Genomic DNA, 116,343 nt, shown 5'->3' on the forward strand with positions numbered 1-116,343 from the left:
ATTATGAAACCTTATTAGAAAATATTTGATTATGTTAATTTACCCATAGCTTTGTATGGAAGTGAGGTCTGGGGCCTGCTCAGTGGATTGGAGCATGGCTCATGGGACAAACATCCAATAGAGGCCCTCCACACTGAATTCTGCAGGAAATTTTTAAATGTTCAGAGGAAGACACCAAATAACACCTGCCGAGCAGAACTGGGGCATTTCCCACTACTATCAAACATCCAAAAACGGGCCATAACATTTTGGACGCATCTAAATTCAAGCCCAAAAGACACCCTTCCATTCAAGGCATTAAAAACCCAAGAGCTGAACCCTGAAAACAGTCCCCTCAGTCAGCTGATGGTGAAGCTAACCGACCAGGCTCCCATCAGCACTGCCTCAAAACACAGCAGAATAAAACAAATTATTAATTAGTCAAAAGATCTATATTTGGAACATTGGAGAAATTGTTGAGAAAACTAAGACCCAAAGTAGACTGAACTGTTTTGTTTTTTTATTATTTTTATTGTGTGGCCAACAGGTGGCGCCTGTTCCTTCTGTAATGTTCACCTTGAGCTGTCTCCACTATGTAGGATCTGGGAGTGGAGCTCTGACTGTGAACAACTGCTGGCATTGTCCATGTTTTCTGTCCATCAAGTCTGGTGAGTACTGCGTCACCCGAGTTCAGCGGGCGCAGTGTCCGCACGCCGTTCCTGCGGTTGTAGTAGAAAGCCTGCCTCGATCTGGCTGCGGCGTCAGCGGTTTGATCAGTTCCTCTTTAGGCCAGGCCGGTTTCAGGTTATGCTGCAATGTGGGTAAGGTGGTTCTGACTCTCCTACCCATGAGCAATTCCACTGGACTGGCTCCAGTGGAAGAAGAGGGTGTAGCTCTGTATGTCAACAGGGCGAGGAGAGGGTCTTCCTGTCTTAATATGCTTTTGGCTATCTGAACAGCCCTCTCTGCCTGTCCATTACTCTGGGGGTAGTGTGGGCTTGAAGTCACATGGATGAAATCATAATCCTCACTGAACCTCCTCATCTCTTCTGAAACTAGCTGTGGCCCATTATCGCTAACTACAATTTCAGGGATACCAAAACGTGCAAATGTAGCCTTCAGCCTAGCTACAACCTGACTGCTAGTAGTTGTCGGTAGATTTAGGATCTCCAAAAACCTGGAATAATAGTCAGACACTATCAAGTAGTTTTGCTTTTTGTACTCACACAGGTTTATGCCAACTTTCTGCCATGGTCTGGATGGGAGCTCACTTGACATTAAAGGCTCTTTTCTCTGTGTGTTCTTGTGTTCTCTGCAGAATTGACATTGCTGTATCTTTGTTGTAATGTGCTCCGTCATTTTGGGCCTCCACACTGACTGGCTAGCTCTCTCTCTGCACTTAACTATCCCCTGGTGCCCGTCGTGTATTCTCTCTAAGATCACCTCCCTCATCTCTGTGGGACCGCTACCCGGTCCCTCACATCCAAGATTCCTCCGCCCACCTGGCTGGGTAAGTGATTTTTCCAAGGTGGACCTCATCCGTGGATACCACCAGGTGCCCGTCCATCCCGCTGATGTCCCCAAAACGGCTGTGACAACTCCATTCGGACTGTTCGAGTCCTGTGCATGCCGTTTGGGCTCAATAATGCCGCGCAGTCCTTCCAACGCATCATGGACTCAGTGTTGCGGGACCTGCCTTTCCTCTTTTTGTACCTGGACGACATCCTGGTCGCTAGCGCCTGTGTCCGAGCACTTGTCCACCTCAGAGCCCTTTTCGAGAGGCTCGGCCTGCACGGGTTGATAGTTAACCCGGCCAAATGCCAGTTTGGTCTGAGCACCATCGACTTCCTGGGCCACCGGGTCACCAAGGACGGGGCGGCCCCCCTTCCATCTAAGGTGGAGGCCGTCGCAGACTTTCCACACCCACACACGGCCCAGTCCCTCCAGGAGTTCATTGGCATGGTGTCCTTCTACCACCGGTTCCTCCCGGGCTGCCGATCTCCTCCGCCCCCTATATGAGGCTCTGAGGGCACAGCCCCCAAACACGCCGTGGACTGGTCTGCAGAGAGGGACAAGGCTTTTAAGGATGTGAAGGCCGCCCTGGCTGACGCGGCGATGCTGGCACACCCTGTGTCTGGAGCGCCCATCGCCATCACGATGGATGCTTCGGACGACGCTGTCGGGGCGGTTTATGAGCAGTGGTTGAGCGGTGCGTGGCAGCCGCTTGCCTTCTTCAGCCGGCAGTTGAACCTGAGAGAGCGCAAATACAGCACCTTTGATCGTGAGCTGCTTGGCCTTCTCCTCGCTGTTAGGCACTTTCGTTTCCTACTGGAGGGCCGTCAGTTCACGGCTTTCGTCGATCACAAACCACTGGTGTTCACGATGGCCAAGGTGGCAGAGCCGTGTCAGCCCGCCAGCAGCGACAGTTGGCCTACATCTCAGAGTTTACCACCAACGTGAGGCATGTCGCTGGGAAGTCCAACCCGGTCGCCGACTGTCTCTCCCGGGCCATCGCATGGGGCCGCCCATTTGGGACTCGACTACAGCCAGATGGCGGCTGACCAGGCCGCCGACCCAGGAGTGCAGGCATGCAGGACCGCCGTCACAGGGCTGCAGTTGGAGGATGTGGCTTTCGACGACGCCGGCACCACGCTCCTGTGCGGCGTCTCTACGGGTCAGCCCCGCCCCGTCGTTCCGACTGCTTGGAGGCGGCGGGTCTTCGACGCAGTCCATGGGCTGTCTCACCCTGGCAGAAAGCCTTCACAGAGGTTGGTGGTGGCAAAGTTTGTCTGGCATGGACTCAAAAAGGATGTGAGGGACTGGGCTGACACCTGTGTTGAGTGCCAACGCTCCAAAGTGCTCCGGCACGTCAAAGCGCCCCTGATACCTTTCACGGTACCTGAGAGGAGGTTCGACCACGTGAATGTGGACCTGGTAGGCCCCCTACCCCCCTCCCGTGGTTTCACATATCTGCTCACCATGGTCGACAGGACCACGCGATGGCCAGAGGCCGTCCCGCTTTCGTCCACGACAGCGCCTGAGGTTGCCCGAGCGTTCATCGGAACCTGGGTCGCCCGCTTTAGCACCCCATCTGACCTCTCCTCGGACAGAGGGCCGCAATTCACGTCAGCGCTCTGGGAGGAGATCGCCACGGGTTTAGGGGTGAGGCTCCATCACACCACAGCGTATCACCCTCAAGCTAATGGATTGGTCGAGAGGTTCCATCGCTCGAGGAAGGCCGCATTGCAGGCTACCCTCAAGGACGACTGCTGGGTCGACAAACTGCCTTGGGTCATGCTTGGCTCAGGACGGCCCCCAAGGAGGACCTCTAGTCCTCATCCGCCGAACTGGTCTACGGACAGATTTCCTTCCCACCGCCACAGCTCCCTGGTCCGCCAGCTGCCAACGGACTGCGCTGCAGGAGGAAGCCAGGGCTTCTGTACCGGTCCCCACTTCTCAGCATGGCGGCTCTCAGTCCTATGTCCCCACGGAGCTGCGGTCGGAGGAGTATGTTTTCATCCGTCACGACGCGCACCGCGGTCCCCTGCAGCCACCCTACGACGACCCATTTCGGGTATGGGACACTGGAGATAAGCACTTTGTGGTGGAGGTTGGCAGCAGGCTGGAGCGGGTTTCTGTGGACCGCCTCAAGCCTGCTCACCTGGACTTAGACCACCCTGTTGGTCTTGCCCTGCCCCCACGGCGGGGGCGCCCCCGGCCCTGCCCCCCTCCCCCGGCCCTGCCCCCCTCCCCCGGTGAGCCGCCCCCTGCTTCCCCAGCCCCTCCCTTTCCCCGGTCCAGCTGTGAGGACTCTGCTGGTTTGCCTGCGGTTAACCAGCCCCCAGCTCCTGTTCAGCGGAGCCGTTGGGGCAGAGAGATCCGCCCCCCTCGCCACACGGACTTTTCCTATTAAGGCGAATTCTGGGGGGACGTGTGTAGTGGTTATGGGGGTACGTCATTCCCCTTATTGAGCTGGTAGGAACGTTGGTTTACAGCTGCTGTTTCCTCGGTTCGGGTTTACAGTGGCGCACTTCCGCTGCGCGGGTTTTTGTGTTGTTGTTGTAATGGTGAAGGAATAAAGGGTGCACGTTGTGTAGCCGAAAGAGAAAGTTGTCACGACTCCTGCTTGAGCTCCTCTGCAGTACATTTATTGCACTGTACTGTATGGCAACAAAAAAACTGACTGCTTCAGTAGGCAGAAATATGGAACCTGCTTATGTGATGACACCTATGTATTAATATGTGATGTAATGTGAATTTAATGAGTATTAATATGTGTTGTAATGTGAATTTAATGTGTATTTAATATGTGATGTAATGTGAATTTAATGTGTATTTAATATGTGATGTAATGTTTGAATCTTCTGCAAACTGCTTTAGCAACAACATAATTTTTGTTCGTGCCAATAAAGCTATTTGAATTTGACAGAGACAGAGAGAGACAGAAAGAGAGACAGAGAGACAGAGACAGAGACAGGGAGAGAGACAGAGGAAGAGAAAGAGAGAGACAGAGAGTGAGAGAGAGAGCAACAAAACAGAGTGAAATTAGAGTGTGAGGGAGGGAGAGATGGACTGAAAGGAGGAGAGAGAGAGAGAGAGAGAGAGAGAGAGAGAGAGAGAGAGAGAGAGAGAGAGAGAGAGAGAGAGAGAGAGAGAGGAGAGAGAGAGAGAGAGAGAGAGAGAGAGAGAGAGAGAGAGAGAGAGAGAGAGAGAGAGAGAGTAAAGATAGATCCACCACAGCAGTTTTGCTTGTTACACAGACACTTGGTTGTGAGTGTTCCACTTACAGATTAGCCTATTATCTTAAAACACACAGAACAACTTATCAGCTGGCGCAAAGAGCCTTGTTGAAAATACTGAGCCATAAAAAGACACATCAAAAGCCACAGTGGGCTACTTGTTATTTCTAACAAATGTTGATGAGACAACCTGCATCATATGATGAGACAACCTGCATCATATGATGATACAACCTGCATCATATGATGAGACAACCTTGATCATATGATGATTCAACCTGCATCATATGATGATACAACCTGGATCATATGATGATACAACCTGGATCATATGATGAAACAACCTGCATCATATGATGAAACAACCTGGATCATATGATGAGACAACCTGGATCATATGATGAGACAACCTGGATCATATGATGAGACAACCTGCATCATATGATGATTCAACCTGCATCATATGATGATACAACCTGGATCATATGATGATACAACCTGGACCATATGATTCAACCTGCATCATATGATGAGACAACCTGCATCATATGATGATTCAACCTGCATCATATGATGATTCAACCTGCATCATATGATGATACAACCTGGATCATATGATGATACAACCTGCATCATATGATGATTCAACCTGCATCATATGATGATACAACCTGGATCATATGATGAGACAACCTGCATCATATGATGATACAACCTGGATCATATGATGAGACAACCTGCATCATATGATGAAACAACCTGGATCATATGATGATACAACCTGGATCATATGATGAGACAACCTGGATCATATGATGAGACAACCTGGATCATATGATGAGACAACCTGGACCATATGATTCAACCTGCATCATATGATGAGACAACCTGCATCATATGATGATTCAACCTGCATCATATGATGATTCAACCTGCATCATATGATGATACAACCTGGATCATATGATGAGACAACCTTCATCATATGATGATTCAACCTGCATCATATGATGATACAACCTGCATCATATGATGATACAACCTGGATCATATGATGATACAACCTGCATCATATGATGATACAACCTGGATCATATGATGATACAACCTGCATCATATGATGAGACAACCTGCATCATATGATGATTCAACCTGCATCATATGATGAGACAACCTGCATCATATGATGAGACAACCTGCATCATATGATGATACAACCTGCATCATATGATGATTCAACCTGCATCATATGATGAGACAACCTGCATCATATGATGAGACAACCTGCATCATATGATGAGACAACCTGGATCATATGATGAGACAACCTGCATCATATGATGATACAACCTGCATCATATGATGAGACAACCTGCATCATATGATGAGACAACCTGCATCATATGATGAGACAACCTGCATCATATGATGATGCAACCTGCATCATATGATGAGACAACCTGCATCATATGATGAGACAACCTGCATCATATGATGAGACAACCTGCATCATATGCAAGTGGTTTGATGTTGGTATACAAGCTGGTACACAGTGCTGTCCTCAACATCATGAATGTAATGAATACAATTCATGTACTCGTGCCAAGGTGTGCGTGTGTATGTGTGTGTGTGTGTGTGTGTGTGTGTGTGTGTGTGTGTGTGTGTGTGTTTCTCCTGTAACAGCACAGCAGGGATAATCCCGCACAAATAGCAAATAGCAAATGGAGAGGTGGAGGCACAGCTATGTTAGTGTCAACCAACCAGAGAATATCAGAATGAGTCAGGTGGACTGTTCCTGACAGGGGTGAGAAAAACAGCATGGAGCAGCTGAGAGGCAGCATGGAGCAGCTGAGAGGCAGCATGGAGCAGCTGAGAGGCAGCATGGAGCAGCTGAGAGGCAGCATGGAGCAGCTGAGAGGCAGCATGGCTCTGTAATGGACGATAGAGGCCAGCGTCTAGTTAGAGTGCCCTGGCTTCTGGAAAGGTGTAAAAAAAAAAGCAAAACAAAGAATGAGGAAAAAAGGAGAGGATCACTTTCAGCCTGTCAGTTTGCTGATGCATCATTAAAGACACACACACACACACACACACACACACACACACACACACACACACACACACACACACACACACACACACACACACACACACACACAGCGGTGATGCTATGCCTGGGAGATAGAAGCAGCAAGACACAGTGATAAGGAGAGGTGTAAATGTGGCTGTATGGGGGAGGTAAACAAGACATGATTCATTATTGCTTAGTGGCGTTTGGTTTGGTTTGCTCAGTTAACGCAACAACTGTTTTTTACTACTTTATTAATCCCCATGGGGAAATTCTTCCTCTGCATTTAACCCATCCTAGCTCTGTACCTAGCTGTGTAGCTAGCAGCAGTGGGCAGCTGCCGCGCAGCATCCGAGGATCAACTCCAGTTCGTCTTGCCATGCCTTGCTCAGGGGCACAGACAGGAGTATTAACCTTAACATGCATGTCTTTTTGATGGTGGGGGAAACCGGAGCACACGGGGAAAACTCACCGCGGACACAGGGAGAACATGCAAACTCCACACAGAGGGCGACCTGGGATGACGCCATGGTTATTTTGATTAAATTATCACAGGGTAGGCAGTGCCTACCCTGACCGCACGTCATTGCATCTAAGTGACCTCTCAACTGATTGCAGGTATCCCCATCCTTATAAACAATACAGTGGCATAACGACTGAGAACGATCGGTTTCATATGCAAATTGCCCTGACCATTAACTAGAGTTACAATGGTCATGTGTACTATTCATAGAGCACTGGGGAATAGTTGTGATCGCAGCATTGTAAAACGTTGACAGATATACTCTTGTGCCATCCAACACTTTATGTCCTCAAGGCAGTCCAAGAAGAAGCTGACTAGATTGGATTGATCATTTGGTTTCAGGGGGAGAAAAGCTGAGTATCATGAGCATAACAGTGGAAGGAAATGTCATATTTTTGAATGATTTGACCGAGGGGAAGCATGTATATAGAGAAAAGAATGGGACCTGGGATTGAACCTTGTGGGACCCCGCAGGAGAAAATCGCTGGGGGAGAGGTAAAATTGCCTATGTTAACGGAGAGGTGTCTATATTTGAGGTAGGATGTGAACCATTTCAAGGCAGAGTCATCAACACCAACCCCACACAGTCTAATAAAATGTCCTGATCCACTGTATTGAATGGCGCACTGATGTCAAGAAGAATTAAGCTGATTGATTAGAATTTGTTTATGTATCAGGACAATGATCCAAAACACAAGAGTAAGTCCACCTCAGAATGGCTCAAAAGAAACAAAATTAAGGTTTTGGTGCGGACAAGTCCAAGTACTGACTTGAACACCATCAAGATACTGGGAGATGACCTTAAATAAGCAGTTCATGCTTGAAAACCCTCCAGTGTCACTGAATAACACCAATTCTGCAAAGAAGAGTGGGCCAAAATTGCCTCACAGTGACGTGAAACACTGATCTACAATTATAGGAAGCGTTTGGTTGCAGTTGTTGCTGCTAAAGGTGTCACAGCCAGTTAATAATTTCAGGGGGGCAATTACTTTTTCATATCGGTGATATGGGTGTTGGATAACTTTTTTCCTTCGATAAATTAATTGTTAATTTCAAACCTGTATTTTGTGTTTACTCAGGGTCTCTCTCTGTTATATTACATTTTGTATGAGGATCTGAAACCATGCAATGTGACAAAAATGCACAAATAGAAGAAATCAGGAAGGGGGTAAACACTTTTTCACGGCACTGTTGTAAGGATAACACTTCATGAGCAGCCATAATAGAGAAATACAGAGCAGTCTTTCGTATGTATCTGAAATGCCACTGACATTTTGTGTGCCGGTTATGTCGGTGTTGGACAATTCGTGAATGTGAGAATTTACTTGCTGTTTTACTCATATGTTGCACTGCATTGTTGTTAGCATTTCATGTTTGAATAACAATGCTACATAGCATTGTTATTCATATTTTCCTATACAATGCAGCCTATCAGAAAAAGCTCCATAAGCTTGAGTTGAGAAATAACATCACAGTAAGCAAAAATACCAATGTAGGCACTGACGGACCACTCAAAAGGGTTAAACCAGTAGCAACAGCTAATTGAATGCAATGATTTGAATAAGTGAAACCTGCAGTGCGGAGGTGATCAGCCACAGCAAGGATTTATGGGAAAGAGTTATGGAAGCTAGGAACCCAGACACTGAGGATGCACAAGCCAGTGCATTCTTAGTGCCGGTCCCAAGCCCGGATAAATGGGGAGGGTCGCGTCAGGGAGGGCATCCAGTGTGAAACCTTTGCCAAATCAAATATGTGGATCACCAATTAGATTTCCATACCGGATCGGTCGAGGCCCGGGTTACCAACGACTAATACCGGTACTGTTAACCAGCGGGGTGCCGGTGGGAACTATGCTACTGTTGGGCGAAGGAGAAGGAGAGGGGGAAGGCATGTTCAGAGGCAGCAGGACAGGAGGAAGGGTAGGAGTGTGGAGGTGAGAGTCAGAACTTGCCACTATGACTGGCTGATATGATGGAGAGAAGGAAGGTAGGTGTACTGTGTGTGCAAGAGACTAGGTGAAAGGGGAGTAAGACCAGGAGTATCGGAGGTGGGTTCAAACTCTTCTACTATGGTGCGAATGGGAGGAGAAATGGGGTAGGGGTAATTCTGAAGGATGAGTATGTCAAGAGTGTGCTGCAGGTGAAGAGAGTGTCAGACAGAGTGATGAGTATGAAGCTGCAAATTGAAGGTGTGATGACTAATAATAATAATAATAATGATAATAAATTAAACTTATATAGCGCTTTTCTAAAACCCAAAGTCGCTTTACAATAAACTGAGTGAAACAAAACAACAGATAAACACAACACAGACATGCAGGGGTGGATGGGAAGGGGGCAGACATACAGGGGTGGATGGGAAGGGGGCAGACATACAGGGGTGGATGGGAAGGGGGGCTACGAGAGGGAGAAGCGGCAGCCACACAGGACGCCAGCAGCACTCCCCCACTTAAACACACACAAAAGGGCAAGAAAAACACAAAACAACAGCACTGTGGACATTGGTGTTGTGTAGGGGTTTACTCCCGTGGCCTATTCCTCTCCCGAGGTGTCCACCAGGTGGCACTATTTAACCCATAGCTGGGGGTGGTTCGTGGGCATCAGGGAATATCCACACACCGGTGGGCCTACGTACCGCACGTCTAGGGGCCAGACCTCCTCCGAGTCCCTTGTAGTTCAGCTAGGGTCCAAGGTGTACCCAGTTACAGTGTGTCGCCACGAGGAGGCGCTACATATGTTATACAATGTTATCAGCGCATATGCACTGCAAGTTGGGTGTGAGATGGAAGAAAAAGAAGAATTCTGGAGTGAGTTGGATGATGTGGTGGAGAGGATAGCCAAGGAGGAGAGAGCGGTGACTGGAGCGGACTTCAATAGGCGGTGTAACGTGCCTATAAACTCCACAGTAGACCGGTTAAATTGTAAACACTTCAACTGCCTCAATCACCCTTCCGTGCTACGTTACCACTGAGGTCGCCACTTGTGTACGTCATAAGTACTCGCCTGTAATTCAAAGTGACCACACCATAACTCTACATTCCCCCTCTTCTAGATGTAACACAAGATACATTACTGCAACTTGAGTGTTATGCAACATGGCGGTTGTTTGTGTCGCTGTCCCCTTCACCCTTCAATGGTGAAGGGGACAGAGGTGATGAGGAGGTGATGGGTAGGTATGGTGTCAAGGAGAGGAATGTGGAAGGACAGATGGTGGTGGATTTTGTGAAAAGGACGGAAATGGCTGTGGTGAATACATATTTCAAGAAGAGGGAGGAAGACAGGGTGACGTACAAGAGTGGAGGAAAGTGCCCACAGGAGCACTATATCTTATGTAGGAGGCGCGATCTGAAAAGGAGAATATGGCTAGGCAGCTCCTAATGGCAGTCAGAAGGAAGAGAAGAAGAGCAGGTCAGGAGTTACAACTTTGTGTCTGTGGATTTAGAGAACGCATACGACAGGGTGCTGAGAGAGGAGGCGTGGTATTGTATGAGGAAGTCGGTGATTGCAGAGATGTATGCAGGAGTGGTGCAGGATATGTATGAGGGAAGTGTGACAGTGGTGAGGTGTGCGGAAGGTGTGGCGGGTGAGTTCAAGGTGGAGGTGGGATTACATCAAGGATCAGCTCTGAGCCTTTTCTTGTTTGTAATGGTGATGGACAGGTTGACGGACAAGATCAGGCAGGAGTCTCCATGGGCTATGATGTTGATGACTATGATGATATTGTGATCTGTAGCGAGAGTAGGGTGCAGGTGGAGGAGAGCCTGGAGAGGTGGAGGTATGCACTGGAGAGAAGAGGAATGAAAGTCAGTAGGAGCAAAAAAGAATACAAATGCCTCATCGAGAGGGAGGACAGTGGAATGGTGAGGATGCAAGGAGTAGAGGTGATGACGGCATATGAGCTTAAATACTTGGGGTCAACTGTCCAAAGTAAAAGGGAGTGCAGGAGAGAGGTGAAGAAGAGAGTGCAGGCAGGGTGGAGTGGGTGGAGAAGAGTGTCAGGAGTGGTGTGTGACAGAAGGGTACCAGCAAGAGTTAAAGGGAAGGTTTACAAGATGGTAGTGAGACCAGCTATGCTGTATGGTTTGGAGACAGTGGTACTGATGAAAAGACAGGAGGTGGAGCTGCAGGTGGCAGAGGTGAAGATGATAAGATTTTCACTGGGAGTGATGAAGAAGGACAGGATTAGGAAGGAGTATATTAGAGGGACAGCTCAGGTTGGACGGTTTGGAGACAAAGCAAGAGAGACAAGATGGAGATGGTTTGGACATGTGTGGAGGAGAGATGCTGGGTATACTGGGAGAAGGATGCTGAATATGGAGCTGCCAGGGAAGAGGAGAAGAGGAAGGCCAAAGAGGAGGTTTATGGATGTGGTGAGGGAGGACATGCAGGTGGTTGGCATGACAGAGGAAGATTCAGAGGACAGGAAGAGATGGAAACGGATGATCAGCAATCCCGAATGGGAGCAGCCAGAGGAGGAGGAAGAAGAAGAAGAAGAAGAAGAAGAAGAAGAAGAAGAAGAAGAAGAAGAAGAAGAAGAAGAAGAAGAAGAAGAAGAAGAAGAAGAAGAAGAAGAAACACAGTGGCCTAGTGGTCAGCACTGTTGCCTCACAGAAAGAAGGTCCTGGGTTCAAACCCCAGGCCGTCCCAGGTGCTTTCTGTGTGGAGTTAGCATTTTGTCCCTGTGCCTGCGTGGATTTCCTCGAGGTGCACGGGTTTCCTCCCACGATCAAACAGACATGCATGTACTATTCTGCTGCTTACCAACACGGGGATCGCCGGTTTGAATCCCCGTGTTGCCTCTGGCTTGGTCGGGCGTCCCTACAGACACAATTGGCCATGTCTGTGGGTGGGAAGCCGAATGTGGGTATGTGTCCTGGTCACTGCACTAGCGCCTCCTCTGGTTGGTCGGCGCGCCTGTTCATGGGGCGAGAGGGGACTGGGGGGAATAGCGCGATCCTCCCACGCGCTACATCCCCATGGCGAAACTCCCCAATGTCAGGTGAAAAACCGGCTGGTGACGCCACATGTATGGGAGGAGGCATGTGGTAGTCTGCAGCCCTCCCCGGATCGGCAGAGGGGGTGCAGCAGAGACCGGGACGGCTCAAAAAAAGAGCGGGGTAATTGGCCGGATACAAGTGGGGAGGAAAAAGGGGGGAAATTGAACAAACAAACAAAAACAGAAAGAAGAAACCTGCAGTGCGGAGGTTTTGTCTCCCCCTTCTGGCATTGCGAGTAATTACTTCTCTTCTTTCAGCAGTCTCCAATGGGAAACTCTACACTAGCGGGTTTTCGCCGTAGATCGCTTTCTTTCTTTTTTTTTACTTTAATCCTTCCTCAGTGCCGAGGTCCCCTTTTCTCTGAAGTCTCGGACCTTTCGTAAGATCTTCCACAATAGCTTCCAAGGCCGGAAGCTTTCTAGCCGAAAGCCCTGAAGGTAAGCCAATTAGAGGCATGCGAACTCTTTCGTCAGTCGGAAGTTCAGCTTTTTTTGTCTTCTTATTTTTTCTCCCCAATTGTACATAGTAGTACTTAGCCAATTACTCCACCCTTACCCACATCCGGCTTCCCACCCGCAGACACGGCCGATTGTGTCTGTAGGGACGCCGAGCCGGAGGCCACCACGGGGATTCGATCCGACGATCTCCGGGTCTGTAGGCAACGGGACAGACCACTACGCTACCCAGACGCCCACGGAAGTTCAGTTTTGGCAACGCACTCATTGTTGGTTGACGTAATATGCGTCACTACCGGTGCTCCAGCGCGGGGTGGTCGCCACAGACACCAGATTTAAAACTCCGGTTAAGGGTTTGAATGTCACGGAGATATGCAAAAGTTTCATGATCTAGCTTTAACTTAAAAACGAAAACACCGATTTGAGACTGTTGAATTTGATGTGAATCAAATAATTTGTGCTCATTATGATGCACACAATGGTCAACCTACCTAAAGTGTATGTGGTGTGCCACATACGACTGACTGACTTGTAAAGGGTTAAATTTCCCCTAATAATGAGTGAGCACTTCATCAGCCAACCAGTGACTGTCAAGAACCGCAAACCTATTAATGAAAACAGAGGGAGAGGGCGAGACTTCTGTGGCAACGGGGGGAAGAGGAACATGGCGGCTAACCGAGGGAGCCAGTGAGTGTTCTGAGTGTGGATGAGGAGTTGATGTTTGATTGTGGTAACGTAACCAAAACGTTAGTAGCTGCAAAACGGAGTTGTGCGAGTTCGGATAGCCTGTCGAGACACAGGGAACGGGCTGCGGTAGGAGCGGGCGGCATCATCAGCGAACCTGTTCGGCAAGTTTGTACGTCTCTTTCTCCCACCTCCCTCCTGTGAGTATTCCCCGCCACTTGACTTCGCCCACTTTAGCACCGGGCTTAAGGAGGAATTCACCTTTAAAACGACATTTTCGGCTATTGTGCAACGTACAAAGAAGCACTGCGCTGTCATTCTTCATGCAGCAGAAGGGACGCTGTTGGCGGGTTAAATGAGCAGAAATGTAGTGTAACGTACATGGATAAGTAGACACGTTAGCCCTTGACTAACGAGTCGCACCCTTTAGTCGACTGGTTAACGTTGTTGCTCGCGGTGCGGAATACACGAGTTCGTGTTCCGGCTGTGGCGGTTCTCGGCTGCCACCCCCCCCCCCCCCTTAATTCGCTGAAGGATGAACTTTAAATGAACTGCACAACGCAGTGTATGATGGACTGTGCAATACCATGGTGAAGTGTACTGTTGTGAAACATTTGTTTTATAGCTGGAAGAGACGATTGAGTGGGGTTACAGCGCAGTTTTGAGATAATTCAAGTTTAAATAAAATTGTTATTGTTCCAGGTCACCATTCTCCCAACTCTGTCTGCTAGCTAGACAGAAAGGGTGAGAAGCTGTAAGGTGGGTACACATTCACTTGGGCCGATGCCAGCACACAAAGTTCAACACCCCAGGTCTGGCCTGTGACAGTCTAAACCCTGAAGCCCACTCCTATTACATGTAAATCGCGTCATAGTTTAGAAACTTATTGTGTCAGGGACGTTGACGCCCAGATCTAGCTTTCCTGCCATCGGAGTAGGACTAAGTTATTACCCCCACTACATGCACAGTAAAAACCTGAGTGTTAATTTAACTCTGAGAGTGTACAAATGGATCCATTTGTACACTCTCAGAGTTAAATTAACACTCAGGAAATTAAATGAACATTCAGGATTTTGGGTACAGTTTACCTGTTACATTTTTGGCGTGCATGAACAGGACGAACTCTTCTTCTTCTGGCTTGATCCCTGTTTCCCAGGGGTCACCACAGTGGATTTGATAGTTCCTGTCGGTACCCTGTGAGGGAACAGCACCGATGGTGTTCCTGTCAATACGCATAATGATTTGGCAAAATTTTACGTCTGAAGCCCTTCCTGACGCAACCGCTAACCCTATGGACGGGAGCACAGGTAAATTGCTGTATGCCATCCCAGTATTCATGGACTTGCGCCCATGCCTGTCGCCATTGTGCACGAACAGGACGAACGATATTGTATCATTTAATTGTTGCAACTCTTGTTTGGATTTTTCCCTAATTAGCTTCAGTCATGTGACAGGGCCCCAGTCCTCAGTTTACGTAACCATGGCGGAAGGATGGATGAGTTACGCCAGCAATTTGAAGATCTTCAAGCCCGGTTTGCTGAACAGTCTGCTCATATGAGAGAGCAAACAGCGCTCCTTGAGCAGGCCAGGAGCAACCAAGGGGAAGCACTCAAGCCATAAGTTGAAGACACAGAGAGACTTCTTGGTGATAAAGGAAGATGAAGTGCGCGCCTGTTTGTGGCCTGCCTGCAGAGTTAGGTCGAAGGAGCCGGTGGCACACTCAGCAGCTCAGTCCAGGCTGAAAAGCCAAGTCTACGGACACAGCTGGAATGAGCTTCAGGAACTTCAGATGCAAGATCCTGACATCAGTCCAGTGTTGACTGCCGTTAAGGCATATGAAAGGCCCAATAAACAGAAGCTGCATGCGGTCAACTGGCCACAATGGGAATTGACTGGACAGTGGGAGAGATTGAGGTTGTAGCATGACGTCCTGTTTCGGTGCTTACAAGACCCCAGAGATTGTGAGGAAATGTGACAGCTGGTTGTGCCTGAATCCTTATAATGGATCATGTATGAGACACAACATGACCATGGTGGGCACTTCAGTGAGAGGGGCACCATGGAGGCTTTGAGGCGAAGCTACTATTGGCCCATTATGGCTAAAGATGTATAATGTTGGGTACAGCAATGTAACCGTTGTGCACTGGAAAGAGATGTGTTCCCAAAGACACAAGCCCCAATGACCTGCACTGATGTCCCCTGGAAGTGCTCGCCATGGATTACACCCTTTTGGAACATCGGCTGTGGGATATGAAAATGTCCTGGTGCTTACCAATATGTTTACAAGGTTCACCATTGCAGGTCCAACAAAGAATCAAGGCACAAACCACAGCAACTGTGCTAATCAAACATTGGTTTGTGTACTATGGATTCCCTGCCCGATTGCATGCCGACCAAGGCTGGAATTTTGAGGTCAGTATGATTAAAGAGCTCTGCCGTGTTTATGGGATTGCCAAGAGTAGAACGAATCCCTACCACCCACAGGGCAACACCCTATGCGAGTGCTTTAATTGCACAATGCATGAAATGTTAAGTTCTCTCCCAGTGAAAAAGAAAAGGAACCGGAAGGAGCATCTGCCGGAGTTGGTCATCATGGCATATAATAGCCACGTCCATTCCTCTACTGGATACGCCCCATTTTACTTACTTTTTGGAAGGGACGCGCTTCTTCCTAAGAGACATCCTAGGAGGCAAGGACCTGGAAATTAGTGATGTTGACAACACGGATGACTGGGTCCTAAGTCATCATCAACGACTATGAGTAGCAGCCGATGCGGTGCGGACAGCCACACAGGAGGCTTCTCAGAAGTGCAAGTGGATATATGACTGTAAGGCAAGTGAGGCTCTCATCAGACCAGGAGACCGAGTCCTTTTGCGAAACCATCAACCAAGGGGCAGGAATAAGATTCAGGAGTCAGATCCTTATCTCGTCGTGGCTCAAAACCATTCTGATATGCCAGCGTTCACAGTTAGGCCTGAGGCTGGTGGCCCTACTAGAGTCGTGTACAGAGCTCAGTTGAAACCTTGTGTCCTTGACGTATCTAGCTCAAGAACAGTTCCCCATACTCACAAAAGGGCCCAGTATGAATTCACATCTGACACCTATGATGTAGTGTATTTGCCCCGTATAGTATCCTTGCACCACTCAGACTCACCACACAACCATCCGCAGTACACTACACAGTGAAATTCCTGACACTGACAAGGAGGGGAGACAAAGTGAGCAGTCAGGGCTGGGTGAAAACCAGGTGATCACAGAGGATGAGTCAGAAGGGGGAGCACCATCTGAGGATGAAGATGAATCCAGTGCAGATAGTGAGGATATGCCAGGCCTAGTTGGTCTCAGAGACGTACAAGGGGTCAATTCCCCATTAGGTTCAAGGACTATAACACAAAATACTAGTCCTGAGTATGATTGTATTTTGTTTTGCACTATCAATATTTGTTCCCCTCTGATGTATGTTATGTATAATGTATAGTTTTCATTGTTGGTTGTTAATGCTTTGCCTTAATCACTACCAGCTATACAATAACGATGTTAAGCAATGGTAAATGAAGGACAATTGCTGCTGAGTCCCAGTGCTGTGGAGAAGTCTCTGTTGTGGTACGGGGGAGTGTGGCGAGCCAGCCACATAAGACTGGCTTGTAAAGGGTTAAATTGCCTCTAATAACGAGTGAGCAGTTCATCAGCCAACCAGTGACTGTCGAGAACTGTAAACCTATTTAAAAAAAACAGTGGTAGAGGGCGGGACTTGTGTGCCAACGGCGGGAAGAAGAACATGGCGCTAACCAAGGGAGCCGGTGAAAGTTTGAGTGTGGATGAGAAGTTGATATTTTATTTTGATAATGTAACCAAAAAGTTAGTAGCTGCAAAACGGAGGTGTGCGAGTTCAGGTAGCTGTTGGGACTCAGGGAAATGGATGACGGCTGCCGTGTTTGAGGTGAGCAGACCGTGCTGCGGTAGGAGCGGCATCATCAGCAAATCTGTTCGGCAACTTTGTATGTCTCTCCCTCCCCTTTCTCCCACCTCCCTCCTGTGAGTATCCCCTGCCTCTTTACTCAGTCCACTTTAGCACCGGGCTCAAGGAGTAATTCGTCTTTAAAACAAGATTTTCGGCCATCGGAAGTGCGTGCGCCCAGAGGCGCGAGGGAGCTGGTATGCTGAAGTGCGGGGATGCGCAACGATCACGGATGGCTAGACTCGCCAGCCCTTTGCTAACGGGTCGGACCCTTTAGTCGACTGGTTAACGTAGTCGCCCGTGGTGCAGGAGACCCGGGTTTGCGTCCCGGCTGTGGCGACGGTTCCTGGCTGCCTCCCTAATTCGCTACATTGCTGTCAGAAGTGGGATGGTGAGACCGTGAGGCCATCGGAAGCGCGTGCACCCAGAGGCGCGAGGGAGCTGATATGCTGAAACGCGGGGACGCACTTCCCGAAGGAGGGGGGTAGTGTAACGACCACGAATGACTAGACTCACTAGCCCTTGGCTAGCGAATCGGACCCTTTAGTCGACTGGTTAGCGCAGTCGCCCGTGGTGCAGGAGACCCGTGTTCGCGTCTCAACTGCAGCAGATTCCCGGCTGTCCCCTGAATTCGCAACATTGGTGTCAGAAGTGGGACGGTGAGGCCATCGGAAGCGCGTGCACCCAGAGGCGCGAGGGAGCTGGTATGCTGAAACGCGCGGCGGGGACGTGCTTCCCGAAGGAGGGGGGTAGTGTAACGACCACGGATGACTAGACTCACTAGCCCTTGGCTAACGAGTCCGACCTTTAGTCGACTGGTTAAGGTAGTCGCCCGCGGTGTGGGAGACCCGGGCCGGGTTCGTAGCTGCCGCCTCCATTCGGTACAGTATGATGGACTGTGCAATACCATGGTGAAGTGTACTGTTGTGAAATGATTGTTGTATTGCTGGAAGAGCAGATTGAGCGAGGTTGCAGTCTGGTTTTGAGATAATCCATAAACTGGGTTAGGTTTAAATAAATGTGTTATTGTTCCAGTTCACCTTTCTCCCAACTCTGTCTGCTAGCTAGACAGAAAGGGCGAGAAGCTGTGAGGTGGGTACACAGTCACTTAGGCAGATACCAGCACACAAAATTCAGCACCCCAGGTCTGGCCTGTGGCAGTGTAAAACCCTGAAGCTCACTCCTATTACATGTCATTTGCATCGTAGTTTAGAAACTTATTGTGTCAGGGAGGTTGACACCCAGATCTAGCCTTCCTGCCGTCGGAGCAGGACTAAGTTATTACCCCAGTACATGGGTGCAGTTCAGCCGTGACGTGTATATCTGCCTGCTTCAGACAGGTGTACCTTCCACCACAGTCTGTCACCAGCCTCTGATATGTGGATGGGTCACAGGACTCCCGTGGGATGGAAGTCACTCCTACTATCAATACCGTGAGCGCAGTGAGACAGGAAACTTTTTTACTCAGTCGTGGGATCGAGACGTTCAAGTCCAGTCCCACGTCAGGCTTTATAGACTTAAACTCTTGTGCCCATTATCAGTCTCTGTAGGCTTGTGCACCACGTGAGCACACTGAAGTCAACTTGTAAGTGACATATATCAGCTAGGCTGCTTAATAATTATCTTCTTGTGTGCTGCTTCAAATGCAGGGTTTGTTCTGCCGCAGTCTATACGGATGGAGTATGTAACTGGGTGACGGCGGCAGTACAGGACAAGAATTTACTGCCACCAGATTTCATGCACCCAAATTAAATTAAGAGTAATGCAGAGTGGTTCTAAGAGACTCCCCCCTTCATCCATCAGGAAAATAACAACACATGGGGCCGCAGTGCATTTAAAGGATAGGAGCTGATTCGATCCACCGAGCCAAAGCCCGTCCAAACGCCACCTGCTTCTAATGTATTCATCCTAATCCGCCCTTTACATCAACCGTGCCGCGCTGTGCCTGCACCCCAGCTCACCAAATTACCACAAATATATACAGAACAACATATTCAGCATGCCCACGTGCGCCTGCGCTTGCGTCTGTGCCCAGTTTGTCGTTAGTATAGCCCGTAGTCTTATTATGTACACAGAGGCTGTTTACTTGCACACAGGAAGATATTTTATTTTAACGACTTTTTTACACTGACTGAATGTATATTGACCCAAATATGCCAGGGATAGAAATGATCAAAAAGGACTCTTTTTTTGCAAGTTAACATTCCCAGGAATGTAACTTTGGAATACTTTCCTGATTCATACAAGACAACAGGTATGAAGGTCGGGATGGACAGAAAGCCTTCTGCCCTGAGAAAGGCTAAGGGCGTTTGAATACGACAAAATCATATGAGGCAGAAAAAGGTGCCTGCAAATGACGAGGTGACCATGGCCTACAGAGTCCGTCGCGTGCTTGGTTAGTGCCCAACATCTGGAGGTGAAACGTTGTTGTAGTAGCCTGGTGTAGCAGAGGATGCAGGGAGGAAGAGGGCGGAAGAGGAGCGCTTGTTGTTCGGGGTTGGAGAAGCAGGCTGTGTAATTGGCAACCGGGAGGAGGGGAGATAAATGAGGGGGCTGTGTTAAGGGATTGCAAATTTAAAGTGGTTTGTGAAACAGAGAGGGTTAGAGCGAACACCCCCTTCCTCCTCCTCCTCCTCCTCCCCCAATCCCCCCTCCCTGCACATTCTCTCCCTCCCTCCCTCCCTCTCTCTCTCCCTCCCTCCCTCTCTCTCGGTGTGTGTGTGTGTGTAAACCTGCTGCACTCTATTTCTCACCCACATTGCTGCAGTCACCGACAATATAGTGCACAGTCCTGCGAGCTGAACGCCGCTCCTGTCGTTTTCTGGCGCTCTTTCTTTCTTTGCTGAAGGGTATAAACGGATTAAGGACTCTTGTTTTTCGTCTGCCTCCTTTGCCCGTCTGTATTTCGTCGCTCTGGCGATCTTGAGACAAGGCTGGCCAGCATCCAGACCCGTGGACTAGTCCCAGCAGCGCCGCGCTTACTAGCCGCGGCGACCGCTCCGTGCAGCATGTCGTAGCGTGCGTGGTAACTTGCCCTCCTCCGGAGACGGCCGCGAGTACGCAGGCGAGATCCACGAAGACCCGTATCCAGACCATTTGAACTGCACATCAAATTACCCGTCGCTCGTAGTGGCAAACGTTTCTCACGCGCTCTGATTACCACCAAGTAGAGAGGAGATAGTAGCATCTTCACTGTCCCTGCTCGTGAGGGCATTCCTTCGTACTGGAGTACTAACGGAAAGGCTATTATTATTATTATTGCCCAGCTGGACCGATATCAGGGTTTACATTTGGCTGGCACGCTTAATTAGGAGCGATCGGCTCACAGCATCGACCCTCTGTGCGTGCGCGTCTCGTGCAGCTGCTGAACTCTCCAGCACTCACCGTTCGCTCGCTCCAGTCCAGGCGTGGACGGCGCGTTTCGTCATCAGACGACTAATTCATGTTGCCAAGGGAGTCTGCAGGTTGACGGGCTTCGTGGATTAACGTTCAACGCGCGCTAGTCCAGCCAAGCCACATCTCAAGAATGCGTAGGGGGTTGAGGGCGGCAGCGGAGCAGGTAAACCAGGTTGATCCGTGTGCATGACGTGGTTACTTCTGGCAGGTGACAGGTGAAGCCCCATACCCTTCAGCAAACAAACGGAACACTTGGACGTGCCGTGCTAGGCTGGGTTACTTAGGCGGGTTGGGCGAACAGTAGACTGGTCCGGTAGCTCGTGGGAGTTCAGTACTAGTGTCCAAGGCGAAGCGGGGATTGAAGAGCGGCACAAAAGAGATCCGAAAGCCACTACTACTACCGTGATCCGCCGCGTTGCCGAGTGTCAGGCTACAAGCCCCGCCACAACATGCTCCTGCTCGGCCGAGCCGTCAGCAGCCAGTGTGCCGTGCTCACCTCGCTGACTCTCCTCCTGTCTCGCTGTGGCCCGGCTCTAGGAAAGAAGAAGCTCTACATAGGCGCCCTCTTCCCCATGAGCGGAGGATGGCCCGGGGGCCAGGCATGCCTCCCTTCCGCTCAAATGGCCCTGGACCGGGTCAACAAGAGAGCTGATATACTGCCGGATTACGAGCTGGAGCTCATACACTACGACAGCAGGGTGAGTAAAGCTAAGCAACACAGAAACCCACAACTGTTGAGCCTTTGTTAACTACATGACACAGCCAACAACTTCTTCTCTTCCAGTGGGCTGCATTACTGTAGTTACATCTGCATCCCTGACATCTCTCATCATGCTGCCCGTTTGAAATGTGATGACGATGTGAATATTCTGTAGGTCAATCAATCAATCAATCAGTCAATCTAACGGCTCCAATCTAGTTGGATGAAGGTGGCAGAGAGAAATAGACCTGTGGCAAGTGATTTTCGTTGTGGTTCATTTCAGTGGCGGTTGGTGCTAAAAAAAATGTGGGGGGGGGGGCAACTGACCTTGGCGCAGCACACCTGACAGCTGCTTTAATGTCCACGCAGTCACAGTTATTAACAAGGACAATGTAGCCTATAGATTTTATCAGGGTTGGTAGACGGTGGATGATTGACAGTCGAGACAAGGCGTGGTGGTGGGCGTGAACATGATTGACAGCCACGAGAATCGTCCAATCACATTCGATCAAAAACCATTAAAACAATACCAATTCACTGCCAATAAAAGCGGGAGTGTCTGGGGCAGCACAGAACAGCGCCCCCTGGAAAATCTGAAGAAACCAATCAGACAGCAGCCTCAGGTCACCTGCTCGCCACAAGTTTGAGGGCTTACATAAGGTATGGTTTGGCCGGCGCCCCTCACCCAGGAAGTATATGTATTCAGACAGGAAGTATATGTATTCAGACAGGAAGTATATGTATTCAGACAGGAACCAACCAAATACCATTTGAACCAGTATGTAATGCTGCTGACAGGCGCTCACAGACTGACAACACTTTCATTTCATCATTATTTGCATCATACAACTAAATTATATTTAACATGTTTAAGTAGATTTTCATCTCTTGATGTTTGAAGGGGCAGCGCCCTCTACTGGCCAGCCGCCACTGGTTCATTTGCAGTCAGCTCAGCAGAAAATAGTTGGCACCCTTAAATTAATGCAGGCAATGTAAACGTCTTCAGACTACATGGTGACGTTGTTGCACCGTCACGTTCACCGTCTGCCTGACGGCAGCACGGACGTGTCAGCGTCACGGTCCAGTTGCTTTTTCTGCTCCAGTTTTCTACCACACGTATGTGTTGGCCACTGCACCAGTGTTCGTCCTACCCGGTCAAAAAAATGTTTCAACACGGGCGTCCGGGTGGCGTAACGGCCTATTCCGTTGCCTACCAACACGGGGATCGAGGTTCGAATCCCCGTGTTACCTCCGGCCGTGTCTGCGGTTGGGGAGCCGGATGTGGGTATATGTCCTGGTCGTTGCACTAGCGCCTCCTCTGGTCGGTCAGGGCGCCTGTTCTGGGGGGAGGGGGAACTGGGGGGAATAGCGTGATCCTCCCACGTGCTACGTCCCCCTGGTGAAACTCCTCACTGTCAGGTCAGAAGAAGCGGCTGGTGACTCCACATGTATGGGAGGAGGCATGTGGTAGTCTGCAGCCCTCCCCGGATCAGCAGAGGGGGTGGAGCAGAGACCGGGACGGCTCGGAAGAGAGTGGGGTAATTGGATGGGTACAATTGGGGAGAAAAATGGGGGGGGGGGGATCAACAGTGGTTTACAGAGGTGGTGGTATTCTATACCCTGGATCCATGGTCCAGGTGGATAAACTAGTGTAGTACTGGAGAACTTTTACAGATTGCACTTTTAAGTTCGTGTAGTAAGTGCAGGTGTTGCCTAATGCCTAATGAGTTATTGTTCTTTGTCTTTGTAAATGAGTCCTGGTGTTGCATATTTCCCTCTTGTCTCCTTTTACGTGAGATGCTTTTTGTTTGTTCTCACACAAGTGTTAAATGTTGTTTCTCTATGTAGCACCGTTCCATTAATAGACTGTCCTCCATATCGTGAATGCTGTTAAGGTAGCATCTGGTTAAAAAATGGTGTCATGGCCCCAGAGAAAGCGTGTGCCTACTGTCTAACATCTTAACAACTGCATGAGTGCACATTTTTCCCCAGCTCAGGAGATATGTAGGCCTTCTGCACGCTGAATGTCTCCACACTCTTTCCTGCCAGCCTGTGCTTTCTAGCCGACTCATAAGACGCTCTTCAGTATTCAGCTGCTTTCACTCTGCATGAGCCCATGCTGGCTACCACAAATCTCCTCCTCCTCTCTCCTGCACTCATTCTGTCTCTGACTCTCCCTCTCCCCCACCTGGGTCACTCTTCCCTGTGCACAGCACAGTGCTCAAACAGTTCAATGCACTTTGACTGGCTGGAGTTTTTAAGTGGCACTGCTCTGATTGGTTGGAATCGTTCTGCATTGAAACCAGGCTTCAGAAGACCGGATTGGGGGATAAAAGGTGGTGGTGGTGATGGTGGGGGCTTAGATGTTGGCATGACAACAGTAACCAAGGCAGCCGCAGTTCAAACAAATACAGATTTGGCTTCAAGGAAAGGGAAGATCATGGGCCTACTATCGTTGCATAAATGGGAGCAGATGGGTGGCTGGGCGATTTGGGCCCGTCTGTGGGACAACACCCCGTATCGAGTGCAGCTAGACGAATGTAAGAAGTGTTGGTGGGAGAAGTCAGCTATTAGAGGAACTTACACTTTTGAGACAGTCCATTGGAGTGCTCTGCCAGGGCGGCAGAAGTAAATATACACTGATGGATCGCCCACTGATCGCGAGCCAGACCACAGACGGCCGTGCCGCGGGTGAGCGATGCCTGCGTCGTCGGCTGGCAAGCGCTAGAAGTGTGGATGGTTGCTCCCTCCGCCATGGCCTGGGTGTTCAAACAAGCGGGTTACATTTCTGCCAGGCCATCTTACATGTTAAGTTGAAGACACGGGGTCGGATGACGGGGCGGTGGGAGCGGGCGCAGACGAATTAAATATACTAGAGCGAGTGGTGATTTCCACCAGAGGGCCGGGGTTAATCAGTGACTCACTTGTTGTGCACAGACAGAGCTCCACATTACTCAGGCTCTCACTTACAAACCAGCCTCATTCAGCACTGAACAGGCCAGCGCCTGCTGTTCCCCTGCCGGTGGCTTTTCTCTGGATGTTATCAGGCATCAGAGGTTTAAACCTTTCCTTTATCTTTTAAAGTAGCATAAAAGTTTTATTCTCTAAACATACGAGACAACGTTGATCATGGTTTCCTAACGGACGATGATCACCGACTGTCTTTCATCAGCTGACTGGCTGGATAAATCAGCCGAGCTGCTGCAAGTTCTCCAGCACTTCTTTCAGCACATTGGTTCAGAACAGGGGCGGCACGGTGGCGCAGAGGTTAGCACAGTTGCCTCACAGCAAGAAGGTCCTGGGTTCGAGCCCCAGGGTAGTCCAACCTTGAGGGTCGTCCCGGGTTGTTGTCCGTGTGGAGTTTGCATGTTCTCCCCGTGTCTGTGTGGGTTTCCTCCAGGTGCTCCGGTTTCCTCCCACAGTCCAAACACATGTAGGTCAGGTGACTCGGCCATACTAAACTGTCCCTAGGTGTGTGTGTGTGTGTGTGTGTGTGTGTGTGGTGTGGTGTGGTGTGGTGTGGGGTGGGGTGGGGTGGGGTGGGGTGGGGGGCCTGTGATGGCCTGGTGGTCTGTCCAGGGTGTCCCCCCGCCTGCCGCCCAGTCACTGCTGGGATAGGCTCCAGCATCCCCGCGACCCTGAGAGCAGGATAAGCGGTCTGGATAATGGATGGAATTCAGAACAGACTTACAAAGCTTTAATTTGAGAATGAAACTATAACAAGTAGTTAATTATTAATCATTAATTATTAGACCTCAAAGTTTTGCCTCATAGTTGATATTCCATTATGACATTTTTAGTGTGAATACATTTATCTCATGAAGCCTCAAAAATCTTATTTCCAAAGCATTAAAACATTGATTTTGAGGTTTTTAACTTGATGCTTTCAGCAGCACTAACGCTGCACCCCAGCTGTCAGCAGCACTGCCTCTGGACCCCAGCTGTCAGCAGCACTGACTCTGGATCCCAGCTGTCAGCAGCACTGCCTCTGGACCCCAGCTGTCAGCAGCACTGATGCTGGACCCCAGCTGTCAGCAGCGCTGCCTCTGGACCCCAGCTGTCAGCAGCACTGACTCTGGACCCCAGCTGTCAGCAGCACTGCCTCTGGACCCCAGCTGTCAGCAGCACTGATGCTGGACCCCAGCTGTCAGCAGCACTGCCTCTGGACCCCAGCTGTCAGCAGCACTGACTCTGGACACCAGCTGTCAGCAGCACTGACGCTGGACCCCAGCTGTCAGCAGCACTGACTCTAGACCCCAGCTGTCAGCAGCACTGACTCTGGACCCCAGCTGTCAGCAGCATTGACTCTAGACCCCAGCTGTCAGCAGCACTGACGCTGGACCCCAGCTGTCAGCAGCACTGCCTCTGGACCCCAGCTGTCAGCAGCACTGCCTCTGGACCCCAGCTGTCAGCAGCACTGACTCTGGACCCCAGCTGTCAGCAGCACTGACGCTGGACCCCAGCTGTCAGCAGCACTGATGCTGGACCCCAGCTGTCAGCAGCACTGACTCTGGACCCCAGCTGTCAGCAGCACTGCCTCTGGACCCCAGCTGTCAGCAGCACTGACTCTGGACCCCAGCTGTCAGCAGCACTGACTCTGGACCCCAGCTGTCAGCAGCACTGACGCTGGACCCCAGTTGTCAGCAGCACTGCCTCTGGACCCCAGCTGTCAGCAGCACTGCCTCTGGACCCCAGCTGTCAGCAGCACTGCCTCTGGACCCCAGCTGTCAGCAGCACTGATGCTGGACCCCAGCTGTCAGCAGCACTGACTCTGGACCCCAGCTGTCAGCAGCACTGACTCTAGACCCCAGCTGTCAGCAGCACTGACTCTGGACCCCAGCTGTCAGCAGCACTGACTCTGGACCCCAGCTGTCAGCAGCACTGACTCTGGACCCCAGCTGTCAGCAGCACTGACTCTGGACCCCAGCTGTCAGAAGCACTGACTCTGGACCCCAGCTGTCAGCAGCACTGACGCTGGACCCCAGCTGTCAGCAGCACTGACTCTGGACCCCAGCTGTCAGCAGCACTGCCTCTGGACCCCAGCTGTCAGCAGCACTGACTCTGGACCCCAGCTGTCAGCAGCACTGACGCTGGACCCCAGCTGTCAGCAGCACTGACTCTAGACCCCAGCTGTCAGCAGCACTGCCTCTGGACCCCAGCTGTCAGCAGCACTGACGCTGAACCCCAGCTGTCAGCAGCACTGCCTCTGGACCCCAGCTGTCAGCAGCACTGACGCTGGACCCCAGCTGTCAGCAGCACTGACTCTAGACCCCAGCTGTCAGCAGCACTGCCTCTGGACCCCAGCTGTCAGCAGCACTGCCTCTGGACCCCAGCTGTCAGCAGCACTGACTCTAGACCCCAGCTGTCAGCAGCACTGACTCTGGACCCCAGCTGTCAGCAGCACTGACTCTAGACCCCAGCTGTCAGCAGCACTGCCTCTGGACCCCAGCTGTCAGCAGCACTGACTCTAGACCCCAGCTGTCAGCAGCACTGCCTCTGGACCCCAGCTGTCAGCAGCACTGACGCTGGACCCCAGCTGTCAGCAGCACTGACTCTGGACCCCATCTGTCAGCAGCACTGACGCTGGACCCCAGCTGTCAGCAGCACTGCCTCTGGACCCCAGCTCTCAGCAGCACTGACGCTGGACCCCAGCTGTCAGCAGCACTGCCTCTGGACCCCAGCTGTCAGCAGCACTGACTCTGGGCCCCAGCTGTCAGCAGCGCTGACGCTGGACCCCAGCTGTCAGCAGCACTGACTCTGGACCCCAGCTGTCAGCAGCACAGACTCTGGACCCCAGCTGTCAACAGCACTAACGCTGGACCCCAGCTGTCAGCAGCACAGACTCTGGACCCCAGCTTTCAGCAGCACTGACTCTGGACCCCAGCTGGAACTGCATTACTTTTTCTTCTCCTGTTACCATGACTGAAATTCTTAGTTAGCATGCCACTCATTTTTACAAGGAAGATAAATGCATACAGTGCGTCTAAGCATCACTGCACCTGTTACACCTAAAGACTGGTTAGATACTAAAAGATAGCACCTATTTCCCTGCAGTACCTTGAATGTTCAGGTTGAATTCCCTCTGACATGGTGGTCCAGCTACAAAGCTGATGGAGCAGACGGCTGTGGCTTAAGCTCTGCCTGCGAGTGTGTTGGGTAGAGAAGTCAGAAGCAGCATTACAGAGGGGGGTTGAAATTCTGCTGACACCACCTTTAGGAGTCCAGATAAGCAGCAGCTCTCCAATCCCCAGACACATCCCTCAGAGCTGACCAGTACTATCTGCCTGCACTGAGACAGACCTGACGCCTCCATGAATAGGCCATACACACACATTTATATCTCCTCCTGGATTGCCACCTTGTCGTGGTGGAGAAGCTTGCATATACCAGTGATCCTAAGAGCTGTACTGTCCTGAGCTTTGTTCCTGGCAGGGTCACCCAAGGCAAATAGGTCAAGGGGGAGGTTTCAGACGAAGCGCGATCCAACAAAGACCTCAATGGCGGAACTGGGGGAAGATGTCTCCAGGTCAAAACAGCAGTGAAGGCGGATGAAGGCTGCAACAGAGGGTGGTCCCCAGTCGTCTTGATTTTCCATGCCAATGGACTCTGGCCACCCCCTGTCAAGGACCGACAAGGTGGCTGCAGGCACATCAGCCTCTCCACATAAAAAGCTGTCACACACAGGCATCCTCCCATTATGCAGCTCCAGGATTGACCTCTACACCCACCTGAAGACCCAGAGGGACCCAGAGGGACCCAGAGGGAGGATGGTCATACTTGACCCCAAGTGACCACCGATGATATATATATATAATTAATTCAGTATTTAGCACCAAATATGCTTCTTTCCCTACCTGCTAAACCAAACCCAGAAAGACTGAGGAATCAGCCTCAACTGTTCCCTGACATGAGGGCAGGAGACGGTTTAAAGCATTCCCAAAGACTGCTGTAAATTTACTAGAAAGTTCTACCTTCTGACGCTTTAGGGGGGATTATGAAATGATGACCTTCTCTGATCATAGCAGAGGTAGACCATCGATGATCTCTGCTCGTGGCCTACAGAGGGACTGCGCTGTGAAGTTCCCAACAATGGTCTCTTTAAATTGCAGACGGTTGTCTGTTTAATTAGTAAATATTTATTGCAGTGTTGACATCATGCCTGTAGACGGAAAGACAAATCAATAAGCTAATGAGTAAGCTCTCTGGACATATCACGCATGGTGTTTTTTTCTGCAGGGACTTCATGTAGAAGGTGTTGGAGGACTCGAGCAGTTCCACAAAGGGAGCTGGACAAGAAGAGGAAACGACTTGTCTGTTTCTGAAACGGAGGAAAGCCATAATGTACTTTAAATACTGGGTCATCACACTGCCCCCAAAAGACGAAAGAGAAAGGAAGGAAGGAGCATGCGTTATGAAAACACCGACTGTTACAGGCCACAGGATTTGTGTGCAAACACATCTTCTTTCTGATATTCTCTGTTGCTGGCATGGGGCAATAGTTTGTCCATGAATATCCAAAATTCAGCTGTTTTCCCCCCGAGGAGAAATGGTAGGACAACATGTTGTGTGTCCGCCACCGCAGCTAAGTGGTAGGAGATCTTGATGGCAATACTTTCAAACCAGCTTTGACGCAGCTTTTTGTCAGGCACTGGGGAAGATGCCTAAACAACACTTATGGGGACCGTCACATTTTAAATGGAGCTGTGGGATGTTGAGTATAGTGACCGGTGTCGTCATAGCAGGGCAGCATCACCGTCTTGGTGTTACAGCCCTGCTGGGATGTAGGACTGGGGGCCGTCTGGGTGTTGTGGTGTAGGACTGGGGGCCGTCTGGGTGTTGTGATGTAGGACTGGGGGCCGTCTTGGTGTTGTGGTGTAGGACTGGGGGCCGTCTGGGTGTTGTGGTGTAGGACTGGGGGCCGTCTGGGTGTTGTGATGTAGGACTGGGGGCCGTCTGGGTGTTGTGGTGTAGGACTGGGGGCCGTCTGGGTGTTGTGGTGTAGGACTGGGGGCCATCTGGGTGTTGTGGTGTAGGACTGGGGGCCGTCTGGGTGTTGTGGTGTAGGACTGGGGGCCGTCTGGGTGTTGTGGTGTAGGACTGGGGGCCGTCTGGGTGTTGTGGTGTAGGACTGGGAGCCGTCTGGGTGTTGTGGTGTAGGACTGGGGGCCGTCTGGGTGTTGTGGTGTAGGACTGGGGGCCGTCTGGGTGTTGTGGTGTAGGACTGGGGGCCGTCTGGGTGTTGTGGTGTAGGACTGGGGGCCGTCTGGGTGTTATGGTGTAGGACTGGGGGCCGTCTGGGTGTTGTGGTGTAGGACTGGGGGCGGTCTGGGTGTTGTGGTGTAGGACTGGGGGCCGTCTGGGTGTTGTGGTGTAGGACTGGGGGCCGTCTGGGTGTTGTGGTGTCCTGGTCTGACTCGCGTCTCTTCCTGGTGTTGAAGCCACGTTACAGTAAACAGATGCAACTTTCTGAACTTTCTGTTCCAGCTGTTGTGTTGTTTGTCGCCACCTGTTCTGTCTGTTAATCCACATGACTAATGAGCGTTCGTCAGGAATGTCCCTGCAGTCTCTTGTGAGAGCAGATGACAGTCCTCTGTACAACACCGGAAGCATCGACCCGGCGGTCCTCGCTCACAAACCGTTTATTTGATTTCTGTCCACATCACCCAGCCCCACGTGGCTGACGGGACACTACACAAAGACACATGGGGCTGGGTGTCCACATCAGGACACTACACAAAGACGCATGGGGCTGGGTGTCCACATCAGGACACTACACAAAGACGCGTGGGGCTGGGTGTCCACATCAGGACACTACACAAAGACACGTGGGGCTGGGTGTCCACATCAGGACACTACACAAAGACACGTGGGGCTGGGTGTCCACATCAGGACACTACACAAAGACACGTGGGGCTGGGTGTCCACATCAGGACACTACACAAAGACACGTGGGGCTGGATGTCCACATCAGGACACTACACAAAGACACATGGGGCTGGATGTCCACATCAGGACACTACACAAAGACACGTGGGGCTGGGTGTCCACATCAGGACACTACACAAAGACACGTGGGGCTGGATGTCCACATCAGGACACTACACAAAGACACATGGGGCTGGGTGTCCACATCAGGACACTACACAAAGACACATGGGGCTGGGTGTCCACATCAGGACACTACACAAAGACACGTGGGGCTGGATGTCCACATCAGGACACTACACAAAGACACGTGGGGCTGGGTGTCCACATCAGGACACTACACAAAGACACGTGGGGCTGGGTGTCCACATCAGGACACTACACAAAGACACGTGGGGCTGGGTGTCCACATCAGGACACTACACAAAGACACGTGGGGCTGGGTGTCCACATCAGGACACTACACAAAGACACATGGGGCTGGGTGTCCAGATCAGGACACTACACAAAGACACATGGGGCTGGGTGTCCACATCAGGACACTACACAAAGACACCCAGCCCCACGTGGCTGACGGGACACTACACAAAGACACATGGGGCTGGGTGTCCACATCAGGACACTACACAAAGACACGTGGGGCTGGATGTCCACATCAGGACACTACACAAAGACACATGGGGCTGGGTGTCCACATCAGGACACTACACAAAGACACGTGGGGCTGGATGTCCACATCAGGACACTACACAAAGACACATGGGGCTGGATGTCCACATCAGGACACTACACAAAGACACGTGGGGCTGGGTGTCCACATCAGGACACTACACAAAGACACGTGGGGCTGGATGTCCACATCAGGACACTACACAAAGACACATGGGGCTGGGTGTCCACATCAGGACACTACACAAAGACACGTGGGGCTGGGTGTCCACATCAGGACACTACACAAAGACACGTGGGGCTGGATGTCCACATCAGGACACTACACAAAGACACGTGGGGCTGGATGTCCACATCAGGACACTACACAAAGACACGTGGGGCTGGGTGTCCACATCAGGACACTACACAAAGACACGTGGGGCTGGGTGTCCACATCAGGACACTACACAAAGACACGTGGGGCTGGGTGTCCACATCAGGACACTACACAAAGACACGTGGGGCTGGGTGTCCACATCAGGACACTACACAAAGACACATGGGGCTGGGTGTCCAGATCAGGACACTACACAAAGACACATGGGGCTGGGTGTCCACATCAGGACACTACACAAAGACACCCAGCCCCACGTGGCTGACGGGACACTACACAAAGACACATGGGGCTGGGTGTCCACATCAGGACACTACACAAAGACACGTGGGGCTGGATGTCCACATCAGGACACTACACAAAGACACATGGGGCTGGGTGTCCACATCAGGACACTACACAAAGACACATGGGGCTGGGTGTCCACATCAGGACACTACACAAAGACACATGGGGCTGGGTGTCCACATCAGGACACTACACAAAGACACATGGGGCTGGATGTCCACATCAGGACACTACACAAAGACACGTGGGGCTGGGTGTCCACATCAGGACACTACACAAAGACACATGGGGCTGGATGTCCACATCAGGACACTACACAAAGACACGTGGGGCTGGGTGTCCACATCAGGACACTACACAAAGACACATGGGGCTGGGTGTCCACATCAGGACACTACACAAAGACACATGGGGCTGGGTGTCCACATCAGGACACTACACAAAGACACATGGGGCTGGATGTCCACATCAGGACACTACACAAAGACACGTGGGGCTAGGAGTCCACATCAGGACACTACACAAAGACACGTGGGGCTAGGTGTCCACATCAGGACACTACACAAAGACACATGGGGCTGGATGTCCACATCAGGACACTACACAAAGACACGTGGGGCTGGATGTCCACATCAGGACACTACACAAAGACACGTGGGGCTGGGTGTCCACATCAGGACACTACACAAAGACACATGGGGCTGGATGTCCACATCAGGACACTACACAAAGACACATGGGGCTGGATGTCCACATCAGGACACTACACAAAGACACATGGGGCTGGGTGTCCACATCAGGACACTACACAAAGACACATGGGGCTGGATGTCCACATCAGGACACTACACAAAGACACATGGGGCTGGATGTCCACATCAGGACACTACACAAAGACACATGGGGCTGGGTGTCCACATCAGGACACTACACAAAGACACATGGGGCTGGATGTCCACATCAGGACACTACACAAAGACACATGGGGCTGGATGTCCACATCAGGACACTACACAAAGACACGTGGGGCTAGGTGTCCACATCAGCCCCACCCAGCCCCACATGGCTGACGGGACACTACACAAACACAGGGACCTTCAGGGACGGTAGTGTTGTTTACCACTACGCGGTGTAAAACAGATACACATGAGTGTGCAAGTGATCTAAATCGAAACAGAATCAGAGCCTGCCTCCATCCACTCCCCTGACTCCATCCACTCCCCTGACTCCATCCACTTCCCCGACTCCATCCACTCCCCCGACTCCATCCACTCCCCCGACTCCATCCACTTCCCCGACTCCATCCACTTCCCTGACTCCATCCACTCCCCCGACTCCATCCACTCCCCCGACTCCATCCACTCCCCCGACTCCATCCACTCCCTCGACTCCATCCACTCCCCCGACTCCATCCACTCCCCCGACTCCATCCACTTCCCTGACTCCATCCACTCCCCCGACTCCATCCACTCCCCCGACTCCATCCACTTCCCCCGACTCCATCCACTCCCCTGACTCCATCCACTCCCCTGACTCCATGCACTCCCCGACTCCATGCACTCCCCCTCCTCTCTGCAAACCAAGGTCCCATATCCTCCCCCCACAGGCTTCCCATACTCCCTCTCAACCAAATGACGTATGGTCACTGCACTCTCAGCATTGTCATTTAAAATGCTAGCGGATGTTCCACTGACCGTGAGGGGGGTATTAACGTGAGGGGGGTATTAACGTGAGGGGGATGTTAACGTGGGATGTATTAACGTGAGGGGGGATATTAACATGAGGAGGGATGTTAACGTGAGGGGGGTATTAACGTGAAGGGGGTATTAATGTGAGGGGGATATTAACGTGAGGAGGGATGTTAATGTGAGGGGGTATTAACGTGGGGGTATTAATGTGAGGGGGAATATTAACGCGAGGAGGGGTGTTAATGTGAGGGGGGTATTAACGTGAGGGAGGTATTAATGTGAGGGAGGATATTAACGCGAGGAGGGATGTTAATGTGAGGGAGGATATTAACCTGAGGGGGGTATTAACGTGAGGAGGGATGTTAACGTGAGGGGGTATTAACGCGAGGGGGTATTAACGCGAGGAGGGATGTTAACGTGGGGGGTATTAACGTGGGAGGGGTATTAACGTGAGGAGGGATGTTAACGTGGGGGGTATTAACGTGGGAGGGGTATTAACGTGAGGAGGGATGTTAACGTGAGGAGGGATTTTAACGTGAGGGGGGTATTAACGTGGGGGTATTAATGTGAGGGGGTATTAATTTGGGGGGTATTAACGTGGGGGGTATTAATGTGAGGGGGGTATTAATGTGGGGGGGTATTAATGTGAGGGGGTATTAACGTGGGGGGTATTAATGTGAGGGGGTATTAATGTGGGGGTATTAATGTAAGGGGGTATTAATGTGAGGGGGTATTAATGTGGGGGGTATTAACGTGAGGAGGGTATTAATGTGAGGGGGTATTAACGTGGGGGGTATTAACGTGAAGGGGGTATTAATGTGAGGGGGATATTAACGTGAGGAGGGATGTTAATGTGAGGGGGTATTAACGTGGGGGTATTAATGTGAGGGGGAATATTAACGCGAGGAGGGGTGTTAATGTGAGGGGGGTATTAACGTGAGGGAGGTATTAACGTGAGAGGGGGTATTAACATGAGGAGGGGTGTTAATGTGAGGGGGGTATTAATGTGAGGGAGGATATTAACGCGAGGAGGGATGTTAATGTGAGGGAGGATATTAACCTGAGGGGGGTATTAACGTGAGGAGGGATGTTAACGTGAGGGGGTATTAACGCGAGGGGGTATTAACGCGAGGAGGGATGTTAACGTGGGGGGTATTAACGTGGGAGGGGTATTAACGTGAGGAGGGATGTTAACGTGGGGGGTATTAACGTGGGAGGGGTACTAACGTGAGGAGGGATGTTAACGTGAGGAGGGATTTTAACGTGAGGGGGGTATTAACGTGGGGGTATTAATGTGAGGGGGTATTAATTTGGGGGGTATTAACGTGGGGGGTATTAATGTGAGGGGGGTATTAATGTGGGGGGTATTAATGTGAGGGGGTATTAACGTGGGGGGTATTAATGTGGGGGTATTAATGTAAGGGGGTATTAATGTGAGGGGGTATTAATGTGGGGGGTATTAACGTGAGGAGGGTATTAATGTGAGGGGGTATTAACGTGGGGGGTATTAATGTGAGGGGGGTATTAATGTGGGGGGGTATTAATGTGAGGGGGTATTAACGTGGGGGGTATTAATGTGAGGGGGTATTAATGTGGGGGGGTATGATCAGAATCATTTAGCTGAAGGTCCGAGACAAAACTTGATTTTCAGATGAACATCATCCCTGCAACATCCACATAGGTGATTCAGTGTCTCTCCCTCCCTCCCTCCCTCCCTCTCTCCCTCCCTCTCTCCCTCCCCTCCCTCCGCTCCCTCTGTCCCTCCCCTCCCTCCGCTCCCTCTGTCCCTCCCTCCCTCTCTCACTCCCCTCCCTCCCCTCCCTCCCTCTCTCCCTCCGCTCCCTCTCTCCCTCCCTCTCTCCCTCCCTCCCCTCCTGGAAAAGCTTTGAGAAGACAGACCCAGGTGTCCTTGGCACGTGCCTCACCTTGTCTCCCCCCCATCCCCTCTCACACACCTTCCTCTGGCTGTTGTTTGAGCAGTCCTGTGTGCCGGCTGGTGGCAAATGAATTACTAACCTCTTCAATATGGCATGGCACATCTGTCTGTCTGTCTGTCTGTCTGTCTGTCTGTCTGTCTGTCTGTCTGTCATTCTGTCTGTCTGTCGTTCTGTCTGTCGTTCTGTCTGTCTGTCTGTCGTTCTGTCTGTCGTTCTGTCTGTCTGCCTGTCTGTCTGTCGTTCTGTCGTTCTGTCTGTCTGTCGTTCTGTCTGTCTGTCATTCTGTCTGTCGTTCTGTCTGTCTGTCGTTCTGTTTGTCTGTCTGTCTGTCGTTCTGTCTGTCTGTCTGTCTGTCTGTCTGTCGTTCTGTCTGTCTGTCTGTCGTTCTGTCTGTCTGTCGTTCTGTCTGTCGTTCTGTCTGTCTGTCGTTCTGTTTGTCTGTCTGTCTGTCGTTCTGTCTGTCTGTCTGTCTGTCTGTCTGTCGTTCTGTCTGTCTGTCGTTCTGTCTGTCTGTCTGTCGTTCTGTCTGTCTGTCTGTCTGTCGTTCTGTCTGTCTGTCGTTCTGTCTGTCTGTCTGTCGTTCTGTCTGTCTGTCGTTCTGTCTGTCTGTCTGTCTGTCTGTCTGTCGTTCTGTCTGTCTGTCTGTCTGTCTGTCTGTCTGTCGTTCTGTCTGTCTGTCTGTCGTTCTGTCGTTCTGTCATTCTATCTGTCTGTCTGTCTGTCTGTCGTTCTGTCTGTCATTCTGTCTGTCTGTCTGTCGTTCTGTCTGTCTGTCTGTCGTTCTGTCTGTCTGTCTGTCTGTCTGTCTGTCTGTCTGTCGTTCTGTCTGTCTGTCGTTCTGTCTGTCTGTCTGTCTGTCTGTCATTCTGTCTGTCTGTCGTTCTGTCTGTCTGTCTGTCGTTCTGTCTGTCTGTCTGTCGTTCTGTCGTTCTGTCTGTCTGTCGTTCTTTCTGTCTGTCGTTCTGTCTGTCTGTCTGTCATTCTGTCTGTCTGTCGTTCTGTCTGTCATTCTGTCTGTCTGTCGTTCTGTCTGTCTGTCGTTCTGTCTGTCTGTCTGTCGTTCTGTCTGTCTGTCTGTCTGTCTGTCTGTCTGTCTGTCTGTCATTCTGTCTGTCTGTCTGTCATTCTGTCTGTCTGTCTGTCGTTCTGTCTGTCTGTCGTTCTGTCTGTCTGTCATTCTGTCTGTCTGTCTGTCATTCTGTCTGTCTGTCTGTCTCTCTGTCTGTCGTTCTGTCTGTCTGTCAGTCTGTCGTTCTGTCTTTCTGTCATTCTGTCTGTCTGTCTGTCTGTCTGTCTGTCTGTCTGTCTGTCTGTCGTTCTGTCTGTCTGTCTGTCTGTTGTACATTTTGCCAAGCTATGCCCTCCACCATCTTTTGACCCATCTTTGTCTATTTTTTGCCTACCCATGTTTCCTTTAACTGTATCTCTCAATTTCTTTCTTTTTCTCTTTTGTTATTCACAAAACACACACACACACACACACACACACACACACACACACACACACACACACACACACACACACACACACACACACACAAGCCAGAAAGGACAGACAGGCCCCCTCTTCTTCAAGGTTTAGGCGTTGTCTAAGCCACCCTGTAAGGTCCCCATGCACCTTGTTTTCACCAGGTCTGTGGGCAGTAAAGTAGTGTCTCTCTTTGTCTTAAAGAAAAACTATATTCACTGACTCGTCTCCTTTCCTCCTTTCCTCCTTTCCTCCTCCCCCCTTCTTTCCTAACTGTCCCCAGTGTGATCCAGGCGAAGCTACCAAGTTGCTGTATGACCTTCTTTACACGGAGCCCATTAAAGTTGTCCTGATGCCCGGCTGCAGCTCTGTCTCCACCCTGGTGGCGGAGGCGGCTCGTATGTGGAACCTCATAGTGGTACGCACCTCCCTGTTCTCCTGTCTTCTTCTGTTGCTTTGTTCAGACCACGGCTGCAGACGAGCACTTATGTCCTCCTCTAGTTGCTGGCTTTGGCCACAAATACTACGTCATGTTTTGTGAAAGGGGAAGTTCCTCAGTGCAGATCTGAGCGGAGGACGGAGTTGGGCAGGGAAGCGCTGGCAGAGGCGGTAGTACTCTCCGCTGGCAAGGGAAAGCCGGGTGAAGTAAATGTTCCTCTCAGCTGTTTATTGGCAGTGCTTGAGTGCAGTTCTGTGTGAGGCTTCCACTTTAACAAAGAACCGGTTAGCTGTGATTCACTTGGCAGGAGTCGGGGAATACGAGGCCCTGAACTACAAGTGTAGCACGGCAAGTACAAGAGGGCCGGCAAGAATAAAACCAACAAGTGTGATTCCTTCATTTTATCAAGTTAAAAATTGGACTAAACACTTCACCAAAAGAGTCTGTGAGATTACTTAGGCAAAGGTGGAGCTCTGCTAGATGGTTTTGTTTTGTCTTGAACATTTCTTTTTCATTTCAGCATTTGCTTGCCGTCAGCCTATGTCGTTGTGTAAAATGAGTAAACTCAACACCAGTTTACCTCCGAGAGCTCGTTGAAGGACCCAATATTTTCGATAAGTTCCAATCCAGCTTTCACCACCAACATAGTACAGAAACAGCACTGCTCAGAGTGACAAATGACGTCCTCATGCCAGCTGACATAGTGCACATTCTGTCCTGGTTCTGCTTGACTCACCTGCTGCTTCTGGTACTACCGGTCCTCCGTCATGGTCGGACGTTTGAATGCGTGGGTTGGGATCTCGGGCTCTGCTCTCAGATGGCTCTCATCCTATCTGTCTAACAGGAAGTTTCAGGTTGCCATAGACAACTTTGTGTCTATGGCAACTGTTCCACAGGGTCCCATCTTTTTCTCAATCTATAGAATAGTAATAATAATCATAATAAATTAAACTTATATAGCCTTTTTCTAACACTCAAAGTGGCTTTACAATAAACGGGGTGAAACAAGACAACAGATCAACACAACACAGACATACAGGGGTGGATGGGAAGGGGGGCTACGAGAGGGAGAAGCGGCAGCCACACATGACGCCAGCAGTACCCCCCCCCCCACTTAAACACATGATACAGAAGGGCAACGTCATAAATCACATGGATGGCAGATGAAAGCAAGTGTGTATGTTACCTCTAGGCGATCTGGTTGGCCAGTTCTATTGCATCTCTCACTGCTGCTACGCTGATGACATGCAGCTGTATTTATCAGTTAAGCCGAATGATATGGGTAATACTTGTACCCTTCATGACTTCCTGCCTGCTATTAAGGAATGGATGTCACTCAATTTCCTTCAGCTCAATTCAGACAAAACTGAGGTTCTCCTTATTGGTCCTAATAAGTTTGTCCCATAAGTGAAACCTTGTATCGGCCCTCAGGCCACCAATGTTAAACCCTTCTCAAGAAATCTGGGTGTACTCTTTGACCAAAATCTTAATTTCGATCTACACATAAACAAGCTTGTGCAAACCTGCTTTTTCCAGCTCCGTAACATCGCAAAAATCAAATCAATGCTATCAGCCAAAGATTTTGAATTACTAACCCATACCCTAATTTTTTCACGGCTTGACCACTGCAGTGCTCTTTTCTCCCGTCTCAGCCAAGCAGCCCTGTCCCGCCCGCAACTCGTGCAAAACACCGCAGCCAGGCTGCTCATCAATACCGATCTTAGATCCCACATCACACCAATCCTCGTATCTCTTCATTAGCCAGCAGTAAATTATAGAATAGACTTCAAGATACTGCTTATCCCATGTAAGGCCCTACATGGTCTTGCCATTTCATACATTTCTGAACTTTTGCATCCTTACTCTACCTCTTGGCCACTCAGATCTTCCAACCAGGGTCCTCCCACTCCCTCTGCAAATCTAAGGGTGACTGTGCTTCTGCCATAAGGGCCCTCTCCCTTTGGAACAGCGCCCCCCGCCGCCCCTTAGATCAGCTGAGTCTGTAAGCAGCTTTAAAAAAAATCTTCTCAAAACCCATCTCTACCGACTTGCCTTCCCTGTAATGAGGCTGTAATCTTTACTTTTCTGTATACAACTGTATATGTGCGTGTTTATTTTTTTCTGTATCTTGTGCATCATTTTATAGCTTTGTTTTAAAAAGATTCTGTATAAATAAACACTTACTTAATTTACTTACTTACATCCTATGATTTCAATTTATTTACCAATCAACTCAAGGTTATTGTAATATTTGCTTATGATTTCAGTGGCTTGGGTCTCTAAACTGTCTTTTGATGTAAAATACCCTGAACCAAGATGTTGCATGCAGCTTATGAATGGATCAGTTGCAATTACATCAATTCCAATTGTGGCTAGTATATTGGGGTCATGAACATGACAGGCTGACAACTCAGAGTTGAGAGCAAGAACAGCATTGATTTAATCCTCCTGACTGGGTAAATGGTCAGTAAATGCACTCACAGAAAAACCAAAAGGTTTCTACATGTCCCCTTTCCTCATTTTTCAGAGGCACTGCTATTTTAAAGTCAGAGGTTTTGCACCAGTTGCCACATTAATGTCTGACCCATATTCCTCTGCAGTGGCCGTTGTTATTGCCCGCTATATAAACCACAGTTTCATGTTGCTGTTGATTAACAAATATGGTCAATAGGGCCAACATGATTTATTTGTTGTGGTTTTTTTTTTAACATGAGTCTTTACCGCTGGACTTGGATTAACCGATGATTGTTTTAGAGAGCTCCGGGTGATGCTGCAGCTCTTTATTGGATCTTTTACTAGGTAATCTGCAATAACAAAAACATGTACCAGAAACAACAGATGCCACTATGCCCTCGGTCATACAACATGGGTCTTTCTACCCATGTGGCTTTTTTCATATATTCATGCAGCCTCCTAAAAGGTCTTACAGCTTTCACTGTTGTGGTTGAACGGTGTTTCTAGGGCCATGGTAATCATTATTTATACTTATTCTTTATCACTTTTGGCTGCTCAAGGCCCCTTTTGCCTTGGCGGCACAACCTCTGCATTATCTCCTTTAGCATCAAGTGTATTATTTCTTTTATAAACCAGTTACGCTGTTTTAAAAACGCAAATATTTGGAACATGGTATTTTAAAAAAGTCCTAACAAAAATAAATTGCAACAAAAAATAGTTGCTTCTTTTGTTTAACTCCTAATAGATGTTGCTAGCTACTTAGTTACTGTTTGTTCAGCTAATGTTCACAGCATGACGTTGTGAGATTATAAGTAGACCAGAAAGAGAAAAGCTGAAACGTTGCTATGTTGCTTGATAAGTTTGATACGTTTTAGCCATAGTTCTATACTTTGTAGCCAGCTCTTGCAGATTTATATCGAGAAGTAATGAAGTAACGGTACTATCCAACTCGCGTTATCATGGCTGCCCAAAAGAGAAACAACAGGAACAATGGATGGAAGCTGTTTTATGAGTTTTGGAACACTCGCTGTTGACCCGTCATCCTCCTTCCTTAAACCCTGGGCTCTGTCGAAGCAATGTGAGTTAATGAAGGTTGGATTGTGTGTTTTTCTACTTTTCCTTGATGGCTCAAATGCTTTCCTGTTCACCAAGCTTACTTACAATCTAAATTTCTGTGATCTGAATTTGAGAGGTTCCTATTTGGGGACATGAATTTCAAAACCACATGTTGTGTCGGTATTGTTATTTTCCAATTACTGAGATATGTAAAATTTACCACCAGTTTAATTCAGCCTTACCAACTGACACACACATATTTAACAATACTGAATTCAGATTCAAAATATACTTCTTTCAGCCAGCCGCAAAAAAAAAGGTTTTGCTAAGTACCTGTAATACATCACTGTTTTCTCTATAACTGTAATGTATATAACATCTATTTATAATACTTTTCTATAATAGTTATATAACATATTATATAAAATATATAATATTTATAATAATTATATATTTATAAAATCCAGTGCTCCAATTATCGGGGCATCACACTGCTCAGCCTCCCTGGGAAGGTCTACTCTAGGTTGCTGGACAGGAGGCTGCAACCGAGTGTTGAACCTCGGATCCAGGAGGAACAATGCGGATTCCGTCCTGGCCGTGCAACAACGGACCAACTCTTTACCCTTGCGGAAGTGCTGAGGGAGGCATGGATGGTTGACCATGTCTTTTGTGGGCTTGGAAAAGGCTTACGACCGTGTGCCCGGGGAAGTCTGTAGGGGTACTGCGAGAGTATGGGTTACCGGGGCAGTTGCTAAAAGCCACACGGTCCATGTAAAACCAAAGTGAGAGCTGTGTCCGTATTCTAACACAAAGTCAAACACATTTTCGGTCGGTGTCAGACTCTGCCAAGGATTCCCAATCCCTTCCCAAGGGATTGCCAATCCATTGTCTCTGATTGTGTTTGTGATGTTCATGGACAGGATCTCAAGGCACAGCCAAGGTGAGGAGTGTGTCCGTTTTATGAACCTCAGAATTGCATCTCTGCTCTTCGCAGATGATGTGGTTTTGTTGGCTTCATCAGAACGTGACCTCCAGCACACTGGGGTAGTTTGCAGCTGAGTGTGAAATGGCCGGAATGAGAGTCGGCACCTCCACATCTGAGGCCATGGTTCTCTACCGGAAAATGGTGGATTGCTCCCTACGGGTTGGGGATGAGTTGCTGTCTCAAGTGAAGGAGTTCCAGTATCTCGGGGTCTTGTTCACGAGTGAGGGTAGGATGGAATGAGTGATTGACAGGCGGATTGGTGCAGCATCAGCAGTAATGTGGACGTTGTACCGGACCGTTGTGGTGAAAAAGGAGCTGAGCCAGAAGGCAAAGCTCTCAATTTACCAGTCAGTCTTTGTTCCGACCCTCACCTATGGTCATGAGCTTTGGGTAGTGACCAAAAGGGAGAGATCGTGGATACAAGCGGCTGAAATGAGTTTCCTCCGTAGGGTGTCTGGGCTCAGCCTTAGAGATAGGGTGAGGAGCTCATACATCCGGAGGGAGCTCGAAGTAGAACCGCTGCTCCTTCGCGTCGAAAGGAACCAGATGATGTGGTTCGGGCATCTGATCAGGATGCCTCCTGGGTGCCTTCTTTTGAAGGTTTTCTGGGCACGTCCAACTGGAAGGAGACCCCGGGGTAGACCCAGAACTCGCTGGAAGGACTACATGTCCAATCTGGCCTGAGAACATCTTGGGATACCCCAGGAGGAGCTGGAGGACGTTGCTGGGGAGAGGGATGTCTGGAGTGTCCTACATAGCTTGCTGCCACCGCGACCCGACCCTGGCACGGTGGCACAGTGGTTCGCACGATCGCCTGACAGCAAGAAGGTCCTGGGTTCGAGCCCCAGGGTAGTCCGACCTTGGGGGTCGTCCCAGGTCATCCTGTGTGTGGAGTTTGCATATTCTCCCCGTGTCTGCGTGGGTTTCCTCCGGGTGCTCCGGTTTCCTCCCATAGTCCAAAGACATGTAGGTCAGGTGAATCGGCCATACTAAATTGTCCCTAGGTATGAATGTGTGTGTGTGTGTGTGTGTGGGCCCTGTGTGATATCTGGCGGCCTGTCCAGGGTGTCTCCCTGCCCGCCGCCAATGACTGCTGGGATAGACTCCAGCATCCCCGCGACCCTGAGAGCAGGATAAGCGGTTCGGACAATGGGTGGATGGGTGGACATATTTACTATCTACTTTGAAATATTAACTTATGTGTAGGTCATAGATTTTTCCTTTCTCTATATTAATTTAGTCTTACACGGTGTTAATGTCATTGCTGCTGTTTGTACATTTTCACTCAGCTGTTTAATCTTCATTTTCTGGTCGTTGTGTTCCCCCAGCACGGCGGCAGAGTGGCCATCAGAAGTCGAGCCATATCCGGCTCGACTTCTGATGGTTCTGCTGCCCTGACTGAACCTCATCTCATGCACAGTGTTTTACATCGCGATCTTTTCACTTCATGCAGGACTTGCGTCACCCCTCTGTTTGTCATGATGATTATTTCCCCTTGCTAATTTTAGGGGGTTGTTCTTTCCTCGCTGATTGTTTTTCTATTCTTTTGACAAGTCTTGACGCTGCAGTGATTCAGCCCCCCCCTTTATGGATCATTATATTTCATATAATCTAATGCAACCTAATTTAATTTTGATAAAGCTCATTTATTCTGCCTCATTCCTCTTCAATATTTTTCTCCCCATCTCTCACGTGACCTAAAGGGTCGCCCTTTTCTCCATTTTTTGGTTTGTTCTTTCTTTCTTGTTTTCTGTCTGCTGTGTGACAGAGCTGGGTATCAGTCAGTGTGTTTACATGCACAGTTAAGTGGAGCTACGGTTACAGCTCAACTAGCTCATGTAATTGGACTACTATCGTTGTCCCAGTACACAAGAACCGGACAAGAACCGGCGGAGAGTCCATTTATAGCTTGTTTGCAGTCACGTGATTCTGATGACGCGCGAGATTCAGATGGAGGGCAGGAAGTGAAAAGCAGAATGCATTCATTACACAACAGAACTACATCCGGGGGAAGGTCCTAGGTAGTAATGTGTAAACCAATTTACTGCTACTGCCACCTAGTGGACATACAGGTAAGTGGATCTGGTTTATTACACAAGTTACTACACTCCCCCACCGTTAGGCTAACAAAGGGTGTCTCCACAGGGATCAACGATATGAATAACGATGACACAAAGTAGGCATGTGCCAAACATGACCTCCAGCTAGTGTAATGTGATTCAACATGACTCATTCTAGTCAACATTTAACAGTCGCTTTCGAGGAAACAATTGTTTGTTTGTTTGTTTTTTTTCTAACATGTTTTCAATGCTACCTAGGAAGTTCAGGGTGGACTACCTGACTCCCGTGAGATCAAAGCACATACTTGTCTTTCCTTGAACATGATCTCACCACTACCTATCATCATCTTTCAGATATGTTGGGTAACACTTCTGCCGGGTGGTGACGAACCTCCTGTGGCGGTGAGGGGACAGGTAAGACCACTCTGTCAGGGATCACCCTCTCTGGCCCCCCAAGTTCAACCGCAGGCCTCTGGGTTCTCTGATAGTCTCGCAGGAGCTACTTCTGAACTGCGTTCCAGCTCCTCTGAAGGTTCCATAGGTTGGTCTGGAGATTGGCAGGACTCCGGGTGACGTGCTCGCACCTAGTCAATGTGTCTCCTCATCCTCTATTTACTGCCAAGAATCACTGTATAGGAAACAGGACCAGAAGATGACTCAACTGCAGCTGAAATCCATTTTGTTCCTAAGCCGTAATTCCTTGTGTATACAGCATCCCCGGGTGCAAACCTTCTCAGCTTGACCGTTTTGTCATGATGTTCTTTCTGTTTCAGCTGTTTCTGTTGAATTTTCAACTTTAGGTCAGGTTTCAGTAGGTCAAACGCAGATCTCAGTCGTCTGGACATCAACATTTCTGCAGGCGACGAGGGTTGATGCGGTAGCTGAACAAGAACCTGGAAACTCTGGCCTCGATGCTATCTCCTCTCATTTTTTTCATCCCCTCTTTAAAGGTCTGTACCGCCCGCTTCACTAAACCCTTAGAGGAGGGGTGGAACGGCGCTGAGGTGAAACGTTGAATCCCGTTTTGTGACATAAAATGGCTGAATTCCGCACTTGTGAAGCAACTGCCGTTGTCAGACACTAATATCTGTGGCAATCCATGGACTGCGACGCACTGCCGTAGCTTTTCAATTGTTGCACGTGTTGTAGAGGCATTCAGCGGATAAACCTCTAGCCACTTCGAATGTGCGTCGATTATCACCAAGAACATCTTGCCCAAGAACGGCCCTGCGTAGTCCACATGAATGCGAGACCATGGCAGCTCGGGCCATTCCCAGGGGTGCAGTGGTGCATTAGGTGGCGATTTTCTGTTTTGCTGGCATTCCACGCATATGCTGACCTCCTTTTTGATATCCTTGTCCATCCGCGGCCACCACATGTAAGACCTTGCTAAACCTTTCATACGAGACATGCTCGGATGTGACTGATGGAGCATCTTCAACAGAACAGACCACCCGTGCGGAGGAATCACTGTTCTGGCTCCCCACAGGACACACCAATCTCGCATACTCAACTCCAGACAGCGGGTGTGATATGGCATGAGTTGAGGATCCTTTACCTCTGGCCAGCCATTCAAGACATACGTAGCTGTGCACCAGGGACAGTGTGGCATCCCTTGCCATCCACTTCCTGACTTGTGACATGTTCACCGGTTAATCGTCCATATGATCCATCATCAGCACTTGGTCCTGTAGACCGTCATCCTCAACCAGCTCTGGAACCGGGAGTCTACTGAGAGCATCGGCGTTACTATGATACTTGCCCGGCTTGTAGATTATCTGATACTCATATGCTCGAAGTAGAACTGCCCATCTCTGAATTCTTGGGGAAACCATCTGGGGGACAGGTTTCATCTCATGGAATAAGGATAGTAAGGGCTTATGGTCAGTGGCGATCGTGAATCTACGACCATAGAGATATTTGTGAAATCTCTGTATTCAAAAGATCACGGCCAGGCCCTCTTTATCTAGCTGAGAGTACCTTTTCTCAGAAGGAGTGAGTGTCCTTGACATAAGCAGAGTAATGGACTAGCAAGCTTGTTGATTGGAGAAGCTCTTTTGACTTTTGGAAAGCTTCATCTTGCTTTGTAGTCCATGCCCATTTTTCATCTTTTCGGAGGAGCTGGTGCATCGGCGCAAGCACCGTGAAGAGGTTGGGAAGGAAACGGTTATAGTAATTTAGTAAACCAAGATATGCCTTGAGCTCTGTGACACTGGACGGGGACGGAGCTTCCACAATGGCTTTAACCTTCGACACCATGGGATGCAAACCCTACGCGTCTACTTTATGTCCCAGATAGTACACCTCGTTTTCCAGCAGTTGGCACTTGCTTCGTTTCTGTTGGTTCTGGTATTGGACATTTAACTCTGTGATCCCTAACACCTTTATGCTTTCCCCTGTGTAAGTCTTTAATTTAATAGCTGAGGGCTTTAATGCAGGCTTTTTTGCATTTGTCCACTGCACCTTAAATGTTGACTCATTCATCAAAGTGATGCTACATCCGGTGTCCAGGTCAAATTCCACCATTTTCCCATTGATTTGCATGGCCACTGTAGCTACGTTCAGACCAAAGGCGGCGAGAGAGTTGGCGCCGCTTTGTTCGCCCGTGTTTGGCCGCCAGCTCCGCCAGGTGTGTTCGAACAGAACGCGAATTCGCTGTGTTGACGTCACAACAAGCAGTCTAGTTACACCAACGCTGCTAGCAAGTTTGCTAGACCGCACACAACAAATACCACACACGAGAAGTTTGTGTTTACTTGTGATCATCATGGATGAGCGACGGAGATCAGTTGCGGCGGCTCTGCTTTACATCAACTTGCACCGCCGAAACCGGCGTCAGCGTTCGGTTTGGGTTCATAGCATAAACCGGAGACGTGCCCAGCTTGGCGAATTTCACCGGCTCGTTCAGGAGTTGCGTTTGGACGGCGTCCGAAAAGAATTCTGGGTAGGAGGCGTGTCTTCTTTCCCAACATGAAGGCGGGTTCTAACCCTACTTGAAGGTGATTGGCTATCGCCTGGCGAAATCTTCGCCCGAGTTGGCCATTTTTGAACTCCCGCGAAGGCGCGTTCGTCGCTCAATTCGCCCGATTCGCGCCGCCCGTAATTTCGCCGCGGATTATTCCGCCCATTCGCCTCCTCCCGTTGACTTTGCATGCATTCGCGCCGCCCAAACAATTCGCACCGCCTTTGGTCTGAACGTAGCATAAGGGGTTTCACTTCTGCGTGGCTACTTTGTACGGTGTACGTTGAACGCGCTTGTTCCGAGCCCTCTGATTCGTCTGGATCAGCTGTGAGATGATGCGAGCGGCTGCTGTGGCCTCTGCCCTGCGCGTTGCTACGCTGCCTTTGCTCTCTGCTCGTTTTAGCTTCACTGCGCTTGTTCTTGTTTCTACACGCCTGCGCAGTGTGTCCTATCCTGCCACACGAATGGCGTTTCTCTTGTTTACATCGGCAACCCGACGGTGCATGTCTGCCTTTGCAGCGGTAACAGTCTTTCATCTCCTCCTCTGCGCGGCGGGTCTCAGTTCTCCTTTGCGATGCCAGCGGCTCACTACCGTGCTCCGCTATTCTACTGCCTGGCTCCATGGCTACTGGTGCTTTAAGTGCGTCCTCAGATGTGAGATGGGTTTCCGACAGGAACCTCCTCTAAATGCGTTCGCTGTTTACTCCGCATACGAGCCGATCCCGGAGCTTTTGTATAAGCGTTTGTCCGTAACTGCGGCCTTGAGCCAGTCTCCGCGGCTCTGCCACAGACTCAGCACCAGACCCGTTGGGCTTTCTCATGCGCCGATCCAACTTAAAGCGCTGTACGGTTCTTCTGGGTCTGGGGTTAAAGTGGTCTTTCAGCAACGTCCCTACCTCTTGGAGAGTGCGTTCTCCTGGCTTATCAGGCCTTAGGAAGCTGCGCATCAGACGATCCGTTCGTGCACCGACAACACTTATGAGAACCGGCTTCTGTTTGGCTGCGTCCTCTGTTCCGTTTGCGATAAAGAAATGTTCCACAACCTCACAGTGCTCTGCCCCGGGTTGGACATTTTGATCACTTCTCTCGTACAAGCAGCGCTGCCCGGCTCGAACCTCGTCGCCCAATGTGTAGTACGCTGACTACAGGGGACCAGCACACACACACACAGCATTTGTTTACTTGTATATTGATGAAAACTTCGCGAGCACAACACAGCACAGCCATCTCGGCAGGCCGCCATTACACAACAGAGCTACATCCGGGGGACGGTCCTATGTAGTAATGGGTAAACCAATTTACTGCTACTGCCACCTAGTGGGCATACAGGTAAGTGGATCTGGTTTATCACACAAGTTACTACACTATGTAAAAAAAAAAAAAAAGAAATCACTTCCTGCCCTCCGTCTGTAGTCCGCGACGTCATACGCCAACAACCCGGAAGTATGTCCGACCCCGGTACGGTGGGTGGCGATATGCCCCCTTTCAGCTGGTTGCTTTTCTTTTTTCATCTTTTCATTTTTCTCCCCAATTGCACATAACCAACTGCCCCACTCTTACCCACGTCAGACTTCCCACCCGCAGACACGGCCAGTTGTGTCTGTAGGGACGCCGGAGGCAAAACGGGGATTCAAACCGCCGACCCCCGTGTTGGTAGGCAACGGAATAGACCGCTGGGCTACCCGGACGCCCCAGCTGGTTGATACTGGACCTTCTTCCGGTTGACCTATTGCGTCACATACCAAACAAGCGACAAACACGTCAGCAAGCTGACACAACATGAAGTTAGTCCCCCCCCCCCGTCTGTCCAGAGAGGCGTGGTTCTCGTTCTAGCACTCGCCATGTTGACACTACGCTGTTCGACTTCCGGGTGAAAGACCGCCGCGGGAACTATGGGTCATGCGCAGAACGCCTAGGCCGGTTCGGGGCCGACTGAAGCGTATACATGCCAGAGTAAATCCCTCCCAGCCGCATCATCTAGGTCAGTGTTAGTCCCACTTCCAGAAACTCGATTCAGTTCCATTTCAGTCGGGCTAACACGCTTACATATGTTTTAAAAGTCCAGTTTTACTCGGAATGACACAACAAATCCACGTTTTCTCGCATCATGTGAACGCACTGATTGGGATGACCTTGACTGTAACGTGCTGTGTCTGGTTCTGGTTTCGGCCCCTCCCTCAGCTCTCGTACGGCTCCAGCTCCCCAGCGCTCTCCAACCGGCAGCGCTTCCCCACCTTCTTCCGCACGCACCCGTCTGCCACGCTGCACAACCCCACGCGCGTGCAGCTCTTCCAGAAGTGGAAGTGGACTAAGATTGCCACCATCCAGCAGACAACCGAGGTGTTTACGTCGGTGAGTGATGTTTACAGGCATGCGTTTAAAAAACACACACGCACGTTTGCCATTTTGGCCCCGATGGTCTGTGTGGACTTTGTTGGCCTGTGTGTTGGACTGCCCCGTCTCATCGCCCCGCCGTCACTACGCTGGAGTACAGAGGGAACGAAATGATTGAGGCCACAGAGTTCTCCTTTCTCATTCCCTCTGCTCTCCACCACCTCCCTCCCTGATCACCCCCCCCCTCCTGTCCTCCATCACACTTTCCCTCTCCCGTGATTGCTCTCTGGCTCATGTTGTCCGTCACCCACTGCCTCATCTATTAGCATGACTCCCCTGGGCTCTGTCTCTGCCCCAGCCGACACACCTCACCTTTTGGCGTCATCCCCCACCCGCCGACTGCATCCCCTCCACCTCATCTTTTCCGTATCAATCCTTCACTCTTCATCACCAATTCCGTCTTCTCCTCTCCCTCCACACCATCTATTAACATGTCGTGGTGCGTCTCATCGTGTTGCTGTGTTTGTTTTTGTCACACTTGTTCTCGGTCCATGTTTTCACCCCCCCCCACCCCCCTCCTCCCCTCTCTTTTTTTCTGGACACCCCCCCTTTTCCCCCCAGTTGTACTTGGCCAATTACCCCACTCTTCTGAGCCGTCCCGGTCTCTGCTCCACCCCCTCTGCTGATCCAGGGAGGGCTGCAGACTACCACATGCCTCCTCCCATACATGTGGAGTCACCAGCCGCTTCTTTTCACCTGACATTGGGGAGTTTCACCAGTAGGATGTAGTGCATGGGAGGATCACGCTATTCCCCCCGGTTCTCCCTCCCCCCAAACAGGTGCCCCGACCGCCCAGAGGAGGCGCTAGTGCAGAGACCAGGACACATACCCACATCTGGCTTCCCACCCACAGACACGGCCAATTGTGTCTGTAGGGACGCCCGACCAAGCCGGAGGTAACACGGGATTTGAACTGGTGATCCCTGTGTTGGTAGGCAACGGAATAGACCGCCACGCCACCCAGACACCCCCCTCCTCCCCTCTCTATCCTGAGGTTTCTCCCATTTCTTTCCTGATAAGGTTTTCCTTTAGGAGTTGGGCCTAGATTCCAAGTGGGGTGTCATGTGTCACATATTGTCCTGTGTTGTTGTATGTTGTTGTATCTTGTACTGATTTTGGGCTATACAAATAAACTTGACTTGACCCGACTCTGTCCTTCGGTGTGACAGACTCTGGATGATCTGGAGGGGCGGGTTAAGGAGGCTGGGATTGAGATCAGCGTTCGTCAGAGCTTCCTCACCGACCCAGCTGTGGCTGTCAAAAACCTCAAGGTACTGTTTTCAACTTCCTCTTCCTGCCCAATACTTTGCCTTCCACTTTTGGTGGCTGTTGTTGACATGGCGGCAACCAGGTGATTGAATTACAGGGACTCAGTCAAGCCTCGGATGGCCAGTTCACCCCAACATGCACGGCGTTTTCGCGATAGAGCACTGGCCAGACGCTCATGACAGGGAGGTCCTGGTCAAGTTTTTTGTTGTTTTTTGGCTCTGATCAGGATATTGGATATCTATCTGGATATTGAGTGCCAATTTTCTAAGTTTTTATTTCAAGTTTCCTTTTTTAATCCTCTTGGGGAAATTCAGTTACTGCAAATGAACCCATCCTAGCTGTGATCTGTGTAGCTAGGAGCAGTGGGCTGCCACCTTCATGCTGCGCCTGGGGACCACCTCCAGTTCTTCTCCTATTGCCTTGCTCAGGGGCACAAGCAGGAGTATAAACCCTACCATGCATGTTTCTTCTGATGGTGGAGGAAACCCACCGCAGACTGGGGAGAACATGCAAACTCCACACAGAGGAAGAACTGGGATGGCCCCCAAGGTTGGGCTGACCCCGGGGCCTGAACCCAGGACCTCCTTGCTGTGAGGTGACAGCGCGAACCACTGGGCCACGTTGCGTCTAGGGGAATTCTGATGAGTCCGGATCCAATGTTTGTATTTTATTGCATAATACAGCTGCACAGTGCACACTTAAAATACATTAAAGCTAATAAAACTGATCCAATTTAGGTCATCATATATTTCTTGAATGTTGTTCATCTATTTATTTATCTATTTATTTATGAAACAATCAAACTATAATTAGATTGGTCATGTTGGAAGTAGTTCCATCATCACTGCCGCCTTGGAAGATGCTTGGCTGTTGGGCTGTTTTCATTTCCAACGTAAAGACTTTTTCACACTGGGCATCCGGGTAGTGCACTATTCCGTGGCCTACCAACACGGGGATCCCGGTTCAAATCCCCGTGTTACCTCCGGCTTGGTCGGGCGTCCCTACAGACACAATTGGCCGTGTCTGCAGGTGGGAAGCCAGGTGTGGGTATGTGTCCTGGTCGCTGCACTAGCGCCTCCTCTGGTCGATCGGGGCGCCTGTCCGGGGGGGGGGACTGGGGGGAATAGCATGATCCTCCCATGTGCTATGTCCCCCTGGTGAAACTCCTCACTGTCAGGTGAAAAGAAGCGGCTGGCGACTCCACATGTATGGGAGGGGGCATGTGGTAGTCTGCAGCCCTCCCCGGATCAGCAGAGGGGGTGGAGCAGCGACGGGACGGCTCGGAAGAGTGGGGTAATTGGTCGGATACAATTAGGGAGAAAAAAAAGGGGGGGGGTTCACATTGCAGCCATTTAGACATTTGTCGTTGACTTTTTAAAACACGGGCCTCACTGCTGCACTTGGTGGATCATGTCCCTTTAGTCGCCCAGGGGTCTTTACAAGGTACGAAACGTGGCACAGGCGGAGCACAATGGCCTAAAATTAAAAAAAAAGGAATTTGATCAGACTTTATATAGCTGCTAAGGATCAATTAATATGCGACTTTGTATCGATACCAGTCTCTTGGACCAGATCAGGTCATCCCTGCTCTAGACCAAACCACTACCAATGCCCCTTGCACCGAAATGCAGGCAGGCAGCCATCAGAGAGCCAGGCTTGTATTTTAAAGAGCTGAATTCATTAGACCACAGGGCTGAGACTGTTCTCTCCTCCTTCTCACCTCTCCTTTCTCAGCACCCCCACCTCTCCTCCTCCACCACCTGTGTCAGCTTGATTTGCTTCCTGCCTGGCACCTACTTTAGCATAACCTCGCCTGGCATACCGGCCTAGTTTTTGGCGTTGAGGATTAATTGGCCATCACAGGAGGAAACCATGGTAACAGCATGAATATAGCACAGGAAAGAAGGAAGTACACTGCTGTGTGGTTCCGAGCTGGAAGTGGTACAAGCCCACCGCCGATGGCTCACATCCCCCTTGCTGCTTCCCTTCCATACTCTCAGGATATCAAGCATGTGCTTTTACACTTCCTTTGTGACTTTTTGTGTCTTCCTCTCAAATCTTCAGCGCCAAGACGCCAGAATCATTGTTGGCCTCTTCTACGAGACTGAAGCCAGGAAGGTCTTCTGTGAGGTAACTCCTGTTCTGCTTCCTGCACTGTGACTGGCAGCTCAGCACGCTGTCAGATATCACCAAATTGTTCCTGTCTTTGTGAGTCTTGTCTGAAATCTTTTATAGTGTACACACACACACACACACACTATCTTTTAACATTGTCCTTGCAAGGTGGTCCTTTCTTCTCCCTTCAGTTTTGTGCGTGGCTGTTCATCCTCTCTCCCTGTGCGGGCAGGTGTACAAGGAGAGGCTTTACGGCAAGAAGTACGTCTGGTTCCTCATCGGCTGGTACGCAGACAACTGGTTTAAGATCAAGGACCCGTCCATCAACTGCACAGTGGAGCAGATGACGGAGGCTGTGGAGGGCCATGTGACCACGGAGATAGTGATGCTGAACCCGGAGACGGTGCGAGGGGCGTCCAACTTGGTAAGCCTTCCTGCAGCATCGCTGCCCGTCAGCACGACTTTACAGCGATATCGGCTGTTGTTGAATTTGGCCTCAGAACTTGGCGTTTAGAAACGCCTGGGTTATGATGGATGCTGTTGGTGCAGAACATTACAGTGAAATGAGTGGTGAGTGGGTGAAGTGGCTAGAGTACATGATATGATATAGTATATTGTTGGGTATTGGTTGTGTATATAATGTGAAAATCAGGAACACTTTGTCATTTCACCTTGCGCACATGAAATGACACGAAATGCCGCTTCCCCCAGCAGTGCAACAGACAGACAAAAACACATTCAAGAAATACAAGAACACACATATTCAAACTAACACATATGTGTGTTAGTTTGAATATGTGTGTTCTTGTACTATATATCCAAACTAGACAACAACAAAAATCACTGTCCAAGGGAACAAACGCCAGCCAGGATGACGGTCGGAACCGCCGGTCTGCATGGGCTAGCAGTTCGCCTAGCCTACTCCGCTTCCGCGTCCTGTCAGACCACCCTCCGTGTTTCCTCCTCGGGTGCAGCTCCAAGCAAGGCCGTGGTCCCTGGGCCCACAGTGCAGCAAACCAAGCCCTCCCAGCCGGTCCAGCGCCAGCTCTCCCAGCCAACAAATGAAGGCAAAATCTTAGACGTGGACAAAGACAGTGAATCGACGGTACTGGGTGAGGCCGCTGTGAACGTGAATTCGTGCAGCCATCTTCCACACGGGTGAGGCCGCTGTGAACGTGAATTCGTGCAGCCATCTTCCACACCGGTACTGGGTGAGGCCGCTGTGAACATGAGGCCACGCCGCCATCTTCTACACCGGTACTGGGTGAGGCCGCTGTGAACATGAGGCCGCTGTTAACGTGAATTCGCGCCGCCATCTTCCACACTGGTACTGGGTGAGACCGCTATGAACATGAAGTTGCACCGCCATCTTCTCACACCGGTACTGGGTGAGGCCGCTATGATCGTGAGGCCGCTGTGAACTTGAATTCACGCTGCCGTCTTCTCACACTGGTAGCGGTGCAAATGTGCTTGGTTCCACTATTGCCATGTACATTCTAGTGCAGAGGTTTGCTCTGAGGGTCATGCGTGCGCTCGTATTGAAAATGAATAAAACTGAAATCAGAATCATGTTTATTGACCATGTAGGTTGGCACGTACATTGAATGTGATTGGTTTCGTGGCTCTCAGTGTACTTAACATAGAATAACAACTCTACAATACATCAATCTTCACATATATACACAAGGACTGACTTATACAGGAGAAATAAGAGGTGATACGGTGCAGTGGTGCAGAGAATATACCAGAGATGCTGAAATGAAATGGATATAAGGAAATAATGAAACTGAGGATGGACTTTTATGAATGTTCAGGGGACATTGTTATTTGAGTGAAGAGATGCAGGGTTGTCTCTTATTGATCACAGCATAGTGAAGTGATGGTGCTGGTGTGGAGCAGGTAGCTCTCGCTCAGGGAGACAAACAGTGCTCTCTCTCTTTCCCCTTCTGTCTCTGTTGTCGCTTTGCTCTCTCTCCCTCCCTCTGTCTGTCTGTCTCTCTCTCCCTCCCTCTGTCTGTCTGTCTCTCTCTTGCTCCCTCTGTCTTGTTTGTGTCTCTCTCGCTCTCTCTCTCGGTCCCTCTGTCTCTCTGTCGCTTCGCTCTCTCTCTGTCTCTCTGTCTCTCTACCTGTCTCTCTCCCTCCCTCTGTCTGTCTGTCTCTCTCTTGCTTCCTCTGTCTTGTTTCTCTCTCTCTCTCTCTCTCTCTCTGTCCCTCTGTCTCTCTGTATCTCTCCCTCTGTCTCTCTCTCACGCCGTCTGTCTGTCTGTCTGTCTCTCTACCTGTCTCTCTCCCTCCCTCTGTCTGTCTGTCTCTCTCTTGCTTCCTCTGTCTTGTTTCTCTCTCTCTCTCTCTCTCTGTCCCTCTGTCTCTCTGTATCTCTCCCTCTGTCTCTCTCTCACGCCATCTGTCTGTCTGTCTGTCTGTCTATCTGTCTCTCTCTCTCTCTCTCTCTCTCCTCTGTGCTCTTGGGGACAGTGGTGTTGCTGACACATCCAGCTGCTGGCTGCCCAGAGGGCGCTTGGCATGCACAGCTGGGAGCGGCAGGTTGACATCCTGTCTCCCAGTAGGCATAGTCCTGGATGCACTCCAGATGCTTCCCTCAACAACAAGGGGTGATCTTGAAAATATCCGTGTTCTCCTTCACAGCCCACAAATTTCTCAGGAAGACCTGGCTAGCCACCAGAAACCTCTACTTTTGACCCTTGTAATAGAAAATATTGTCACATTGAAAAGGCCAATTTATGATAAAGTCGTTCCATAAATTGGTTCCAGTCACAATTTGACCCTAGTGGGTGATGTGCAAGGACTGGACCTGTTTCACCAATATATTTAGTTATTTGCATGATGAAATATAGACTTCACACACATCTGCTGAGATGGAGCTGGCTGTTCTCTAAAGGCACCTGTGTTGGGCAGGTGGGCTACAGGTATGGCATTTCATTAGAATGACTCATTGTCAAAACTAGTTCCCTCATGAGGTAGTAATGCATGATGGTGAGAGTTTCTGATAGCGTTTCATAGTTCTTGGTGACTAATTTTTTTTTTAAGACTATGCCCCCTGAGACTTGCTGAAACAAAGGCGTTAATTGTCATCACCTTAGACTTGGACGTTAGAAGAGCTGACAGGGTGGACATAGAGAGAACTTAATGGCTCAGAATGAGTATGTAAGGACAGCTATCATGTAAAAAAAAACAACTTCGCATCAAGATGTGCCGCCAAAAGATTTACAATAACAAAACAGAGCCTAAAAATCAGAACTGACATAAAATTATGAAAACCCTTTGATGAATGTTGATATAATCTGTTATGCAAAAGAGCGTGTAGCAGTCTTCTCTATTTCTACCTGCACAAATAATTGATCAACAAGCAGATGATTTTCCAAGAACTGACAATAAAGAAAATAATTATCATTTGTGTCATTATTTAGGGTCATTAAATTCATCTAAGCATCCAATGACAAATTGTGTGTGTGTGTGTGTTTGTGTGTGTGTGTGTGCGCGTGTGTGTGTGTGTGTGCGTGTGCGTGTGTGTGCGAATGGAACCAGATAATTGAGAAAGTAAACAAATGAGGAACAAACTGGCAGTCTTGCGACTCAAGGCTAAACTGACAGGGGATCTTGGAACTGCAGTGGTCCCCAGAGGCATGATGACTTGGCTCACCCTGCTGTCAGCCAGCAACTGCCCTGCCTTGTTGCCTTGTGGGTAAGTCCAAGAAGACAAAGGCTAGGGGAGTACATCCTGAGAGAAAAGCAAGCTTTGGCGGCAAGCTTTGATGCGGCATCCGACAGACTGGACTACCAGCAGCCTCCTGCAGCAGGGGGAGATGCCAATCATCTTGGGGCCATCCCTTGCCACTGGAACCCGTCTCCTTTATGTCATGAATATGATGTTGGGAGTAACACAATCCTCATGTCATTCTAAAGATCTTCAATGTTTAGACGTTTCCGGGTTTGTCCAGCCTTGGAGTCATCCCATGTGCTCTGTGTGGAGTCTGCATGTTCTCCCCGTGTCTGCGGTGGGTTTTCTTCGGGTGCTCCAGTTTCCCCCACCATCAAAAAGACATGTATGTTAAGGTTTCTACTCTGGTCTGTGCCCTTGACTGAGGCATGGTAAGATGAGCTGGAGTTGGCCCCCAGGCGCAGCATGGTGGCTGCCCACTGCTCCTAGCTACACAGCTAGGATGGGTTAAATGCAGAGCATAATTTCCCTACAGGGATCTTTAAAGTATATCAAAATCACACAAAAAAAATCAAAATCAGCATGCACAAGTACCTACAACCACTTGGGCATATGAATGCTAATGGTCTTGGGCTCCTGATTATATGTGCTGAACACCAGCTGTCCATAACCAACACCATGTTCCAGATGAAGAACAAATATAAGACCTCCTGGATGCACTCGCAGTCAAAGAACTGGCACTTGACCGACTACATCATTGTAAGAAGATCTAACATTAGGCATATTATCACTTGAGCCATGAGAGGAGCTGAGTGTGATACAGACCACCGAATGATAGTAGCCAAACTCCATCTCATGGTGTGCCCAGCAGTCCACCTTAAGAAGTCCACCAAAAAGGGACTACATTGCGCTAAACTCAGAAATGCAGAGGTGTGCAACAATCTACGGTGTGGTCTAGCAAAAAAAGCTTGGAGACACTGAGTTTCTGCCGAAGACTGACAAATCCAGTGACAAAAAAAATGGACTACCATCAGCACCCTGCTGAATCAGTGGCCCGGACCGTTGGCTATAGTGTCAAAAAGCACCAGGACTGGTTTGATGCAAATGCCACACACATTGGCATGCTTCTGGATAGTATGCACAGAGCACACAAAACTAGCCTTGATCACCTTGCTTCACAACCACTAAAGCAGGAATGGAAACAGCAAAGGAAGATAGTCCAGCAGGAACTGCAACGCCTGCAGCATGAGTGATGTGTCAAGAAATTCAAAACTGTGCAGACTAAATTAACATGCACAACTTTTATAATGCCATAAAAGCCTGTGGGCCAAGAAGCTGCTCTTTCTGTCCCATTAGAGGTACTGATGGATCCACGCTCATAAAGGACCAGGTTAAGATCACTCAGCGATGGAGAGAACACTTCAAAGCACTCCACAAAACTCCAACACAGTGGACACCTCCATCCTTGATGAGCTTCCATTGCTGCCCGCCATCAAGACCCTCGATGCTCCACCATCCTTCAGCAAAGTCTTCTCAGCCATCAGATCACTGAAGAACAAGAAAACCCCAGGTCCTGATTTTATACCTGCTGAAATTCTAAAGCAAGAAGGCTACCTCTGGACTTGAGCAGTTTGCCTGTTCATTGCCGAGGTATGGAAGCAGGAATATGTCCCTCATCAATGGAGGAACATGAACATCATCACCATCTACAAGAACATGAGGTGATAAATCTGTGTGCGGGGACAGCAGGAAGGTATTGCTCCTTGCAGTGGCTGGCAAAGTACTTGCAAAAGTCATGCTCTGCAGACTGGTTGACAATATCACTGAGGGGCTCCTTCCAGAATCCCAGTGTGGCTTCAGGAAAAACAGAAGCACTGTGGATATGATCTTCCCTACACGACAGCTGCATGAAAAGTGTCAAGATCTGAAGCAAAACCTGTTCATTGCCTTTGTGGACCTCTCAAAGGCCTTCATCACAGTAGACTGTGACTTCCTGTGGGAGGTCCCCTGCATTATGGTTGCCCCACAAAATTTTTCAACATCTTCCATCAATTTCATGAAAGGATGAGCACTAAGGTTATAGTGAGTGGAACCGAGTCTGAGGCATTTGGTGTTGGCACAGGCATGAGACAAGGCTGTGTGCTTGCACCAGTGCTTTTTTAATATCTTTCTCCTCTGTGTGACAATTCTCCTGCACAAGGACATAGAGGCAGAGAGTGGGGTGACTATTGATTTCCATCTGGATAGGAACCTCTTCGACATCAGAAGGTTCCAAGCCACCACAAAGCTCAGGTCAGTGTGCAATACTGTGCATACTCGAGCTACAGTATGCTGACAACTGTACTCTTGTAGCACACACTTCAGCAGCACTACAAGCCACCCTCACAGCTGCTATGAGGGCATATAGTCAAATGGGGTTGTCTGCTACCATCCCCAAAACAGAGATCCTCTGCCAGTGGTCATCTGATCCCCCACAACTTTTACATCTCAGACTCGCCTCTTGTCATACTTCAAATACCATGGTAGTATCCTCTCAGGTGACTGCAACATTAATCAGGACATCAAGAACAGGATCCAACAGGCCTCATGCGCCTTTGGATGCCTCAGGGAGCAAGTCTTCACTGACAACGTGCACCTCAATACAAAGATTGCAGCCTGTCAGGCAGTGTGCCAATCCACACTTCTGTATGGATGTGAGACATGGACGCTTTACAGCTGCCGCCTAAAACAACTTGAGGCCTTTTCACATAAAATGCCTCCAGCGGATCTTAAAAGTGACCTGGCAGGATCGTATCTCACCTTTGGAGATTCTAAAATGCACCAGGAGCACAGAGGCCACCATCTTTCACCATTAGATCAGATGGCTTGGCCACCTCATCAGGATGCCAGAGGACCACATCCCTTGGAAGGTCCTCTATGACCAGCTGAGGCTAGGACACCACTCAGCCGGTGGACCAAAAAGGATGTTCAAAGACCAGGTGAAGGTCTCCCTTAAGAAGTTTGAGCTCCACCCTGGTGCACTAGAGATGGCAGCTGCTAATCGACCCAACTGGCACCGTCTATGTCATGAAGGCATGAAGCTTCCTGAGAATAAAGGGACGAAAAGCACCTGGCAAAGAAGCGCAGGAGTCACAAACCCACGGCTGCAGTTAATCCCACACCACCCTCAGCCAGTGCCTTCGTGTGCACTGCTTGTGGAAGACAGTTTGCATCCCATCCCGCATTGGACTTTACAGCCACCATCGGACACGATGGACAACCCAAAAGTGTGTGTATGTATATTAATACTTATATCAATATTACAATCTAAAGAATATTTTTATGCCCCCAGCAAAGTGTCATCATCATCATCATCATCGGCGGTCACTCGGGGTCGAGTATGACTGTCCTCCTTCTTGGTCCTTGTGGGTCTTCAGATGGGCGAAGAGGCCAATCCTGGAGCCGCATATTTTGGTGCAGTGTGGGCAGGGGTGGGCGGTGGTAATTGTGGGATTGGTTTGGGCCTTTTTGGTGGAAACTCCCTCCTTTCTGAGTCTGCGCTTGTCTTCTGCAGCACGTCGGAGATCATTATTATAAAGTGCAGCTCCTTCCCGGACAAGTTTTCTCCAGGTCGCCCTGTTGGTTGCTGTGTCCTCCCAGGTCTTAGGGTCTATGTGGCATTTTTTGATGTTCGTTTGGATGTTATCCTTATACCTTTTCTTTTGACCACCTGGGGCACGTTGTCCTGTGAGAAGCTGGGAGTATAGGACTTGTTTTGGAAGGCGAGAGTCAGGCATATGGATGACATGGCCAGTCCATCTGAGCTGGTGTTGGGCAATGGTGGCAGTGATAGCGGGAATGTTAGCCTCCACCAGGACGCTGGTGTTGGTGCGTCTATCTTCCCAGGTGATCTTGAGGATCTTTCGGAGGCACCTCTGATGATGTGCCTCTAGTGCCTTCAGGTGCCTGCTGTATGTGGTCCAGGATTCTGATCCATACAGTAGGGTGGGCAACACTACCGCTTTGTAGACCAGAATTTTCGTTCTGGCCTGGAGGTCGCGGTTTTCAAAGACCCTTTTCCTCAGTCTTGAGAAAACCCCACTGGCACAGCTGAGGCGGTGGTGTATTTCCTCATCAATATTAGCTTTGGATGATAGGAGGCTTCCGAGGTATGTAAAGTGGTCCACATTTTCCAGTCTGGTTTTGTCAACGTAGATAGTTGGGGGTGGAGCAGGGTTATTTGTGTTGGGTGGTGGCTGGTAGAGGATCTGGGTCTTTTTTAAGTTAAGGGCCAGACCAAGCTGCTTGTATGCCTTGGCAAAAGCATCCAGAATGCACTGTAGGTCCTCTTCTGAATGGGCCACAAGGGCATTGTCATCGGCATACTGCAGCTCCATGATGGATATGGTGGTGGTTCTGCTTTTAGTCCTGAATCTGTTGATGTTCAGGGGTTGTCCGTCGGTTCTGTACATGATTCTGACTCTTGTGGCAGGTGTTTCCCCATAAGATGGAGGATAGCAGAAATGAAAATGGAGAACAGGGTAGGTGTGTGTGTGTGTGTGTATTAATACTTATATCAATATTAAAACCTAAAGAATATTTTTATGCCCCCAGCAAAGTGTACACACACACACACACACACACACACACACACACACACACATGTGCGTGCACACACATACTAACACACACTTTCCTAAATACTGATTTTTTTTTCCCTCCCTAATTCTTCCACAGACTTCACAGGAGTTTTTAGCCCAGCTGATGTCTAAGCTCCCAGGAAAGAATCCGGAGGAGACGGGAGGTTTCCAGGAGGCCCCACTGGCATATGATGCTGTGTGGGCTTTGGCCCTGGCCCTGAATAAGACTGTGGGGCCCCTCAAGGCCAAGGGTCGAAGGCTAGAAGACTTTAACTATAACAACCGGGACATCACAGCTGAAATCTACCGGGCACTCAACACCAGCTCCTTCGAAGGAGTCTCTGTGAGTACAACCCCTCAGAGAAACAGTTGTGGAGGAGTTGTGTGTGTGTGTGTGTGTTTGTGTGTGTGTGTGTATGTGTGTGTGTGTGTGTGCATATATATATATATATATATATATATATATATATGGGGGGGCATGTTGGATTACAGCACACATGAGAGTGAGAAGTTAAAGGGAGGTGGTGGAGACATGTTCATATTATCCATTTCTCTTCCAGGGTCATGTCGTGTTTGATGCCCAAGGTTCTCGAATGGCCTGGACCCTCATCGAACAGCTCCAAGGTACATCGTAAGACTGTTTTTGGCTTTATATCTGGAGGTGTCTTTAGTCATCAGCGTCATTTAAATTGTGTTGGGATCATGGCCTTACCATGAAGGTTTAGAACCATTTAGCAGGATTATCAGCATTTGAATGGCTTTAAGCAATTGGATGAAGTAGTAGAGTTTAAATTATATATCATGTGATTGGGGTTTTTTTTTCTTATTTTTTGGCATAAAGGTAGAGTGTGTGTTTTTATTAAACAGTTTGTTGAATACTCATATAAGTGATCTTACAGATGGCTAAACAACCAAACCCATAATTGTATTGCCTAAGCAAACAGCCAAACCTTTTCTGCAAATTTTACAATTGGGTCTCAATATTCTCTCATGGTGTAGCGGTGCTTTGTAAATCTGAAATTGTAGCAGGAAATGTACATAAGAAAATAATATCGCTCCTTGAATATTTTAATTGAAAATTGGAGAAAGGTTTTTGAAGAGCTCCTTTCATGTGCTTGCCTAATTGGCTGTTACAAACAAATAAATGCAATGACCAATTATATCATTAATATGATGATGTAATTTATATCATAATTATATATAGTATTTAGTATTGTGCATACATTGCATACGTTCATGCCCAATTTGAAAATCTTAATGTCTGCTATGTGCTTATGCCTTTATTCACTTTTACTATTAATTGTGGGGTCCTAAGTGTGTGCACTGGGCATGTCTGAGTGGTTTTACATTCTCTTCATGTCAGGGTATAGTCTGCAGTGATGAAACTGATAAAACTTTTTTACATTCATACAGTAAAAGCAATAGGGAGAAGAAACGTTTGGTTAACACTCATTAACCTCCACAGAGCTTTGTTCCCTCACTGGCCGCAGGAAACAAAGAGCTGCAGGGATCCGGTGTTAGTCAGACATGACTTTTACTGCCCTGCAGCTTTGGTGATGACCCCCTATTAGCCTGGCAGGCACCCCATTGGCCTCCCATGTTCATCTTTAGGATTGAGCTTGAATCATCCTCTCTTTATGTGCAGGAGGAGAGAGCTAGCTGGATCCTCCTCTATCACACGGTGATTGTGGCGTTGTCTTATTCTGAGTGGTGCTTAGCTGTCTGCGTTTTGATCATTAGGCCTTTGTTCTTGTGTTCAATTTGTCTGCACTTTCCGTCTTCCTGAATGTGCTAAAATCTGACTATATTAGAAACTTGTGTTTTTCTTGTCATCTTCTACATTTGGCTACTCCCGTTAAGGGTCACCACAGTGGATCATCCACTTCCATCTCTTCCTGTCCTCTGCATCTTCCTCAGTCACACCAGCCACCTGCATGTCCTCCCTCACTACATCCATAAACCTCCTCTTTGGCCTTCCTCTTCTCCTCTTCCCTGGCAGCTCCATATTCAGCATCCTTCTCCCAATATACCCAGCACCTCTCCTTCACACATGTCCAAACCATCTCAATCTTGTCTCTCTTGCTTTGTCTCCAAACCGTCCAACATGAGCAGTCCCTCTAATATACTCGTTCCTAATCCTGTCCTTCTTCCATCACTCCCGATGAAAATCTTATCATCTTCATCTCTGCCACCTCCAGCTCCACCACCTGTCTTTTCATCAGTGCCACCATCTCTAAACCATACAACATACCTTGTCTCACTACCATCTTGTAAACCTTCCCTTTAACTCTTGCTGGTACCCTTCTGTCACAAATCACTCCTGACAGTCTTCTCTGCCCACTCCACCCTGTGCACACTCCCTATTACTTTGAACAGTTGACCCCAAGTATTTAAACTCATCCACCTTCGCCACCTCTATTCATTGCGTCCTCATCATTCCGCTGTCTTCCCTCTCATTCACGCTTATGCATTCCATTTTGCGCCTACTGAATTTCATCATTCTTCTCTCCAGTGCATACCTCCACCTCTCCAGGCTCTCCCCAGCCTGCTCCCTACTCTCGCTACAGATCACAATGTCATCTGCGAACATCATCGTCCATGAAGACTCCTGCCTGATCTCATCCATCAACCTGTCCATCACGATAGCAAACAAGAGCTCAAAGCCAATCCTTAATGTAATCCCACCTCCACCTCAACCCATCTGTCATTCCACTGTCACACTGCCCTCATACATATCCTGCACCACTCTTAGATACTTCTCTGCCACTCCCGACTTCCTCATACAATACCACACCTCTGCTCTTGGCACCCAGTCAGCTTTCTCTAAATCTATAAAGACACAATGTAAGTCCTTCTGGCCTTCTCTATACTTCTCCATCAACATTCTCAAAGCAAACATCCCATCTGTGGTGCTCTTTCATGGCAGGAAACCATACTGCTGCTCACTGATCATCACTTCTCTTAACTTAGCTTCCACTACTCTTTCCCATATTGTCATGCTGTGGCTGCTCAGCTTTATGCCTCTGTAGTTGCTACAGCTCTGCACATCACCCTTGTTCTTGAAAATCGGTACCAGTACATCCAAAGGAATTGAATCGAGTGCAACTGGACTTGGCATATATCCGTGAAGACGTGACTGGCTGGTGATGAAACTCAAGATATTTATCCTCTTTGGAGTTGTTATCAGAGCTATAGATGTCCATGGCTCTTTGTGTTCCGATGTTAAGCAACGCCCGTCGTTATCAGAGGTATTGATATGCGTGGCTCTTTTGTGTTCCGATGTTAAGCAACGCCCGTCGTTATCAGAGGTATTGATATGCATGGCTCTTTGTGATCCAATGTTAAGCAGCAACGGCCGTTGGGGGTGTTAGTTTCGACTTCGTTAGTGCTCTATTCAGTGGTCATGAGTCGTTGGAGCCGTTAGTGACCGACTGTTGTTCTTGGAGGCCAGGATTCTTGAGTCTCCTGCGTAGAGATGAAAGGACGGCATTGTAAGTGGGAGATAGGTGGTGTCGCAGACCTCCTCCTCTGTTGAGGGATGGTTTTTCCAGTTTCGCATAAACATCGGAACACAAAGAGCCATGGACATCATTAGCTCTGATAACGACTCCAAAGAGGATAAATATCTGAGTTTCATCACCAGCCAGTCAGACTAGCTTGGTCTAGTCAGAAAGGCACGAACTGATGAAGCATCTTGGATGAGAGGCGAAATGTCTTCACGGATATATACCAAGTCCAGTTGCACTCGATTCAATTCCTTTGGATAACCATGACCTGGATGAATGAGAACATTCACAGACACGGTACCAGTACACTTCTCCACTCCTCCGGCATCCTCTCACTTTTCAAGTACAATCTAGTTAAAAACTCCACTGCCATTTCTCCTAAACATATCCATTCCTCCACAGGTGTGTCATCTGGACCAACCACCTTTCCACTTATCATCCTCTTCATAGCTGCCCTCGCTTCCTCCTTGCTAATCCACCACGCTTCCTGATTCACTATCCCCCCATCATCTAACCTGCTCTCTCTCTCTCACTCACTTACTTCATTCATTAGCCCCTCAAAGTACACTTCTATCCTCTCAACACACTCTCCTCGCTTATCAGCACATTTCCATCTCTATCCTTCATTACCCTAACCTGCTGCACATCCTTCCCAGTTCACTCCCTCTGTCTAGCCAATCAGTATAAGTCCTTTTCTCCTTATTTAGGGTCAAACCTCATACAACTCGCCAAACACCTTTTCTTTTGCCTTTGCCACCTCTTTCTTCGCCTTACGTCGCATCTCCTTGCACTTATGTCTACTTTCTTCATCTTTCTGACTTGATTGGTGCCACTTCTTCTTCACCAACCTCTTCCTCTGTATACTTTCCTGTACTTCCTCATTCCACCAACAAGTCTCCTTGTCTTCCTTCCTCTGTCCTGATGACACACCAAGTACCTTCCTAGCTGTGTCCCTCACTATTTCTGCAGTGGTTGCCCAGCCATCCGGCAACTCTTCACTACCACCCAGTGCCTGTCTTACCTCCTGCCTGAACTCCACACAACAGTCTTCCTTCTTCAACTTCCACCATTTGATCCTTGGCTTTGCCTTCACTCTCTTTCTCTTCCTGGTCTCCAAAGTCATCCTACAGACCACCATCCGATGCTGCCTAGCTATGTTCTCCCGTCACCACCTTGCAGTCTCCAATCCCTTTCAGATCACGCCTCCTGTGTAAGATATAGTCCACCTGTGTGCACTTTCCTCCACTCTTATACGTCACCCTGTGTTCCTCCCTCTTCTTGAAATATGTATTCACCACAGCCATTTCTGTCCTTTTCACAAAATCCACCACCATCTGTCCTTCCACATTCCTCTCCTTGACACCATACCTACGCATCCCCTCCAAATCCTCTCCGTTCTCTTCATCAACATGCCCATTGAAGTCCGCTCCAATCACCACTCTCTCCTCCTTGGGTACACTGTCCACCACTTCATCCAATTCACTCAAGAATTATTTTTTTCTCTTCCATCTCACACTCAACTTGCGGGGCATATGCGCTGAGAAATTCATCATCATGCCTTCAATTTCCAGCTTCATACTCAATTCAAGTCAACACAATTCTATTTGTATAGCCCATTATCACAAATTTCAAATTTGCTTCAGTGGGCTTTACAGCAATACAATATTCTGACCTTAGATCAGTGGTTCTCAAATTTTTTCTGTCTTGCCCCCCGCCCCAACAAAATTGTGCCAAATTGGGCCAAGTTTAACTTTAAATAACATCAAGACCATGAAAAACGATGAGCAAGTCAATTTGTGAGAGCTCAGGTCTTATCACTGCATTAGTGGCTGCAATGAGCCTGTTTTGCACTGCACATCTTTTCAAAAGGGGTTGCAGGCTTGATACTGCCACTCTCAAGTCATGCTCGATGTTGAGATTAGATCTGTACATTGTTTTAAGTGAAGCAACAGCAGAAAAGCCCATCTCACAGAGATAGGATGTGGCGAAGAGAAGCACATTGCCCACAGCCCTCTGTCCTATCAGTGGATACCCCCTCTCCACACCAAACCAGAACTGACTCAGTGTCTGAGCTGTAAAGCTCAGCATCAGGGTGAAGTTAGATGTTATCTCGATGGACTGATCCTCTTCAGCAGAGCTGAAATCAGCAGGTGCTGCTGCATTGAATAGCTCTGTCACCCAGTCATACTGAGCACTGTTGTTTGGGAAGTATTTTTGAAAGAATCCTCTCAAGGAAGAGATGTGCTTCTATGACATGAAATCACTGTGGTGGCTCCAGAATCACTGGTTTCAACAAATTCACTCAGATTCTCAGAGAAATCAGTATTTCCTTGATCAAGTCGCCTGCCCCACATCACAAGCTTTCGGGTGAATGCACTGATCTTGTCTGCCAGGTGAGGAATGTGCTTGCCTACACCCTGGTTTAATAATGAGACATATGCTCTTACGCAGGCCTACAGGAGACTGGAACGTAAACAGCAAAAATAAAAATTGGACGTTTTTTACCTATCGTGGCATGAGTGTTTATTGAAACACAAGCGTGCTTTATCTGCTGCAAAAGCAGCGTATCTCTCTCACTTAATCAATATTAATAAACATAACCCCAGATTTCTCTTTGACACTGTATCTAAACTTACTAGCAATCTATTAGCTGCTGACCATTGACGGCCCATGAGTTTCTAGGCTTTTTCTGCAATAAGGTTGATGAGATCATAAACAAAATTAGTTCTTCAACTCCAGTTACTCCTGAAGATCCTGTCTTACCAAATTCATATCTATATAACGAGTCACTGAAAGTCCCAGTTATTACAGCGTTTGAGACTATCTCTCTTGATACTTTGACTAAGCTCGTGTCAGCTTCTAAACCAACTGCTTGCCTACTTGACCCCTTACCAGCAAAACTTTTTAAAGACCTCTGGCCTATTCAGAGACCTACAATGCTAGATATTGCTGATTTATCACTTACTTAATGTAATTTATCAATGATTTTTAGATTATTGTGATTCACATATTTAGGAGAGGAGAGCTTGGGAGCAATACAGCAGGGTAGGGAGACAGTCTCAATGTTATAGACCAAGCTGTCAGTCTAATAATCTACACTATGAGAAATTCCCTGACTAAACATTTTAAACTACTTGACTCCACATCCGCACTTGATTTAAACCTAGCAGGCTCTCTAATCACCTGCAACCTGCTGAATGATAAGTCCCTAGGGTCAAACTAACCGTAAACAGCTATCTACATTGCTAGACAAAAGAGCGGCACCGTCCCCAGTAGGATGAATGCCGTCCGCTTTCAGCAGGTAAGGGCGGCCCCAGAAAGAAGGCCAGTTATCAATGAAGCCGAATCCCTGCTTATTACAGTAACGAGCCAGCCAGCGGTTCATTGAGGTGAGCCTACTGTACATCTCATCATTACCCCTCACAGGTAAGGGACCTGAGACAATTAATCGATGCCCACACATCTTTCTGGCAAACTCAAGCATTCTGACTAGGCTGGCTTTTGTGATCTCTGATTGCTTCATCCTAGCATTATTGGTGCCACCATGAATAACAATGTTGCTGAAAGTAGTGGTGCAGTGTGCCTGGGTTCCCTGACTCTCCCTCCGTGATGCCAGCACCCTAAGATTAGCCTCTATGTCGGAGACTCTGGCCCCGGGTAAACAGTGAACCAAGGCTGGTGAAGCTAATCTAACATTGCGGGTAATGGAGTCTCCTATCACTAGCGTGCGTTGCTTTACTCTGACAGAAGTGGGAGAAGCACGATGGCCGGTAGGAGTACCAACAGGGCGGGTGAGTGGAGAAAACCGGTTTGCAGTCGGGAGAGGTGACTGCAGACCAGGCCACACGACCGGTGGCTTGCTCTTTCGAGCCTTCCCACGCCGGTAAACGGAGACGAACTCCGCTGCATCTGCCGACGAAGCTAAGCTAGTGCTAACAATAGCAGGCCTGCTGTCAGGTCCGGGGCTACTGAGCTAGTACTAACAATAGCAGGTCTGCTGTCAGGCCCGGGACTACTTAGCTAGTGCTAACAATAGCAGGTCTGCTGTCAGGTCCGGGGCTACTGAGCTAGTGCTAACAGTAGCAGGCCTGCTGTCAGGTCCGGGGCTACTGAGCTAGTGCTAACAATAGCAGGCCTGCTGTCAGGCCCGGGACTACTTAGCTAGTGCTAACAATAGCAGGTCTGCTGTCAGGTCCGGGGCTACTGAGCTAGTGCTAACAATAGCAGGTCTGCTGTCAGGCCCGGGGCTACTGAGCTAGTGCTAACAATAGCAGGTCTGCTGTCAGGCCCGGGGCTACTGAGCTAGTGCTAACAATAGCAGGTCTGCTGTCAGGCCCGGGGCTACTGAGCTAGTGCTAACAATAGCAGGCCTGCTGTCAGGCCCGGGGCTAAGACTATCTGGAGTGCCCGTCACGTCTAACGTAATCCTAGCCGAAAGCAGCTGCTCTAACTCACGGACACGTCTCTCTAGTAGAGACAACCTGTCTGTAACTACGGAGCAGTCACCACAAACCATCGTTTTAACGAGGCTGCTTTGACTGCGAATCTAATAGAGCTAACTGCTAAGCTAGGCTAAGCTCAAAGCTAGTAACAAACTGGGAACGAGAAGCTGCCTACTAAACACGAGTCGAATGAGAAAGAAAACTACAGAATCTAGCGATAAGTGACCTCAGCACAGAATGTAGCTAAATCAGAACAAAATGAAGAGGTTAGGGCAGAATACAAAGCGATAGTAAGAAAATAAAAGTTATGATCTCACAAAGCCGCCTCTCACGAAGGCGGGAGCTGGAAGCAGCTGGCAGTGACGTCCACGGAGCAACACCCGCTATTATTGGTTGATTTAGATCAGCTTCCGGCATTTCTGCTTTTTTTATTCACAGCGACAGTATAGACAGACAGGAAAGAGGGGATGACACGCAGCAAAGGTCACCGGCTGGATTCGAACCAGAAACGTTGCGACCACGTGGTATGCACTGTAACCATTGAGTTATGGAGGCACTCCTTGTTTGTTTTTTGTTTTTGTTTTGCTTTTTTAAGTAAAGTCAACTGAACTTCATTCAGTTGACTTTGAAAGGCTCGGTAAAGAAAGCATTGCAGTAGTCTATTTGAAATAAAGGCATGGATTAGCCTCTCAGCCTCTGTCTGGGATAGGAATGGCTGTACTTTGGCCAAAAAAATGGATTAAAAACTTGTTGGTCAACACCTACCTGGAGGTGAGTGAATCATCCTGAGTGTCCCTATGTTATACATGGCTTCTTGATGGACTCTCTTAATATCCCAGGTGATTGAGTTGATGGTTGCTCCCTTTAATCTACAAAATAGTCTTGAAGATGTGTGTGCCAGTGGATGGGCTGGCAGGCGTGGGGTCTGCAGGTTGTTTTGCGTGAACTTCAATGTGCTGGTGGCATGGTAATGACCTTATTCAGCTCAAAGGAGCAGTTTTAGGGAGGAATTTAGTTTCTCCCACAGCCTTATGAATAGTGTAGCAGTATGGACGAGGGCTCGACCTTTGTCTATGCTGTGATTCCCCAGAACAAAAAGCATCCATTAAATTCAAAAGCTGAAATTAAATGTGTTTGATCGTTATGGCTCAGGGGTATAACTGGTAGGATACTGAAGTTCTGTGAAACTGAGTTCAGATTGGGGGGGGTACGTATACTTGAATTTATGCCATGGTGACTATTTCTGCGTTTCTCTTTCTTTCTTTCTCCCTCTCGCCTCTCCTCTGTCTTTCTGCTTCTTTTTGCCTCTGACCTGCGCAGGAGGGAGCTATAAGAAGATTGGATACTATGATAGCACTAAAGGCAATCTGTCCTGGTACGGGAATGACAAGTGGATAGGTGAGACATTCGTCATCCTCCGCCTCCTTTATTTTCAGGTTCATCACTGTCCACTGTGCTCCTTCTCTCCCCCAATCTCCCCTTTTTCTCACCATCTACACTTGTAATAACAATAATAATAATAATAATAACGATGATGATAATAATAATAATACGTCAGACTTCTATAGCACTTTTCTAAATACTCAGATGCTTTACATCAGAGGCAAAAGTAGACAAGCAAAACAAAATGTTAATAAAGATCAGACATGGCAATAAAAGCAGGGAGGTGAGGGGGTGGAGAGTAGCTGGGAAAGGCTAGTCTGAAGAGGGGAATTTAGACGGCCTTTTTGAATGCAGAGTGGGGGCAGCTTTGATCTGACTTGTGTCTCTCCTTTTTTTGAATTCCCTTTTCCTTCCTCTGCCGTTGCCCCCTTCCCTGTGTCTCCTGTTGCTCCTCCTTGTTCCACATGGAGGATTGGCTGAGAATGTTCATCAATCAGCCAGTCAAGATTTATTTAGGATGGCCACTGTGAACAGCAACAGGCCAGCTACGTTCCATGAAGCTGAAACTATGTCCAGATTTTAGAGAATGTAATTAATATTTTCCTCATTAATTGATGTATTGGGCGGCACGGTGGCGCAGTGGTTAGCGCTGTCGCCTCACAGCAAAAAGGTCGAACCCGAGGGTTGTTCAACCTTGGGGGTCATTCTAGGTCGTCCTCTGTGTGGAGTTTGCATGTTCTCTCTGTGGTGGGTTTTCTCCGGGTGCTCCGGTTTCCCCCACCATCAAAAAGACATGCATGTTAGGGTTAATACTCCTGCCTGTGCCCCTGAGCAAGGCATGGCAAGACCAACTGGAGTTGGTCCCCGGGCGCTGCACGGCGGCTGCCCACTGCTCCTAGCTACACAGCTAGGATGGGTTGAATGCAGAGGGGAACTTCCCCACAGGGATCGATATAGTATACCATAATGCCCTACACAAGCAAGCCTACTGACAGGGCAACCTGCTGTGGAGCAACAGTTTCTTCATTTGTTAATTAACGCTACGAACCAGCCCAGCGTGGTTACAGCAAGAAGACAAATAGGAGACGGCAGTTGAAGCAAAACAGGGGAAAGCAATCGAGGTAGCAATTTAAGGGGATTGAGCTCAATGACCTTGACTCTGAGGAATGAAATTGTGTTCCCTGATGTGTAGGGGGAACCACATGTACGTCATGTCAGTTCTGCCCTCCCGGGCGCTTGGAAGATGCAGAGTCCACCTTGCCTCATGCTTTGACTGTGGAGTTCAAGTGTTTCAAGTCAATCGAATCTGAAACACAAATATTCTTAGGATTTCATTATTTTTTTCTTCCTTTTTAAAACTGAATTGTTTATTTTCGCACTAATGATCATAAATACGTTCTTGCCATTGCTTCGTGAACTGAGCCGTTGCTTTTTTTTAAATGGGTTAGTGGCTTTTTCCTCTGATGCCACTCATTCTAATGAGCCTGTGGTTCAGATCCAACGCACAAATGATGGCGATAACACCGGGAGACGTTAACACGATTATCAGTCGTAAGACAAATGTGTACGTTAAGAATCTAGACGGTGAAATCACGCGCTTGTAAGTATGGATGGAGAGATTCCTCAGGACTTTGCCAAGATCCAAGCCAACCCTTTTCCCTACCACCTTTTGAAGAATGAGGCATCTGCTCCCAAATATTCGAGCGCCGTCATCTAAGACGTGAACACACAAGAGCAGAACTGTGACTAAAATAAACAAAGCAAAACCAGACAACCCAAGGTTAGCCGACTACCCCCTAGCTCTGATGTGTGAGGGCTGGTGAAAACATCTGACCTCTGCTCCTCCATGTCTGGTGTTGGAACATGGGTGTCACGCCATCTGCACTGAGGCACTAAGGACCCGGTTGTTTGGACCAAACGTGCACAAATATCAGCAGATACTTTTGGACTTGGGGGGGGGTGGGGGGGGTTGGTCAAGGTCCCTGCTTGTCTCCTTAACAGCATGTTGCCCTGCGGCGGCTTTCTGGTCGGAGCAAGACGTCCTCCCTCCTTCCCTGCTGATGCGGCTGGTCACCGGGTACCGTCTCCTTCTGCACTATACTGCTGCCAGCCACCCATGGCCTGGAGGACATTCTGGAAATAGCAACAGAGTGGTGACAGACAGAAAAAGACCTCTTAAAGGAGACGGTGACTTTGTTTCTGGCTCGGTTGTCACGTGTTGACCGGAAAGTCAGAGCTCTCGATTATTGTGTGCCCTCTGTGATGGACAAGTTGCTCCCTCTTTCTAATGTTTTCTTCCTCACCCCACAGCTTTCATCCACATTTCCCTCAGATTTGTTTTAGTCCTTCGCTTTTTTTTTGCCATATATCCACCCCCAATGCCCCTCTAACTTCTTATTTTGTGGTTTCCTCTCATTTGTTATCTCCAACCTCCTCTTCTCATCTGCTACCCTGTTCTCACACACTTCTTAATGTATTTGTTCACACTCTCCTATCCTCCCTCCCTCGTTCTTTGTTTCCTCGACAACCACTGCATCTTCTCCTCCCTCATATTGCCATGGTAACCATTATGGGGCCTGTTGTCATGGCAACATGCTGTCCCAATTCCATCATCAAGGGCAGAGAGAGGTAGCAGTGTGGGAGAGCACAATTTCTTTTTGCACACTCTTTCACATACCCATACCCATGCACAGCACACACACACACACACACACACGCATAACAATTACAGACATTGATGTAGAATATTCATTCAGCAAAGAACTAGACACATATGCTCACATGCATGGAGTGAAGTCCTTATAATCTCCCATGGTGCAACAGTCTGGCTCCCCCATTAGGTCCACTTATGTGGACCTAATGGCCGAGTTTTTGAACTGAGCCCTCCGGAAGTACTGACTGCATCCAGCTGTGGAAAGCTGGTATAATATATACAACAGCTTTCCATCAGTAGAGAGGTTGAAACTCTAAAGACACAAGCCCCCAAAATCCTCTCTGTTTCTTTAGCTGCCATAGCAACAGGCTTCCAAGCCAATAGAAGCCCCATGTTACTATTCTGACCCTAAACTCCATAGTAACATGCTGGTTATTATTAACGTCTGGTTCGAAAATGCCTGGGTTCCTAGATCTTACACTGCGCTGCCTGCAGCGTAGCCTTTACTGTTATATAAACACTATGAAATATGCAGCGCTGATATGCATGCATGGCCATATCTTTAAACTTCCTATTCCAAAGCTTGACGTGTTGAAAACGCTTAGTAAATAGTAAATTTACTTACATCTAAATACTTTTTACAGTTATTACAATTACAATTTCATTTAGCAGATGCTTTTATCCAAAGCGACGTACATCTGAGAGTTAATACAACACAAGCAAGCAAGGATCTAGTCAGGAGGCGACAACGCAAGTATCAAAAAAAATACTAGCTTCAAGTCCAATAGGACATAGGTGTCAACAGGCAGTGCACAAAGGCAATGCATAGAAGGGAGGTGTATATATATATATATATATATATCAACGCGGATACAGGAAAAAAGATTTAATGCATAGCAGTACAGGCCTGTTTCGTGCGTCTCGCACTCATCAGCTGCTGATGATTTTTTTTTCATGTTTTGATTTATATTGGCACCATGCCCGCTGCATCTTAGTCCCAACCTCCACCAGCCAGGGATCCCCCACCTCAGAAATCCCAATTTAACCACTGGGCTTAACACAATGAGGGCTGACACACGAGGGCGCTACAGCGAAGCTGTGTGTTTAAATACCAAGGAGTACCACAGCTGAACCCGCCCCCGTCTGATTTTCGCAACAAAGGAAGCAATAAGAGGGCACAACCTGCGTCTGCTGACCCAGCTATTGGAGTTCAGAGAGTTAAACTGGCAAGTACTGAGCACAAGAAAGCCTGATAACGACCTAAATCTGAATCAAAACGCAAAAGAGTTTTAAATCACTTACCAAACAACTGATATCTCCTATATTCAAGATCAGATACTTAAGTTTAATGCCCTGGTCAGGGATTGAGATGGTAAAGCACAATAAATATAAACAAATAAATATACATACATAAAAAAACTCACTCTCACCCTTTTTCGGATAGTGTGTGTGTTCCTTGATCTCGGGTCCTCTACCGGAGGCCTGGGAGTTTGAAGGTCCTGCACAGTATCTTAACATTCCTAGGACTGCATTCTTCTGGATAGAGACCTCAGATGTTGTTCCTGGAATCTGCTGGAGCAAATCTCCCAGTTTGGGGGTCACAGCCCCTAGTGCTCCTATTACCACCAGGACTATTGTGGATTTCTCCTTCCACATCTGAACTAGTTCTTCCTTCAGCCCTTGGTATTTCTCCAGCTTCTCATTCTCTTTCTTCCTTATGTCTCCATCGCTCGGGACTGCTACATCCATCACTACTGCTGTCTTCTGTTCCTTGTCGACCACCACAATGTCTGGTTGGTTAGCCAGCACCTGCTTATCAGTCTGGAACCTGAAGCCCCACAGGATCTTAGCTCTTCTACTCTCAACCACCTTTAGTGGTGTCTCCCATTTGGACTTAAGGACTTCCAGTCTTTATTCAGGACAGATGTTTGTGTACACTATCCCAGCCACTTGGTTATGCCTTTCAGTGTATGCTTTCCCAGCTGGGATTTTACAGCCTGCTACTGAGTGCTGGACTTTCTCAGGGGCATCTTTGCACAGCCGGCATCTTGGGTCTTGTCTGGTGTGGTAGACCCCTGCCTTAATCGATCTGGTGCTGAGTGCCTGTTCTTGTGCTGCTATGATCACAGCCTCTGTGCTGTCCTTCAGTCCAGCCTTTTATAGCCACTGGTGGGATTTATCTATCAGTCACATCTTCTATCTGTCAGTGGTACATCCCATGGAGGTGCTTAGTCTTCCATGATACCTCCTCTTCTTCCTCCCCACTCTCTGTCTTCTGCTGCCTGAGGTACTCCCTCAGCAGTTCTTCCTGAGGACCCTCTTTCTGATATACTTGTGGATGTTCCTTGTTTCATCCTGGATAGTGGCTCTGACACTCACTAACCCTCAGCCCCTATCTTTTCAGTTATCATACAGTTTCAGGTTGCTGGACTTTGGGTGGAACCCTCTGTGTATTGTGAGGAGTTTCCGTGCCCTGATATCTATGGCCTTTACTTCTTCCTTTGGCCAGTTTATTAATCCAGCTGTGTATCTGATGACTGGTAGGGCATATGTGTTGGCTAGGATCACATCTTTCCCATGAGCTGGCTTCTCAGGACCTGCCTCACTCTCTTTGGGTATTTTGTTGTAGCTGACCTCCTTGCTGCCTCCTAGTGGTTTCCACTTGCCTGTGGAATACCCAGGTACTTGTAACTGACCTGTATGTCTGTTATCCTGCCATCTGGTAATTCAACCCCTTCAGTCCTAACCACCTTTCCTCTTTTCGCCCCGATTCAACTGCACTTACCAAGTCCGAATGGCATCTCGATGTCGTTGCTATAGATCCTGGTGAGGTGGATCAGCGGCTCAGTGTCTCGCTCATTCCTGGCATACAGCCTGATGTCAAGTCGACTCAATTGTATTTGTATAGCCCATTATAACAAGTCACAAGTTTGCCTCAGTGGGCTTTATAGTAACACAACATCCTGTTCCTCGCATGGGATGAGGAACAACTCCCTAAAAAAAATAATAAAACCTTAAACAGGGGGAAACCTCAGGGAGAGCAACAGAGGAGGGATCTCTCTCCGGAGACGGACAGACGTGCAATGGATGTTGTGTTTACACAATTTACACAATACAACATTGAAAGAGGGTAACAGAATTATAATGGAATTATAAAATATATGAAGAATATGATGAGGAGGATGCCAAGCAGCATCCAGACGCCACCAGAACAGCCCAGGACCTGAGCCATGCGAACACTAGCACCATGTACAAAAAAAAAAAAAAATCTTGTCATCCGTGTATAGGAGGTGGCAGATGGTAACTCCATTTCTGAACCTGTATCCATATCCACTCTTTGTGATGATCTGACCGAGGGGCTTCAGGCCTATGCAGAACAGCAGCGGGGATAGTGCATCACCTTGATATATGCCACATGTGATGGTTACCTGTGTGATTGTCTTTGAGCTGGCCTCTAGTGTCGTTTTCCACTGCTGCATTGAGTTCTGGATGAAGGCTATTAGCATCCTGTTGGCTTCGAATAGTGCCAAACACTCCAGTAACCATGTGTGGGGCATTGAATCGTAGACTTTCTTGTCGTCAATCCAGGCTGTGGTCAGGTTGGTCTTGTCTTAAAGTATTGGGTGACTGCTCTATCAACCAGTAGCTGATGCTTTGAGCCTCAGGTGTTGTTCCCAATTCCTTCCTGAGTTTCGCTCATGTATTGACTCATGTGCCCTTTCAGCTTAGCTTCTATGGTGCCTAACAAGATCTTCCATGTTGTGGAGAGGCAGGTTATCGGCTGGCAGTGTGAATGTGTTTGTACCTTTGTTGGGATCCTTCAATATCAGCATTGTTCTCCCCTGTATTAGCCAGTTAGGAATCTGGATGATTTTGCTGCTTGTTTGATGAGCACCTTCCCTACCACTAAGGTTTTATTTAATGGAGTTGTACAGTTTTGAAAGTTTACTCAGCATGTTTAAATATCGGAGTGTCTGCACACAGCCCGGTAGTTTGTCACTGTACTGTGGTCCACTACATGTATCAGATTTCCATGTCACTGCTGGAGCCGAGTGAAGCCTTGTTACAGAGATAGAGCCTGATAGCCATCTCCCTCCCACCGTACCGGATACAAACTGAGATAAAGAGAGAGGGGTAAAAGCAACCACAGCGTTCCCTGAAAGAGTTCTCTACCTCACACAGAGCAGGGTAGAGAACTCTGATATTACGAGATTAAGATATACTTATTAATTCATGTGGGGAAATCGTCCTGTGCTTTTATCCCATCCTAGCTGTGTAGCTTGAAGCAGTGGCAGCCGCAGTGTAGCGCCCCGGGACCAACTCCAGTTCTTCTTCCCTATTACCTTGCTCAGGGGCACAGGCAGGCGTATTAACCCCAACATGCATGTGTTTGGGAGGAAACTGGAGCACCCGGTGGAAACCCACACAGACACGGGGAGAACATCTAAGCCTCACACAGAAAGGACCTGGGATGGCCTAGGGTTCGAACCAAGGACCTTCTTGCTGTGAGGCAACAGTGCCAGTGTTTACCCTGTCAGCTCACCCCTCTGTTCTTCCTCCCTGTCCATATGCCTCTTTTTTTACCTCTATACTTCCAACCAAATGTCTTAGTTTCCTCTGTTTTTAGTTCCCCCTGCCCTATCAGCTTTCGAAACCCTTCTCGGCTACATTCCTTATTAAAATGTCTGCTTCTTATTGACCTTTGTTTTGTGTCTCTCTCCACCTCTCTAATTCCTTTTCTTTGTTCATTAGAGGCCGTTAGAGGTGTGGCAGAAGCCATGCATATTTTAAGGGAAAAACTATGTTTTTTAAGTGTTCGTTACTTTGATTTCTCTGTTCTGCAAACCCACTTACTAAAGAGACTGACGTGAATTGAAAACCTCACATGAAACACTGTATACGATGGGGTGGGCAGTCTTGTCCAGAAAGGCTCAGCGTGGGTGAAGGTTTTTGTTCCAACCAAGCAGTTACACACCTGATCCCACTAATCCACCAGTATCTTTGCTGGGGACCTTGATTAGGAGACAACGGTGTGTAACTGCTTGGCTGGAACAGAAACCTTCACCCACACCGGCCCTTTCTGGATAAGATTGCCCACCCCTGAGAGCCTCCTCACATCACCCTGGTCCTAGGATTTTTTACAGATTAAAACTTCTTAAAAGCCATGTTTTGCTGACTATATGAAGTGGTGTCGTCAACTCTTTTTTTTTTAAGTTGCGCTATTGTTGACATTCTGCTTCCGGTATGGGATGATGGCTGGGGGAATTCTCGTTTGCAGCGGCTTGACCCAGTGCCGGTGTGGGAAGATGGCGGCGCGAATTCACATTTATGGCGGCCTCTCCCAATACCGTCCATGCAGTGTCTTTGTCCACGTCTGCATCTGAGTTTTGTCTTCGTTTGATGGCTTGGAGAGCTGGCATTGGATCGGTTGGGAGAGCTTGGTCTGCTTCGTCCGGTGGGCCCAGGGACCACGGCCCTGCCTGGAACTGTGCTCGAGGGGGAAACACCAAGAGCGGTCTGACAGGACACGGAAGCGGGGCAGGCTAAGCTAACTGCTAGCCCATGCAGACCGGCGGTTCTGACAGTCATCCTGGCTGGTGTTCTTCTCCTGGACAGTGATTTTTTTTTCTGTTTGGATATGTGTGTTAGTTTGGATGTGTGTGTTAGTTTGGATGTGTGTGTTAGTTTGGATGTGTGTGTTAGTTTGGATGTGTGTGTAAGTTTGGATGTGTGTTAGTTTGGATGTGTGTTAGTTTGGATGTGTGTTAGTTTGGATGTGTGTGTTACTTTGGATGTGTGTTACTTTGGATATGTGTGTTAGTTTGGATGTGTGTGTTAGTTTGGATGTGTGTGTTAGTTTGGATATGTGTGTTAGTTTGGATGTGTGTGTTAGTGTGGATATGTGTGTTAGTTTGGATATGTGTGTTAGTTTGGATGTGTGTGTTGGTGTGGATGTGTGTGTTAGTGTGGATGTGTGTGTTAGTTTGGATGTGTGTTAGTTTGGATGTGTGTTACTTTGGATATGTGTGTTAGTTGGGATATGTGTGTTAGTTTGGATGTGTGTCTTAGTTGGGATATGTGTGTTAGTGTGGATATGTGTGTGTTAGTTGGGATGTGTGTGTTAGTGTGGATATGTGTGTGTTAGTTGGGATGTGTGTGTTAGTGTGGATATGTGTGTGTTAGTGTGGATATGTGTGTGTTAGTGTGGATATGTGTGTGTTAGTTTGGATGTGTGTGTTAGTGGGGATGTGTGTGTTAGTGTGGATGTGTGTGTTAGTGTGGATATGTGTGTGTTAGTGTGGATATGTGTGTGTTAGTGTGGATGTGTGTTCTTGTAGGTTTTGGATGTGTTGTTGTCTTTGTGTTGTACTGCTGGGGGAAAGGGCATTTGGTGTCATGTCATGTGTGCAGGTGCACCAAGGGGGATGACCAAGTGTCCTGTCTCCCCACATCATAACACACAGCAGGGATTTGCCGGAGTAGCCGTGTTTCAGTAAACTCTCCCTGGAAACAACGTTATTTAAGTTGAGTTGGCTGTCAAAGTTGTGGTGTCTGTACAGCCACAAATCCCAGCCATCATGTTGAGGTTTCCAGAAGCTTCTCTGACAGAGCACCGTGTGCATCACATAAACCCATCTGAACCAGCAGACCTCGCTTGCTGAAGCCTCGCAATCACCAAATGCTTTGTAGATCATGTCAAATACAGGTCACTCACTGGCTGCTGTCAACCCTGTCTGGAGAAGCGTCCGTATGTCCCTCCAACCCGGGCCCGTTTGACTGTACTCAGCATACTGACTTTCATGTGAATAATAAATGAAGCTTGGTGAAGGTCTACTCATTAAGTCTGGTTTTGTCCCAACACTAAAAGGACATTGGACGCCGTGGCACGCTAGGCCCGCCACACCGATAGTGAAGCAGAACCTGGAATCATGTTTGTGTTTCTGCTTAATCAATTCCCAAGGTTTTCCTGCTCTCTTTTTCTCAATCCCCTGTACCCCGCTCATTTTTCATTAATCCTCTGTCATGATGTGTTTCCAGGCCCCGGACCCCCGGCGGACCAGACTGTGGTCATTAATCCTCTGTCATCATGTGTTTCCAGGCCCCGGACCCCCGGCGGACCAGACTATGGTCATTAAGGAGTTCCGTTACCTCTCTCAAAAGTTGTTTGTGTCGGTATCGGTCTTTGCTGGGCTGGGAATCCTTTTGGGAATAGTTTGCCTCACCTTCAACATCTACAACAGCAACGTCAGGTACGCTGAAGCACACCTCCACCTCTCCTTCCACCTTTCTGCTCACAAGGCTTCAGGAAGTTTGCTGGGTACAACACAGGCCTGCTCAAAACACACGCTGTTTTTCTTATCAATGTTAACGCACCCTAACGTTACGTTTCCTCTGGCTGATCAGAACACACCAGGCTCATCATGGTCGTATCGACTCGGAAGCAGATCTGAAGCATATTCAGATCTCGGCTCAAAGAGCTGATGCTGATTTGGGCGGCACAGTGGGTAGCGCTGTCGCCTCACAGCAAGAAGGTCCTGGGTTCAAATCCCGGGGCTGTCCAACCTTGGGGGTTGTCCTCTGTGTGGAGTTTGCATGTTCTCCCCATGTCTGTGGGGGGTTTCTCCGGGTGCTCCGGTTTCCCCCACCATCAAAAAGACATGCATGTTAGGGTTAATACTCCTGTCTGTGTCCCTGACTGAGGCATGACAAGACAAACTGGAGGTGGTCCCCGGGCACTGCACGGCGGCTGCCCACTGCTGCTAGCTACACAGCTAGCTACATAGCTAGCTACACAGCTAGCTACACAGCTAGCATGGGTGAAATGCAGAGAAAACATTTGCCCCCACGGGGATCAGTAAAGTATCTCAATCAAAAATATTGTTTTGTATTCCTGGCAGGCAGCTAATATTCTGAACAATCTGGTGTGTGTCTGATAGACAAGAGCTTTGTGTGTAGAAGTGTAAGTTTGGCAGTAGGAAGTAAATTAATAAATAAATAAAGGCTTTGACAAACCGATACATCTTGGTGAATGTGTGTGTGTATGCACTTGAATTGGTGTGTGGATTTAGCTTTTTAGTTTTTGATGTGTGATGTGTAGGTGCATATGTTTGTATATATTTATACGTGTGTGTATATATTAACATGTTTGTGTGTATATAAACCTAGCACAAAAGTAAGGAAATGTGTGTTTGGTAGATTATATCTTTGGTGTAACGATGCTTCTTGGCAATACATCTTCTATCAGGCAGCTGATGGGCAGCAGCACCTGGGTACCAGAAGCTCAGAACAAGAGTCAACAGCAGCAGCAAGATAAGCTGTTTGGCGGCTTTGCAGAGAAGATTTGACAAATGTGACATGGGTGCAGCCCACATACTCAGCTCTGCTGCTCATCCCACTAATGCAGGTTCCTTACACATGTGGCGCCATTTAAAAGGCACATAAACAGGCTTTCCAACGGTGGAAGATTTACTGCCAAGAAGCGTTGTTACAACAAAGACATACTCTACCAAACACACATTTCCTTACTTTTTGTGCTAAGTATATTTGCGCGTGTGTGTGTGTGTGTCTGTGTGTGTGTGTTTATACATGTGTGACAGGTACATTCAGAACTCGCAGCCCTACCTGAACAACATGACAGCAGTGGGCTGCATGATGGCGCTGGCTGCTGTGTTCCCTCTGGGCATCGATGGTCTTCACGTCCACAGGAAGCAGTTTCCTGTCATCTGCCAGGTACACTGAAGACTGAGCTTTTCACAATGCACTCATGTGTCCAAAGAGAGAAATCGTTGTAAACACACACTGAAGCTTTTTTTGGTAAACACTAAAAAAAGAACGAGGGGTAGCTATCCTAATCTCAATTCCAAACAGTCATTTGTAAAGGATGCCGTTAAACACAGAAGTATATGTCTGCTAGGTTTCATATCCAGCTTACACTGTTACACTGTCAATTCTCCACCATGCATCAATGTACAGTATATACTCATCTCATCTTCAGCCGCTCCTCCGGGGTGGGGTCGCGGTGGCAGCAAGCTAAGTAGGGCACTCCAGACTTCCCTCTCCCCAGCAACGCCCTCCAGCTCCTCCTGGGGGATCCCAAGGCGTTCCCAGGCCAGATTGGACATGTAGTCCCTCCAACGAGTTCAGGGTCTACCCCGGGGTCTCCTCCCAGTTGGCTGTGCCCGGTAAACCTCCAAAGGAAGGCGCCCAGGAGGCATCCTGATCAGATGCCTGAACCACCTCAACTGGCTCCTTTCTACGCAAAGGAGCACAGCTCTACTCCGAGCTCCTCACCCTATCTCTAAGGCTGAGTCCAGACACCCTACGGAGGAAACTCATTTCAGCCCCTTGTATCTGCGAGCTCACCCATTTGGTCACTACCCAAAGCTCATGACCATAGGTGGGGGTTGGAACGAAGATTGACTGGTGAATTGAGAGCTTTGCCTTCCGGCTCAGCTCCCTCTTCACCACAACATCCGCATTACCCCCCCCCCCCCCAAAAAAAAGATTTCATTTTAACTGCATTAAGGGCAAACAATATCATTTGGGTATTTTAGCCGAGTACAGTGAGTACAGAAGTGACAGGAACCTTGGAAGGGGTTATCTTCATCTCCGAGGTCACTTTCAAAAACCTGTATAACTCTAACAGGGCTTTATGAAGGGGATGTTATTAACCTGATGACTTATTAATCTGCTGACGCATGAAGTGTTTAATTTCCTTCTTTCCTTTTCTTCCCTGCTAGTTTCGCCTGTGGTTGCTGGGACTGGGTTTCAGTCTTGCGTATGGCAGCATGTTTACCAAGATCTGGTGGGTTCACACTGTCTTCACGAAGAAGGATGAGAAGAGGGATAAGAGGAAGGTAAATGAAAAGGAGAGGGGATTTGAGGCAGGGAATTTGCCCTCTAGGAGTGTAAGGCTGACTGCACCAAGCCCTTCTTGGAGGCTCGGGGGGGGAGGCCTCTACTTACTCATCATCATCTTCAAGGGCACCCTGCATAGCTTGACGTGATGTATTCCCCTGTGGAGCATTAGCATTTTCTGTTGACTCTTGCTACCCTTCTTCTGCATGTTTCCTTCTGAGAGATAGCTGGCCCTGCTGCTTGCCCTTGAGCAGTGTTGAGGGTCTGTTTGTTCCGCGGTCTGACTGGTGAACCATTCCAATTAGCGTCAGCAGCGAGGGTCCTCCACCAATCAGAATCCTGCTTCTAAAGCCCATCCAGCCAACCCACTCTGGTCTTTTATATTGGATGAAGAGATAAGGGCCCACTTCTGAGACATCATGTCTTAAAGGGTACAGCTGTGAGGAAAGAGGAGCAGTACTTTTAAGCAAGGAGGTAAAGCCCATTACTGAATATTTATGAAGATTCTTAGCAGGAGGCCGAGACGTTCTAGGCAGATTACATTATATCATATTATATTATTGAGCGTGATGGCAAAACCGATTGGCTCACTGTGACTGGCACTTAATGCCCATGCTGCAGAGCCGCAGCGGAGCAGCCTCCTCTCTGGAAAGGCAGGAGAGACGCTTCGGCATTAAAAATGAAGATGTTCTGCTGAAGCTGTCTGATGCCTCAGCCGTGGTGTGTGGTGCTGTGATTGCAGGTAATATCTTCTCCAGCAGGGAAATGTTGATTCTTATCGCGAGCAAAAGCCTTCTCATGGAAGGTTTCCTAATTAAACGGATTAGTGCACTTCTGAAATGGCCGAGAGTTGTAGAAACTTGAGACATGGCTTCTTTCTAAAGGTGACGTGGGTGAGTGGTATTCAGCTGTGTACAATCTTATTTGCTCGCCATGTTATAAACATCCCCAGGGTGTGAGATGCTGAGTGAATTTGACAGTAAGATAAAGATAGGGGGCGTCTGGGTGGCTTGGCGGTCTATTCTGTTGCTGCCGGCTTGGTCAGGTGTCCCTACAGATACAATTGGCCATGTCTGCGGGTGGGAAGCCAGATGTGGGTATGTGTCCTGGTCGCTGCACTAGAGCCTCCTCTGGTCACACAGGGCGCCTGTTCAGGGGGGAATAGCATGATCCTCCCACACGCTACGTCTCCCTGGTGAAACTCCTCATTGTCAGGTGAAAAGAAGCGGCTGGTGACTCCACATGCATGGGAGGAGACATGTGGTAGTCTGCAGCCCTCCCCAGATCGGTAGAGGAGGTGGAGCAGCGACCGGGACGGCTCGGAAAAGTGGGGTAATTGGCTGGGTGCCACTGGTGAGAAAAGGGGGGGGAATTAAATAAATAAATAAATAAATAAGATAGCTACTGTTTATAAATGTAATTGTCTTGCTCATCATCTTCAGTGTGCTGAATGAACAGTTTGTAGGGAGGCTTTAGTGATGTTGTTGTGTGTCCCCCTGCAGAGGGATCACCACACAGCTGTGATTCTTCTACGTGATGAAGGAACAGTTTGTAGGGAGGCTTTAGTGATGTTGTTGTGTGTCCACCTGCAGAGGGATCACCACACAGCTGTGATTCTTCTACGTGATGAAGGAACAGTTTGTAGGGAGGCTTTAGTGATGTTGTTGTGTGTCCCCCTGCACAGGGATCACCACACAGCTGTGATTCTTCTACGTGATGAAGGAACAGTTTGTAGGGAGGCTTTAGTGATGTTGTTGTGTGTCCCCCTGCAGAGGGATCACCACACAGCTGTGATTCTTCTACGTGATGAAGGAACAGTTTGTAGGGAGGCTTTAGTGATGTTGTTGTGTGTCCCCCTGCAGAGGGATCACCACACAGCTGTGATTCTTCTACGTGATGAAGGAACAGTTTGTAGGGAGGCTTTAGTGATGTTGTTGTGTGTCCCCCTGCAGAGGGATCACCACACAGCTGTGATTCTTCTACGTGATGAAGGAACAGTTTGTAGGGAGGCTTTAGTGATGTTGTTGTTTGTCCCCCTGCACAAGGATCACCACACAGCTGTGATTCTTCTATGTGATGAAGGAACAGTTTGTAGGGAGGCTTTAGTGATGTTGTTGTGTGTCCCCCTGCACAAGGATCACCACACAGCTGTGATTCTTCTATGTGATGAAGGAACAGTTTGTAGGGAGGCTTTAGTGATGTTGTTGTTTGTCCCCCTGCACAAGGATCACCACACAGCTGTGATTCTTCTACGTGATGAAGGAACAGTTTGTAGGGAGGCTTTAGTGATGTTGTTGTGTGTCCCCCTGCAGAGGGATCACCACACAGCTGTGATTCTTCTACGTGATGAAGGAACAGTTTGTAGGGAGGCTTTAGTGATGTTGTTGTGTGTCCCCCTGCAGAGGGATCACCACACAGCTGTGATTCTTCTACGTGATGAAGGAACAGTTTGTAGGGAGGCTTTAGTGATGTTGTTGTGTGTCCCCCTGCAGAGGGATCACCACACAGCTGTGATTCTTCTACGTGATGAAGGAACAGTTTGTAGGGAGGCTTTAGTGATGTTGTTGTGTGTCCCCCTGCAGAGGGATCACCACACAGCTGTGATTCTTCTACGTGATGAAGGAACAGCTTGTAGGGAGGCTTTAGTGATGTTGTTGTGTGTCCCCCTGCAGAGGGATCACCACACAGCTGTGATTCTTCTACGTGATGAAGGAACAGTTTGTAGGGAGGCTTTAGTGATGTTGTTGTTTGTCCCCCTGCACAAGGATCACCACACAGCTGTGATTCTTCTACGTGATGAAGGAACAGTTTGTAGGGAGGCTTTAGTGATGTTGTTGTGTGTCCCCCTGCACAAGGATCACCACACAGCTGTGATTCTTCTATGTGATGAAGGAACAGTTTGTAGGGAGGCTTTAGTGATGTTGTTGTTTGTCCCCCTGCACAGGGATCACCACACAGCTGTGATTCTTCTACGTGATGAAGGAACAGTTTGTAGGGAGGCTTTAGTGATGTTGTTGTGTGTCCCCCTGCACAAGGATCACCACACAGCTGTGATTCTTCTATGTGATGAAGGAACAGTTTGTAGGGAGGCTTTAGTGATGTTGTTGTTTGTCCCCCTGCACAAGGATCACCACACAGCTGTGATTCTTCTACGTGATGAAGGAACAGTTTGTAGGGAGGCTTTAGTGATGTTGTTGTGTGTCCCCCTGCAGAGGGATCACCACACAGCTGTGATTCTTCTACGTGATGAAGGAACAGTTTGTAGGGAGACTTTAGTGATGTTGTTGTTTGTCCCCCTGCACAAGGATCACCACACAGCTGTGATTCTTCTATGTGATGAAGGAACAGTTTGTAGGGAGGCTTTAGTGATGTTGTTGTGTGTCCACCTGCAGAGGGATCACCACACAGCTGTGATTCTTCTACGTGATGAAGGAACAGTTTGTAGGGAGGCTTTAGTGATGTTGTTGTGTGTCCCCCTGCAGAGGGATCACCACACAGCTGTGATTCTTCTATGTGATGAAGGAACAGTTTGTAGGGAGGCTTTAGTGATGTTGTTGTGTGTCCCCCTGCAGAGGGATCACCACACAGCTGTGATTCTTCTACGTGATGAATGAACAGTTTGTAGGGAGGCTTTAGTGATGTTGTTGTGTGTCCACCTGCAGAGGGATCACCACACAGCTGTGATTCTTCTACGTGATGAAGGAACAGTTTGTAGGGAGGCTTTAGTGATGTTGTTGTGTGTCCACCTGCAGAGGGATCACCACACAGCTGTGATTCTTCTACGTGATGAAGGAACAGTTTGTAGGGAGGCTTTAGTGATGTTGTTGTGTGTCCCCCTGCAGAGGGATCACCACACAGCTGTGATTCTTCTACGTGATGAAGGAACAGTTTGTAGGGAGGCTTTAGTGATGTTGTTGTTTGTCCCCCTGCACAGGGATCACCACACAGCTGTGATTCTTCTACGTGATGAAGGAACAGTTTGTAGGGAGGCTTTAGTGATGTTGTTGTGTGTCCACCTGCAGAGGGATCACCACACAGCTGTGATTCTTCTACGTGATGAAGGAACAGTTTGTAGGGAGGCTTTAGTGATGTTGTTGTGTGTCCACCTGCAGAGGGATCACCACACAGCTGTGATTCTTCTACGTGATGAAGGAACAGTTTGTAGGGAGGCTTTAGTGATGTTGTTGTGTGTCCCCCTGCAGAGGGATCACCACACAGCTGTGATTCTTCTACGTGATGAAGGAACAGTTTGTAGGGAGGCTTTAGTGATGTTGTTGTGTGTCCACCTGCAGAGGGATCACCACACAGCTGTGATTCTTCTACGTGATGAAGGAACAGTTTGTAGGGAGGCTTTAGTGATGTTGTTGTGTGTCCCCCTGCAGAGGGATCACCACACAGCTGTGATTCTTCTATGTGATGAAGGAACAGTTTGTAGGGAGGCTTTAGTGATGTTGTTGTGTGTCCCCCTGCAGAGGGATCACCACACAGCTGTGATTCTTCTACGTGATGAAGGAACAGTTTGTAGGGAGGCTTTAGTGATGTTGTTGTGTGTCCACCTGCAGAGGGATCACCACACAGCTGTGATTCTTCTACGTGATGAAGGAACAGTTTGTAGGGAGGCTTTAGTGATGTTGTTGTGTGTCCCCCTGCAGAGGGATCACCACACAGCTGTGATTCTTCTACGTGATGAATGAACAGTTTGTAGGGAGGCTTTAGTGATGTTGTTGTGTGTCCACCTGCAGAGGGATCACCACACAGCTGTGATTCTTCTACGTGATGAAGGAACAGTTTGTAGGGAGGCTTTAGTGATGTTGTTGTGTGTCCCCCTGCAGAGGGATCACCACACAGCTGTGATTCTTCTATGTGATGAAGGAACAGTTTGTAGGGAGGCTTTAGTGATGTTGTTGTGTGTCCACCTGCAGAGGGATCACCACACAGCTGTGATTCTTCTACGTGATGAAGGAACAGTTTGTAGGGAGGCTTTAGTGATGTTGTTGTGTGTCCACCTGCAGAGGGATCACCACACAGCTGTGATTCTTCTACGTGATGAAGGAACAGTTTGTAGGGAGGCTTTAGTGATGTTGTTGTGTGTCCACCTGCAGAGGGATCACCACACAGCTGTGATTCTTCTACGTGATGAAGGAACAGTTTGTAGGGAGGCTTTAGTGATGTTGTTGTGTGTCCACCTGCAGAGGGATCACCACACAGCTGTGATTCTTCTACGTGATGAAGGAACAGTTTGTAGGGAGGCTTTAGTGATGTTGTTGTGTGTCCCCCTGCAGAGGGATCACCACACAGCTGTGATTCTTCTATGTGATGAAGGAACAGTTTGTAGGGAGGCTTTAGTGATGTTGTTGTGTGTCCACCTGCAGAGGGATCACCACACAGCTGTGATTCTTCTACGTGATGAAGGAACAGTTTGTAGGGAGGCTTTAGTGATGTTGTTGTGTGTCCACCTGCACAGGGATCACCACACAGCTGTGATTCTTCTACGTGATGAATGAACAGTTTGTAGGGAGGCTTTAGTGATGTTGTTGTGTGTCCACCTGCAGAGGGATCACCACACAGCTGTGATTCTTCTACGTGATGAAGGAACAGTTTGTAGGGAGGCTTTAGTGATGTTGTTGTGTGTCCACCTGCAGAGGGATCACCACACAGCTGTGATTCTTCTACGTGATGAATGAACAGTTTGTAGGGAGGCTTTAGTGATGTTGTTGTGTGTCCACCTGCAGAGGGATCAGCGCACAGCTGTGATTCTTCTATGTGATGAAGGAACAGTTTGTAGGGAGGCTTTAGTGATGTTGTTGTGTGTCCCCCTGCACAGGGATCACCACACAGCTGTGATTCTTCTATGTGATGAAGGAACAGTTTGTAGGGAGGCTTTAGTGATGTTGTTGTGTGTCCCCCTGCACAGGGATCACCACACAGCTGTGATTCTTCTACGTGATGAAGGAACAGTTTGTAGGGAGGCTTTAGTGATGTTGTTGTGTGTCCACCTGCAGAGGGATCACCACACAGCTGTGATTCTTCTACGTGATGAAGGAACAGTTTGTAGGGAGGCTTTAGTGATGTTGTTGTGTGTCCCCCTGCAGAGGGATCACCACACAGCTGTGATTCTTCTATGTGATGAAGGAACAGTTTGTAGGGAGGCTTTAGTGATGTTGTTGTGTGTCCCCCTGCACAGGGATCACCACACAGCTGTGATTCTTCTACGTGATGAATGAACAGTTTGTAGGGAGGCTTTAGTGATGTTGTTGTGTGTCCCCCTGCAGAGGGATCACCACACAGCTGTGATTCTTCTACGTGATGAAGGAACAGTTTGTAGGGAGGCTTTAGTGATGTTGTTGTGTGTCCATCTGCAGAGGGATCAGCGCACAGCTGTGATTCTTCTACGTGATGAAGGAACAGTTTGTAGGGAGGCTTTAGTGATGTTGTTGTGTGTCCACCTGCAGAGGAATCACCACACAGCTGTGATTCTTCTACGTGATGAAGGAACAGTTTGTAGGGAGGCTTTAGTGATGTTGTTGTGTGTCCACCTGCAGAGGGATCACCACACAGCTGTTAGACAATGATGCGTCTGTTTTTAAACTGGCTCCAAGCTTTCACTGCCGCACCGAAGTTAAATTTATCTGGGGGGGGGGGGGGGGCCTCGATGGTTCTGTTCAGCAGAGTGTTAAGTGTAGCTGTGGTCATGCTGCTGTGCAGCCTGGTTTTAGCCCTCTTCAGTGCACTGAAGGCACGCTCACACTCCGCCATGCTACCTGGAATGACACTCAGCCAGGTCTTCCTGGAGCTTGGTCAGCCTGCTCCCAGGTCGCATGCCCTCTCTCATCGATTGAACCACTGCCATCTTGGCCTTCATCTTTCTGTCGATCTGCTGGAGGTTGATGCTCTCCTGCTGAAAGCACCTGCTCAGTGAAGACAGGCGTGGCAGCAGATCACAGAGCAGGTAGAGAGTGGCCAGGGTGTTGTATTTGCGCAGCCAGCAGTGTTCTTGTTCTCATTGTGGAGAGTCATGAGCGCCGCAGGGAGGTTCCTATAGAGTGACTTGCATGCCTGGTCATGACTCAGCCCCTGGGTATCTTTTGCTTCCTTTAAGGTATTCTGGGCCAAATCCGTAAGCTCCTGAAAGAGAGAAACATTTTCTTGCAGTCCGACATCTAATCAGATTCAGAATCATGTTGGAATCTCAGACATGTAATATCATTTAGCATAAAATATCAAAATATGTGTTAATTGAAGGGGCAAGAGAACAGTGTGTCATTTTTAATCACAATATTTATGATTTTTAATTCGGTAAACTGCAGAAAATTTATCTCAGCAAATAAACAAAACAAAGTGGCGAGACAGCCAGTGTATTTATCCCTATAAAATTATTGATGCATAAAAAAGAAACAAACCTGTATTTGGTGGAGTCTGGCCATCCGGCAGGCCGAGTAGGCAAAGAACCTGAAGAGTTCACCCAGATGTGGCTTGAAGTGGTTCTTTATGGATGGAACCCTCTCCCCTGCCTGCCCCACAGCCAGTGCCAGTGGGTGGCATATGCAGTGGATCGCCGTCATGAGAGGGTTTTCCTTGTGCAGGAGCACCGCCACTCCATTCTTGCACCCTAAGCAGTACAACAAAAATTAATGTTTTGTGGCATTTTTTGCTTCAGAACAACCATAATTTTAAAACAAATTCCTGGTCAACATTATGACTAAAACAATATTTTTTTAATATATATATAAATTTGAATTATGTTACCAGTCATCACTGGCAGCTCCATCACTGCCGAAGCCCGTCACCTTCTTGATGGAGCTATTCTTCTCCTGGAGCCAGGCCTTCAGAGCTGCAGCAGTTGTGTCCGCAGTGCCATCTTGCAGTGGGACTACCTTGGCAAAGGTGCTTTTGGCTTGGCCGTTGGAGTCAACCAGCCTGAACAGAGATGTATCTGTAAGAGACCTTGCATTGGCAATTATGGCATAGCTGTTCCCCGTGTTAAAAAAAAGGTAATGACACACCTTGTGAGCAGCACCAACTCCTTATTGGTGGTGATGTCTGTTGTCTCATCACACATGAGCCCCACGAACTGTGATGCTGTCATCTCTGCCTCATAGTCCAATTGGATCTGATGAGCCAAAACCTAATAGAACACATCATTAATGTTGTGATTCCTATTTAAATCAATTATTAATATAGAATGTAATGTAAATGTAAGTTATTTTAACTATCTTTTTGACATTATACCTGTAGCATCCCCTGCAGAATCCTCCTACTCCTGTAACTTGCATTCCCACCCTGCTGTAGGTGGGCTAGAACCTCACAACCAAGGTGGTCCTTTGCAAAGTCCAGGAATGAGGAGAATTTAGTGGTGTGGGCCACTTCCTCCTTTGCCAGCCAGTAGAGGGTCTCCATGGCCTTTTTTATGGCATCGTGGTGCAGTGACACCTGAGAGGTAGAAGATTCATAATGAATAAATAAATAAACAAAACAAGAATGTGGTATGTCTCATCAGAGAAAGCAGTACTTTTTAAGCCTCACCTGGAATTGGAAGCCTTGCTCGACTCCACCATCCCTCTCAGATGCCAGCTGCTGCATTTCTTTGCGCTAAGCTTTCTTGTGCTGCTCTGTTTTCATATGGTGGGAACAGATGACATCCCTCCTGAGGGTGTAGACGGGATCCTTTGGCCAGCAATGCTCCCCATTACGCTGCTTGTGTTGGTGGGATTTGCATACCCTACTGAGCATCCCCACCACATTGCCGGACTCGCCACTGGTCTCCAACAGCCAAGGGAACTCCTGTTTTCCATGCTGGATCCCAACCAACCCTGTGCTTGTTAGAGCTATAAATAAGATAAGAATATATCCTTTCAATTGAAAATGTTGGAAATGTTGAACATTTTTTTATATCTGACATGGTAAAAACAGGTAAACTAACCAGGGCTATACACAAGTCCAGTACAGTAAAAGACAACCTATTGAACCTAGGGAAGTACACTAATTTTGTCCAAGATAGAACTATAAATAAGATGCAGGGCTTGACAATAAGGTATTTCTGTCTAATGTTATCCTGCTAGCTGGCAAATTAATTGAATTTGACTGTCATTTATTCATCACACAAATCTACCTCTCTGGGTGCAGGAACATGTCGTCTGGTTTAACGTTAGAGTTACCATTCATGAGTTTGTTGGACTTCGACGCCGGAGTTTTGGGTCATTGAACTGCACCCCTGCATTGAGGTAGTGGAGCCGATGTTCTCTATGACGTCAGCCTTCCCCAACCACACAAACCCGTCCTAGTGACGGGGCACGTTCAGCACCGCGGAACAAAGCTGCCTGTAACATTTAGCTAGAAAACATGACTCACCTTGTGAAGGTTGACGGCCTCCTTCCTTTGTCAGCCTCCACCGTCTCACTGTGTGTGACAAACTGCCCAGTGCTGCTGCTAGGTGACGCCGACGGTGGCGCTAACATCCCGTTAGCAGTCACGGTATCCTCGGCTTGGGCTCCGGGACCAGGCCGCCCTGCCACCGGCAGCGTCACTGGCACCGCAGCGTCACTGCCACCGGCAGCGTCGCTGGCACCGGCAGCGTCACTGCCACCGGCAGCGTCGCTGGCACCGCAGCTTCACTGGCACCGCAGCGTCACTGGCACCGGCAGCGTCACTGGCACCGGCAGCGTCGCTGGCACCGGCAGCGTCACTGGCACCGCAGCTTCACTGGCACCGGCAGCGTCACTGGCACCGGCAGCGTCACTTACTCCTGATTTCTCACAGTTTAGTGGCCAATCGATCTCTATTTTAGTTCAAACACCCACCCTCGTACTGCATGCGTTCGCCAGCTGCACCTCGCCTGCCGGCAGTCTGGAAGGGGTCGCCTCAGTCGCGTGGCGAGGCGCCTCCAGGCCGAACCACTGCCGCCGCCCCCACCACACCACACCACACACACGCATTCACGTGACGAACACAAGCCGACTCCGCCCTCCCTCCCGAAGACAGCGCTGCCAATGATTGCTGCTTCAACGAGTCCCGCCATAGTCGGATCTGATGAGACCGGGGTGCGAACCCCGGTCCCCAGTGGGCAACTGCATCGACACAAAGCCGACGCTTAGACCGCTACACCACCGCGGACCCTTTACATGATATGTACTCAGCTCAGCGTCTGAGATTATTTGGTTGTTTGTGTCTTTCCACTTTCTATGTTTTCACATTTGCGGAAAGAATGGTGGGGGGGGGGCACAAGGTGGCGCTGGCGCGTCGTCATAGTGGCGCTGCGCCTCTATACCATTATTTAGGGACAACCCTGCACAGGCCACGTGAAATGTCCCATCTCACTAAAGGACAAAAGGCTTTTTGCCCACTGCTTGTTTGGTGGACCCCCCCCCCCCCCCCCCACACGGCCCCGGTGCCTCTCGCACCATCACAACGCCGTGTTCTGCAAGCACACTGGACACGACAGAGATAGTGACGCATCTTCTGCTTCTTTTTTTTTTTTGCTCAGGTTCAGACTAGTCTATTTATGGCACAGCAAATCCCTCCCTCACACAGTCAGAGAGGATTTGGGCCTTTTTTTATCCCCTTTCACCGTCACACTGAAGTGCCCATTGTGCCCCCCCTCCCCCCCTCTGTTTCCCAGCAGCACCTGGAGCCGTGGAAGCTCTACGCTACGGTGGGGGTGTTGCTCGGCATCGACGTCCTGTCCCTCGTGATCTGGCAGATTTTGGATCCGCTGCACATCACAGTCGAGGTACAGCAGGTTCCTCCAAACCACTCACCCCCTCTCTGGTTGTTTAGTTTACCCAGGGTGCACCAGTGCTCTGACCAGCAGGGGGTGTTTAAATGCACACAACAGAGGAGAAGGATGAGGAGACACTGATTTTACTGGTATGGTTTGGTCCAAATGAATATGATTTTGTCCTGTAATTCTTGCTTGTGGAGTTATGGTGTGTGTGTGTGTGTGTGGGTGTGTGTGTGTGTGTGTGTGTGTGTGTGTGTGTGTGTGATCATCAGCACCTAAAAGACAGAGGTAATCTGTCAGATGAGTGCCGGCCTCCCAAGCCACCCAACAACCTTCACAGCAGAAGGGCAACAGCTGGCCACTGTTCCTGCCTTCAAATACCTGGGAAGCATGCTATCTGACACCTGCACAATGGATCATGCCTCAACGCCTTTTGGTCGACTAGACCAGGGGTAGACAATCTTGTCCAGAAAGGGCTGGTGTGGGTGCAGGTTTTTGTTCCAACCAAGCAGTTCCACGCCACACACATGTCCTAATCAAGTTCCTCGGCAAAGACTCTACTGGTTGATGAGCGGGATTCAGGTGTGTAACTGCTTGGTTGGAACAAAAACCTTCACCCACACCGGCCCTTTCTGGATAAGACTGCCCACCCCTGGGAAGGTTTTCCAGAACAGCAACCTCAGTCTCCACAGCAAGGTGCTTGTTTACAGAGCAGTGTCCATGTGAGATGTCTCCAGAGGATCCTCGGCATTACTTTGGAGGACAGAGTGCCACACACAGAGGTGTTGGAGCGGGCAGGCAGCTGCAGCGTGGAGTCTACCCTAAACCACCATCAACTCAGGTGGCTTGATGGGCATGTCATTCACACACCCAGCCAACGATCCCACGTAAAGTCCTCTACGGCCAACTACACCTTGGTCAACGCAGCACTGCTGGTGGGCAGAAGAAGAGGTTCAAAGACCAAATGAAGACCACACTGAAAAGATGCCGGATCAACCCCTCTTCTCTGGAGGAACTTGCCTCCTGCCGCACCACCTGGCGCTCTCACGTCTCACAGGGAGGGAATGACGTATATGGAAAACCAGCGCACACAACACCGTGTAGCAAAGCATGTGAAGAGGCCCGCTTGCAAAGCTACCCCGCCCCCCAGCACCACTTCAACATGCCCGGTCTGTAACCACAACTGTGCATCCAGGATCGGAGTATTCAGCCACCAAAGGACTCACAAATAGGAGAAGATGGTCATCAACAGATACAATGGACAACCAGCATGCAAGTGTGTGTGTGTGTGTGTGTGTGTGTGTGTTGCTTTAGAGACAGTTCCTAACATCCATGTGTATGATGTGTATGTGTCTGAGTAGAAGTTCACCAGAGAGGCCCCCAAGGGAGACCTGGATGTCCTGATCCAGCCTCTGCTGGAACACTGCAGCTCAGAGAAGATGAACACGTGGCTGGGTGAGGGGAATTCTAACCACATCCTCCTCCCAGTTCTCTGTTAGTCTTGCTGTCTATACTGTCTCTAGTTGTCTCCAACTTTACACCCAAAAAAAGTCCCATGTTTAATGCACAGGTACTGTGAAAACTTTAAAACCTTTGATATGTTGAATACTAAAGAACGCCCGTCACGTTCTTCACACATCTCCTGCCTTCTGCCTTCTCACCAGGTGTGGTGTACGGCTACAAAGGGTTACTGCTGCTCCTGGGAATTTTTTTGGCCTATGAAACCAAGTCTATCTCAACGGAGAAGATCAATGACCACCGCGCCGTGGGCATGGCTATCTATAACGTTGCAGTGAGTCTCGTGTGTGTGTGATTCTAAGTTCTTCTTGCTGTGTGGTTCTTGGTGGCTGTGCTGCTCTGTCAAACATGTTGGCCCTCCTCTGGCTTTACGTTAGTCTGCAGAATCGCTCTTTCACTTCTGATCACTCTCTTTTGTTGTGTTCTTCCCTGTTTTTCTCAGCAGGCACGTTGTGTTTTGCTGACATTTCTCCCCCAACCTTCTCTGTCTTAATTTCATGCTCTGCTGAGGAAGCCGTGTGGCCCTTGGAGGCACAGCTTTTCTCCAGCCCAATATCTAACCCTTAATGAGAGGGGAACTTGCCAGTGGCCTCTTCGGCAAGGAGTCTGCCCTAAATGATTTCACATCCCACTGCTTGGGGATCCATCTTACGACTATGGCCTAGAAGGCACAAAGCGACATGGGCAGACAAGACTTACAACTGTGTCGTCCATTCTTGTGAGGGGGAAATATAGTCATATTTCCACAATTTGTTTAGATAATGCACACTATACTACATTAATGAGCCAAAACACTGTGACCACCTTCCTAATATGCTGTTCATCTTCCATGTGCCTCCAAAACAGCGCTGACCCACCAAGGCATGGACTCTACAAGACCCCTGAAGGTGTCCTGTGGTATCTGCCACCAAAACATTAACAGCAGATCCTTTAAGTGCTGTAAGTTGCGAGGTGGAGCTGCCGTGCGTCAGACTTGCCGAGTGCGTCCCACAGATGCTCAATGGGATTAAGATCTGGAGAATTTGGAGGCCAGGGCAACATCTTCAACTCTTCATCATGTTCCTCAAACCATTCCCAAGAAATCTGTGCAGTGTGGCAGCGTGCATTATCCTGCTGAAAGAGGCCACTGCCATCAGAGAATACCATTACCATGAAAGGGTTTACCTGGTCTGCAACGATGTTTAAGTAGGTCGCATGTGTCCAACTGACATCAACATGAATGGCAGGATACAGGGTCTCCCAGCAGAACATTACCCAGAGCAGCACACTCTTGTCATCACACTGGCTTGTCGTCTTCCCACGGTAAACGGCACACACGTACATGACCATCCATCCATCCATCCATCCATTTATTCATTCATTATCCAAACCGCTTATCCTGTTCCCAGGGTCGCGGGGATGCTGGAGCCTATCCCAACAATCATTGGGCGGCAGGTGGGGAGACACCCTGGGCAGGCCGCCAGGCCATCCACATGATCTAGAATAAAATGGGACTCATCAGACCAGGCGACCTTCTTCCACTGCTCCGAGGTCCAGTTCCGATGCTTGTGTGCCAATTGTAAGTGGTTTTGATGGTGAACAGGAGTCATCATGGGCACCCTGACTGGTCTGCAGCTACACAGTCCCATACACAGCAGAGTGTGATGCACCGTGTGTTGTGACACATTTCTCCTGTAACCATCATTAAAGTTTTCTGTGACGAGTGTGACAGTAGACCTTCTGTCAGTTTGGACCAGACAGGATAGCCTTCGTTTCCCTCGCACATTGATGATCCTTGGGCGCCCAACCTCCATCCTTGGACCACTGTTAGTAGGTACTCACCACTGCTGACCGGGAGTACCCCACAAGCCTTGCTGTTTCAGAGATAATGACCCAGTTGACCCAGCCATCTGGCCATAACAATTTGGCCCTTGTCAAAGCTACTCAGGTAGCTCCTACTCCTGCCCATTTCTCCTGGATCCAACATGTTGATTATGAGAACTGATTGTTCACTTGCCATCTAATCTACTCAAACCTTGACATGTGCCCTTGTTTGGAGATGAAACATTTAGTTCACCTGTGAGTGGTCATAATGTTTTGGCTCATCAGTGTGTACACTTGTGTATGTACTCTTCTTTCTCACATACACACATGCTTTAAAACAGACGTGTACGTATACAAAAAGACTCTCTCCTCCATTTTTTACTTTTCAGAGTCCAAGAAGGACGAGGTTTGACTGTGTTGGGAATTCCATCTCATATCTAGAGTCCCCTGAAGTGTTCTTCAAAGATATCAAATTAGCTTTTTGTAGAATTTAGCTGGCCCTCTCTGCCCCCTTCATGGTTCTTCAGGGCCTCAAGAAAAAGGCTCTTTCACTATCGCTATCGCTTGACAAAGTATTCCACTTGGCATGCAAACTCGAGATAATTATGGCATCTAGTGTTGGGTTGAAATGCCGATCTCTTTTGTCTAACCATTGTGAAAAAGCACAAGGGAGACTAGTATTTCAATCAGCAGCATCTTCAATATGGACGATTTTCTGTTTTCACTTGTTGAATTGCAGTTCATCTCCAAGGATAATCCCTTATGCACTGAGTCCAGTATAAGATCAAACTGAATGGAATGAATAAAACTTGGTACCAGGGCGTCCATTGCCTACAACACGGGGATCGCCGGTTTGAATCCCAGTGTTACCTCCGGCTTGGTCGGGCGTCCCACACAGACACAATTGGCCATGTCTGCAGGTGGGAAGCCGGATGTGGGTATGTGTTCTGGTCGCTGCACTTGTGCCTCCTCTGGTCGGTCGGGGCGCCTGTTCGGGGGGGGGGGGGGGGAGCTGGGGGGAATAGCGTGATCCTCCCACGCGCCACGTCCCCCTGGTGAAACTCCTCACTGTCAGGTGAAAAGAAGCTGCTTGGTGACTCCACATGTATCAGAGGAGGCATGTGGTAGTCTGCAGCCCTCCCCGGATCGGCAGAGGGGGTGGAGCAGAGACCGGGACGCCTCGGAAGAGTGGCGTAATTGGCTGGATACAATTAGGGAGAAAAGGGGGGGGGGGGGCAAAGAAAGAAAAAAAATTGGCACCAAAGGGGGAAAAAATGCATACATCTAGTTGTAGTTGATGAATTTTTGGCTGACGAATGCTCCTGCATCTGTAAAGCAAGTGAGACTGATCTCACCACCACCATCTGCTGAAGCCGTTCTGATCTGGAGCGTACATACTATAGGACGAACTGCATGAATAATGCCCACCTGCTCAATTTGGAACCACAAAAAAAATTAGTGAAAGATTAATTATAGATGAATTGTATGTGCACAGACACATCCCCAAAATAGGAAGTGCTCCAAAATGTTTTTTTTTTTTTTTTTTTTTTTTTTAGTCGAACAGATGAAATGAATTGTGAAAACTCCTGAATGAATGAAAGTCAGGGATTGTATTTGTACCCTGAGGTCGCCCTGGGCTCTCTAACCTCTCTGTGTAAGTAATGACTCAACAGAGAAAATGTCGCTACTGATGTCATCTTGTTCTCTCCGTTTGTCAGCCTCGGGTGGGATTTTGTAGGCTCAGTGGAGAGATCAGTGGCTGTTGATCAGTATGTATTGATTCTCATCCCCAATCCTCTGTCTCTGTAGCGCCGCTCGTTTTTCATTTTACTCTCCTCTCTCTCTCTCTCTCTCTGCATTGCATGCTGGGAGGTTGGGTGTGTGAGCGTGAGCGAGGGTCGTAAATGTGAGATTGGCGTGAAGTTTGAATTGTTTGCTGTATTTTTAAAAAAAAAACATTTTTTCAGATTTTCTTGTTTTCTTCATCTGTCCAATGTTCGTGATCAGGTAAACTTGACTGATACTGTAACGACCACAGATGTGTAGACTCGCTAGCCCTTGGCTAACAGGTCGGACCCTGTAGTCGACTGGTTAACGTAGTCACCCGAGGCGACCCAGGTTCACGTCCTGGCTGCATCCTCCGAGACGCCGCCTCCGTCCATCCGTCACAGGATTAGGATAGTCCCGCTGGAGCCCAGCGTGATGGTGCAGGAGGTTTTGTTTGCCGTAGGAGAGCACGTTGGTCATGGCAATCTGTTTGCTTCCAGGATGAACAAGGCTGTGGTGATATTTCTGAAGGAGGAGCGTCATGTTGGTGAGATGATTGAGAGGGTGTAATTATCAGGGATATCCATACCACTGTTTCTCCATTGTCGGCTCCCTCTACCAGAATCACAATATCGGGTGTTCCGCCGTTTATCCCCAAAAATGAGCTGCGGAGGTTTGGTAAATTTGCCAGTGGTTTCAAAACTTGTCAATCTCAGATGTACAGATCCGAAGGTAAAAACGTGTTCAGTCACTCAGGAGACAGGTGTTTATGCTTTTGGATTCTCCGACACAGAGTTTGGAGCAGGGGTGGGCAATCTTATCTAGAAAGGGCGAGTGTGGATGCGTTTTTGTTACAACCAAGCAATTACACATCTGTGTGTCCTAATCAGGTTCCTCAGCAAAGACTCTACTGGTTGATTAGTGGGATCAGGTGTGTGACTGCTTAGTTGGAACAAAAACCTTCACCCACACCGGCCCTTTCTGGATCAGATTGCCCACCCCTGGTTTTGAGTTTTCATTTAGAGTTAGACACAGTTATCGCTCGTACATGTTGTATGCTACTGTAACAGGTGCAGATTGATGACAGAAGAGGTAATCTGATGCCACATATTTTAATTTGAAAACTTGCCATTAGGTCGCATAGGTGGAGCCCAGGGGTTACAGCTTTAACCACAGCCTCAATAATTTCAGTCTCTGAATAACCCCTTTTCAGTCCAGATTCAATTTGGTTCGTAAGGCTAGTAAAGTAGAGCTTATCTCTCTGTCCGGCTTCCCTGATTTGTCCACAAATCCGGAAAGCTTTCCTTATTGTCAAACTCTGGTTTTATAAGGGGTGTAGCTGTGGTGATTCCCCACTGCCTGGCTATTGTATTATCACCCAACTGATCTCCTAATGTATGAAACTTTTCCTCCAGTGCATGGCGTGCCTCTGCCTGGGCCTACTGAAGCTGAGCATACTCCTCCTTCAACCGCTCTATCGCACTAGGTTCTTTAGGTTGCATTTCTGTTTGCGTAGTATCGTGTCCCTACATGGACTTTATAAAGGACTGGAGGCAGCTAAAATACTACTGGAACACGGCGGATTCCTCACTGTCCGTGATTTCATCTAAAGTATTCTCTGCCAGCCGAATCAGGGCCCAACGGGGTAAGCCTCGGAATCCCTCCCCAGCTGGCTCACTATATTTTAGATGACACACCTTTATGAGTTCAGGTTTCTCAAGTATCCACAGTACTGAGCTGACTTCATCCTAGAGCTGTGCCATGTTTTCTCCTCTTTTACCTGCCGCTATTGTCCCCCCATTCCCATCGCCATGGAGTCTGCAGTATCTTGAGCGTAGCTTTAGCTGTGTTTATTGTCACTGAGAAGACCTGGCTGATTCTCCGGATGGTTTGTGGTTTTGATTGCCGCTTGTCCCATTTTTTTAACTACTTCTTCACACACATTGAATCCAATGATAGGTTGTTCAGCCACACTGTGGTCACTCGACACCAGAAAAGGGAGTAGCAGTGTCTTGTCTGGGTGTGTCACAGTCTAAGTAAACCTTTATCTCCACCAAGCCATCAACAGTTATTTCTGTTTGATTTGCTGCTAATGCAACCAATGGCTCTGGCCCCAAAAGTTCAACAAGTGGCCGAACTATGTTGTGTGGAAGGTGTTGTGTTCTTCATCCATCATTGATGAAACTTGCCTGAGCTCCAGTGTCCATCAGAGCCTCAGCGGCTACATCGTCTAGATGACACTGGACCACACATCTCTCCCCGATGAGATTGATGAGTGTAGCTTGGCGTTGACAGGGTACATAGCCTGTGGGTGTGTCACAGGTTGGCTGACTATTGCCCGACTCTGAAGTAGCAGGAAGAACCTTCACGGAGAGATGCAGCGTTAACCTGGGACCTGGAAAGTGGGTGCGCTAGCGCAGTTGCCCGTGGTGCAGGCGGCCCGGGTTAGCACAAATATGTATTCTCTGGAGGACATAAATGGTTTTTTGGATGAAACTTTTGGGAAGTCAATAAAAATAAAAGATTAGTTTAATGATACAGAGAAGTTCATTAGGACTGTTGGTCATCCGCAGAAACTGGTTGGTTTTGAGCTGCTTGATTTGGGGGAGAAAAAAAAACGTTTTCAGCTAAAAAAAAACACATTGTGGGAGTGCAGGAATGAGGAGACGGAGAGATGGAGTCGAGTCAATCCCGTTTATTCGCCACACAAAACGACACCGATACAGCACAATCTCTCCTGGCAACCAGCTGACCAACCGCTAGGCTGCTGCAAATATGGCTCCACCCTGGAAACTCTAAGCAGTGCCTACGTCAGCACTCCGAACGTCTGCCTTAAAGGAGCAGCAGCCCCTGCTGAATATACCCTCCATTGTGTATCACCACAACATCACAGCTTTGAGAAAGGCAGCAAAGGGGAAAACTGTAAGAAGGAAAAAGATTGTAAAATAAATTATGATCATTCATCACATGGTGCTTTATTCTTTTTTCTGGTTCATGCCGGTCTGTTTCTGTCTCTTTCACTGTTCTACCCATCTTGTGCAGGAGCTCAGGGTTAGATCTCTCAACATTAATGGTGGGAGGGACAGACGTAGTAAGAGGGTTTTAGTGGCTGAGGTTGTGAAGCAGAAAAAGGTAGATGTGGTTTTTCTGCAGGAAACTCAGTGACCAAACGGAGAGAGACTGGAGGCTGGGGGTGGTGGTGGGAGGGGTCATATGTACTCAGCCATGGCACCAAATGTAGTGTGTGTGTGTGTGTGTGTGTTGGGGGGGGGGGTGTTGCTAACTAAAAGAACTAATCCAAGAATTGTATAATCTGTGGCAACCCGGTATCACATCTTTTCGTGTCATAGTCACGAATAACTACTCTATGGATTCGTGCTGTGCAACACATTTTTAATAACGTGCTGACCAGCACGAAATACAACTGTATTTCAGTTGGAAGGATGTTTTGTGTCTGCACCATGTTTTTTTGTTTTTTGTTTTCCCTGTCAATCGGGACTCGAGAATGCAGAAGCCGTATAGGTTAGGGTTAGGGCCAGAGAGGATCCGTCGCATATCAACCTGTGGATTTTAAAGACATCTTTAACATTTCTCAACACAAAAACACAAAAGTGCCCTTGAACAGTACGACAGGCTAATGTTACGCCCATCCCTTTTCATTATTTCTTCTTCGATTCTGAGAAATCAAGCTTGTTTTGGTCGGTTTCAATAGCGGAAGGCTACATTAGCCTACCCATGATCAAGTTTGAAAGTCGTGCTGAGCGTCACGAAAAAATAAAAATTCGTGTCCATGTACACGAATTAACAGATTAAATGTCGTGACTATTTCACGAAGTGTCGTGATACCGGGCTGTCTGTGGAGTTAGTTAAGAGGAGGTGTGTGATTGTAAGGGTAGACATTGAAGGGTGCCTTTTCTGTTGGGTCAGTGTATATGCCTCAATTCAGGGGTCTGTTAGGTTAGGCTTTCTCAGTGTTTTGAGGGATGAGCTGCAGAATTATGGTCAGAAACAGCCGATCATAGGTGGGGATTGGAACTGCGTCATTGATTTCACCGTGGACAGGACAAATAGGGAACCACACATTCAGTCATCTGGTAGCTTGGGAAGACTAGTTACTGGATTAGATTTACTAGATGCATGGAGGGTGAAACACCCCACTGCTAGACAGTACACATGGGTCAGGGTGAGTGCAGCCAGCTTAGATAGGTTCTACATTTCAAAGTCACTTGCATCCAGTCTAGTTAGCAGCGCCATTACTCCAGTTGGCTTCATTGATCTCCATCTCATCGTGGTAGATTTAATCATTTCTCCTGGCAAAAAGTTAGGTCACATTGGCATTTCAACAACAGGTTTCTGCAGGATAGCATTTTCTGTCAGAGCTTTGAACAATTTTGGGTCTTCTGGCAAAGTAAAAAAGCTAATTTTGATTCGCTGAGGCAGTGGTGAGAAATGGGTAAAGCACAGATTTGTGTCTTCTGTCAGCAGTATACATCTCACTCCACTGCTAGTATTAAAGCAGCAGTTCAGGAGCTGGAGGACAGTATTAAGAACATTGAGTGTGCTTTGAATAGTAATTCAGACATTGTTACTGATGGCCTGCTGCAAGAAAAAAGCCTGGAGCTCAGGACTTTCATCCAGGAGAGAGTGAAAGGAGCCCTCGTTTCCTCAACATTAAAGACATGGATTCTCCGAGCTCTTTTTTCTTCAGTTTGGAGAAGACTGTTGCCAGGAGCAAGCTGATGACATCCTTAAAGCTCCCCAGTGGCAGGGTGATGACTGATCTAAAGGAAATGAGGAGTCATGCTGTGGCTTTTTACTCTTCTCTCTTTGGAGCAGAGCAGTGTGATAAGGACAGTACTGCAGAGCTGCTGGAGGGGCTTCCTCAGCTCAGTCCCGAGGAAAAGGCAGACCTAGATAGAGAACTCAGCTTGGAGGAGTTCACTGCAGCTGTTGGTCAGATGGCTTCAAGACAGGCTCCACGAATAGATGGGCTCACCACTGATTTTTACAAGCGTTTCTGGTGTTCTGTTGGACCCCACTAGCATTAAGTTCTCTTGGAATGCTTCCATGCAGGGATGATGCCTGTCTCTTGTAGGGGGGCAGTTCTCTCCTTGCTCCCTAAAAACGAAGATTTAACTTTGCTGAAAAATTGGAGGCCGGTGGCCCTTTTATGCTCGGACTATAAAGTGCTTTCCAGAGCACTGTCAAACAGATTAAGAGAGTATGTTGTTCATATGGACCAAACATACTGTGTACAGGGCAGAACAATAATGGATAATCTTTTTCATTTTCGAGATGTAATTGACCTATGTAAACTTTATGACCTTGACATTGGTATTTTCTCCTTAGATCAAGAAAAAGCATTCAACAGGGTGGACCATGGCTATTTGTTTTCAGTACTTAAGGCTTTTGGTTTTAGTGACCATTTTGTATCATGGGTGGGGCTATTGTACAGTGGTTCTAAGTGTTTGGTGAAAGTTGGGGGAGGGTTGAGCCAGCCAATACCTGTGCAGAGGGGGATAAGGCAGGGCTGTCCCATCTTTACAGTCTGGCTATTGAACCTCTGCTGTTTAGGCTGAGAAGCCGTCTCGGCGGGTTTTCACTGTCAGGGGGGATGTGCAGGAACTAGAAGACAGTCCGGGCTTATATCAGAAGGCTTAATCAGCAAAGGTAAATTGGGCAAAGAGTGAGGTCTTACAGGTAGCACAGTGGAGAGAAAGGGCGGCAACCAGTTTTCCTGCAAGTCTGCAGTAGGGAGAAGAGGGATAAAGGTGTTAGGGGTATTTTTAGGCACAGAGGATTGATTATCAGAGGCAGAATTGGGAGGGTGTGATGGAAAAAGTATGTGCCACGTTGTCTAAATGGAAATGGTTGCTACCCCAGCTGTTATAGGGGTCGAGTTTTGGTTGCCTTGATGCTGTGGCACAGACTGATTGTTATACCTACACCAAGAGGCCTGATTGAAGACGTTCAGTGGACCATAGTGGACTTTTTCTGGTCAGGGCAGCACTGGATCCGAGCCCCTGCCTTATACTTGCCAGTGGAAGAAGGAGGACAGGGTCTTATGGACATAACCTCTCGAGGGATGGCCTTTAGGCCGAAGACTGCACAAACACTGCTTTAGTACTGTGGTGTGTAGTGGCTAGACACAGCCAAGCTCATCCTGCGGACAGCTGGTCATCTAGGGTACAGTAAGCAACTGTTTCTGCTGAGGCTGGAGGAGGCAGATCTCACAGGCCTGTTGTCTTTCTACGCCTCTGTCTTGGATGCATGGAAGATCCTGAAGGCCTCCAGGGAGCCTGCTGCTATGGCTGGTCTGTGGCTGTTTGAGGAGCCACTGTTTTGCAACAGCTTCATTCAGGCCCCGACCATGTCCTCAGCCAGGATAAGCTCTTTTCTGAAGGACGCCGGATGTGTGAAGCTGGGGCATCTGCTGACTCCTGTGGGGACCCTGCAACAGTGCACCAAAATCAGGCCTAGGTTGTTGAGTCATATTATTGAGGAGGTGTGCGCGTCGCTTCCAGAGTACCTGAGGACATTACTGATGGAGAACCATGAGCTGGCTCGCCATTGGGAGGAAGATATGGATTATAGCTTTTCACAGTTGACTGTCTCTCCTAATGTGGGGGAGTGGCAGGAGGTGGAGGGCCGACTCCTTTTCCTTTCTTTCACGACTCCATGGCAGGACAAGTTTGAGGACCTGGGAAAAAGGCAACTTGCGTCGCATGTGTGAAGGTGAGGCACTTTCAGTCTCTGCAGGCCATGAAAGTGTTGAGATGGTCAGAGGTTTTTGGGCCAGGTTCTTCCCCAAAAGGCTGCTGGCGGTCCCTGTACAAGCTGCAGGTTGAGAAATGGTCAGTCAGCTGACCTCCAGTGGAGGACTGTGCACAGAGCGATAGCCACGAACAGAAACAGAGCACACCTGGATCCTGACCACAAGGAGGCGTGTCTTTTTTGTTCACAGTGTGAAGCTAATGCATTTATTTGTCCAGTGTCCTAGGTTGGTGGGTGTGTTTGATTTGTGAAGGGGCTGGTTTTTGGGCTTGGGGGAGGCTTTTTCTTTTCAGTTGTTTCTGTATGGTCCCAAATACCTAGCCAGGAAGAAAGATACGCAGACAATTATAGATTTTATATCAGCTACTGCCAAATCAGCCATCTGGCTGAGCTGTAAGAACCAGGCTCAGGCGGTGGGCTGTGTGGACCCTGTGCAGGTTCTTAAAGGTCAGCTGAAGGCTCGGCTCAGGGTGGAGTATTCCTACTACAAAATGGCAGACAATTTAGAGGCTTTCAGCCTTAAGTGGGCAATAGGGGGAGTTTTGTGCTCAGTGGGTGATGATAAAGACCTAGTTTTCTGTTTCTAATTTGTGTAACACGGGTGAGCCCTGGCTGCATATTTGGCTTATGTGTTATTTATTTTATTCGTTATGTAAATTGTGTGAACACAACATCATGTCACGTTCTCCGTCTTGGGAGAGAGATCCTCCTCTGTTGCTCTCCTATTTCTTCCTATTTTTTCTCCCTGTTAAAGGGCATTTTTTTAGGGAGTTGCTCCTCATGTGATGTGAGGGTCTAAGCACAGGATGTTGTGTTGCTGTAAAGCCCCCCGAGGCCCATTTGTGTTTGAGATGTTGGGCTATACAAGTGGAGCTGACTTGAGTTTGAAAAGCTGTTTGTTGGTGTATTTTGTTTTTAACTACTTAATGGGACTTATTCTGAAACCGTTTTGTCATTTTTGAGCTGGATTACAACAAGATGAATATATCTGAATATCAGCTGTTGGACTGAATACATGTGCTTTTGAAAGTCAAAACATCTCTCTCTCTCTCTCTCTCTCTCTCTCTGTCTCTCTCTCTCTCTCTCTCTCTCTCTCTCACTGTCTGTCTCTGTCTCTCCTCTCAGGTGTTGTGTATGATCACGGCTCCTGTCACAATGATCCTGTCCTCTCAGCAGGACGCGTCTTTTGCCTTTGCCTCCTTGGCCATCGTCTTCTCAGTCTACATCACCCTAGTAGTGCTCTTTGTCCCCAAGGTAAAAAAAAAAAAAAAGCAACAACAACAAATGCCAGCGGCCATCTTCCTCTCACTTTCTAGTGCCTATATATTAGGGGTGTGAGGGTGGAGGGATGGTGTGTCAGGCTAAATGAATTGCCTTTCATCAGTCATGTGGACTGGTGTAATGTATACTATGTCATGAAGTAACCAGCTAGATCGGCTGTGTTGTGTTGTGTCAGCATCCGTGTGTACCCATGTCTTCACCAATCTGCCTGGCTCAGTTGGATGTGTGTGTACTTCTGCTGGAAATGCGTGTGTGTGTGTGTGTGTGTGTGTGTGTGTGTGTGTGTGTGTGTGTGTGCATGCACCTGTGTGTGGGGTTGTGGGATTGCACAGATGCGGCGGCTGATTACAAGGGGAGAGTGGCAGTCAGACGCCCAGGAGACCACGAAGACGGGCTCCTCTACCAACAACAACGATGATGAGAAGTCCAGGCAGCTGGAGAGGGAGAACAAAGAGCTGCAGAAGATTATTCAGGAGGTGACCCTGCTCTTACGTTTGCTTTTTTTTCTCCCCTTTTTTGTCCCCAATTGAACCTAGCCAATCCCCTACTGTTCCGAGCCGTCCCGGTCTCTGCTCCAGCCCCTCTGCCAACCCGGGGAGGGCTGCAGACTACCACATGCCTCCTCAGATACATGTGGAGTCACCGGCCACTTCTCTTCACCTGACAGTGAGGAGTTTCACCAGGGGGACGTAGCTTGTGGGAGGATCACGCTATTCCCCCCCGTTCCCCCTCCCCTCCTGAACAGGCACCCCGACCAACCAGAGGAGGCGCTAGTGCAGCGACCAGGACACGTACCCACATCCAGCTTCCCACCCGCAGACACGGACAATTGTGTCTGTAGGGACGCCCGACCAAGCCGGAGGTAACACGGGGATTCGAACTGGCGATCCCCGTGTTGGTAGGCAACGGGATAGACCACCACGACACCCGGACACCCCTGCTCTTACATTTTAAAATGTTGCATATTGTTTTGTTTTTTTGTGTGTGTGATGAGCCTCGCTAAATTAAAGTACACGACGACTCGCTTCAGAGGAAAGTCATCACTGCTACTCTTCCTCTCATCCGCAGAAAGAAGAAAGGGTGTCAGAGCTGAGACATCAGCTGTCCGAAAGGCAAGCCGTGCGTTCACGGAGACGACCGTCCGCCACCATCCAAAACCACAGCTCTACCCCTCTTCCCATCCCTCAGTGCGACCGCAAGTCCCTGATCCCGCCGCCGGGCTACCCGGTTCCTTCCTCCGACAACCACTCCGTTCCGCCGTCCTTCTCCAACTCCTCCAACCTCTACCAGCCCGATGGGAAGATCAGCCGCAACAACTGCCACACCAGCCGACTGCAGCTGCTGTACAAGTGAGAGAGGAGCGTCTCCCACGGGAGGAAGAGAGACGGAGAAAGCACAGAGTGGGAGAACGGGAGGGTTGAGAACTAAGAAGATTGCAAGCGAGTAAACATTTGGAGGGCTATAGGTAGGAAGAGAGATGCTGTGAGTACATGCAAGGGAGCAGCATGAATGAATAATAAGGTCAGTTATTTATATGTGAAACAAGTCAGAAGCCAGTACTACTTGTTGGCTAAACCGGAGCGACAATACATGAAATGCATTTAAAGACCGCTGAAAGTCTGTGATAGGGTGAAAGATGAGTTGGCTTTATTCCCCGTTTCTCTCTCTTCTTCCTCTTGGAATCCAGCTTATGAATTCATACAGTTTACTTCCTGCCAAGAGAAATGTGACTGCATACATACATGTATTTCTGCAGCTCTGTGGCCACTGTCCTCCCATGATCTATGAGGTGGCCTGTGGGATTAGAAAATGTGTTACTCAGAATTAGACACAAATCAGTCTTGGATGTTTATCACAGTATTTATTGGTTACCATCAGCCCTTCTCATGGGCTTGCATAGTGCTATGTACTTTACTGGGCTGGGCTGGGTAAAAGGCTGGGTGAAAGGCTGGGTAAAAGACTGGGTTGGGTAAAAGGAACGACTGCAGCCACATCATAAAATATGCCAATTTATGTATATGAAACTTGGTGTATCAGTGACATAACATGATTTATCACTTTTAACTCTTCTGGGTTAAATGTGTCAATAATGTATTGTAGATGTGTATTTATCTCTGTTCAAAGAGAAGGCTGAGACATGACTCTGTACAGTCATGCTGCACCTACGCTGTGGATGAAGTCACACCAGGTCTGTATGGATAAATACTCTGCAGGTCTGTATGGGTAAATACTGCAGGCCTATATGGATAAATACTCTGCAGGTCTGTATGGGTAAATACTGCAGGCCTATATGGATAAATACTCTGCAGGCCTGCATGGGTAAATACTCTGCAAGCATGTATGGATAAATACTCTGCAGGCCTATATGGATAAATACTCTGCAGGCCTGTATGGATAAATACTCTGCAAGCATGTATGGATAAATACACTGCAAGCATGTATGGATAAATACACTGCAGGCCTGTATGGATAAATACTCTGCAGGCCTGTATGGATAAATACACTGCAGGCCTGTATGGATAAATACTCTGCAGGCCTGTATGGATAAATACACTGCAGGCCTGTATGGATAAATACACTGCAGGCCTGTATGGATAAATACTCTGCAGGCCTGTATGGATAAATACACTGCAGGCATGTATGGATAAATACTCTGCAGGCATGTATGGATAAATACACTGCAGGCCTGTATGGATAAATACTCTGCAGGCCTGTATGGATAAATACACTGCAGGCCTGTATGGATAAATACACGGCAGGCCTGTATGGATAAATACACGGCAGGCCTGTATGGATAAATACTCTGCAGGCCTGTATGTATAAATACTCTGCAGGCCTGTATGTATAAATACACTGCAGGCCTGTATGGATAAATACTCTGCAGGCCTGTATGGATAAATACTCTGCAGGTCTGTATGGATAAATACTCTGCAGTATTCCAGCTGTAGTCAACTGGAAACAAGAGAAGCAGAAAGGCTTTCTGGTCTACAGTGTAGCTGCAAAGTCACACGGCTGCCACAGGCCAGAACTGAGGGATAATAACATGACGTTAAATCGGTTAAATACAAATCACATTCACAATTTTAGACCCCAGCTGTTGTTCTTTATCTATTTGTTTATGCTAGAATATTTGGCCAAAATGCCAGATGCCAGAAACCAAATACAGGAAAAGAACGGAGGTCAACCACAAGGGGGCGCTGCAGCATACGCTAACCGTCTGAGTTATCGCTCCGAGACTCATCTTTAAAGTAGGTCTACAAGCCCTTCAGAGGATTTGAGCCGTGCCGTGACACGCGACGCTGTGCACGAGCACAAATGTAAAATGTTATTGATTTTTGTTCATCCTTCTCTCCAGCTCTCCCACCAACAGCTTTAGATCTAATTCCCCTAAAGTAATTTAGTTAATGACACCTGCTACGCCTGTGCTGCCTCTTCACTGTTCCTCCATTTTGCAGTTGATATTGATTGAACGGTTAACAGCTCGTATCAGGAACCATTTTAATACAAAAGTCAAGCTTTTTTTGGAAACTGAAACCGACACATGCAACCAACAAATGTCCCTTCCAGAACAACTGAAGTAACCTCCCTCATGTTGCTGGGTGTTTATTTAGTGTCTTTTCTTTACTAACGATGTCAAATACTTGGGCTTTTTTTGGGTGTTTCACTGAGAGACAGGTACATTCCCTCAAACATTGTCACTGGGTCATGTGTACAGTGGAAGGTGGGGGTAGGGAAGGATGTGTCATGGTACGGTGATGCTTATCCTTGAGCTCATTATTTACCTACATGTATCTGTTGACGTGGACTACATCCTGTTGTCTTATTGCCCCCCCCCCCCCCCCCCCCCCCAGTGTGCGGTAAGACAACACATGCCCCGGGCTGTAAGCCTGCCCCCATGTCTGTCGCTGTGTGTGTGGTGGCACAGCTTGCTTCATTACCGTGGGCAGTTTGAGTTGTTGTCAGCTCTTACTAATGTGTGCGTAGTCTTTTTGATGCGGTGATGTGTTAATCATGACGCGCTGTACAAACGCTGTGCTCATGCCGGATCCTTTTCATGTGACTGCCTGTAAATATTCTGTGTTTGGTTTGTAAGCTATCTCTGTATTTCCATTTTGCAGCAAGAAGGGCTGGGGGCGGGGGGGGGGGTGGAGGTACAGTTGGAAGGACAGCAGGATGAGGAGCATTCTTGGAGAGCTGGACCCCCCATGCTCAGCTCAGTAGTCCCTTCAGGGCACAGCTGCAGCATCTGTACAGTAAATACAGGCTCTGATGTGGGGCTGAAAGCAAGGGCTTTCTGCTGGTGTGTGCAGACCAGTGTTTCCTTCAGCACCAGGCTGCTGCAGCTGCACCGGCGGAGATACACCAAGCACACACACAGAGAGGTTAATTGGGTACAGGTGCCCTTCCTGTGCCGGCTGGATCACTTGTGCTTGTGTCTGCCTCCAGATGAAAGCCAATTTCTGCCCCACTTTTCTGCCCCCCGATCTGTTAATCCTCCAGCAGTTAAGTCATTTTACATATAAATGAGGATATTCACAACGCAGACGATGATAATATGTGAGTGACTTTGTGTGTCCTTGTATACGTGTAGACCAGATGTATTTCACGTGGCACAGTATTTGAGATACATTTCTATATGCTATGTTATAAATACCTGATGTTGTAGATTATTTGAAATGCAAGAATGATGAATAAAAGTCATTGTTTTTTACAGGATGCTGTCATCAGTGTTCATGTCTTCAGAATAGTATGCAGCTGGATCCTGAGTTGAACTGACAAGCTAACTGGATGGTTACTCTGCTAGACGAACAGAAAGGAAACCTGGCCAGGCTCTACATTGTCTTTGTGTAGGACTGATCTACATGATCCAATGAGCTCGAGGGAGAGTGCGGGACAAAGATATGTGATCCAACCTTAACATTTGCAGCAAAGTTTTGAAATCTATACAGGTGAAGTTTCTGTTTTGTATTTGTTTAACACACACACACACACACACACACACACACACACACACACACCAGGGTATCTACCCTTCTCGGGAAACTACATACATACAGCTACATACATTTTGTTTCATTTCCGGGAAAGATAACTTTTTTAAAGCGTTTTGGTTTCTGGAGATCTTAGTGAAAGAACAACTCATATTGTGATTTGAAATCAAAACATTACAGACATGTGCTCCGGACCCTTAGAGGTAGTCAGGGCCTGGTTACTCCCATAGCTTGGCTCTCTCTTTAGCCAGTCATTTTTACCTCAGGTCTTTCTGGCAAGTTATGAAGTCTTTGCTCAAGTCAGGGATAGAAGGGCTTTTCACATTCTGCCAAAAACATGAACTGGTCTTAGGGGGCTAGAACTAGAATTAAAAACCAGTCAAATTAAAATTACTTTTACTCTGTTTTATTTAATCTTATCTAGTGCAGGGGGATGCATTGGATTTTTTGAGGGGGATGAGAAGGACACATTTCCTTATCCCGATAGAGATAACATGACATACGACTCCGTCAGTTCAACTTCTCTCATAGTTTCCATTCAGGGCTCTCCAGTGTTATGTCTATGAACGTAGGCAGACGCCTCCAGCTCAGCACTCTATATCACGCCAAACAGGGAAGTTCCCCTTTGTCGCAAATTGGGCTTTATGTGTAGGAATTTTTATTCCACCAGAAATCACCCAAGGTCATTTTAGCAGTACGTATGGAAATTTGCCATTCATGCAAATGCTTGTTAGTATACAGCTCACATGCAATCCGCAATATTCATTATATTTAAAATACATGCTGGACATTAAGTAATACTATATCATGATAATATATACATACAGACAGACAGACATAAATACATCTTCATCAGCGGTCACTCGGGGTCGAGTATGACCATCCTCCTAGGTCCTTGTGGTTCTTCAGGTGGGTGTAGAGGCTGATCCTGGAGACGCATATTTTGGGGCAATATGGTCAACGGTGTGAAGAAGTGGTTGAGGATGTGGTTTGGGCCTTCTAATAACTCGCTCCTTTCTGAGTCTGCGCTTGTTTTGAGCAGCACAGTGGAGGTCGTGGTTGTAGCGCCCAGCTCCCTCACAGACAGCCAGTCTCCAGGCCTCCCTGTTTTTTGCTCCTTGTTCCCAGGTGTTAAGGTCGATACCAAACCTTTTGATGTGGGCCTTGATGTTATCTTTATATCACTTCTTTTGTCCTCCTGGGGCACAGCATCCTGTGATGAGCTGAGAGTAAAGGACTTGTTTCGGGAGGTGAAAGTAATACATGCAGAGGACATGGCCAGTCCATCTCAGCTGATGTTGTGCGATGGTGGCAGTTATAGTAGGCTTGTTGGCCTCCTCAAGGACACTGAAGTTGGTGTGCTTATCCTCCAAGCTGATCTTAAGGATCTTCCTGAGGCATCAATGTTGGTATGCCTCGAGGTTGGTATGCCTTCAGGTACCTGCTATATATAGTCCAGGTTTCTGACCCATGCAGTAGGGTGGGCAGCACTGCCATTTTGTACAACAGAACTGTTGATCTGACCTGAAGGTCAAGGTTTTCAAAAAACCCTTTTACTCAATCTTGAGAAGGCCCAGCTGACACAGCTGAGATGATGTATTTCAATGTCAATGTTGGCTTTGGAGGAGAGAAGGCTGCCAAGATATGGGAACTGTTCCATGTTTTCGAGTCTGGAGTTGTCTACAGAGATGGAGGGGGGCACAGCAGGCATACTTGTGTTGTATTACTATATAGTAGTGGTAGTACTCTGATATATTTGTCAGTGCAGCCTATTTTTGACAGAACTACCCAGAGGGGCACCTGATTAGCCAACCACACTCTGGTGCAGCCTTCATAAGCCTTCATTGTGACCTGAAGACATCTTCTGTCAGTTCCGCTGTTGGGGTCTTTGTTGGATCGCGCTTCATCTGGAACCTCTCCCTTGACCTATCCGCCTTGGGTGACTCTACCAGGAGACAAATTCCAAATGGCATAGCTCTTGGGATCATTGGTACACGCAAGCTTCTCCACCACAGCAAGGTGGTGATCCAGGAGAAGAGACATACATATACATTCTGTAGAGATCGGGGTGCTCTCCGCAGAGTGGAATGAAAGAACACCAGACAAAAATCTTCATACCTCAGCTGTGGTTTTATTGAGGACAGACATTGTTGTGATACAGGTCATGGTTCCAGCACTGAAAAGCGGAGTATCACAAAAACTGGTGACGACAGTTCACACGAGCGTCTACCTAATACCACAATAAAACCGGAACTTACCCCTCAGCAGAAGTAATACGTCACAAAATGGACGCCTAGACAGCGATCATTACAGTACATACTACGTACATACGTATACATATGTAACCTGTATGGAAAATAAGGTTACTAAAGCAGTCATATAGAGGTGTAGGTGCATCTTGTTCCCAAGGGAGCGCGCAATACACTGCCTCTGCATCCAAAGTGGTAGAGGGCACCGCGTCTGTCTTTCACTTCCTGTTCCGGTCCCTTTCTGAAACGTGCTGTGAACAATGAAACAACTCTCGAATTCCCAACTGGGAACGTGAGGAAACCAACTTCAGTGGAGTTACCGATACTGGACCTCTGGTGGGTTGAAGCGCTGTTTCATTGCTAGTCTGTGCTAGCCGCTGTGAGAAGAGAATACACCATACTTGCTGTGAAAGCTCAGATATTTCCCATAAAAACCATTTGGGGTTATGCGAATGTTGTGTAATGTTCCAACGTATTCTGGTGCACACTGTGTCATTGTGTTAATGTTTTAGAAAGATCGCTAGCTAATCGCTAGCTGCCCTTAATCGCTAGTTAAAGCTAATTGCTAGCTGTGGTGTCCTTGCGGGCCAAGCATTCAAATAAAAGGACAGAAATACGATTTATAAAGAACTCAAAGAGATGTATTAACTCACGCTTCATGTGAACTTGGGCACACTCTAATCTGGAACGACGCTGAGAGGGCGGGGTTTTATACTGTGGCGTGACACTTCCAGCAGCCTGAGGCTCATGGGATATGTAGTACAATATGTCTACCAACAATTAGCTCTATTCTTGTGTTATTAACAAAAATACACATCTTAATACACAACATTCTTCCCTGGAAACTTATATCCTCTCTTATTTTCTATAAAACAAAACAAAAAAAACCACTTACACAATTTAAATTCACACCTCTGATCTTGTTTTCTCAATCCTTACATTTTTATGTCCAGGCATAACGATCAGGAGCTCGCCTAACACGCTGTGGTCTGATGTTCTGTGGTTCAATAACACCATCATTTGATTAACCTCCTTCCAGTTCAAGACTGGGTACAATCCCAGTTTCTGGGGTAACATACAAGTGTTCAGCAATGTCAACCTGTTCTGTGTTGTTGACTACCTCCACTGTCTTATCAGTGATCAACTGAGCTTTCTGACCTGGACCTAGTGCTCGCTCTATTACACCAGATTTACATTTCTTCCTAACCAACACCTTCTGACCTGACTGGAGGGTTCTAAGGCGGCTTTGGACACATGTCTGTTTGTCTGGCATCTGTGCAGAGAAGTTGGGTTTGACCAATGACAACCTAGTTCTAACACTTCCCTTTAGAAAGAGCTCAGCTGGAGTTTTCCTGGTTGACGCTGATGGTGTGTTCCTGTAACTAAACAAGAATCGATCAATACAGTGTTGTAAAGAATACCCATATTCTTTCCGTTTGGTGATTGACTGTTTAAAGGTTTGGACTAACCGTTCTGCCAGTCTGTTAAGAGGCTGGATTGTATGGTGCTGACTTGATATGCTTGGCACTGTTAGATTCTAGGAATGTTTAAAATTCTCTAGAAACTAGCTGCGGTCCATTGTCAGACACGACCACTTGGGGGAGCCCATACGAAGCAAACAGGCCCCTCATGGCTTCTACAGTCGCTGTAGCTGTAGCTGTGGTGTTAGACATCAACTTGACCTCTGGCCAGTGTGAGTAAGCGTCACTAACCAGCAGAAACTGATGTTTCCCTTTTTCGGCGCAGTCTATGTGAATTTGCTCCCATGGCTGCTCTGGTCATTTCCAGGGGTGTACTGGGGCTTTGTTTGGCACATGTCTATTCTCTTTGCATTCCTTGCAGCTATTTACCATTTGTTCGATTTCCTTATCTGGGTTTGGCCACCAAAAATGGCTTCTGGCTACTGCTTTTGACTTAACAATGCCCATATGTTCTTCATCAACATTTTAGGTCTCAGTGTTGTAGGTATGATCACATGTAACCCCCATAACACACAATCTGCTACCACTGAGTTCCTCACGTCTGTTCCAGTATGGATTTAACACCTCATCTGTAACATGTTTAGGCCAACCATTCTGTGTGAAATGCCTAACTTTGGTAAGCACGCTGTCTTTTTCTGTCTCTTTCCTAATGTCTTTGGCTGAAACAGGGCTGGCTTCTAACCATGATGCTCTAAAATCAGGGTTGCTCTGTGGTGCTTCTTTCTGTAAAGGCAACCTTGATAAACCGTCTGCGTTTGCATGCTCCAAGGATGGTTTGTATATGATGTCGTACTGATAGGCTGAGAGAAGTAGCGCCCATCTCTGCAGACAGGCAGCGGCTAACGCTGGCAACCCTTTCTTTGGCCCCAGAATCTTTTACTAGTGGCGTATGATCAGTAACTAATATGGATTTCCTTCCATACAGATAATCCCTAAATTTCTGTACCCCAAATATGATGCCTGGTGCTTCTTTCTCAGTTTGGGAGTAGTTTATCTCAGTCTTGCTTAGAGTGCATGATGCATACGCTATTGGCCTTTCGC

General features: G+C 48.3%; 1 protein-coding gene across 1 annotated transcript; it reads left to right on the forward strand.

The window, feature by feature from the left end:
• The first annotated feature begins 21,353 nt into the window (after window positions 1–21,353).
• gabbr1b (gamma-aminobutyric acid (GABA) B receptor, 1b) lies at window positions 21,354–107,934 on the forward strand. The gene is made up of 18 exons (XM_056298649.1): window positions 21,354–21,494; window positions 37,131–37,265; window positions 48,985–49,155; window positions 50,367–50,468; window positions 52,531–52,596; window positions 52,814–53,005; window positions 60,977–61,222; window positions 61,440–61,503; window positions 70,148–70,225; window positions 79,963–80,113; window positions 81,461–81,593; window positions 82,604–82,720; window positions 93,340–93,447; window positions 94,800–94,893; window positions 95,103–95,230; window positions 106,426–106,554; window positions 106,914–107,057; window positions 107,650–107,934. The coding sequence occupies exons 1-18, from the start codon at window positions 21,369–21,371 to the stop codon at window positions 107,932–107,934; spliced, it is 2,469 nt and encodes an 822-aa protein (XP_056154624.1). The 5' UTR covers window positions 21,354–21,368.
• The last annotated feature ends 8,409 nt before the right edge of the window (window positions 107,935–116,343 follow it).

Source organism: Lampris incognitus, chromosome 18 (assembly GCF_029633865.1).
Source record: "Lampris incognitus isolate fLamInc1 chromosome 18, fLamInc1.hap2, whole genome shotgun sequence".
In the NCBI taxonomy this organism is placed as follows: domain Eukaryota; kingdom Metazoa; phylum Chordata; class Actinopteri; order Lampriformes; family Lampridae; genus Lampris; species Lampris incognitus.

Coding starts and splice junctions, on each gene's coding strand:
- gabbr1b (XM_056298649.1), top strand. CDS start 21,369: ATGAGCGGAGGATGGCCCGGGGGCCAGGCATGCCTCCCTTCCGCTCAA. Junction 50,469..52,530: donor TGGCTGTCAAAAACCTCAAG/GTACTGTTTTCA, acceptor TCAAATCTTCAG/CGCCAAGACGCCAGAATCAT. Junction 107,058..107,649: donor TGCAGAAGATTATTCAGGAG/GTGACCCTGCTC, acceptor TCTCATCCGCAG/AAAGAAGAAAGGGTGTCAGA.